We start from the raw sequence: 144,179 nt of genomic DNA, 5'->3' as shown, positions 1-144,179 counted from the left end.
GTTGATCATCCCAGCGGATAGCAATATAATGGGTGTCTTATCATTTAGCACACACTAAATCCATTAGCACACCTTAGTAAAAGAGCCCTGGAGAAAATATAATTCCAAGCTTATGTTTCCATTATGTATGTTTCAGCTTCAGCAGTCATTAAACAGTACTGCAGCTATACCAGGGGCGTATCTGAAAGTCGGCAGTAGCGGGGGCCGGAGCCAGAGTGAGGGGGCACATTATAGCCCCTCCCCCCGCGGCCACCATTGCTGACCCCCCCCCTGCCACCGTCACCTACCTTTGCTGGCGGGGGACCCCAACACCCGCCAGCTGAGGTCCGCTTCCTCCTGCCGCTTTTGAGTTCTTCTTCGTCCTAGGCTCCGTCACTCCGTGCTGTTCAAAGAAGCTGGTGCTGCTACCTCAATCCACTTTCGGAGTCTGATGTCGCTGCATGTTGTACATGCAGGACGTCAGACTCACAGACTCTGTTTCTGTGAGTCTGACGTCCTGCACGTACAACGTGCAACGACGTCAGACTCTGAAAGTGGATTGAGGTAGCAGCGCCAGCTTCTTTGAACAGCACGGAGTGACGGAGCCTAGGACGAAGAAGAAATTAAAAGCAGCAGGAGGAAGCGGACCTCGGCTGGCGGGGTTGGGTTCCCCCGCCAGCAAAGGTACCCAAGGCAACGGCGGGGGAGAGTTGGCAGCGGTAGGGGGGGTCCAGAGCGAAATCTGTGGGGGCCCAGGCCCCTGTGGCCCCACGCAGATATGCCCCTGAGCTATACACAGATGTCCTTAAATAACTCTACCACTCAAATTCCAATGGACAGGCCATTCAACTTTCAGTCCATTTTCCAATGAATAAATTATATTGGACCAGTTTACCTTAATTTAGTAAATATTTATTAATAGTTGTGTCTAGCCTCCTCCCTCAGCCCTCCTTGTTGTTTGCACACTTCAGTATATATGAGGGCTTTTCCTCTCTCTTTTGTTTAACAAACTTCTATGGGAAAACATCATAATAGAAATTATAAGCTTTATTGACAATAATTTGACAGTACTTCCATGAACCTCCCTAAAATATCCAAGGCAGTTTACAATAAAAACACACTAGGCATTCAATATGCATTATTAGACTCAATCGCCAAATAACATAACAAATCTAACAACCCTTAACATAAGGACCTGGTCTTACCACACCCAATAGTTTCTTTTTTTTATGAAGAAAGAAAAAGGGATTGTTATTCTGTTTCAACTTTCAGGTGTGCAAAATGTATCACTGTTTTATTTTTTTTTTAATATCAGGTGACATATTCCTTTTTATTTCGTGCAATAGGGCAGTGCTTTTCAACCAGTCCTTGGGGCATAACCAGACCAGGGGTGTAGCTACGTGGGGCCACGGGGGCCTGGGCCCCTGTAGATTTGGTCCTGGACCCCCTTGCCGATGACCCTCTCGACCCCCCCCTCCCGTCACCAACCCTCCCCCGCCGCCGCCATCGTCGCCTACGTTTGCTGGCGAGGCACCCCAACCCCAGCCAGCCGAGGTCCTCTTGCTTCCCGCGCAAGGCTTCATTCTGTTTCTGACGTCCTGCACAAAATTAGGGTCAATGCAGACTGCTGTGACTTTTTCTTCTAAATGTCACATTTCCTGTTAAGAGTATCAGCTAATCACTACTCAGACACTGACAGGAAGGATTACCTTCTGCAAGGAGCTGCTGATTACTGCTACTTTTTATTTATTTATTTATTTATTTATTTATTTATTTATTTATTTATTTTTAGCATGGCTGTAATTTGCATGCTCATTGCTTACAGCATCCCACAGGGATTTTGTTGTTGTTGTTAATTTGCGATAAAATTGGTGCACTGAACTGGCTATACTGTGTGTCTTTCTGCATTGGACCCTCAGATAGAAATGTAATCAATGTGCCAAGAGGGCAATTTTATAAGTGGGTGTCTCCTTTTAAGTGTCCCAATGCCGCATGGTAAGAACCTACTCTATAATGGCATCTGGGCGCCCAGATTCCATTGCGGAATTCTGGCATAACCCAGTAATTGGTGCCCCTCACATGTACATGCCCACACATACAGAAGCCATAGAGCTGACGCAACTGCAGTCACGGAAACATGACATGGAGGCATGTAACTTATCATCTTCTATAGGAATATAAGAGTGTCTCTAGCATTAGCACATGCTAAAAATGCTAGCGTGCCTTAGTAAACAGGGCCCTAAATGTTTAAGAAGCCAATCACTACCAATAATTGACCACTAGCAAGCAATTATTGGCACTAATTAGAATTTATTATCTTCACACATCCACAACTAAGCAAAGCCTGCTTGTCTTGCTTGCCCTGCCTGTTTACGCATTCCAAAAATACTAGGACTAGGGGGCACCTGATGAAGCTACAAAGTAGTAAATTTAAAACAAATCAGAGAAAAATTTTCTTCACTCAACATGTAATTAAACTCTGGAATTTGTTGCCAGGGAATGTGGTAAAGGCGGTTAGCTTAGTGGGGTTTAAAAAAGGTTTGGATGGCTTCCTAAAGGAAAAATCCATAGACCATTATTAAAATGGACTTGGGGAAAATCCACCGCTTATTTCTGGGATAAGAAGCCTAAAATGTTTTGTACTTTTTTGGGATCTTGCCAGGTATTGGTGACCTACATTGGCCACTGTTGGAAACAGGATGCTGGACTTGATGGACCTTTGGTCAGTCCCAGTATGGCAATACTTATGTACTTATGTAGTTTCAGAAGTGAATACTTGTTCCAGGAGGCAGTAACAGAACATAGACATGAAGGAAGTAAAACAGAACCATTTATATGCCAATTACCCCGAATGTTCTTTCCAATTTACACAGCTGTGATGGGGCTCAGCCAATTCAGTATTTGCATCATTCACACACACTAAAAATGATAGCATCCATCACCTATTCCCCCCTGTAATGTGTTTATTTTGCAATGCTTATGTGCATTTCCCGAGCACTTTGTAAGTCATCCAAAAGCAAATCTTTGAGCAATCACATTCTCCCTTTTATCATCTGTCTTTCATTACCCCCTTATTCTTTTCTGTAATTCTAAACCATGGTGTTTTTTGCCTAGAAAAATAATATATTCATAATTCAGTTTGTCTGAATTAGTTAATCAAATTATAATTTAACATTTCAACATTTACACTATGCCAGGTTATCTGATTTTCTTTTCGAACAATACTGCATAGTTTGGGCATGGGTATAGTTTGGTAAGTAAGGGGACAATACTCCCTCCCAAGTGTTGTAGGTGGCTCACAAGCAAGGGCTGTTACCCTGCCGGTTGCTGACTCCCATGGTAAATTTACCGTACCTTGTTAACTCCCCCATCCCCCCCCCCCCACCCCCCCCCCCCCCCCCCCCCCCCCACCGCCCAGCCAGCAAGCAAATTTTAGCTGGGGATAACCCAGCTGCACTAAATTTAGCCAGTTAAAATCTGAGTGGCTATATTTACACAAATATTCATTAAACAAATCTTGCAAATTAAGCTTAACTGAATATTCATCCAGAGAAAATCTGCTACAATGTATTTCATTTAATTTGTTAATTTCTGTATTTAATCTGTCCTCCCCACAGGTTCAGTGTGAGTTACATAAGAACAGCAATAAAACAACAAAACAGCAAACAAAAACAATCACAGAATAATAACAGAACGAGCACAAACATCAAAATAGCTCTATTAGGGAGCAAAGAATATATGGCACATCTATTGGTGGGAGGCGGGGCTAGTGCTGGGCATACTTCTACGGTCTGTGCCCTGAAAATGGCACAGATCAAGGTCAGGTACACACATAAAGTAGCACATATGAATTTATCTTGTTGGGCAGGCTGGATGGACCGTACAGGTCTTTCTCTGCCGTCATCTACTATGTTACCAGTTTGTTACTATTTACTCAGATTCAATAGATTTCTTCGATCTACTGGGGACAGAAATGTTTTCAAGAGCAGACTATATTTACGCAAATCATCCATTTATTACAAAGATGATGGCAGTTAATTCTACAAAGCAGGGTTTCTCATCACAGTCCTCGAGGCACACCTAGTTCCATCGGGTCTTCAGGATATCCACAATGAATATGGAGGGGATAGATTTACATACTAAGGAGGCAGTGCATGCAAATCTCTCTCATGCATATTCATTGTGGATATCCTGAAAACCTGATGGAACTAGGTATGTGGCAAAGACTGGGTTGGGAAGCAGTGCTATAGAGCCAGGATACAACAAGAAAAGGCCCCCCATTCTAGCTTATACTGACTTCAGAACTAACTTCAAAGGGAGAACAAAAAGTCACATTCCCTCAAATTTATAAAATGACTTAAAGGCCAAAACTAAGGTCTTAAATTGAACCTTTGTATATTGCTGGTGGCAAATGAAGAAAATGAATAGGTAGGAGTGAAGGAGTAGGAGGAGTGGCCTAGTGGTTACTAGTGGTTAGGGTGGTGGACTTTGGTCCTGAGGAACTGAGTTTGATTCCCACTTCAGGCACAGGCAGCTCCTTGTGACTCTGGGCAAGTCACTTAACTCTCCATTGCCACATTGAGCCTGCCATGAGTGGGAAAGCGCGGGGTACAAATGTAACAAAAAAAATAGTTAGTGCAGTGGCTTTGAGCCTGACAACCTAGGTTCAATTCCCACTGTGGCGCCTTGTGAATTTGTGCAAGTCACTTAACCCTTTATTGCTCCAGGTACAAAAAACTTAGATTGTGAGCCCTCTGGGCACAGGGAAAGTACCTGCATATGACCCATACATCTAGTAGCACTATAGAAATGATTAGTAGTAGTAATGTCTAGCTAACATTAAAAATTTTGCAGCTCTCTTTTATTTAGATTTTGCTCACACCTTTTTCAGTAGTAGCTCAAGGTGAGTTACATTCAGGTACTGTGGATATTTCTCTATCCCAGGAGGGCTCACAATCTAAGTTTGTACCTGAGGCAATGGAGGGTTAAGTGACTTGCCCAAGATCACAAGAAGCAGTAGTGGGATTTGAATTGGCCACCTCTGGATTGCAAGACTAGTGCTCTAACCACTAGGCCGCTCTTCTACTCCGCTAGGCTACTCCTCCATTCCGCAGACTTGCTGCGATTGCTCCATATGCCTAGATGTTAACTCCAAGCACTGCGCATTACAGTTCATCTCCTTGACATATGGACAAATTTCACAGTTGGCAAAGTTTTAAAAACCTTCAATGTTATCCTCTCAGTGGCTTACTGAATAGAGATCTCATAGAGTAGTAAGGAGCACTTTTACTAAAGGGTGCTAAGCCCTTAATGCATGGTTAACGTGAAAGAACAGGCTACAGTACAAAAGTTACAGCATTGTGCGGTATTTTCACTGTTATTGTATGCTAAACTGTACACTAACTGGCTGATTTTTAAAACCTTTTAACTGGTCAGAAAAGGCTCCTGGCTTGTTAAATGGCACATAACTAGCTATATTCAACGCATTGCTGGCTAAGCTAAGCAGCCAAATTAGGCCGCCAAAATAGCTGGAATATCTTTGGCCAGTTTAAATTTAACTGGCCAGTGCTGAATATCGGCTTGGCTGGTTGAATTTAAACCACCCAAAATGCACCTGGATATTCAATGCCAGTCACCGGAAACAGTCTGGCATTTATTTATTACATTTGTATCCCACATTTTCCCACCTATTTATAGTACCGTGAATGCCTAGACTGGTAGAAACAAATACAAGGTGATATAATGGTTGAATAATGGTGCATGTGCTTTAGGTACAATGGGATCGAGGGGAGGAAGGTTATATATTGTCCATTACGAGCTTTGGTTTTACTGTGTTGCAGGATGTAGGTAGTGAATATCCAGGCTCAATGCTGACCATGGGAAGCAGCCCAGTTATTATTATTTATTTAGATTTTGCTCACACCTTTTTCAGTAGTAGCTCAAGGTGAGTTACATTCAGGTACGCTGGATATTTCTCTGTCCCAGGAGAGCTCACAATCTAAGTTTGTACCCGAGATACCAACTAGCAATAAAATAGTTTCTGGCACTATGGGCTGCTCTCCTTAACTGTTGATCAGATTTAGTGAAAAAGCAGAACCTTGTGCTACTTCTTCAATTTTGAATATACAAAGTCTATTTTGTTTACAGAAGCTAGAAGGTTCTCTCACTGTTTCTGATGAGAATCATCATCTATTTTCACTGCATTGTACATTGTATTCTGCTCTTCTGCTTTGCATGATATCCTTGGGGCTGATTTTATCTGCTCATAGGCTAAGTCACTTCAGCCTGAAAAGATGGGAAGGGGGAGGAGGGAGCTGGATTTAGAGTTCTCCTTTCTCAGAAGTTCAAGATGAGGTACATTCAGGTACAGTACGTATTTTTCCTTTCTCCAGAGGGCTTACTATCTAAGGGCCCTGTTTACTAAGCTGTGCTGTAGGTGTGCTAGCATTTTTAGTGCGTGCTAAAAATTAGCACGCGCTAATGCTAGAGATACCCATATATTCCTATGGGTGTCTCTAGCATTAGCACACACTAATTTTTAGTGTGCGCTAAAACACTAACGCACCTTAGTAAACTGGGCCCTAAGTTTGCACCTGAGGTAATGGAAAGTTAAGGGGTCCTTTTACCGCAGGGGCGTAGCTACGGGGGGGGGGGGCACGGGGGCCTGGGCCCGGGCCCCTGCAAATTTCATCCGGTCCCCTGGTTTGGCTGAGCATCAGCGTGCACAGGAGGAGCAAGAAGAAAGAAGAGCAGGGGGCAGGCAGTGAACGCGGCTGCACTGGAGACCGGCGCTGAAGAAGGATTTGGCTGGCAGGGGTTAGGGACCCCCGCCAGCAAAGGAATATGTTTGTGAGGGGAAGCAGCAAGGAGGCGAGAAGAGGAGAGGCGAGATGAGGTGGTGGGGGGGGAGGCGAGGCGTGGCGGTGGGGGGACGGCTGGGCGGCACTCAAAATGTGCCAGCAACCTCGGGCTCTGGCCCCCTCCCATTGTGAGGTCTGGCTACGCCCCTGTTTTACCATATGTGCAGCATGCGCCAAGTCGATCCTACCGCTGGGATACCACAGGCGCCAGGCAATAATTCCAAACTTGGCACGTGCACTTTCCTGGGGTAGTGCTGGCTTATACGGTCTGAGCCCCGTACATGGAGATCCGGTTTAGGATGGACTGGAGAGAGCTTCGACGGCAATTTCAGTGGTTTTTCAATGTGTGGACAGTGCCGGGCAGACTTTTACTGTCTTTGTTCCGCAAACGACAAGTCGGATTTGGATAGGCTAGAGTGGGCTTTGACGGCAACTCCAGTAGTTGAAACATAAGGATAGAACCGGGTGGACTTCTATGGTCTATGTCTCAGAAACACCAAAGAAAAACCATGATCAAGTATATAATATCATGTTCATTGTTGATTTAAATCTTGAAATGATAATGAACGTAACTGTTGGGCAGACTGGACGGACCATTCAAGTCTTTATCTTACTATGCTACTATTTTCTACTGCAGGGGGTGTTCCCGGCAGTAATCGACAGGACAGCCACATTGCCGCACGCTGCCTGATTACCACACGAGTAACACGTGAATCCTTACCACCAAGTAGGTGGCGGTAAGGACCCAGGCAGTAGATATCCACACGCTACTGTTAATGTTAGCACATGGCTATTAACTGCCCTATTTAAAAAAAAGGCCTTTTTACCCACCGTGGTAAAAATGACTTAGCATGTACCAATTTCACATGCCCACACTAGCACAGGCCCCTTTTTTTACTGCAGCTTAGTCAAAGGGCCCCTTAATGACAAATCAAGTGGGATTTGAATATGGCTTTTCTGGTTCTCTGCCCCCTGCTCTGTTAGGCTACTCCTCCACATAGCTGTTGCATACAGATGAGAGAGGACTAGACAACCAGAGAGAATATGGAAGTGAATAGCTATTTGGGATGAAACTACAGTGTAGTAAATTTAAAACAAATCGGAGAAAATTTTTCTTCACCCAACGCAAATTAAACTCTGGAATTCGTTGCCGGGAGAACGTGGTGAAGGCGGTTAGCTTGGCAGAATTTAAAAAGGGGTTAGACGGTTTACTAAAGGACAAGTCCATAAACCACTACTAAATGGACTTGGGGAAAATCCACAATTCCAGGAATAACATTTATAGAATGTTTGTACGTTTGGGAAGCTTGCCAGGTGCCCTTGGCCTGGATTGGCCGCTGTCATGGACAGGATGCTGGGCTCGATGGACCCTTGGTCTTTTCCCAGTGTGGCATTACTTATGTCCTTATGGGGGTGCTACAGAATTTGAGGATAGTGTGTTCAGAAGTAGATTATGATTGACAGTGCCGGGGGGGGGGGGGGTCTCTCTCTCTCTCTCTCTCTCTTTTTCTCCTGCTCCTGACAGGACCCGAGTGATTGCATCCAGACAGGAGCAGGAGAGAAAAGCTCAGGTGCTGCAACTGGGCCCCCCTTAGAGGCTGGGGAGGACCTGGAGGAGCAGACACTGCAGGTCTTCCTCCAGCGCTGCTCTTCTGCCCAGCTGAGCGGCTGCTTTTTCTTTCAGGTGTGTATGCTCAGTTTTGAAACGCAGCATGCCCTGAGAGAAAAAGCAGCCGCAGGGGCAGGCAATCAGCAGAAGAGCAGCGCTGGAGGAAGACGTCTTCTGCTGGCAGGAACTCAGGATCCCTGACAGCCAGCAAGTTATTTCAATTGTGGCAGCGGTGATCCAAGGGGGCAACGGTGACAATTTGGGGGGGGGAGTGGTGGCCCTGCCCCAGGCCCAGTTCAGTCTCTTGGCAGCCCTGGTACCTAATGTCTAACAAGTTCACTAGAGACATAAATCAAATGACTGTATTTCATTCCTGTAAAACTATTTGAAAGTTGTAATGCAGAGGGAGGTTCAAGAGGATAGATAATATAAATTAAAGATATGAACTTCAACTCACAGATTGCAGTTATGGCTTCATGCTGCAGTTTCTGATAAGAACATAAGCACTGCCATACTGGTACAGACTGAAGATTCATCAAATCCAATATCCTGTTTCCAACATTGGCCAATCCAGGTCACAAGTATCTGGCAAGATCCCAGAACAGTAAAACAGATTTTATGCTGCTTATCTTGGAGATAAGCAGTTGATTTTCCCAAGTCCATCTTAAACCCTGCTAAGCTAACTGCTTTTACCACATTCTCTGGCAATGAATTCCAGAGTTTAAATACTCATTAAGTGAAGAAATATTTTCTCTAGTTTGTTTTACATTTACTACTTATTAGCTTTATTGCTTGCCCCCTAGTCCTAGTGTAACCCTATGGGTTAAATGTTAAAAGATTACCTGGCTCATTCTGGATCTGGTGTGGAGACAGTGAGCAGTGCAGTGAAACTGAGTGGTCTGTGTGCATGCGCTGAGTGTTCTGCATGCTGATGGAACTCTCAGGAGAGTGACAAACAGCTCAGGCTGGCAGTTGGGAAGGAGCTGTATTGGTGAGAACATGTTACTAGGAAAAGACTGGAAGAAAGTTGATGCTGGAGATCATCACCTGAAAGAAAAGGCGCCCACCATTCAAGAGAGCCAGAGAGAGAAAACAAAGAGAGCAGCTAAGTGACTGAAACTATTTAAAAAAGTGCACATAAGAGAAAATAGTAAAGGAAACCTGAACAATAAGTGAGAGATAACTAAAAGAAGAAAAAAAAGAGTAGAGGAAAACTTACATGTTGAGATCCTTGAAGGTCTCTGGAAATCTGAAAGACAGGAGAAAAGAAAGTTTAAAGAATCTAGTGTTTTGTAAAATTGAATGTGCTTAAATGATTTATGTACCTAATATTTATACTTATCTGAAAGTGCTCCCAATGTTTCTAAACTGATTTGTGTTGCAAACCTGTAATTGAAATACATATGTTAAATTTGCAAGTTGGTAAAATTTCATTAACATTTAAATATAATTCAAATAATAAAAAAAATATTTTCTTTTTATTGTTAAACTCCCTGGTTGGTGTTGTCATTTTGGGGAAACACTGTGACATATTTGGTACCATCATTGTAATACCTTGCTCTGCCACCAGGGGGTTTACACTAGTATTTCTGGAAAGAGTAAACAAGTGATTCACGTCTACCCATTCCACTCCACTCAGTATTTTATAGACCTCTATCATATCTCCCCTCAGCTATCTCTTCTCCAAGCTGAAGAGCCCTAGCCACTTTTTTCATAGGGAAATAACGCTATCCCTTGTACTTGGAGGAGTGGCCTAGTGGTTAGAGCACCAGTCTTGCAATCCAGAGGTGGTTGGTTCAAATCTGGGTTCAACTCTCACTGCTGCTGCTCCTTGTGATCTTGGGCAAGTGAACTCACCTTGAGTTACACCTGAAAAAGGTGTGAGCAAAATCTAAATAAATAATTCCACCATATCTTTTTTTAAGATATGGTGACCAGAATTGCATACAGTATTTGAGGTGTGGTTGCACCATGGAGCAATACAAAGGCATTATAACATTCTCATTTTTGTTTTCCATTCCTTTCCTAATAATTCCTAACATTCTATTTGCTTTCTTAGACACCACTGCACACTTAGCAGAGTGTTTCAACCTATCATCAGTGATGACACCTATATCCTTTTCCTAATGTGGAACCTTGCATCAAGTAGCTATAATTTGAGTTCCTGTTTCCCACGTGCATCACTTTGCACTCGCTCGTCATCTGCCATTTGGATTCCCAGTCTCCCAGTATCGTAAGGTCCTCTTGCAATTTCTCATAATTCTTTGAATAACTTTGTGACATCAGCAAATTTAATTACCTCACTAGTCATTCCCAACTCTAGATAATTTGTAAATATGTTAAAAATCAGCAGTCCCAGCATTAATAAGATGTCCTTTGATGATCTAGTTGATGCAGATCACTGGTTTTTTTGTTGTAGATCTAGCTCAGATCACAAACAAAGAGAAAGGGTGCTTACATGAAAAGCACAGGGAGGCACAAAATTACCTTTATCAATACAAAACAAATTAAATTAACTAAGTGAAGGAAAGAAAATTCAAATAGGGCCCGATATTCAGCCCAGCTAATTCCTGTGGTCGGCACTTAGCCCGGATAATCAATGCCAGGCTGTTTCCAGTGACCAGCATTGAATATCTGGTTTATATCTGGCTGGTTTACACTTAACTGGTCAAGCCGATATTCAGCGCTGGCTGGTTAATTTTAAGCCGGCCAAAGATAGGTCTGGTATTCACACAGCCAAATATGATCACCAAACTTGCACTGAAAATCGGCTAGCCTCTAAGTGCAAATCTTCAGCGGGTCATGACCGGCCACGTTCCGCTGAAAATTTGCAGACAGCTGGTTATGGGGCATTTAACCAGCCAGGTGCCGATCCTGGCTGGTTAAATGCTTTGAATTTCAGGGAGAAATACTTAAGCTGAATTGTAGGCATTTGATGTAAACACGGCTTCTGGCTTCCCAGGCTGTTTTAGACATATAAATGTACAGAATACTGACATCATACACCCGTAAATGTCAATAATTATCCTAAGTACTAATCTCTAATGATCTGCTTAACTTACAAAGCCTGTATTTGCAAAGGGGATGTACCAAGGAAGGAGCATGGTGGGACGTAGGAAGGGCTCCCACTTAAATGTGCACCTAACAGAATATTGTAAGTTGCAAACATGCCTGCTTTATCTAGGCACCTGCACTTACAGCAGCTCTAAGGCTTGTGTAAGTGCAGGCCATGTAAATGTTAGGTGCAACAATACTGTGTAACCTAGGTGAGGGCCTCCCAGAGACTAAACCAGGCCCAGAGTAGGGCCACCACTGCCTGCCCCCCCCCCAGGACTGCTGCATAACCAGACCACAAAAATAAGCCTTCCTCCAGTGCTGTTCTCTGTCACATCACCTGCCCTGCGGCTGCTTTTCCCCTCACGTTGGGCATGAACGACGTGAGGGGAAAAGCAGCTGCAGGACAGCCGATGCAACAGAGAACAGTGCTGGAGATAGGCTTCTGCTGGTGGGGCTTGAGGACCCCCACCGGCCAAACCAGAGGCCAAGAAGCCCTGTGTCTGCTCCTCCCCAGCCTCTAAGGGGGGGCCCAGCGCTGGAGTTTTTTCTCTCCTGCTCCTGTCAGGATGCCATCACCCAGGTCCCATCAGGAGCAGGAGAGAGACAGACCTCAGCAACCGGGCCCCCCTTGGAGGCCAGGCCCGGGTGAATCTTGCCCCCCCCCCTTCGGCTGTCCTGACCTAGGTGCCCAGGTTCTGTTATAGAATAGGCTTCTACCACCCTGAGGGTGTCTAAATGGAGCACCCTAGTTTTTATCTTCCTTATCTTTTCCCCCTCTAGAATTACTCTGCAGGCTTTGTCTTCCACCAGGCCTGATCCCAATGTTCTTCCCCTTCTCTGACCCCACCCTCCCCACTCATATTAACCTTTTCCAGGAGGGAGATTTTAGACCAGTCCTAAATTTCTGACAATCCTATCCTGATGTGCTATGGCACCTGTCAATAGTTGGAATCAAGAACTATACATACCATAGGCGCCGACTCCATGGGTGCTGTGGGTGCTCGAGCACCCCCAATATTTCACCCACCGGAAGTTTGCTCACCCACCGGAAGTTTGTTCCCTCCCTCCCTCCTCCCTTCGAGTTCCAGGCCCCCTCCCTCCGAATTTTAAAAGTCATCTACCTTACCTCGTCGGGGTTAAGGCGGCAGCAGCGGTAAAAAGCATGCAGGCTCAGCTCGGTGCTTAGTTCAGTTTTCCCTTCTCTCTCTCTCTCAGCTCTTGCCCTCATTTCCTGTTTCCGCAAGGGCGGGACTACTACTACTACTTAGCATTTCTATAGCGCTACAAGGGTTACGCAGCACTGTACAAGTTAAAACATGGGGAAGGACAGTCCCTGCTCAAGAGAGCTTACAATCTAAAGGTAACAAGCTATGTAGTCAGTGTAGGTATCATGAATGGGGAAGGTGGTTAGGCGCCAAAAGCAAGGGAGAAGAGATGGGCTTTGAGTAAGGACTTGAAGATGGGCAGGGAGGGCGCATGGCGTATGGGCTCGGGGAGTCTGTTCCAGGCATAAGGTGATGCGAGGTAGAAGGGGCGGAGTCTGGAGTTAGCGGTGGTGGAGAAGGGTACAGATAGGAGTGATTTGTCCTGAGAGCGGAGGTTACGGGTGGGAACATAGGGGGAGAGGAGGGAAGAGAGGTAATGGGGGGCTGCAGATTGAGTGCATTTGAAGGTCATTAGGAGAAGCTTGAACTGTATATGGTAGCGGATCGGGAGCCAGTGAAGCGACTTGAGGAGAGGGGTGATATGAGAGTATCGGTTCACGCGGTAGATAAGACGTGCGGCGGAATTTTGGACAGATTGAAGGGGGGATAGGTGGCTAAGCGGGAGACCAGCGAGGAGAAGGTTGCAATAGTCAAGACGAGAGGTAACGAGTGAGTGGACAAGGGTTCGGGTGGTCTGTACAGAGAGGAATGGGCGGATTTTGCTAATATTATAGAGGAAGAAGCGACAGGTCTTAGCTGTCTGCTGGGTATGGGCAGAGAAGGAGAGGGAGGAGTCGAAAATGACTCCGAGATTGCAGGCTGACGAGACAGGGAGGATGAGGGCGTTGTCAACAGAGACGGAGAGTGGGGGAAGAGGAGAGAAGGGTTTGGGTGGAAAGACAAGGAGCTCAGTCTTTGCCATGTTCAGTTTCAGATGCCGGTTGGACATCCAGACGGCGATATCTGAGAGGCAGGCCGAAACTTTGGCCTGGGTTTCGACTGTGATGTCGGGAGTGGAGAGGTAGAGCTGGGTGTCATCGGCATAGAGATGGTACTGGAAACCATGTGATGAGATCAGCGAGCCCAGGGAAGAGGTGTATATCGAGAAAAGAAGCGGTCCAAGGACAGATCCTTGAGGAACCCCAACAGAGAGTGGGACGGGGGTGGAAGAAGAGCCATTAGAAAATACTCTGAAGGTGCGTTGGGAAAGATATGAGGAGAACCAGGAGAGGACGGAGCCCTGGAACCCAAATGAGGACAGTGTGTCAAGAAGTAAATTATGATTGACGGTGTCAAAGGCGGCGGATAGGTCGAGGAGGATAAGGATGGAATAGTGACCTTTGGATTTGGCAAGGAACAGGTCATTACAGACTTTGGGGAGTGCTGTTTCTGTTGAGTGTAGTGGGCAAAAGCCGGATTGAAGCGGATCGAGGATGGCCTGAGAGGAGACCAGAGCTGAGAGAGAGATAAGGGAAAACTGAACTAAGCACTGAGCCGAGCCTGCATGCTTTTTACCGCTGCTGCCGCCCTAACCCCGATGAGGTAAGGTAGATGACTTTTAAAATTTGGAGGGAGGGGGCCTGGAACTCGAAGGGAAGGAGGGAGGGGAAGGGAAAGGAGAGAGAAAGGGGAAGGAGGGGGCCTGGAACTGGGAGGGAGGGAGGGGGGCCTGGAACTCGGAGCGAGGTGGAGGGGGATGAGGGGACAGGAGAGGGGGAGAGGAAGGGGGGACGGGGGACAGGGGAGGGGGAGAGGGAGGGAGAGAGAGGGGGAATGCACCACCTATAAAAAAAAAAATTCAGCACCCCCAATCATTTTGAAAAGTTGGCTCCTATGATACATACCATACTACTTTTGGATGCAAGTTCAAAACCAGAACTGGTCAAAGAGTCTCCCTTCCTGGAACTGGGTTAGTTGACTGCACTGCATAAATCACTTCCAACTCACAGATGTTTACCCTGGGGGTGTTTCCTTTAGAGGTGCGCTTTTGTTTGAAATGAAAAAGAAATGTGTACAATACAACATTTCTCTTTCTTGTCATTTCATGATTGAAACAATGAAATAAATCCAACTGAATTTTGATCCCTGGTTGCTCGTTCCCTGCTGACATGCTAAAATAAACAGCACCTGCTGACCAAAACACAGTGCCATTCTGAACATCTACCATACAAGAAAATTGTGCCAGCTGACCAAAAGATTAAATGGATAAATCTGACCAACAAAATGGCAGGTCTAAGTTCATTCTGATAACTTTAACTGGTTATATGCAGTGACATACTCAACCAGATATATCTGGATAACCCTAGCACCCAGCAGCCTGCTAAATATTGACCTCAATATGTAACCAAGGTTCTGGTAAGCACTCTTTCTTTAAGGTCAGACAGACCAGCATTGTCAGTGTTCCAGAATTTATGGCTGTCTGAAAACCTGAGCATGACAGCAAAGGAACAGATGCTCCATTGTTATAAATAAGGAGAACATTATGCATGGACAGCTGAACCACTGACATACCCAGAGATGGTTGGGGGTTTTTTTCATTTGACATCCATGTAACTGTTGTTTGTCATATAGTCCAGCACCTGGTTCTGTCTGGTCCATCACCCCTCACTTACCATTTTAAATCAGGAGCAGACTTGGCTTTTCTGTAAGGTCTCTTTTTGTGGTATTATTTTGTTATGTGGTTAGAAATTGGGTAGGCAAGGGGGTCCTGGACCGGGGTGAGGGGAAGGGACGGATTGGTCAAGAATGACCTTATTTTTAGTCCTGAAGAATGGTGTGGGAACATCGAGGGCCCTCACTGTGCATTCTCTTACAAGTTATAATGTATCAGCACAATCTTTTGCAAAATACAAGTTTCAAAGCCTATTAGTATATTAGGAATTTATAGCAATGCAGTATTCTTCAGGAGATTGTATCTTCATTAAAAATAACTCTTAATAGCATTAATGGACAGTTTTAACATATTAAATTGGCCCCAGAATGAGGCATTCTAAAACTTAACATTGAAAAAGAATTGTCTTTTGAAGTTTTTTTTATTTAGTTTTTTATTTATTAACTTTTCAAATAATAATCACAAATTTTAGAAACAAAGCATAATCTAAAATCTCACTTATAACCATATGTCCACTATAGTAGAAAATTAGGAATCAAGAAATAAGAAATTTACTAAATAAAAATTAAGAATAAATTAATACTAATTCTAGTCCAGTCCATCCAGCCTGTCCTTACAGTGGGTGGTCAAATCTGTACTCTCAATTCATCTTTGGTGCAAACAAAATCCAAAAGCCATTTTGGGTCAAGAAACACAAAATTTTGGGATTCATAATTTATAACCCATTGGCAAGGAAATCACAACACAAAATGTATGCCTAGAACAGTAGCTCTAGGCTACAACGCCAGGAATTCCTGGTGTCATTTTTGTGTATCTTTAGAAAGATCAGGAAAAACACAACTTTTAGAACCTCCCCCCCTGAAAAAAAGCTCATTTAAATGGCAGAAATAGAGTTGAAGGATATTATTCCTGTCAGGCTCGAGTACAAAAGTCACCAATAGTGTTGTTCTTTGTGTAATAACTTCCAGTGAAGATTCAAGAAACTTGGATTTGGTTGGTCAACCTGTTGTGCGCCAGGTGCTTGATTTTGATTCCACAGTGTTAAATATTGGACCTTAGCTAATGGTGGTAACGCTTCAGTTGATATCTGCAAGATCTCCAAGAAATATTTCCACACCATCTGTAAAGGCAGAATTAATGGCAACTTGGGGAAAATTTTAAAACCTTAGATTTCTCCTCTAAACCTGGTTTTCTATATATTCTATTTTCTCAGTAGAATAGATCTTATCTTTTACAAACACAACATTCAAAGCTTTTGTCCCTTCCGTCTTGGCCTCAAGGGAGGCCAGTCTATTGGCATGCTCTTCCACTACTTTCACCCGATTATCCAATTATCCAGAAATTTAATTAAACTGAGAAATAAAACTTTCAGTTTCTTTTATAAAAGATGTACAGAGAGACTGAAGAGCATCCCATATAGAATCTATTGTGATGACATTAGTTTCACTAACTCTGGCAGCCCAGGGTCAGAAAGTAACAGCTTCCCACGTTCATTGATCCAGCTGCTGCTTCTTCCCTTCAGTTGCTGTTGAGGGATTTTATCACCTTGAGCAAAAATAAAAACAATCATTTGATACTTTTTGTTTTTGAAGTGGCTGGCAGCATGCATCGCACACTAACCAAGGCTCAATCACAGAGGTTGACACATTATAGGAATGAGCCTAGGCGGCCGGTGGCCCAACTGTTTGGGGAGGCTAAAGGGGGCGGGGTTAGGGGTGGTGCCAGGGGTGGTACTTATATCCATAATTGTCTGACAACACACAGAAAAAAAAAAAGTAAAAGTAAAATAGTCACAATTAATACCTTTTATTAAATTTAGATATTAGATATGTATCATATGTCAAAGAATAAAGTGGTTGTTCAACGCACATATTAACCAATGTATACTATTCAAAAATGTTATCAATTATTAAACACTGCTATTTCCATCCATTGAAAATCCCAAAATGAAATGGTCACATTAGTGAAGTAACATTATGCATGAAAAGGCAGCACTGTAAATATTACACTGGGCAGACCCTAATACACCAATATACCACCCATACGGTAAACACAGACCATCAACAATATTTTTTATTTATTTATTTTATTTATTACATTTGTACCCCACATTTTCCCACATAGCAGTAGGCTCAATGTGGCTTACAATATGAAACAATATTTCAATATGAAATATTTCAATATGAAACAAGGGATCATAATATCACAATTTCTCATGTATAGCCACAAAACAACCTGTTAGGGTGGATAGTGTTCAAAATGAACTCCTTCTATTAATGACTAGATAGAGATAAGAGTTTTCAATTTTGGTACAGTATAAGTCATCACAAGAACAAAATATAAAAAAAACCAATGGACTGCATTAGGGGCTTACAGAGATAAAATTCCATAAATAAGTAAATAAATGTAAACTTTTAATGTTGAGCACCTGATTCTCAAACAGAACATATTCCAAACACTATAATGAAAATAAAATGATTTTTTTCTACCTTTGTTGTCTGGTGGCTTTGTTTTTCTGATCATACTGGCCCAGTTTCCAATTCTGCTGTTATCTGTCCTCTTAACTCCGTTTCCAGGGCTTCCTTTACATTTATTTCTTTCCTTTCCTCTTCATTTCTGGTCCTCCGCAGACTTGACTGCCCAGTGGATCCAGCTTCTGCCTATTTTCTTCATCCACGTACAGTTTTTCTCCTCTCTTCCTTTTCCCTCATCTCATCTCCTTCCTCACTCTTCCCTCCCCTCCATCCACCCATGTCCAGCAACTCTCCTCTCTCCCTGCCCTCCCCTCCATCCACCCATGTCCAGTGACCCTCCTTTCCCCTGCCCCCCTCCAGCCACCCATACCCAGTGACCCCCTCCCCTCCTCCTCCTCCTCCTCTAGCCACCCATTCCCAGCAACTCCCTTCTCTCCCCTGTCCCACTCCAGCCACCCATGCCCAGCGACTCTCCTCTCTCCCCTGCCCCCCTCCAGCCACCCATGCACAGTGACTCTCCTCTCTCCCCTGCCCCCCCTCCAGCCACCCATGCACAGTGACTCTCCTCTCTCCCCTGCCCCCCCTCCAGCCACCCATGCCCAGCGACTCCCTTCTCTCCCCAGTCCCCCTCCAGCCACCCAGGTTGTCCAGCGGATTCTTCGGGGCAGCAGGCAGGAAAGATCCCCAGTCTTTCCTGCCTGCTGCCAGCACTGACTCTCCCCCACTGCCGGATCGCTATTCAAAATGGCCACCAAGACTTACAAGGGCGGCCTCCAAGACATCAGCAGAAGTCTCACGAGGCCATCGCTGGAAGTCTCGGTGGCCATTTTTAAAGAGCGATCCAGCAGCGGGCAGGCAAGACTGCCTGCCCTGAAGAATTCACTGGGGAGGGGAGGGGAGGGATGAAGAAGAGCCAGCTCGCCAACAGGGAGAGGCAAGTACAATTTTGTTGTTCCTGCCCTGCTGAATTCGAGGAGAAGGTAGGGCAGGGGAAGCAGGTCACAGTTGAGCTGGGGAGGCTTAGCCTCCCCAAGCTTCTTATACGGGGTGCCTATGGGAATGAGAAGGGTTAAATTGCTGGTCTTTGACCAGACTGGTCAACATTTCAGCAGGCTGAGACTCAACACATAAGTCATAAGAATAGAAGATGTGTCATGCTGGGTCAGATGATCAGAGGTTCATCAAGCCCAGCTTCTTGTCTCTGACAATGGCAAACTGGTGTCACTAGGAAGTACCGAGTAGATGCCAAAAAATAGATCTATTCCTTACAGTGCCCTCCCAGAGATGAGTGATGGCTTTCCAAAGTCTGCTTAGCTTATAATTGTTTATAGAGTCGTTCTCTAGGAATTTGTTGAAACCCCTTAACCCAGCTATACTAGATGTCTTGACCACATCCTCTGTCAATAAATTCCACAGCTTGATTGTTCATTGAATTAATGCAGTCTGACCTTTACAACTCCTTTTCTGTTTTACAAACATATGAGGGGTTTTACACTGTTTAGGGGAAAGGGAATGGGATTTGATATACCACCTGGAGCAGTGGAGGAGTAACCTAGTGGTTAGTGCAGTGGACTTTGATCCTGGGAAACTGGGTTTGATACCCACTGCAGCTCCTTGTGACTGTGGGCAAGTCACTTAACCCTCCATTGCCCCAGGTACAAAATAAGTACCTGTATACATGTGAACTGCTTTAAATGTAGTTGCAAATTATCACAGAAAGGTGGTATATCAAGTCCCATTTCCCTTTCAAAGGGGTTTACACATGGACTAGATTCTATAAACAGTTCCTAAAAAATTTGTGCCAAAAAACATAGTCTCTTTCAAAGGCATGCTAGCATTTTTAGTGCACACTAAATGCTAGAGACACCCAAATATTCCTATATGGGTGTTTCTAGAATGCACTAAAAATACTAGCATGCCTTTCAAAAAGGACCCCTTAGCACTTAGTGATATTCTATAAATGGCACTTATAGTTAGGTGCAATTTATAGAATAGCGCTTAGCACCGGGAACCATGACTACATTTAGGAAGGACTATTTACACCAATGAAGCCTTGGTGTAAATCCCCATGCTTAAATTAGGTGTGGATCCCCATTACTCTATAGCAATGCACATGAATTGTGGGAATGCCCCTGATCGTGCCCCATTTTTGGACCCATGTGTAAAATTTACCAATAATTGCTTGTTAACGCAAATTGGCTTGTTATTCAATGAAATTGCATGCACTCAAATTTTAGTGACTTTTATAGAATTTGGGGGTACATACAGGTTCTTATTTTGGTCCCTGGGGAAACGGAGGGTTAAATGACTTGCCCAGAGTCACAAGGAGCTGCAGTGGTAACTGAACCCAGTTCCCCTGGTTTTTAGGCAGTGGTGTGCTGGAGCCGGCTCACGTGAGCCGGTTGTTGTTTTTTGTTAAATTTTGCAAGCCAGTTGTTGCGCTAATCAGCTGGGGCAGGAGCGATCCTCCTAAGCTCCTGCCCATGCAGACTTCATTCTCCTCCATACTGAAAGTGACTGCCTTAAGTTTCAGTGAGTTCTGTGCATAAATTCTAATTAATGCCAATTAGTGTCAATAATTGCTTGTTAAGTGGCAATTATCAGTGCTGATTGTCTTGTCAACTAATTAAGTTGCAGTTGCAAACCTAGAATACAATTGGATTTGCATGCACAACTTAAGCCGTGCTATATAGAATCCTTTTCTCTCACGGCACCTTATGCCTGGAATAAACTTCCTGAGCCTATACGTCTAGCTCCATCTCTATCTGTTTTCAAATCTATGCTGAAAACCCACCTTTTCACTGCTGCTTTTGGCTCCTGGCCACTACTCATTTGCCTCCCCCCTTGTTCCCTCTCACCCAGTACTTCCCTCACCCTTATTGTCTTGTCTGTCTGTATTTTAGATTGTAAGCTCTATTGAGCAGGGACTGTCTCTCTGTGTCAGGTGTTCAGTGCTGTGTGCGTCTGGTAGCGCTATACAAATGCTAATAATAATAATATAGAATCCTGAGGATAATGTATTACATGTCTATGATTCCTTTTTTTCCACTGACATTTACAATAAACTTGATAAGTTGCTGGTGAGGTGTTTTTTTTTTTTTGGCGTGGAAAGAGACTTCCTATTGCTCTATGAACTCTTCAAACTGGAAACGATCTTGGTGAGGTGAATTTTCCACATTTTTTCCAATATCACTCCTCTTTCATACTTCAACAAGGGCTTCTCTGGATGTGTGATGCTTCTTCAACTAACATTTTGGACATCCTCAACTGCCCGTCGCAGGGACGAAGGCACCTAACACTTGGACGTCATTCACCCATACTCAAAAAAAAAAAGACGTCCCTGACGAGCACTTGGACATTTTCACCTGGACTTGTGCTTTTTTAAGGTTGTAGACAGCAATTTATTTAAGTTGTAGATGGCTATTATACACGCAGCTTGTCTGCGTGTATGAAGCCGTCTTTGGTATGCGCAGAGCAGCCACGCATAATGCATGGCTGCTCTGCACTGGCTTCCTCTCCTTAGGAAGGAAATCATGTGCAAATGAGCTAAGAGCAAGCAGCTCATTTGCATGCGATTTCCTTCATGCATGCCCGTTCCTTTCCAAATCACTAAGGGATCGGTAAGGGAAGGGCTTTTTCCGTTCAGTTAATGCATCAGTTAGTCCACTGCAGTGCCCTCTAGGGTGCCCAGTTGGTGTCCTGGCATGTCAGGGGGACCAGTGCACTATGAATGCTGGATCCTCCCACGACCAAATGCCTTGGATTTGGTCGTTTTTGAGATAGGCGTCCTCGGTTTCCATTATCGCCGAAAACCGAGGACAACCATCTCTAAGGTCGACCATCTCAACATTTATGTCGACCATCTCTAAGGTTGAACTAAATGTTGAGATTTGGGCATCCCAGACCGCACTATCGAAACAAAAGATGGCTGCCCATCTTGTTTCGATAATACAGGTTTCCCCGCCCCTTTACGGAGCTGTTCTGCGAGGACGGCCCCAGGAAAGCTTGGGCACCCCGTTCTATTATGCCCCTCAGTGTGACCCTAAAATGTGTTTAATGCTTTTACTGTTATTCTCACTTCTAAGGATTTTTACTGCTGCAGTCATCACTGCAAAGTTAGATGAGCAATGAATTGTGTGTAATGTAGTCTCATATGTAATGCAGCCACCCCTGCCTGTTTGTATAAGGACTGTTACCACTGGTCTATCCTGCTGCAAAGACCTCGTCTCTTTCTCAGCCAAGCTTGGCTCCTTTGTCTACCTGCTATCATTTTCTGGTCATTCTTACTATCTCTGTCCTGAGAGGTCAGCCAAGTATGACCTTTCCCTCCAATCGAGGGCTGCCCTCTGGGACCACCCCTGCTACCTGATAGCAGGCTCTGTCCCTATTGGTCCCTTTACCTCCTTCTCTCTGGGCCTGTGTGAGCCCCTTCTTGGCCTCTTGTTCTCCATGAGGCATTCTCCATCATGCTTCAGACAGCACTTATCCTGCTAAGCTCCCTGTAATGAACTCAGTTTTTAACTTGTAATACACCTCTTTGATGAGAAATTGCACTTTCCAGCCACCCAGCTCTGAGCTATTTCTACCTGTTTAACTATTTTCCCACATCTGCAATAAAGCTGCCTTTCTTCAGATTTCTACCTCCAACCACTGATACAGCTCTCAGAATTACCGAGTCTCTGTTGCCTTGGGGCAGCACTTCTGAACATCTGACTGTGAGTAAATTATCTATATTTATTCAATAAAGGAAACTTCAGAAAATAAAGAGGCTTCAGGTGTGTGCTCGTGTGCAGAGGTTATACTCCAGGATATTAGGGCTTTACAGATATTAAGTCCCGAGAAGCCTGACACTTGTATCCCACACATACCACCAAAGTTCAGTGTGGCTCACATAAAAAAGAAACTGAACCAACTCCAGGAATTATACAAAATAATAAAGCACAATCAACAGTTACAACACAACTATTTCATATTTAAAAAATTTCTAAATAAAAAAGATTTCAATAACTTTCAGAAAGCCATAAAATTGGATTGCCTTCTAATATCAATTGGTAATTGACCTTCTTGTACATGGAGGGGCATAATCGAACAGAAACGCCTATCTCCATGGGCGTTTATCTCCGAGAACGGGTCCGTGAAGGGGCGGACCGAATCGTATTTTCGAAAAAACATGGACGTTTATCTTTTTTTGAGCTGGGCGTTTTTGTTTTTCAGCGATAATGGAAACCGAAAACGCCCAGCTCAAAAACGAATAAATCCAAGGCATTTGTTCGTGGGAGGGGCCAGGATTCGTAGTGCACTGGTCCCCCTCACATGCCAGGACACCAACCGGGCACCCTAGGGGGCACTTTTACAAAAACAAAAAAAAAAGGTAAAGGAGCTCCCAGGTGCATAGCACCCTTCCATTGTGTGTTGAGCCCCCCAAATCCCCCTCAAAACTCACCGCCCACAAGTCTACACCATTACTATAGCCCTAAGGGGTGAAGGGGGGGCACCTACATGTGGGTACAGTGGGTTTGGGGGGGGGTTGGACGACTAATAAGCATTAAGCAGCACAATTGTAACAGGTAGGGGGGATGGGTCTGGGTCCACCTGCCTGAAGTCCACTGCACCCCCTAACAACTGCTCCAGTGACCTGCATACTGCTGTCAGGGAGCTGGGTATGACGTTTGAGGGTAAAAATAAAAAGTTGTGAAACTTCATTTTTTTGTGGTGGGAGGGGGTTAGTGACCACTGGGGGAGTCAGGGGAGGTCATCCCCGATTCCCTCCAGTGGTCATCTGGTCATTTAGGGCACTTTTTGGGGCCTTATTCGTGAAAAAACAGGGTCCAGGAAAAGTGCCCTAAATTCTAGCTAAAAAACGCATACTTTTTTCCCATTATCGGTGAAATACGCCCATCTCTGTTCGGCAGATAACCACGCCCCAGTTCCGCCTTCGCCACACCTCTGACACGCCCCCATCAACTTTGTCCGCATCCGCGACGGAGTGCAGTTGAAAACGTCCAAAATCGGCTTTCGATTATACCGCTTTATTCGTTTTTGTGAGATAAACGTCCATCTCCCGATTTAGGTCGGAACTTGGGCGTTTTTCTCGTTCGATTATAAGCAGGACAGATTTATTTTTTATTTTTATTTATTGCATTTGTATCCCACATTTTCCCACCTATTTGCGGGCTCAGTGTGGCTTACAATATATTGTGAATGATGGAAATACAATTTGTTGCATTACGATTATGGGTTACATGGTGAAGAGTTATGGGAAGACAAAGTCAAAGTCAAAATATCATTTGGGAATGGAACAGTGGAATATAACAATGGGGAATTGATAGGGTGATAAAACAATAGCAAGAGGGTAGAGTATTAAGTGTGATGAAAATGCGGGGGAAGAGAACTCAGAAGAGAGTGTACTGATGCATTTCTATTAGTGTGTGTGGGCTTCATGTGTTTTGGTCCTTGCAGTATATTTTCTCAAAGAGATGGGTCTTCAATAGTTTGCGGAAGTCGGTAAGTTCGTAGATCGTTTTCAGGTTGCGTGGTAGTGTATTCCAGAATTGCGTGCTCATATAAGAGAAGGTTGATGTGTGAAGTACTTTGTATTTTATGCCTTTGCACTTAGGGAAGTGGAGATTGAGGAGAGTTCGGGATGATCTTTTGGCGTTTCTGGGTGGCAGGTCAATTAGATCTCCCACCTATTTCAATGATCCAGTGGTCAAACCTATGGGCTACTGTTGTTCACCGTACTTGCTCTGCTTCTATTATCCAATCATTGTACTTTGTACTGCATAGGTTAATCTGGACACCGATTAGTTTTTTTAGGTTGGGTCTTCAGTCGTCGGCCACATGGTGGTCTTGCTTTTCTCAAACAGGAACTTTGGATCTTTTTTTTTTGTCCACTTATGCAATGATTTTGGAAATCAGTATGGGCAAAGATGTGTCAGGTGTTACATATACAGGAACCCTTGTCTCATTCAAATATATTTTTTTGGTATCCATCCCACATACCAACGTTAGTGGAGAAATGCCAATGGTTATATAGTATTATTTATTTATTTTGTTACATTTGTATCCCACATTATCCCACCTATTTGTTGGCTCAATGTGGCTCACATAGTTTCGGAGGAGTGGATACAGACTTCGGTGTGAGCAAATGCAAAGTGGATAGTACAATTAATTTGAAAGGCAAGGTTCAGCCCATGCAGATTGCAAGGGTGGGATCATGCAGCAAGGGGTTGAATATTGTCCATTTCTTAGTTTATTTGTTGTGTTTCATTATTTGGTGTTTATGATTAGTGGCTATACAAGATATCTTGAGAAATTGGAAATCTTTGGGAACTCTCAATGTTCATTTAAGGTGGTGGTCAGTTTGTTTGATGTATAAAATGAAGCCATAGCAGCAGAGAAATCTTGGAACTCTCAGAAATTCAAAGACATCTGGTTGCCCATGTGTACATTTGTAGAATCTCCTTTCAACATATGATCAGTCTGCTACATTTATCACTGTATTGCTGTATATGGAATGTTATATCTTTTACCTTCATTGTGTAGTTTTTACCTCTGTTTTTCTTGTGTGAATTAAACCATCTGGTATAATATCTTTCATGGATGCTTTAAAGTTCCTTTTTCATTTAGCTTTATCTAACAAAAAGCTAAACAAAAACTGATAAGTGAACAAGGGTGAGGAACTTGCCAGCTTAAGCATCAAAAGATGAACCAAAATGGAATTTTTATGCAAAGTACATAATATTAAAGCAGAAGTATGTGAGAGGTATGCAAGATAAAAAAAAAAAAGCACCCAAAACAATCAGTCAAACACTGGCAAGCCTTTCAGTGGCAAGATGATCTCTGCACTGCTGCTGCTGTATTTCTGCAAGTGCGGGAGTAAGTTCACATCTTTATCTACTGCTCTTCAAATGTCGGGGGGGGAAAATATTTTCTACTGCGGGAAACAGCGTGCGCCAACTTCGAAATTACAGCCAGATGCCCGCGCTACCCCGGCAATAGTGTGGATTTGGTGCATGCTACCCGCATATTAGCCCTACCGCTGCTTAGTAAAAGGGTTCCTTAGCGTTCTAGCGTGTAACTGCAAAGGGGGCAATCCCATGGAAGGTGCACGGATGGGTCATGGGCGTTCTGACTATTTCAGTGTGTGTTTTATTTAATTTTAAAAGCATTTATATCCCACATTTTCCCACTGGTTGTAGGCTCAATGTGGCTTACATAGGCTAAATCAGGAATACAGTACTAATGGCATATTAAAACGGTACAAACAGTAAATTAAAGTTTGGTATTATATTAAACAGTAGAATAGTAAAGAAAATAGATTCAAGTGTTTCTGGATTATTTGAGACCAAAGAAATTGAACTGATTATGTTGCATCTGCAGAGTAGATCTTTTTGAATAGGATGGACTTTAATAATTTTCTAAACTTTAGATAGTTCTGGGTTGATTTAACTAATTTAGGTAAGGCATTCCACAGTCGAGTACCCAAGAAAGGGAAGTTGGAGGCATATGTAGATTTGTATTTGAGGCCAAGACTTTTTTTTTAATAGAAAAAAGTTGCATTTATGCACCCAACTGCTGCTTGTAGGTGTCAGCATTTACACCAGCCATAGACATGGCATAAGTGGTGGCACCTATAGTTTGGCCCGTAGCTACAGACTTATGCTAATATTCTATAACAGATTTGGCACACAAGTCTACACTCGGTTTTTTGATGGCAGTAGGAAGAAGAGAGGGTCTAAGGTATACCAAAGAAGAAGAGGGGAAGGGGAAATGGGACTTGATATACTGCCTTTCTGAGGTTTTTGTAACTACATTCAAAGTGGTTTACATAATATATTCAGGTACTTATTTTGTACCAGGGGCAATGGCGGTTAAGTGACTTGCCTAGAGTCACAAGGAGCTGCAGTGGGAATTGAACACAGTTCCCCAGGATTAAAGTCTACTGCACTAACCACAAGGCTACTCCTACTTCAGGAGCAGGACACCGGGAAAATACCCAATTCTTTATTGGAAGGACCCAACATGGGCCGTGTTTTGGTGACTGTTCGCCTGCATCAGGGGTGGCATAAACTTGCAGAGTTCTCTTAAAGTGGTAACAAAACTGCCACTAACAGGGCTAAGTAATCAAAAAAGAAGCTAATCTAATAGTGAAATGGAAAGCCCCATTTGGGCACAAGAATAAAGCTAAGTCCTTACTTTTATAGTTATATGAACGATAAAAGCAATATTCCATGAAGATTTGAGTAATTATGAAAATTTGAATAATAAATGGAAATTTAAGTGCATAATACATATGGATAAACAAAATTAAAAAATTAGTTTGGAGGTTTTTTAGACCGATGATGAGAAGACTGGAGTCCTATATGTGATGGAACTAAAGAAAATTTGTTTGCTGCCAACAAATTTGGAGGATCATGGGATAGGAGGAAATGTCCTATTGTGGATTAAAAACTGGTTGAAGGATAGAAAACAGAGAGTGGGGTTAAATGGGTAGTTTTCACAATGGAGAAGGGTAGTTAGTGGGGTTCCTCAGGGGTCTGTGCTAGGACCGCTGCTTTTTAATATATTTATAAATGATTTAGAGATGGGAGTAACTAGCGAGGTAACTAAATTTGCTGATGACATACAGTTATTCAAAGTCGTTAACTCGCGACAGGATTGTGAAAAATTACAGAAGGACCTTATGAGACTGGGGGACTGGGTGGCTAAATGGCAGATGACGTTTAATGTGAGCAAGTGCAAGGTGATGCATGTGGGAAAAAAAGAACCCAAATTATAGCTAAGTCATGCAAGGTTCCACGTTAGGAGTTACGGACCAAGAAAGGGATCTGGGTGTCGTTGTCGATAATACACTGAAACCTTCTGCTCAGTGTGTTGCTGCGGCTAGGAAAGCGAATAGAATGTTGGGTATTATTAGGAAATGCATGGAAAACAGGTGTGAGGATGTTATAATGCCATTGTATTGCTCCATGGTGCGATCGCACCTTGAGTATTGTGTTCAATTCTGGTCGCCGCATCTCAAGAAAGATATAGTAGAATTGGAAAAGGTGCAGCGAAGGGTGACTAAAATGATAGCGGGGATGGGACGACTTCCCTATGAAGAAAGACTAAGGAGGCTAGGGCTTTTCAGCTTGGAGAAGAGACGGCTGAGGGGAGACATGATAAAAGTATATAAAATAATGAGTGGAGTGGAACAGGTGGAAGTGAAACGTCTATTCACGCTTTCCAAAAATACTAGGACTAGGGGGCATGCGATGAAACTACAGTGTAGTAAATTTAAAACAAATCGGAGAAACTTTTTCTTCACCCAACGCGTAATTAAACTCTGGAATTCGTTGCCAGAGAACGTGGTGAAGGCGGTTAGCTTGGCAGAGTTTAAAAAGGGGTTGGACGGTTTCCTAAAGGACAAGTCCATAAACCGCTACTAAATGGACTTGGGAAAAATCCACAATTCCGGGAATAACATGTATAGAATGTTTGTACGTTTGGGAAGCTTGCCAGGTGCCCTTGGCCTGGATTGGTTGCTGTCGTGGACAGGATGCTGGGCTCGATGGACCCTTGGTCTTTTCCCAGTGTGGCATTACTTATGTAATCAGGGACATTTGAAGTCTTTTTCCTTCAGTGCATTTTGTCTAGCAAAAAAGGTGCCAGTACTCAAATGCCAGCCTTCAGGGATGGAGTGATCATTGAGGGACCCACCCTACAATAGACAGGACCCCTGCAACCAGTCATAGAATCTATGACAAGGCAGAATTTGTATGTAGAAGCTGAGCTCTTTCATTAAAATACGAGAACCATGGGTCAAGTTGAGCAGACAGTGGAAAAGGTGCCGGTACTCAGTACCCCCAAGTACCCCCTCAAAAAAAGCCCTGTTTTCCTACATATATAAATATAGACTTAGAGACATCTAGGTTTGATTTGAAGAGTATTTGAATCAAAAACTACACAAACACAGTAATACTTTCAGCTTATAATATTTGTTATGTGGACTGATTAGTTGCTGAAATAGAGTCTATAGATAAATTCATCAGATTAGAAGAAATCCAGAACGGCTCACTGTTACAAATCTGTCTTGCTTTTCAGGTACATCCAAAATCGGTCTGCCTGCACAAATTAAAAACCTGAAATTCTATTCCACTGATCTCAGGACTGTCCTTCAGTGGGATCCAGTGAACGGTACAGCAGCTGTTTACTTTATACAATTCAAAATGTATGTATGGCTTTTCCTAACTTGACAGTCCAGTAATTTGAACTAGATTTCCTGAATGTACATGCTAGATATTACTGCAGCCAAATATTTAGAAGCTGGGGTTGTTCTTTCTTTTCAATGACTAGAAAAACAAAACCCCAAATTCTACCATTGCAATGTATTCATGCACACTATAATGAAAATTAGGGGGACTGGGAATTGATACTGCCTTTCTGTGTTTTTTGCAACTACATTCAAAGCAGTTTGCATAGTATATCCAGGTACTTATTTGTACCTGGGGCAATGAAGGGTTAAGTGACTTGCCCAGAGTCACAAGGAGCTGCAGTGGGAAACGAACCCAGTTCCCCAGCATCAAAGTCTACTGCACTAAGCACTAGGCTACTCCCTTTGCATCATGTTAGCATTCATAAGAATAAAATGGTGTGGTCCCTATGTTAGTCTGTTTGAATGTGTGGAAATAATGGTCAATAACAGAAACCACATGAGACTGCCTTAATATATTCCTTGACTAGGAATATATTTCTAGCCTACACAGATGGAAGTGTTGTATTGTTGGGCCAATTAAAACATACCACCTTATATGTTTTTGATTAGGACATTTATTTCACACATAGGAGAAAACCTTAGATCCTGATAACAATAGGCAATATTATTTACCTTGATTTAATGAGAAATTAAAATAATCACCTTGATATTTAGACTGCACCAGTCAGTGTTGTTTTAAACACCAGCTGCCATGGTCTTTTGATACCTCCAATATTCAGTGCTGGGCTGTACCTGGATACCAGCACAGAATACTCTGGAATAATATGGCCACTGGCACTTATCTGGGTACTGGCAATATCCACAGTGCATAAGATTTGAAATAAATCCATTCTAGAACATTCTTTTGATTACCATAATGTAAAAGTTTGCAATGAAATACCATTAGACGTAAGATCTGCTTCTTATTTATTTTGTAAAGCTCTAAAGACATTTGTTTTCAACAGCAGGCTAGAATATTTTTATACTTGTTTTAATTATTTTGAAACTGGCTCCTGGATCACATACCTTTTTGCCTCACAGAAAGAGTTATTGAAATATACGACAGCAAAGCATTCATTTTCAAAATATTCTTTTTAAACAGATATGGAGACCCTGAATGGCAAAACAAAACTGATTGTTGGGGTATGCCTGAGACATTCTGTGACCTCACGCCTGAATTTTCCAAGCTGGAAAATGTCTATGAACAGCACTTTGCCCAAGTACAAGCAGAGACAGCAGGTGGACTATCTAGTTGGATAGAGACAGGTGCATTTTGTCCCAATGATGACAGTGAGTATTGAGAATGTGCAATTTGCTGATGGTTAAAGGGCTCAATCAAATGAAGGTCCCTCTTCTGAAAGAATGCAAATGCAGACGATCTTGGAGAATGCTCTCTGTTGCTTCCAGAAGTCTCTGTCCTCTGAGGATGTGCATTTGTTTGAAACAATGTGGGAAATGTCAACATTTCCTATCCAGGGGGGTTCCCTGTGATTTATTTATTTATTTTATTTGTATCCCACATTCCCCCACCTATTTGCAGGCTCAATGTAGCTTACATAGATTTGTAAACATTGTCATTACAGGATATCAGATACAATTAGTAATGTGTAGCGATTAGGAAGGGAAGGAAGAAGAAGGGAGATAGTGGTTAGGGTAGTTATAGAAGGTAGGCGTTCATAATTGGGTGGCTTGGCGAGGTGACTTAGAGGGGCATAATTGAACGAAAACGTCTATCTCCTTGGGCGTTTATCTCTGAGAACGGGTCCGTGAAGGGGCAGACCAAACCGTATTTTCGAAAAAAATAGACGTCCATGTTTTATTCGACAATTTGTGAGCTGGGCATTTTTGTTTTTCAGCGATAATGGAAAATGAAAGCGCCCAGCTCAAAAACGAATAAATCCAAGGCATTTGTTCGTGGGAGGGGCCAGGATTCATAGTGCACTGGTCCCCCTCACATGCCAGGACACCAACCGGGCACCCTAGGGGGCACTTTTACAAAAACAAAAAAAAGGTAAAAGAGCTCCCAGGTGCATAGCACCCTTCCCTTGTGTGTTGAGCCCCCCAAATCCCCCTCAAAACCCACTGCCCACAAGTCTACACCATTACTATAGCCCTAAGGGGTGAAGGGGGGCACCTACATGTGGGTACAGTGGGTTTGGGGGGGTTGGACGACTAAGCATTAAGCAGCACAATTGTAACAGGTAGGGGGGGATGGGCTTGGGTCCACCTGCCTGAAGTCCACTGCACCCCCTAACAACTGCTCCAGGGACCTGCATACTGCTGCCAGGGAGGTGGGTATGACATTTGAGGGTGAAAATAAAAAGTTGTGAAACATCATGTTTTGTGGTGGGAGGGGGTTAGTGACCACTGGGGGAGTCAGGGGAGGTCATCCCCGATTCCCTCTGGTGGTAATCTGGTCATTTAGGGCACTTTTTGGGGCCTCATTCGTGAAAAAACAGGGTCCAGGAAAAGTGCCCTAAATTCTAGCTACAAACGCATACTTTTTTTCCATTATCGGTGAAAGGCGCCCATCTCTCCTCGACCGATAACCACACCCCAGTTCCACCTTCGCCATGCCTCCGACACGCCCCTGTCAACTTTGTACGCTTCCGCGATGGAGTGCAATTGAAAACGTCCAAAATCGGCTTTCCATTATATCGATTTATTTGTTTTTGTGAGATAAACGTCTATCTCCCGATTGGGTCGAAATCTAGGCGTTTTTCTCTTTCAATTATAAGGTGGTTAGTGAGGTTATAGGTTCTCATTGTAGGCCTTGTTGAAGAAGAATGTCTTCAGAGATTTTCGAAAGATATTTGTTTCGTTGATTGCTTTCAGGTCAGTAGGTAATGCATTCCATAACTGCGTGCTCATGTAAGAGAAGGTAGTGGCATGCATCTGCTTGTATTTAAGTCCTTTGCAGCTGGGGTAGTGTAGGTTGAGAAATTTGCGGGATGATCTTGTGGCGTTTCTGGGAGGTAGGTCTACGAGGTTTAGCATGTAAATTGGGGCTTCTGCGTGAATGATTTTGTGTACGATCGTGCAGATCTTGAACGCAATGCGTTCCTTAAGTGGGAGCCAGTGAAGTTTCTCTCTTAAGGGTTTTGCACTTTCATATTTAGTTTTTCCAAGTATGAGTCTGGCGGCCGTATTCTGGGCAGTTTGGAGTTTTTTGATTGTCTGTTCTTTACACCCGGCGTAGAGTGCATTGCAGTAGTCCAGATGACTAATTACCATTGACTGTACCAGGGTACGGAAGATGTGTCTCGGGAAGAAAGGTTTTACTCTTTTGAGTTTCCACATGGTATAGATGTAAATAATGCACACCCTTCTGGAGTATGGATTTTGTCCTAATAGTACAGACTCGTCACAATATGGGAAACTAAACAAAATGAACATTTTTGGCCTGTACACTCCTCCTGTCCTCCTACTACTCTAGCCTTGGTATGGGGAAAACTTTGAGGCTACCTTTTCCCTCCTCAGGAACCAGAAATGGTCAAACTTGGGAGTTTTTATTTTAGCTGAAAAGAGGTCAGAAAGGGTTCCCCAGGGTGCTATTGTTGGGGGGGGGGGAGGAGGAGAGAGTGGTGTGACATAATAGGACAGTGCTTTTGTGTTTTAAGAGCTGGAAAGGTGATTGGTGTGGGAAGCACAATCTCCCTTTGGTAAAACCATCTTGCTAGGCCAAACTATTCATTTCCAAAGTACTGCAAGGTTGCTGCTATACATCACAGCAACCATTTTGAAGCTGCAGCTGCGCCAGGCCTGAGCGAGTGATTGCGCCTACCCATTTCCTACTAGATCACCAATGATTGGGTAGGTTCTGGGGGAGTGGGAGGGAGGAAGGGGGATCCTGGAGAGGGGGTCTTGATGTTCCTGGGATGGGAGTGAGAGAGAGGAAATTCTAGGAGGGACTGGAAAGAAGGGGTTCAGGATATTTTCAAGGGTGAGAGGGGGGTTGGAATCATGGGATGGGGGCAGTCAAGAGCTGACTAGAAATCCTTATGCTAGTCCCATCCAATACTTAGTCAGGACCTGCATAACAGTATAAGTGTCTTATTTGGGTCCCAGATGAATATCAGCTAGGACCCCACATAAGTTCTGGCGGCTTGCACTTTACGAATTGGCCCCAGATACTCAATGCTAGTGTTCGAACATTGCCCGACATTGATTATCTGGGACTAATTCTGCCCAGGTGGTCAGCATGCTAAAAACAAAAGCTGACTGCCATAGGCTGAATATCAGCTGGCTTGTTTTTACCTTTTAAAATGCTATTGCAGAGCTGGCAGAAGCACAATACATTGATGGGAATGAAGGAACAAGTGTTGTTCCTTCATTCCCACCAGTGTATTGTTTTTGCCATTGTGTAAAAGAATTAATCCCGTGGTGGGGGCTTGTTGGAAATAGCCTAACGCTGTGGGGGGGGGGGGGGGGTCTGGGACTGGAAATGGAAATGGACTGATACTGGGTGGGGCTATGATTGGAGGGAGCTGATTCTGGAAGGGCTGGGACATTTTTTGGGATGGGGCTGCTCCTGTTGTACATGCTGAAAACTTAGGTCACATTCTTAATTTCAAACGTGATGTTGAGAAATTTCAGGTGAATGAAAGTATGGTTTTGTGAAGGAATTCAATAACACCTTCTAAAGTGTGCTTTTTTTAATTTGGAAAAATGTGTGTTTTGTATACACGGTGGCATGGGACGAGGACATACCTTTTATTAGAATATGTGATAATTTGTGTGGTATTTAACTTAAAACTTTAATTTCTCGTTCATTTCAATGGGAATTTTTACTTTCAAAATGGAGACCAGAATTGCAAAACAGTACTGTTTGCATTTAAAAGTTTTGGAATGTGTTTAAATACATCTGATTGGTGCTGGTTATACTCTGATATCATCTGAGTCACTCACCCTGGAAATGACTTAGGTGATAGTTGCTCAGAAGAGCTGCAATCATGAATGAATGTGGACATGAAGGTTGGTGCTCTGTGTGAGGGTACAGAAGTTCCCCTAAAAGTGCAGTTGTATGTTAGCCATTCAGTCACTGTGGTGAGTGAGTGAGTGAGTGAGTGACTAGCCTGACTGGATTGAAGCTGATTTTGGGACGTATTTTTTCCTTTCAAATTGTGAAGGTGCTGGATCTAGTGAGTTTAAATCTGTCTGTGATATTCATGAGAAAAACCAACAGCTTACTGAGGTGCCCATGCACAAAAGTCCCTGGAACAACTGCTTGCTATTTCCACCTCAGTAAAAGTTCAAAAGAAGTCGCATGCAAATGAGCTGCACAGACTTTTAGTGAACAGCTTGAGCCAGCACATGCCCAGGGCAGCCAGTTACTAACCGTGGCTGCTATGTGCATGCCCAGAATAGCTCCACAGAACGCTTTCAGTGTTTCACTACACACAGCATTCATACATGTGCCTATGTGAAAGATGCATGTAACTTTTTTTCAAAACTTGGTCTCTTCGGCATTGGGGAAGGGGATGAAGCAATTTTATCAGATCTGGGAGGGAGGGAGAGATGCTGGATTTTAGGTGAGGAGAAGCAAGAGAGAAATATATTGGACCCATTGTTGGGTGGGGGAGGAGAAGGGAGAAATATGTTAGACCCATTGGGGGGAGGGAGGTGGATATTTGCTGGACTAAGTGGGGGGGGGGGAGGACTGATAGAAGGAGATGTGCTAAACCTGGGGAGAACTAGAGAGAAATAGACTTGTGCTGGGCTTGGAGGAGGGGGCTGGAGGGAGATGGGCATGTGCTGGACTGGAGAAGGAGAAGGGACGGGAGGGAGATGGACTTGTGCTGGACCAGAGGAGGGGGTATGTTGGAGGGAGATGGAGATGTGCTGGGCCAGGAGGGAGTTGGGGGGACATGGAGATGTGCTTAATGGGTGGGGGAGGGGTGGTAGGACCTACCAGAAAGTGGAGCACAAGAGGGGAGAGAGAGACCAGACTGGGGGAGAGAAGAGACAGAGACTGGATCAAGGGAGGGTGGGGAGTGGGACAGGAGAGGTGCTGGACCCACAGACGGACAGAAGGATTTATGCCAGACCATGAGGGGGGCAGGTGATAAGAGAGAGAGAGAGAAATGCTGGACCTGTAGAGTATGAGAGGAAGGGAACAGAGAGGGGACGGACAGGGCATACACAAGAGATGCTGGGATAAGAGTAAGGGACACAGGGCAATGCTGGAAAAGGGGTGGATAGGGACGCTAAGAAGGCAGATGCTGAACAGGAACACAGAGGAGAGATGCTGGAGAAGACAGTTGAGATGCAGAGAGAAGATGGATGGCAGACATGGAGAGAGAAGAAATGTGAAATGGAGAGGAGATCCAGGAAAAGCAGAAGACACACAGACCGAATCAAATGTAAAAATAAAATGCCCAGACTACAAAAGTTAGAAAAAAAATTATTTTTGAATTTATCATGCAGAACATTTCAGCTTTGGAAAATATGCATCTCTGATATTTTGTATTGCCATTTCTGTTTCTCTAGTATTGCTATATATGCAGAGTCTGACTCCTTGTGTTTTCCAGTTCAGATTTTTGCCTTTGTATCTCTATTACTGGTCTGTGATTCCTTGTTTCATATTTGTTGATAGTCTATCTGTGCTTCACATGTGTGAGCAAGGTGTGTTATTCTGCTTGGCTAGCATGTAGTTTTTGTGTAGAGAACTATAGCAGTCCCGTCTGTTCTTTTTTCTCCATGGATAGTTTATTGGGGTTTTAGGGTTTTGTGTAATATTTACAGTGCTGCCTTTTCACTGATAAGGTTGTTTCTCTTTGCGTCCTGGGAGTTAGTGCTGTTATAGTACAGTAAGGCTCTGAGGGGCCCTTTTACTAAGCTGCATAGGAGCCTACGTGTGCCCAACGCGCACCAATTTAAAGTTGTAATTTCATTTTTTACGTGTGACCGCTACACGCACCAGAAACTATATTTTATTTTCTGGCGTGTGCTGAAAATCAGATAGTAACTCTGACTTGATGTGCGTAGGCAATTACCGCACGGTTAACATGAGAGACCTTACCGCTGGGTCAATGGCTAGCGGTAAGGTCTCAGACCCAAAATGGCCGTGTGTCAATTTTTATTTTGCTGCACGTCCATTTTCAGCAAAAACTTTAAAAAGAACTTTTTTACAGGTGCACTGAAAAATGGATCTGCATGCGTCCATAACACGTGCCTACACTGCTGCAGCCCATTTTTCAGCGTGCCTTTGTAAAAGGACCCCTGAGTGTGTTTCTGTACAAATATGTGCTTAGTGTTTTGCAGTGAAGGGATTGTGTGTTGGCCTTACTGAGGTGACTTCAAAACTTTAATTTTAGTTTGTCATAACATCAGACAGGGTTTGTGAAATAATCATCAAATGTACATACGTGTCAATTTTTACAATAATGGGGGAATTTTAAAGTACTTTGCCCACATACCTGGATCTGTTCTTAGTTAATAAAGGGGTCCTTTTACAAAGGCGTTCTGAAAAATGGCTTGTGGTAGTGTAGGCGCGGGTTTTGGGCACGCACAGAATCATTTTTCAGCACACCTGTAAAAAAGCCCCCCCTTCCACCCCCCCCCCCCCCGAAAATGGACGTGCGTCAAAATCAAAATTGCCGCACATCTATTTTGGGTCTGAGACTTTACCGCAAGCCATAGATCTAGTGGTAAAGAATTTGGGAGGTAATGGTCTATGTGCATCAGATGCCACTTGGTGCGTGTCCGCTACGTGCGTCTGAAATAAATAAATTTTCAGACGCGTGTAGCGGACCCGTGCCAAAATTCAAATTACCGCAAGGGCCATTATATAACTGGGTGGTAACTCCAATTTGGCACACATTGGGTGCGCATAGGCGCCTACGCAGCTTAGTAAAAGGGGCCCTAATATTTTCTTTAGATTCTCTTCTATGTTATGAGAATTGGAACTAATAATTATAGTGGACTTGAACTGGTTATTTTCATTTTTCAGCGCACCTGTAAAAAGGGCCTTTTAAAAAATGTTGCTGAAAATGGACGTGCGGCAAAATGAAAATTGCCGCGTGTCCATTTTGGGTCTGAGACCTTACCGCCAGCCATAGACCTAGCGGTAAAGAATTTGGGCGGTAATGACCTACGCGCATCAGAAGCCACTTGGTGCACATCCAGTACACACACCAGAAAATGTCAGACGCGCGTAGTGGATGCACACCAAGAATGAAATTACCACAAGAGCCACATGATAGTTGTGCGGGAACTCCATATTGGCACACGTTGGGCGCACATGGATGCTTACGCGGCTTAGTAAAAGGGGCTCTTTGTGAGCACCTCAATTTAGGTGCCCCAGTGCCATACAGTGAAAGCCTATTTTGCTGTAACTTGCCTTGGAATGAATGGTGGGTCATGCCCTTAAGTCATTATTCTATAAAGGTTATACTCCTAAATTTATGCTCCTAAATTAGGACCATAATATATTTTGGAGCATAAGTTTAGGAGCATAAATTTAGGAGCATAACCTTTATAGAATAAGGTCCTTAATGTGTGATAAATAAAATAAATAAAAATAAATTATTCTATAAAATAGTCTACCCAAAAGCTCTTACACTAAGCTGTATCTTCTCTGAGTCAAGAGTAATTCTGTGCATGTATGTGCCAGTAGAAACTGGTGCATATGCTTGTATGTTAGAAAATATGAGGCAATTTTATAAGTGAGTGCCTCCATGCTGTGTGGTGAGACCCTATTCTTTAAAGGCATCTGGGCACCTAGATTCCCTTATAAAATACTAGCATAACCCAGTATCCGTGCACCCACAACTACATCGGCCATAGACCTGGAGTAACTGTAGTCACATAAATGCAGCAGAGGCATGCTATTCTGTAAGTTGCATGTGTAAGTGGGAGCTCCATCCATGTCCCACCTATGCTTCACCTATGTACTCCTCTTAAATGCACTTAGACACATTGCTGGCACTTACACACGTAAGTACTAGTAAGTGCTAATTTTCAGACAATGCTCCAGAGTTTTGTTCTACCACATTTTGATTACTGCAATGCTTTACGGACTGGCCTGTTGACAACTGCTTTGAAATCTTTCCGAGATACTCAGAACTCTGCAGCTCATCTAATCACCTATACCTCAAGATTCCATCGCAGTTCTCCAGTCTTGGCTTCCCTTCATTGGTTACCAATGGACAAGAGGATCCATTTTAAGATTTTTGCCCTTAATTTTTAAGATTCTAAAAAAATGAAGTGCCTTCAGAGTTATCAACAACTCTGAAAGTGCATAAACCTGTCACGACTCTGAGATCTGCTGATAAAATATTACTAGAAACACCCAGCCTTCGTGTGGTTAACCTACTTGATTTGAGATCCTCTACATTTCAAGTTATGGGTCCTACTCTATGGAATTTACTACCAGTTGATCTTCAGAAATTGATTCATGTTTGGGATTTAACCAGTTTATTTATTGAATCTATGCTTTGAGTATTTAACTGTTGCCTATCAGGCTCATTTTCAAAAGAGAAGGACGCCCATCTTCCGACATAAATCGGGAGATGGGCGTCCTTCTCTCAAGGTCACCCAAATCGGCATAATCGAAAACCGATTTTGGACATCCTCAACTGCTTTCCATTGCGGGGACGACCAAACTACATGGGGCCGTGTCAGCACCGTACCGAAGGCGGGACTGGGGCGTGATTTAGAGATGGGCATCCTCTGCCGATAATGGAAAAAAGAAGGGCGTTCCTCACGAGCACGACTTGGTCCATTTTTTTTCACGACCAAGCCTCGAAAAGGTGCCCGAACTGACCAGATGACCACTGGAGGGAATCGGGGATGGCATCCCCTTATTCCCCCAGTGGTCACCAACCCCCTCCCACCCAAAAAAAATTAAAAACCATGTTTTCCAGCCTCTATGCCAGCCTCAAATGTCATACCAAGCTCCATCACAGCAGTATGCAGGTCCCTGGAGCAGTTTTTATTGGGTGCAGTGCACTTCAGGCAGGCGGACCCAGGCCCATCCCCCCTACCTCTTACACTGTAACTCCCCCAAAACCCACTGTACCCACATGTAGGTGCCCCCTTCACCTCTTAGGGCTAAGTAGTGGTGTACAGTTGTGGGGAGTGGGTTTTGGGGGGGGGGGGTTGGGGGGCTCAGCACCCAAAGTAAGGGAGCTATGCAGCTGGGAGCAATTTGTGAAGTCCACTGCAGTGCCCCTAGGGTGCCCAGTTGGTGTCCTGGCATGTGAGGGGGACCAGTGCATTACAAATACTGGCTCCTCCCACAACCAAATAGCTTGGATTTGGTCGTTTTTGAGATGGGCGTCCTCGGTTTCCATTATCACCGAAAACCAGGGATGACTATCTCAAAAACGACCTAAGGATGACCATCTCTAAGGTTGACCTAAATTTCATGATTTGGGCGTCCATGACTGTATTATCGAAACGAAAGATGGACGCCCATCTTTTTTCGATAATACGGGTTGCCCCGCCCCAAGGATGTCCTCATGGCAACTTGGGCGCCCCGTTCGATTATGCCCCTCCGTGTGTTTTTCAATGCATTGTGCATCCTGGCTTAATTTCAATAAAATGCTCCTTTAAATTAAAAAAAAAAAAAAAGGAAAATTGATACATTTCTCTTTTAGAAAGCAGCTTAAAGCATATTTATTTCAGAAGGCATTGGGGTAAATTCTATAAATGGTGCATTAAAAATCGGCACCGAAAAACCATATGGTTAGCGTGATTCTATAAATTACGCCTCAAGTTAGGTGTAGTTTATAGAATATGCCTACATGCTATTCTTCAATTAAAATTTAGGTGCACCCATTTAGGCCACCTAAAGCCAGGCCTAAATACCTGTACCTAAGTTAGGCACAGATCGGGTATATTCCATAATAGTGTGCATAGATTTTTAAAACGTATACAAGCCGTCCATTCCATGCTCACGGCCACATCATCTTTTCGACTGTGCACTGTGTTGTAGAATACTCCTAGATGGTTGTAAGTGTAAATTCTAATTAAAGCCAATTAGTATCCCAATAAGTGCCGCATTACCGCCGCACTAGAAAAAAAATTTCAGATTGTCGGAAATGGCACGCGCTCGACCCAGAAGTACCGCCAGCAGATTTAGCGTGCAGTAAGCCCACGTTGGGATTACTGCCGCTTTGTAAAAGACCCCCTGAGTGAAGGCACGGACTGGTTCTTAATTATTTGTAATGTAATTTGGAGTCTATTTTGTGCTATTTGTTAGTTTTGTTTTAGTTTGATATTTTGATATATTTAAGCATTTTAATTAGATGGTAGATATTTTTTTTACTGTGATTATGATATTGAAACTGTAATCTACTAGGAACTGTGGACTACGCAGAATATGAAATTCTGTACATTGCACTCACAAAGTATGCTTAAGTGTGGGCTTCCCATTATTGAATTGCCCTTCACAGGTCTAATAAATAAATTACTTGACCTGTTATCAAATGACTTTCTTAGTGTTCTTTACCCTTCTTTTGATGCCATGGAGGCTTTTTGCTTCTCTTGCCAATGCCTGCCAGCGAGTTTCATTAGAAATGGATGGAAAACTTTACTGTCAGAGCAAGATCACTTCATGCATCAACGCTAGCTGAACCAAATTAATGAAACAATGAGTTTCAGGATCCAAAAGTGAACCTGTGTGCAGCCCTAACTTGCATTGAGAAATTGTTTTTCAATGAAAAAATTACCTGGAGGAAGAACAACATAGGAAAAAAAGTCCGTTGCATAGTAGAATATTAAAGAGATACTGGATAATTAAATAATCAAAAATGTGACTTTTAAATATAGATAATTGATATGAATATATTAAGCTAAAATTTGTTGTCTTGAAAAAACAGTTATCTTTATAAAAACTATTTTGTGTTGTTTTTGTTCCTGTCGATAGAAAACAATGATCCTCCAACATTGGAACTAACTCCCCAGCTACATGGCATCTCTGTCCACATTATTCCTTCAGTAGCTACACAGCAAGATATGTATGGGATGGCTTCCAAAGCTTCAAGAAAGAAACTAAAATATATCATAACTCTTTCTAGCACAACTGAGGTAGGTTTCTAACTCTTCTATTTCATTTGTTGGTTAGTGAAACCACACAAAATAAATACTAAGAAAACGTATACTGGCCGATATTTTAAACCATTTAACCAGCCAGAAACGGTTCCTGGCCGATTAAATGGCACTTAACTGGCTATCCGGCAATATTCAGTGGGAGATAGCCAGCCATCTCCTGCTGAATATTGCCAGTTATTGCTTAGCGAATAGCGAATAGCGTGATTTAATTGGCTAACCACTGATATTCAGTACATCACCAGCTAATCCCCCTGTTTACGAAGCCACTTTGAATGGGCTGTGTCAGCATTGCTCTGCGGCTTTGTAAACAGAGGGGAAGGTTTGGTGGACAAATTAGGCTGCCAAAATAGCTAGAATATCTTTGGCTGGTCTAAACTTAATTGACTAGCGCTCAATACCGGCTTGACCGGTTAAATTTTAAATGGCTAAAATCACTTGGATATTCAATGCCGTTCGGCATTTATATATTGAGGGACAAACACACAAAGTGGAGGAACATTCAGTCCCTATGTATGCCAGCAAGAAAGAGTCCAAGGAGTAGGGTAAAAAGGCTCTTCCAAAAGACCAAGGGAGATGTCAGTTCAGCAAGTTGATCTTTATTGAAACAACTCAAAAGACTCAACACAGCTGCTGTGTTTCAGCTTCAAAACGCCTACCTCAGGAGTCTACAGAAACATATATAATACTTGTATAAACATATAAATCACGAAGTACAAAAAACATTCATAACATAAAATGATAAATGATAAGAAAAATGAAGTATAATACAACACAATACGCAATAAAACATTTTAATAGAAAGCACTGGGTGTACGCAAGGATGGAACATATAGATGGATAAGACAGAGTAACAGGAGTAAGAAAATAAGGGGATTAATTTAAAGAAAGTTGCACATGGGATCAGAAAGGTGCTTGAATATTATCTTAGCTAGGGTAGCCCCTGAGAGAAGGACGCCCATCTCCCGATTTGTGTCGGAAGATGGGCGCCCTTCTCTTTCGAAAATTCACCTGAAAGAGGAATACCAGTTGTGGGAAAAGAGATGTTATGTTGGTGGGATGGAAACTAGATAGGAGTAGTGCTGAGGAGCTATTTATTTGAACTGCTATTGTAAAGACTATAAATATTTTCCTATCTTCCAGGAAAATACTATATCAGACTGAGTTTCCCTTAAGGTCAGCAGTACAGTTGGAGTTTCATTGTGCATCACTGTGTGTTCTTGACTTATTTCTGATCTACCCTTCATGAAGGAAGGATGTATATGGAACCTGAGTGGACATGAGCATGTAGTGGTATAAGTCCTTGAGAAGAATTTCCCCATCGCCCCCATCTCCACTGCCCCTCTCCTTTCCTCTTGCATCCTTGGGACCCAAAAATTACCAACAACTGTTATGTATGCTCTGAATCCACCTCAAACCACAAGGGGGGGGGAGAGGGGCTTGCCAGGACCCACCTTACACAGAGAATACGTTATAATAAGTGAAAAAGATAGGTACAATATTATAATTGAGAAAAAGTAAGCAATAACAATCCAACTCAGTTCTTTGCCTTTTGCAGTCACAGAAGACATATGTGGCAAATGAGAATGTATGGAACATATCCAATTTAACTCCTGGTGAAAGATATTGCATTTCTGTTAAAACAAAACTTGAACACATCGATAAAATAAGTCAGCCAAGTAAGGAACAATGCATTAAACTACAAGGTAAGCTTTTTCAACTAAATTATATTCTCCGAGGACAAGCAGGCTGCTTGTTCTCACTGATGGGTGACGTCCACGGCAGCCCCTCCAATCGGAAACTTCACTAGCAAAGTCCTTTGCTAGCCCTCGCGCGCCCGCGCGCACCGCGCATGCGCGGCCGTCTTCCCGCCCGAAACCGGCTCGAGCCGGCCAGTCCAGTCTTCTTTTGTCCGCACTCGGTACGGTCGTGTTTCGCCGTGTCGGGCCCCGGAAAGTTGACCTCGCGCGTGTTTTTTCTTCGGAAAAGCTTTTCTAAAGTCGGGAAGTGCTCCGGAAACCCTCCACCGGGTTTCGTGTCAATCCTCCCCGTACTTCCAGCTTTTTGCCCCGGTAAGTTTTCTTTCGTCGTCGGGGTAGGCCTCTTTTTGGCCTCGGTCGAGATTTTTCTCCCTCTAAATTTTGGTGCTTCAATTTTCGCCATTTCGGCTTTTGATTTCGCCGGCGTGATTTTTCCGCCCATGACATCGAAGCCTTCCAGCGGCTTCAAGAAGTGCACCCAGTGCGCCCGGGTTATCTCGCTCACTGATCGACACTCGTCGTGTCTTCAGTGTCTGGGGGCCGAGCACCGCCCTCAGAACTGCAGTCTGTGTTCCCTGCTTCAAAGGCGGACTCAGGTAGCGAGACTAGCCCAGTGGAACGTGTTGTTCTCGGGCTCTTCGTCGGCATCGGCACCGGGATCTTCGAGTGCATCGACGTCGTCAGCGTCCAGACCATCTTCCTCGGCCGCCCTTGCATCGAGCGCATCGAGGCATCGGGCCTCTGCATCGGCGCCGAGACATCGGATAGCTGCATCGACGTCGGTGGTACCAGGACCTCGTCTGCTGATGTCGTCGGACGGTGGTGCATCGGGTGGAGTGCAGGTGAGGGCTGTCCATTCCCCTGCTGGTGGCGGTGAGCCCTCGGGTGGGTCTCCTCCTACCCTGAGGGCTCCTGCGGTACAGCCCCCCCGAGATCGACCCTCTTCGGTCTCGGCCCCGAGGAAGCGACGGGTGGATTCGACGTCCTCCTCGTCGGTGCCGGGGAGCTCCGGTGACATGCTTCGGAAGAAGTCGAAGAAGCATCGACACCGGTCCCCTCCCCGCGTCGGCACCGAGAGCTCTGGGTCGCCGAGGGAGTCGGCACCCAGCAGGCATCGGCACCGAGAGGACCGCTCACCCTCTGTTCAGGAGGTGTCGATGCGCTCCGCTCTGGACAGCCCGGAACAGCCTCCACGCCCGGAACAGGTACTGACATCGACGCCTGCATCGACCTCCACGCCTTTCTCTGCAGCCGCTCTGAACGAGAGCCTCCGGGCCGTTCTCCCAGAGATTCTGGGGGAGCTGTTGCGCCCTACCCCTCCGGTACCGTCGAGCGTGGCGCCGGCTGGCCCATCGCCCGGGGTGAGGTCCCCGACGTCGGTACCGCGTGCGGTGCCGACTGCGGCCACCTCCCAGGAGGGCTCCCCGACTACGTCGGCGGAGGGAGCTTCGCCGATGCGGGCGAGGGAGTCTACCTCTCGACGCCCCCATCGTGGACGTGGCTCCACGGAGTCGAGCCGGGCCCGGTTGCAGACGCAGGTCCGTGAACTTGTGTCTGACACCGAGGGTGAGGCCTCGTGGGAGGAAGAGGAAGACCCCAGATATTTCTCTGACGAGGAGTCTGAGGGTCTACCTTCTGATCCCACTCCCTCTCCTGAAAGGCAGCTTTCTCCTCCCGAGAGTCTGTCTTTTGCTTCCTTTGTCCGGGAGATGTCTACGGCCATCCCCTTCCCGGTGGTTGTGGAGGACGAGCCCAGGGCTGAAATGTTTGAGCTCCTGGACTATCCTTCTCCACCTAAGGAAGCGTCCACTGTTCCCCTGCACCATGTCCTCAAAAAGACATTGCTGGCGAACTGGACCAAGCCTTTAACTAATCCCCACATCCCCAAGAAGATCGAGTCCCAGTACCGGATCCATGGGGACCCAGAGCTGATGCGCACCCAGTTGCCTCACGACTCTGGAGTTGTGGATCTGGCCCTAAAGAAGGCTAAGAGTTCTAGAGAGCATGCTTCGGCGCCCCCGGGCAAAGACTCTAGAACCTTAGACTCCTTTGGGAGGAAGGCCTACCATTCCTCTATGCTCGTGTCCAAGATCCAGTCTTACCAGCTCTACACGAGCATCCACATGCGGAACAATGTGCGGCAGTTGGCGGGCTTGGTTGATGCTCTTCCCCCTGAGCAAGCCAAGCCTTTTCAGGAGGTGGTCAGGCAGCTGAAGGCGTGCAGAAAATTCCTGGCCAGAGGAGTTTATGACACTTTTGATGTTGCGTCCAGGGCCGCTGCTCAAGGTGTGGTGATGCGCAGACTCTCATGGCTGCGTGCCGCCGACCTGGAGAATAGAATCCAGCAGCGGATTGCGGACTCGCCTTGCCGTGCGGATAACATTTTTGGCGAAAAAGTCGAACAGGTGGTAGAGTCTCTCCACCAGCGGGACACCGCATTCGACAAATTCGCCCGCCGGCAGCCTTCAGCCTCTACCTCTACAGGTAGACGATTTTTCGGGGGAAGGAAGACTGTTCCCTACACTTCTGGCAAGCGTAGGTACAATCCTCCTTCCCGACAGCCTGCGGCCCGGGCTAAGCCCCAGCGCGCTCGCTCTCGTCAGCAGCGTGCGCCTCAGCAAGGCCCCGCGGCTCCCCAGCAAAAGCAAGGGGCGAGCTTTTGACTGGCTCCAGCAGAGCATAGCCGACATCCAAGTGTCAGTGCCGGGCGACCTGCCAGTCGGGGGGAGGTTGAAAGCTTTTCACCAAAGGTGGCCTCTCATAACCTCCGATCAGTGGGTTCTCCAAATAGTCCGGCAAGGATACACCCTCAATTTGGCCTCAAAACCTCCAAATTGTCCACCGGGAGCTCAGTCTTACAGCTTCCAGCACAAGCAGGTACTTGCAGAGGAACTCTCCGCCCTTCTCAGCGCCAATGCGGTCGAGCCCGTGCCATCCGGGCAAGAAGGGCTGGGATTCTATTCCAGGTACTTCCTTGTGGAAAAGAAAACAGGGGGGATGCGTCCCATCCTAGACCTAAGGGCCCTGAACAAGTATCTCGTAAAAGAAAAGTTCAGGATGCTTTCCCTGGGCACCCTTCTCCCCATGATTCAGCAAAACGATTGGCTATGCTCTCTGGACTTGAAGGATGCCTATACACACATCCCGATACTGCCAGCTCACAGACAGTATCTGCGATTTCAGCTGGGCACACGCCACTTCCAGTACTGTGTGCCACCCTTTGGGCTCGCCTCTGCACCCAGGGTGTTCACAAAGTGCCTAGCTGTGGTAGCAGCGGCGCTTCGCAGGCTGGAGGTGCACGTGTTCCCATATCTCGACGATTGGCTGGTGAAGAACACATCCGAGGCAGGAGCCCTGCAGTCCATGCAGATGACTATTCGCCTCCTGGAGCTACTGGGGTTTGTGATAAATTACCCAAAGTCCCATCTTCTCCCAGTGCAGAAACTCGAATTCATCGGAGCCCTGCTGGATTCTCGGACGGCTCGCGCCTATCTCCCAGAGACGAGAGCCAACAACTTGTTGTCCCTCGTCTCGCGGGTGCGAGCGTCCCAGCAGATCACAGCTCGGCAGATGTTGAGATTGCTGGGCCATATGGCCTCCACAGTTCATGTGACTCCCATGGCCCGCCTTCACATGAGATCTGCTCAATGGACCCTAGCCTCCCAGTGGTATCAGGCCGCTGGGGGTCTAGAGGACGTGATCCACCTGTCCACGAGTTTTCTCGAATCCCTGTTTTGGTGGACGATTTGCTCCAATTTGACTCTGGGACGTCCCTTCCAAATTCCTCAGCCACAAAAAGTGCTGACCACGGATGCGTCTCTCCTGGGATGGGGAGCTCATGTCGATGGGCTTCACACCCAAGGAAGTTGGTCCCTCCAAGAACGCGATCTACAGATCAATCTTCTGGAGTTGCGAGCGATCTGGAACGCTCTGAAGGCTTTCAGAGATCGGCTGTCCCACCAAATTATCCAAATTCAGACAGACAACCAGGTTGCCATGTACTATGTCAACAAGCAGGGGGGCACCGGATCTCGCCCCCTGTGTCAGGAAGCCGTCAGCATGTGGCTCTGGGCTCGCCGTCAGGGCATGGTGCTCCAAGCCACATATCTGGCAGGCGTAAACAACAGTCTGGCCGACAGGTTGAGCAGGATTATGCAACCTCACGAGTGGTCGCTCAATTCCCGTGTGGTGCGACAGATCTTCCAGGCGTGGGGCACCCCCCTGGTGGATCTCTTCGCATCTCAAGTGAACCACAAGGTCCCTCAGTTCTGTTCCAGGCTTCAGGCCCACGGCAGACTGGCGTCGGATGCCTTCCTCCTGGATTGGGGGGAAGGTCTGCTGTATGCTTATCCTCCCATACCTCTGGTGGGGAAGACTTTGTTGAAACTCAAGCAAGACCGAGGCACCATGATTCTGATTGCTCCCTTTTGGCCGCGTCAGATCTGGTTCCCTCTTCTTCTGGAGTTATCCTCCGAAGAACCGTGGAGATTGGAGTGTTTTCCGACCCTCATCACGCAGGACGACGGGGCTCTTCTGCATCCCAACCTCCAGTCCCTGGCTCTCACGGCCTGGATGTTGAGGGCGTAGACTTTGCCTCTTTGGGTCTGCCAGAGGGTGTCTCCCGCATCTTGCTTGCTTCCAGGAAAGACTCCACTAAGAGAAGTTACTTCTTTCATTGGAGGAGGTTTGCCGTCTGGTGTGACAGCAAGGCCCTAGATCCTCGCTCTTGTCCTACACAGACCCTGCTTGAATACCTTCTGCACTTGTCTGAGTCTGGTCTCAAGACCAACTCCGTAAGGGTTCACCTTAGTGCAATCAGTGCATACCATTACCAAGTGGAAGGTAAGCCGATCTCAGGACAGCCTTTAGTTGTTCGCTTCATGAGAGGTTTGCTTTTGTCAAAGCCCCCTGTCAAGCCTCCTACAGTGTCATGGGATCTCAATGTCGTTCTCACCCAGCTGATGAAACCTCCTTTTGAGCCACTGAATTCCTGCCATCCGAAGTACTTGACCTGGAAGGTCATTTTCTTGGTGGCAGTTACTTCGGCTCGTAGAGTCAGTGAGCTTCAGGCCCTGGTAGCCCAGGCCCCTTACACCAAATTTCATCACAACAGAGTAGTCCTCCGCACTCACCCTAAGTTTCTGCCAAAGGTCGTGTCGGAGTTCCATCTAAACCAGTCAATTGTCTTGCCAACATTCTTTCCCCGTCCTCATTCCTGCCCTGCTGAACGTCAGCTGCACACATTGGACTGCAAGAGAGCATTGGCCTTCTACCTGGAGCGGACACAGCCCACCAGACAGTCCGCCCAATTGTTTGTTTCTTTTGACCCCAATAGGAGGGGAGTGGCTGTAGGGAAACGCACCATATCCAATTGGCTAGCAGATTGCATTTCCTTCACTTACGCCCAGGCGGGGCTGGCTCTTGAGGGTCATGTCACGGCTCATAATGTTAGAGCCATGGCTGCGTCGGTAGCCCACTTGAAGTCAGCCTCCATTGAAGAAATTTGCAAAGCTGCGACGTGGTCATCTGTCCACACATTCACATCTCATTACTGCCTGCAGCAGGATACCCGACGCGACAGTCGGTTCGGGCAGTCAGTTCTTCAGAACCTGTTTGGGCTTTAGGATCCAACTCCACCCCCCGAGGGCCCTGTTTGTTCTGTTCCAGGCTGCACTCTCAGTTAGTTGGTAAATTTTTTAGGTCAATCTCAGTTATGTCCTCGCCGTTGCGAGGCCCAATTGACCATGGTTGTTGTTTTGAGTGAGCCTGGGGGCTAGGGATACCCCATCAGTGAGAACAAGCAGCCTGCTTGTCCTCGGAGAAAGCGAATGCTACATACCTGTAGAAGGTATTCTCCGAGGACAGCAGGCTGATTGTTCTCACAAACCCGCCCGCCTCCCCTTTGGAGTTGTGTCTTCCCTTGAAGTGTATTGTCTTGCTACATACTGGACTGGCCGGCTCGAGCCGGTTTCGGGCGGGAAGACGGCCGCGCATGCGCGGTGCGCGCGGGCGCGCGAGGGCTAGCAAAGGACTTTGCTAGTGAAGTTTCCGATTGGAGGGGCTGCCGTGGACGTCACCCATCAGTGAGAACAATCAGCCTGCTGTCCTCGGAGAATACCTTCTACAGGTATGTAGCATTCGCTTTATACTATGAAATATAAATAGGATATGAAAGACACACTTTGAACCACCATGATGTCACATAGCTTGGCAATCATAGCCATGGACCCTGGTTTTTCATGATTCCATGGCCATGAGTAGATCCACAATATCAGCTTCTTGCACTGCAATTGTTCGATCCCTGGGGAAAATGGAAATTGACATGCATCTCTCTCCATCCTATTTAGCCCATCATCCATCCTCCTCTCTAAGCAATCCATGGGGCTAGCCCTGCCACAAGGTAGATGAGACATCCTTAGCACTGAACAGGACTTTCTAGCACAGTCCCATGCTCAGGTGCTGTTGTGTCCTGCCCAAGTTTATCATGAAGTCTGCTTCAGAGGAGGCAGGATGTGGCAGTACTTGAGCATGGCCTTTGCTCAAGGCACAATGTCACAATTAAATCAGAAGTAGGGTGTTGGTAGCAGACTCAGCAGGGGGAGGGGAATGAAATGGAAGTAAAGTGAAGGGAATGAGGGGAGATGCTAGACACAGTAGTAAGGAAGGGAAGGGGACACCTTGTGGGTGGTGTTTAGAGAAGGGATGATGAGATGCTGAACCCCCTTGAGGGAGTGGGAAAGGATGGGGAGATAGTGAGCAGAGAGGGGGTTGGGGTAAGGAAGGGAAAGGGTGATGCTAGACACAGTAGGAAGGAAAGAGTAGATACTGGAAGATAGGGGTGAAGGGCCTTGACTTCTCCCAAGGAGGTGTTCATGGCTTAAAGTTTACCTAGGGAGTCATATACTCTTGGGCTAGCACTGACAATCAGCTGTCTCACCTTTTTCTCTTCTTCTCTCCCCCTTTGCTCACCACTGTTGCTAGTCAACAGTAAGGAGGAGGAGAGCAGCAGATCCTCAAAACATGCACACTTCCCTACTGCTGCAAACCTGTGTGGTGATCTGAGCAGCTTCAGGACATCAACTCAAACAAATTTAATAATATAGGTGATAAAGGAGAGCCCTGAGGTATTCCACAGGTTGAGTGCCAACTTTGGGAAAAATGTACCTTTGAGATGTATAAAGAAAAACGTAATCTTGAATCCCATATTACACTCAATGAGGTTATTGAGTTCCTAGAGATCCAAAAAGTAAATGGTAGAGATTCCAAATTAGAAATGCTTGCAACTAAGTAGCTAAAAAAATGCAGTAAAATATAATATTCTATAATTTATGTGTGCAACAGTGCAGCTCGCCCAGATTCCACCCATATATATACCTACCTTGAAACTACGTGCCATCGCATTTCAGCGCCATTTTATAGAATATGGCATAGTGTAATTTTGGCATTTTCACACACGTGCACACATGCATGCATTTATGCCACTATTATTCTGGTCATTTACGTGAGTAGTCTTGCCACCTAAAAATAGGCACCCATTTATAGAATTACCCTCCATGTCCTCACATATACTTTTGTGCCGGTAGTCTAATGGCTATTATTTGTTACAGGTAACGAAACAGGTAACAAAATGAAGAAAATAATACTAGGTTCTATTGTACCAGCAGTTGCAATTCTGCTCATTGTCTGCCTCTTCAGAATTTATTGCAAGCTTAACAAATATGCATCTCATCCTAAAATGCAACTTCCTTCTGTGCTGGTAAGCAATGATTTAGTTTTCACAGAATGTTCAACAATTTGCCAAATGCTGACTGTTGATACAATCACCTCACCATACAAGCTCAAGATTAACTTTACATGAGGGTTCACAGTGGAGTAAAAGGTGAACAGATGTCTCCCCATAGACAGCCTGTCTTAACTGCCAGCCTTATTTCCCACAGAAATTTGAAACTTAAGTTTGAGTTTCCTGGGGGAGAAGAGGGTTATCCTACCCGCTAAGTAGAGGCACTGCACGCCAAGTGAGTGAGTGAGTGAAGGTCTGACGCAGTCTGCCCTTTGCAGGTGCTCCAGCCCATTCGGACCCTGGACCCAGAAGTGCCCAGGCAAAGGGGCATTTCACATAAGATTAGCATGCAGATCTTTATAGAATAGTGCTTAGCAAGATGCACAAATCCAAAATGTTTCCAATCGATGCCAATAAAAGGTTGCTAGTTTGTGCACAACTAGGATTGCACGTAACTTTGGGAACCCTTTATAGAATCCAGGGTTTATGCTTAGTGCAGAGCACAAATTTGCCATTTGACAAATAGTAGGGCTGAGCTTTTGTATGAGATGGAAATTTCCCATTTTACTGCTTTCATTTTAAAAACAAAGAGGTTTAACCAAGCAGGAGCAGCACCTGCCACCGAATGGCACTTAAATAGGTAGTTATGTGGAATATTGGCTCTAACTGGCTATTCCCTAACCAGCTAGGTTAGGGACATTCCAGGGGCAGATCTGCACAGAGCTGCAACTTAGCCAGTTAGTGGTGATATTCAGTCCGCTAACCAGCTGAGTAACAAGGTAAAGTTAAGATAGCAAAACAGCTGTCCTCACTTTATCCGCCGAGTTAACCAGGCACTGATCTGAGCATCAGTTGATGTGCTGTTAACTTCTGGTTTGCTGCACATACCCAGATATTCAATGCTGGAAGCCAAACATGCCGTGGAGGAGTGGCATAGTGGTTAGGGTGGTGGACTTTGGTCCTGTAGAATTGAGGAACTGAGTTCAATTCCCACTTCAGGCACAGGCAGCTCCTTGTGACTCTGGGCAAGTCACTTAAACTTCCATTGCCTGCCACATTGAGCCTGCCATGAGTGGGAAAGCATGGGGTACAAATGTAACAAAAATAAAATAAATAAGTATCCATAAGCATTGCCATACTGGGACAGACCAAAGGTCCACCAAGTCCAGTATCCTGTTTCCAACAGTGACCAATCCAGATTACAAGTACCTGGAAAGATCACAAAACAGTATAATACATTTTATGCTACTTAGCCTACAAATAAGCTGTGGATTTTTCAAGTCCATCTTAATAATGGCTTATGAACTTTTCTTTTAGGAAGTTATCCAAACCTTTTATAAACCCTGCTAACTGCAACAAATTCCAGAGTTTACAAATTGAGTGAAGAAATATTTTCTCCGATTTGTTTAAATTTACTACTTTGTAGCTTCTTTGCATGTCCCCTAGTCCTAGTATTTTTGGAAAGAGTAAACAAGCGATTCACATCTATCCGTTCCACTCCACTCAGTGTTTTATAGACCTCTATCAAATCTCCCCTCAGTCATCTTTTCTCCAAGCTGAACAGCCCTAGCTGCTTTAGACTTTCCTCATAGGGAAGTCATTCCATCCCATTTAGCATTTTTGTTATCCTTCTCTGCACCTTTTCTAATTCTACTAATCTTTTTTGAGATGTGCTGACCAGAATTGCACACAGTATTCAAGGTGTGGTCGCACCATGGAGCGATACAAAGGCATTATAACATTCTCATTTTTGTTTTCCTTTCCTTTCCTAATAATACCTAACATTCTATTTGCTTTCTTAGCCACTGCTGCACACTGAGCAAATGGTTTCAACGTATCATTAACGATGACACTTATATCCCTTTCCCAGTCGGTGACTCCTGATGTGAAACCTTACATCATGTAGCTATAGTTCAGGTTCCTCTTTCCCACATGCATCATTTTGCACTTGCTCACATTAAACATCATCTACCATTTGGATACCCAGTCTCCCAGTCTCATAAAGTCCTCTTGTCATTTTTCACAATCGTCTTGCAATTTAACAATTTGGATAACTTTGTGTAGTTAGCAAAATCGATTACCTCACTAGTTACTCCCATCTGTAGATCATTTATAAATATGTTAAAACGCAGTGGTCCCAGCACAGACCCCTGCGGAACCCCACTATCTACCCTTCTGTATTGAGAATACTGACCATTTAACCCTACTCTCTGTTTTCTAGCTTTTGACCAGTTTTTAATGTACAACAGAACACTATCTCCTATCCCATGACTCTCCAGTTTCCTCTGGAGTCTTTCATGAGGCACTTTGTCAAATGCCTTTTGAAAATCTTACCTAGGAAACAAATGGTGAAACTCCTTACCACCCAAAATAAGAAATATACAGGAATACACTAGATTCCGCAAAATCCTCAAATCGTTCCTATTCAAACAAAGAGCAACCATATCTCAAACAATTAATTATTACCTGAATTAGATATTATTCTGTTTTCCATTAACTGCTTCATGTTTAATTTCTCATTAATAATAGGTTTTTTAAATGTTAAACATCCATAGCTATCCCAGTATGTTTATGATACTGTATTGTAAAATTGGAGTCTTACAACAAATTATTTTCTTATGCATTATTCTTTGTTATATATCCTATACTAATAATTTGTAAGCCACATTGAACTCAAACTTGTGTGGGATAATGTGGGATATAAATGTCACAAATAAATAAATAAAATCCAGATACACAATATCGACCGACTCACCTTTATCCACGTTTGTTCACCCCTTCAAAAGAAATGTAATAGATTAATGAGGCAAGATTTCCCTTCACTAAATCCATGTTGGCTTTGTCTCATTAATCCATGCTTATGAATATGCGATGTAATTTTGTTTTTTATAATTTTCTCTACCATTTTGCCCAGCACCAATGTCAGGCTCATGGGTCTATAATTTCCAGGATCACCTCTAGAACCATTTTTAAACATCGGCGTTACATTAGCCACCCTCCAATCTTCTGGTACCATGCTTGATTTTAAAGATAAATTACATATTACTAACAATAGTTCTGCAAGTTCATTTTTTAATTCTATCAATACTCTGGGATGAATAACATCTGGTCCAGGCGATTTGCTACTCTTCAATTTGTCAAAATGCTCCATTACATCTTCCAGGTTTATAAAGATTTAATTCAGGTTTTCTGACTCGTCAGCTTTGAATACCATTTCTGGCACTGGTATCTCTCCCAAATCTTCCTCGGTGAAGATGGAAAGAAAGAATTAATTTAATCTTTCCGCTATGGCTTTTTCTTCCCTGAGTACCTCTTCTACCCCTTGGTCATCTAGGTACCCCTTGGTCTACCCCTTGATTCTTTTGATGGCCCGTGGCAGTGAGCAGCTTATAAACCACTTACCGCCATAAGTTGAATATTGGGTCCAGAATGAAAGAAAAATTAATGGGATCATTTTCTTGTATGGCTGGTGAGGCAAAAGTTACAGTGGATCTCTTCTGCCCCAGGAAGAGGCATTAATAGGGTACAAGGCTGAAGCTTCTGCAAAACCTTAACTTAATTTGATTGCTCAGTGGCTAGTTCTTTGCATGGATATTTAAAGGACTCGAGCGTGATTGTCAGGCCTGGGTTCTATTTTCATGAAACAGCAGAGTTCAAGAGAAATATGGAAAAGTTCCTGAAGAAAATGTCCATAAAAATTATTAACCAAGTAGACTTGGGTGAGCTATGGCTCATCCCTGGAAATAAAAGGCAGGGATCTGTTTTGGGATGTCCAGGTACTTGTGACCCAGACTAGCCACTGACGGAGACAGGATCCTGGACCTTGGTCTGCCTCAGCATGGCTTTTCTGATGTTCTTATGTTATTATATTCCCTTTGAAAATTGTCCTGGGTAGAAAAGTCTTTGCATATTTTAGCTGGAGAGCAGCACACATAGGTTTGGAAATTCAGTTAACTCATTTTGTTTGCCAGCCCTGCTCTAAACACATCTTTGTGAATGCCTCCTACCCTTACCTTCATCCCTGTCATTCTGGTTAAACATACACATGCTATGTAACTCCAGGTGCATTTTAGCTGGAGTGAGTGCCCTACATATTTTAGCTTCTCTGTCAAAGTTCCAATTCCTTTTCTCTTCTCCTTCATAGAACAACAATTTTCAAAATAATATAGGTGATTGCAAAGTTTGTGGGTACTTTCCTCCATAGACTTTGCACCAGTTCTGAAAGGGAAAGTATAAGTGTATTTTGAAAATTGCCTAGGGAGAAAATACACAGAGATTTGCACCTGCTTCATCTTACAGATAACTTTTTCCGAAATGTATCACAGAGTTTTGAAAATGCAGACCTGTGTGTTGTCCCTCCACTGACCTAAACCTGCCTCTCAGCCTGCCTACTTTCCAATAGGTACAAGGGCACATGTTTATGATCACTGTACATACTTTACAGAATGGCCAATTTTCAGACATCTACTTAAAGAAAAACAGCAGCTTAACTGGGTAAATTTCTTTCTAATAAAAAGCCCTCAAAATGTATATTGCCGCCATACATCAGTTTATAAATTAACTGGTGATATTTTCCCCCCTTTCTTAGAATCTACCTGGTCCAGAGCCAAAGAAAGATAAAAGCATTAAGGACAATGAGATAGTTTTCATTCCATCCAGCTATGAAACAGTGGAGATTGCTAAATATATCCTGGAAGAAAAGCTATATAACTTCATCACTGAGGTGTGGAACGACAGATACATTTCAACAGACCAACAGAAGAAAGGGTATACAAATGAAGAGTGTAGAGGAACGGAGGGCTACTCAGAACTAACTAATCCCACCTATGCAATATGCATTGATGAACTCAACTATGCTTCGGAATCAGCATCTCATGGGACCCCGTCACTAAGCAAACAAGAGTTTCAGGAGAATCTCTTTCCATCGCTCACAAAGTTGGAGAATGCAGTGCTGTATATTAATCTGAATAATTCTACTGAAGTGCAGCCCTGTAGACCCACAGGCACTGACAAAAATCATGTCTACATCAACCGTAGTACAGTAGAAGATCTTTTTCAGGGCAAATGGGGCCTGTGTCTCCAAGGGGAAGATGTGCTTCAGGAATCACATAGTGCTACTTCTGTTTCATATGCTAGACTCTCCTCAACATTTTAGTGAAAGATTTTTATAGAATTCTAAGACAAATGTACAAGGTAATTTTATAGAAGGCTGAGTAGGTAGGAAGTCCAAGTAATCTAGTAGCTTAGTAGATGATGGTAGATAAAGACCGACGATGTATACACAGAAAAAACAAATCTCCGCAGGATACACAACGTACAGCAAGACAGCGAAGATGACTCAAAGATGGGCGGACGACGTTCCAGTCAATAAAAAGAGTTTATTGCAGATAGTTCTGGATTAAACAGTTGATTCTAGACTCGACACAGCTGTGTTTCGGCAGGGTAGGCCTGCATCAGGAGTCTCATACATCATAAGTACATAAATAATGCCATACTGGGAAAAGACCAAGGGTCCATCGAGCCCAGCATCCTGTCCACGACAGCGGCCAATCCAGGCCAAGGGCACCTGGCAAGCTTCCCAAACATACATTCTATACATGTTATTCCTGGAATTGTGGATTTTTCCAATTCCGTTTAGTAGCGGTTTATGGACTTGTCCTTTAGGAAACCGTCCAACCCCTTTTTAAACTCTGCTAAGCTAACCGCCTTCACCACTTTCTCCAGCAACGAATTCCAGAGTTTAATTACACGTTGGGTGAAGAAAAAGTTTCTCCGATTTGTTTTAAATTTACTACACTGTAGTTTCATCACATGCCCCCTAGTCCTAGTATTTTTGGAAAGCGTGAACAGACGCTTCACATCCACCTGTTCCACTCCACTCATTATTTTATATACCTCTATCATGTCTCCCCTCAGCCGTCTCTTCTCCAAGCTGTATAGCCCTAGCCTCCTTAGTCTTTCTTCATAGGGAAGTCATCCCATCCCCGCTATCATTTTAGTCGCCCTTCGCTGCACCTTTTCCAATTCTACTATATCTTTCTTGAGATGTGGCGACCAGAATTGAACACAATACTCAAGGTGCGGTCGCACCATGGAGTGATACAACGGCATTATAACATCCTCACACCTGTTTTCCATACCTTTCCTAATAATACCCAACATTCTATTCGCTTTCTTAGCCGCAGCAGCACACTGAGCAGAAGGTTTCAGTGTGTTATCGACAACGACACCCAGATCCCTTTCTTGGTCCGTAACTCCTAACGTGGAACCTTGCATGACGTAGCTATAATTCGGGTTCTTTTTTCCCACATGCATCACCTTGCACTTGCTCACATTAAACATCATCTGCCATTTAGCCGCCCAGTGTCCCAGTCTCGTAAGGTCCTCTTGTAATTTTTCACAATCCTGTCGCAATTTAACGACTTTGAATAACTTTGTGTCATCAGCAAATTTAATTACCTCGCTAGTTACTCCCATCTCTAAATCATTTATAAATATATTAAAAAGCAGCAGTCCTACACGGACCCCTGAGGAACCCCACTAACTACCCTTCTCCATTGTGAATACTGCCCATTTAACCCCACTCTCTGTTTCCTATCCTTCAACCAGTTTTTAATCCACAATAGGACATTTCCTCCTATCCCATGACCCTCCAATTTCCTCTGTAGCCTTTCATGAGGTACCTTGTCAAACGCCTTTTGAAAATCCAGATACACAATATCAACCGACTCCCCTTTGTCCACATGTTTGTTCACTCCTTCAAAGAATTGAAGTAAATTGGTCAGGCAAGATTTCCCCACACAAAAGCCATGCTGACTTGGTCTCAGTAATCCATGTCCTCGGATGTGCTCTGTAATTTTGTTTTTAATAATAGCCTCTACTATTTTCCCCGGCACCAATGTCAGACTCACCGGTCTATAATTTCCCGGATCTCCCCTGGAGCCTTTTTAAAAAATAGGCGTTACATTGGCCACCCTCCAATCTTCCGGTACCATGCTCGATTTTAAGGATAAGTTGCATCAAATAGGGTCATCCACTTGTTAAATTGCTACAATGTAAGGAAGCATTTTTGATTAATATTTCATTTGAGCCCATGAGGGGTTTTTTTGCAAACACATTTTGGAAGGTTATGGAAAAGCTTTTTGCCTATGATGAGGAATAGATCCTTTATAGACAATTATATAGGTCATCGGGATCATCTGTAGCACTGTAGACTTGTCGGTCAAGAGTTCCTTGAGGCTTTTTCCTCCCATAGACCTCTATATATTGGATTTTTACACATTCTTAACATTTTTAGTAGATATTTTTTTTTATTCCAGCAGCGCCGGAAATGGCGTGTGCTGGAGGTGGAACTACTGCCGGCGGCCATGTTGGGCTGGTGGTAGTTCCAGGTTGCCATGCAGCAAGCCCATTGCCGCACAGCAACCCTTTAGTAAAAGGGCCCCTTAGGTTCCATAAACCAACATTTAGGGGCCTACAGTTACACCGGCGATAACACTGGATATAAGTGGAGGTGTTCAAATGTGGCAGGGACGTGTGTAACTACAGAATCCTGTAAGTTATGTGTGAAAGTGGTGGACACACTTACTGACCTACCCATGCTCCATCCATGTGTTCTCCCTCTCGCAAATACATGCTATATACGCTAAGCAGCTATTTGCAGAATAGCGCCTGATGCCCTGTTTGCCTTTAAGCAAGTATGTATTAGTTTTCTAAGCATTTGCGAGCTCAGTGTACATATAAGTATGGGTACCTGTGTTATAGAATCACCATTTCAGAGTGTACAAAATTCTGTTCATTAAGATGGGGGGGAGCGGATTCCTCACATCAACCTATGTTTTCTAGGCTGTATGTGACCCATTTTTGAAAATCCTGGACAACTGCAACAATCAGATCACCAGACACAGAAACCTAAGAGAATGTCTTTGGTTTAATTGCTATTGTGCTCCAATCCATCATTCGATTAGTGGACTCCAGTTTTGTTTGAACAACTAAGTATGGGTGGTGTTGTGTGCATTTTGTTTAGATGTTGGATTGTCAAAAGTGACCCCACACAGCTCAGAGCCCTGGAAACTGCCCCCCCCCCCCTTCTGGAAATGGTCCCAAGGAGTACAGATGGCACAATGGCCTCAGGAACTCCCTTTAAGCCCCCAGTGTCAATAATATGAGTGATATCTGGGCTACAGTTGCATGAATAAAAATAATGAGGGTAATATTCACCTATCCAGGTACCATCACTGAATAACCGGGTCATTGACAACCTGCAAGGACTTACCCAGATAGCACCAATATTCAGCAGTGGTACTCAGCTAGTAGGGGGGCTGACCATTCAGATAACCGGGCAGTGCTTGAGGGCCCAGTGCAGTTGGGAGGCCCAGTACCTCCTCCCCACATCTGACATCTCTCTCCCCTCTGTCTCCAGGTCTGGCACTCCATCTTTCTCATTTCTTCCCCCCACCCCCCATTTACCTCAAAAATCCCTTTCTCCATACAGGGCCCAGCTGTTTGCCACTGACCGGAACCGTCTCTCTGCGGAAGCAGGAAGTTGCATCAGAAGGGGTGGGCCACGGCAGAGAAAAGGTTCTGGTCAGCGGCAGACAGCCAGGGCCCTGCAGGGAGAAAGGGACTTTTGAAATAAACATGAGGGGAAAGAGCCAGATCCAGGGACAGAGAAGGAGGGACAAAGATGATGGCGCTGTGGAGGGGGGCAGAGATGGTGCATCAAGGGAAGGCAGATAGAATAAGAGGGAGAGATTTTGCATCTTGGGGGTGGGGGGAGATATTGTATCTGGGGAGGAGGAAAGATATGTGACCCAGGGGCGGAGGGGCAGGAATATGAGATCCAGGGGTGGGGGGGGGGCAGGACCCTCTATTGTCCAGGGGCCCAGATCCCTATTAGTCTTCCCCTCTCATCTAGCTACCCAGTTACCTTTTGACAACCTTTTTGCTGTTTTAAGTTAACAAGATACTTATCTGGGCACCGCTGCTGAATATCAGCAGTGCCTGGGTAACTCCTGGCTCTGCCTTGACTCTACCCCAGGTTCATCCCAACACTAACTGGATAGTATCACAGCAGTCTCCATTCATTTTTAGCTGCACTATAGTATCTGGTTATATGCCATTGAATTCCAGAGATCACCAGTTAGTGGGAGAATAAATAAACTCTAATAAATGACTAAATAAAGGGGTTAATATTCAAAAGGGTTTAACCAGGCAGGAGAGGCAATTGGTCAGCCACTGATATTCGGTGAATACCTCCACTATCCAGCCATTGGGGGCTAGCATTTGGGTGGAATCTGTACTTAGTCAAGAAGTAGTGGTATTCAGTCAACTAGCCAGCTATGCAAATGCATAAAATTAGGACCAGGGAGGGATTACAAGTTTGTGGGCCCCTAAGCCAACTTTCACATAGGGCCCCATCCCCCTTCCCGGTGGCATAGTTTTACTATCCATCACACAAGGAACACACTATACATGCAGCTTGCTTTTGTCTGTCCTTTCCTGTCATTTAATTTTAGTTCTTTTCCATAATTTTAAATTGTTAACCTCTCAGATGGTACCTTCCAGGGCGGTATATCAAATGCAGAATAAACTTGAAACTTGAACTGTGCAAGTGTTTTAAATTTATATAAGTACGCATATAACATCAAATTGTGTTTTAAAGTTAACCAAATGTGTGTATAGCAACAAGGATCTAGCTCACTGGCTGTTATATATGTAATTAATAATTGTTGTCTAACAGATTAATAGTAAGCGTATTACTCACACAGACATAGGGTCCACAGTACAGTATCTTCACAGAGTTGCATAGAGTATGAAATGCAGTCTATAAAGATACTGGTAGATAGAAGAAAAGAAACAAAATTTTGCTTGGTCAGCTTACTGTTAGTGTTATAGGGTATTAATATGAGCATTAATAAATGGTAAACAACAGGTTTTCAGCAGAGTTTATAAATAGATTTATCATGTTCCTGATAAACACAACGAAACCAAAGCTCGTAATGGACATATAAGAACTTTTCCCCTCTACGATTCTCTTCCTCTGTACGATTCCCTAATGTGTCTGTACACACGAACCTTATTCTACCACAACATTACTGTATTTGTTCATACCGGAATTGGCGAACGCCTTTACGGCACTATGTAAGCCACATTGAGCCTGCAAATAGGTGGGAAAATGTGGGATACAAATGTAACAAATAAATAAATAAAACATAAGCACCAGACTATACAGGTTGGGTGCTACACAAAGCCCACCTTGATAATGAGAAGGGTCCCCCCCTTGACCTTTGGGCCACTGGGCCTGGGGCAGGATCCGTACCTGGTTAGGACAGCAAAAAGGCTGACCTAACTTTGGGGCCCTTTTACTAAGCCGCATAGGCGCATACGCGCATCCTACGCATGTCAATTTTGAACTACCGCCCGGCTACCATGTGGCCCGGGCGGTAATTTCATTTTTGATGCACGTTCACTATGTGTGCCGGAAAATACTTTTTATTTTCCAGCGCGTGGCGCTAACCTGGTGGTAATCAGCATTGTACGTGTGCTGACAATTACTGCCCAGTTAACGCATGAGAACTTACCGCAAAGTCAATGGGTGGCGGTAAGGTCTCAGGCCCAAAACTACATATGCCAATATTCATTTTGCCGCGCATCCATTTTCGGCCACCAAAAAAAGGCCTTTTTTGCAGGTGCCCTGAAAATGGACCTGCGTGCATCCAGTACACGTGTCTATACCAGTGCAGGCCATTTTTCGATGCACCTTAGTAAAAGGACCCCTTTATGCACTGAATTAACAGTGACCGATGAACTTCCAGGTCAACGCATGTACCTGGATATTCATGCCAGGAGCTCACCACTGCTTTGCAACCTCTACTTTGCCTTTAGATTACTGTAGCTACAGAAGACAATATAAGAAAGACTCCCAACAACCTTCTATGCATAAAAAAATAGCCAGTATCAGCTGTACAGTAAAACTGTCATTATAATTTATAGCCTTAACAATGGAATTAGGGTATTGCCTTTATAACTCTCCATACACAAAGAAAGTATTCAAACTGTAGTGTCACCTCAAGAGCAGTTAACTCTCTCATTCTACTGCTATATCCTTTGCAAAATAACACAAACCTCTGCAAAAAGATACTCAGAACCTCTATTACAAGTTTACCATATCATAACGCCCAGATTCCCAGAACTCAAACCACAATAAGCCGACCATTGAAAAGACAACACTGCAAATATTACATCAGGCCCTAGAGCACCAATAAATGTCCTATTGGTAAAATGGAACAAGCAGGACTGCAACAATAGCAGAAGCCTTCACAGGTAATACAGAATAAAGGACCCTAAATTACAAATACAAGCAGATCTTGAACTAATACAGAATAAAGGACTTTTAGGGGCCCTTTTACTGAGGCATGCCAAGAAAATGGCCTGTGCATCCTTTATTCTGTTCTCCCATTGAACATTTCTGGCATTCGTTCACCATTACTGAAAACCCGTCATGAAATGCCTAGCCACCCGCCTGGGATTACCCTGCGGCCACCACTTAGAGGGCCTATCCCCAGCACAGCTCAAGTCCACCTGCACCTGCCACTTGTGCTCCATACTAGCACCCTCCTTCCACTGACTGGGTCTCAACTGCCTCTGAGTGAGTCTCCCACTCTCAAATTATCCCTAGTGATTTCTAGGTTACTGAAGGCCACACTCCCAGTGATCCCACAGTTTCCAGAAAGCACTCACAGACCTAACACACAAACCACCAGGATTCATTATCAGTTCAGACCAGCAGAGTCTAATTAATATTGCTTATTGGCTGAAAAATTGAACAGTGAATCAGAAAAAGTGCAATCAGCAAAACGATAACAGGTAACTGAAATATGGATTAATTATAACACTAACTAAACATTTGTTTACATTCTAAAAAGTACCTGGAGAGATCAGGAAATATGGTGCTCACAAATTATCAAACATAACCGATCACAGGGCCTCAGCAGAGAGATCTGTATCTCTCTTCTCCATGGCTTAGACTGGGTAAAAAGCCAGTAAACTCCAAATGAAATTGTGCTTCTAGGCCAAACAGAGCCAAAGAAACCAGCCTTGGTTCTGCAGCAAATTCAAAATATAAAGTATGCTTCAGGGAAAAAAGGCAGTTTTACAGGCTTAAAAACCCCACTGTTCTGTCACACCTCTCTATCGAGATTGCCTAAACATCCTGTTTCAATAGTATCCTTCAAAGATATTCTACACTGAAGCATGTGCTCCTGGGTGACTGTAAGCTTCCCCCCCCCCCCCCCCATTTTAATTTAAAAGCTGCTCTATCTCCTTTTTAAATGTTGAACCAGCAGCCTGGTTCCATCCCAGTTAATGTGGAGCCCATCCTTTTGGAACAGACTTCCCCTTCCCCAGAATGTTGCCCAGTTCCTAATAAATCTAAATCCCTCATCCCTGCACTATCGTCTCAACCACGCATTGAGACTTCGGAACTCTACCTGTCTCTTGGGTCTTGCATATGGAACGGGGAGTATTTCTGAAAATGCCACCCTGGAGGATCTGGATTTCAGCTTTCTACCAAGGAGTCTAAATTTGGCTTCCAGAACCTCCCTCCCACATTTTCCTATATCATTGGTACCCTTTCCTCCCTAGATAGTATTGATTCCAAAGGGACTGCTTCAAACAGACCCTTTGAAGCTAACCGAGTAATCAGATTTCCCTAGTAACCTTTGCAACTATTCTACTTCTTCACACCTTATCACCTAATTCAGGACAGTAGCAGTGCTACCTCTTCAGCAGCCAAAGAACAGAAAATAACTTTCTTTTAGGACAAAGTTTGAGCCTTGCTACTATCCTTTTTAATGCTCTTGACTGTTAAGTTTCTACCTCTAGAGAAAGTTTCAGTTTAAAACTATGGGGAAAATGGCTGTACACTATGGCAGTAGCGTAGCCAGCGATTAATTTTTGGGTGGGCCTGGAGGTGGACTGAGTGGGCACAGACCTCTTTCCTCTCCACCGTCCACCCCCCCGCTCGCCCGCCGCCACCACCACATTTTGTGTCCACCCGCGACCGCCCTGCCCGCGACAGCCCCCTGCACTGACCTGAAGCGCGTTCTCCCTCCAATCCAGCACCGGCGATCATAGCCAGCCTTCTACCATGTCCAGTGCGCGTCATCGGAGCTTCTTCTCAGGCGCGTCCCGCCTATTCTGCAACTTCCTGCTGGACGTGGTAGAAGGCTGGCTATGATCGCCGGTGCTGGATTGGAGGGATTACGCGCTTCAGGTCAGTGGAGGGGGCTGTCGCGGGCAGGGCGGGCCTGTAGCAAAAGTGGGTGGGCCTGGGCCCATCCAGGCCCACCCGTGGCTACGCCCCTGCACTATGGCAACTAATTAATAATGCTTGTTTTTGTTTTCCCAAGACTGAACTAGGCCCCACTGTGCCTTCTAGAGGCTATCTGTTAGTGCTGTGGAAGAAAGTTCAACATTTAAAACTATGAAGAAAAGTGTATGGAGACTAGTTGATAAAGTTTGCTTCTTTTTTTTTATTCTGTTTTTGATAACCTACAATTCCTCTTTGAAACCCCAATCTTTAACCACCAAAGTGCAGAGGAAAATAATGTTCACTTACCCAGAGACATGTCCTGCTTAAGGGGGTAGGGGGGTCTTGGAGATGCTGTCGGGGGGAGGGGGTAATTTTATTTTAACAATATGGCCATAGTAACTGCCTGCCAGTATCAAGGCTATACTTAATGCCTCCTCTTCACAAGCTGTGAACTAGCATCTCTTTCAAATGCTATTTTCTCCAGAGGCCCACCTCCTCTTTAACCCATTGAAGATAGAAAAGAACTTTCCATTTGTTTTAAGGAGAAATTTTCCACTCAATGTCTCTCCACACTGCCATTTTTTCTCCTTTCTCCTCAAATTTAACCTCCATCCTAGACACTCTAGCTTCTGCCTTCAATGTGCTTATTCATATTTGCAGACACCACCCCTGGTACACTCCAGAACTTAAGGCTCTAGTGTGTCGATTACAAAGGTCAGAAGAACGAGCATGGCAAAAGGTAAAGACACAAACTAATCACTCAATCTGTCTCTCTTCACAGGTTAAGTACAATCTGTCAAGCTAAGGCTTCTTATGTTAGTAGCTACATTCACAAGACCTTTCCCAGAGAACTGTTTAGCCTTCCTAATTGCTGCTAGCGTATTATCCTTTTCTACTGTACACTTTATGTGTTGTGTCTTTTAACTTTTGTAATTCATGGAAGTCACATTGTGCCTGCATTTGTGGGAAAATGTGGGGTAGAAATGAACCATAAATAAATAACTGTTTTCTATTATTGAGACAGTGGTTTGCAAAAATGTACTATTACTTGTCATTCCTATAGCGCTACTAGACATAGGCTATGCACATTATATGCAGGTACTTTGTCCCTGCTGGGCTCACAATCTAAAGTGTTTTCTGTATCTGGGGCAATGGAGGATTAAGTGACTTGCCCAGGGTCACGTACAGCTGTAGTGGGAATCGAACCCTGTTCCCTAGGAACTCAGCCCACTGCACTAACCATTAGGGTATTCCTCTAGTCTATCGGGCCTTCTGGTGCCTAAAGGACTGCTGGTCCAGAATACTCCAGCATGCATGGTGGTAAATGGAACGAAAATGGATTAGTAACATCTATTTTGAAGGAATTACATTGGCTGCCCATCTTTGCTAGAATTGATTTTAAAATATAATGTCTGTTTTTACGGCTCTTTTTAAAAAAATCTACCAGAATATCTTTCTGATGTGCTGGTTAAACAAGAAAATCAGCATTTGTTTCTTGCATTCTTCTCAGTGCTGTTTGCTACAGCTTCATTCACTTCCATTTGTTACATTGTCCTGTACAAGGAAAGGAGCTCTCAGTTATATAGGACATTCATTATGGAATACCTTACAATCTAACGTTAGTAGTATGACTAGCTTCTTTGGTTTATGCAAGCTGTTAAACTTGGATTTTCGAAATTTGCTTCTGGTAGGTTATGGTACCTGTTGCTGAATTTAAATGTTGTATTTCATTTTATTGTTGCTGTATGATGATATTTCTGTATTGTGAAATGCTTTATTGTACACGACTTTAACACAATTGTACTAAGCCGTATATCAAGTTCATAAATCCAATCCAACTTTCACTGATTTTTTTCTTGACCTTATTAACTCTAGCCTCAATCAAGAAGTTCCCAAGACTTTGGAAACATTCTTTCATATATCCATGCATTACCAAAAAAATCCTAGATAACTCCATGCTGGCTAACTTCTGCACCATCTCTAATCTGCCATTTCTTAAAACTCTCATGGAATCAGTATACCAAGAAGTCATTTGGTTTTGGAATGTTAATGCCTTTCATCTTAAACAGTCCAGAGTGACGTGGAGGGGCATAATTGAAAGGGACGCCCAGGTTTTGCTGATGACGTCCTCGCAAAATGTCCCGATGGAGGGGCGAGGAAACCCGTATTATCAAAACAAGATGGACGCCCATCTTTCGTTTCGATAATACGATCGGGGACGCCCAAATCTTGACATTTAGGTCGTCCTTAGAGATTTTCATCCCTAGACTTGGTTGTTTCTGATTTTCAGCGATAACTACTACTACTACTACTACTATTTAGCATTTCTATAGCGCTACAAGGCGTACGCAGCGCTGCACAAACATAGAAGAAAGACAGTCCCTGCTCAAAGAGCTTACAATCTAATAGACAAAAAATAAAGTAATCAAATCAATTAATGTGTACAGGAAGGAGGAGAGGAGGGTAAGTGGAGGCGAGTGGTTACAAGTGTTTACGAGTCAAAAGCAATGGAAACCAAGGACGCCCATCTCAGAAACGACCAAATGCAAGCCCTTTGGTCGTGGGAGGAGCCACCATTCATAGTGCACTGGTCCCCCTGACATGCCAGGACACCAACCGGGCACCCTAGGGGGCACTGCAGTGGACTTCATAACTTGCTCCCAGATACATAGCTCCCTTACCTTGTGTGCTGAGCCCCCCAAAACCCACTACCCACAACTGTACACTACTACCATAGCCCTTATGGGTGAAGGGGGGCACCTAGATGTGGGTACAGTGGGTTTGTGGTGGGTTTTGGAGGGCTCACATTTACCACCACAAGTGTAACAGGTGGGGGGGGGGTGGGCCTGGGTCCACCTGCCTGAAGTGCACTACACCCACTAAAACTGCTCCAGGGACCTGCATACTGCTGTGATGGACCTGAGTATGACATTTGAGGCTGGCATAGAGGCTGGCACAAAATATTTTTAAAGATTTGTTTGAGGATGGGAGGGGGTTAGTGACCACTGGGGGAGTAAGCGGAGGTCATCCCCGATTCTCTCCGGTGGTCATCTGGTCAGTTCGGGTACCTTTTTGTGCCTTGATCCTAAGAAAAAATGGACCAAGTAAAGTCATCCAAGTGCTTGTCAGGGACGCCCTTTTTTTTCCATTATGGGTCAAGGACGTCCATGTGTTAGGTACACCCAAGTCCCGCCCTCGCTATGCCTCTGACACACCCCTGTGAACTTTGGTCATCCTTGCAACGGAAAGCAGTTGGGGGCGTCCAAAATCGGCTTTCGATTATACCAATTTGGGCGACCCTGTGAGAAAATGAGCCTGATAGTATAGAAACTGTGCTAGTGGCAATGCTGACCAATATGATCTGTCATCTTGATGCTGGAAAAGACCTTATGCTTATCCAGTTAGACTTAAGTTCAGCTTGTGACACAGTTAATCATTCCCTATTCTTATCCCATATCCAGGAGACTGGTGTTAAGGGTGTCACCTGTAATTGGTTCCTGCCATACTTCTCACAGTGCTCAGTAAGAGTCATGTTCAATAACTCTCTCAGGTAACCCTCCCTCGGGTATAGTGTGCCTCGGGGCTCAATTTTTATGCCCACCCTATTCAATGTTTTCCTTGCTCTTTTTGCTGCTCTCATTCCGGACTTAAGTATTTCCCCCTATTTCTATGCTGATGACATTCAGTTATGGATAGTGCGTGATACTTGGGATCCCACTTTTCAAAATCAGATGTTGGGCTACCATTCTCAGATTACTTCTTAGATACAATAAGCTTTCTTTTAACCCTCAGAAGTCAGAAGCTCTTTGGATGTCCGGTCATCAATTCTTCTGTCCTTTCCAGCCCATCTTAAACTTGATTCCTATCCCCATTAGGGCCTCTCTCCTCAGTGTCATCATAGAGTTCCCACCCATTTGGTCCTCACATCTCAAGAGTAATACAGAAATCTGTCTTGTTGCACCTTTACTGTGGAACCAGCAGCTCTCAAGACTTGCCTTTGTTATCCCGATCGGGGATTAACTTGGATGCCCCACGTCTGATGGTCCCGAGGCTATAAGCATTGCCTATGTCGGTTGGATCCCATTTAAATGAATACTGGACTTGGACTATCAATGACCATGTGCTTCTTACACCGAGTAATCTGGGAGGGGGGGGATTAGAGGGAGGAAGGGAGGGTTGAAGGCTATGATGTTGTATGCACAGCTAAGCAAAATGCTTTATTGATGTTTATTAAAAATTTCTCAATAAAAATATTGGGGAAAAAAAGACTTGCCTTTGTTTCACTCCCACCTTTGTCCATTCAGATACTCTGTTCCCTGCTCCTAATGAGCTCTGGATGTTATTTTGTCTAATCAACTAGGCTCTATTGTGCTATGCATCCCCTCCCTCATTTTCTGGTTCTGATTTGTTGTCTTCTTAGAGTTTCTGTTTGTGTGCTCCAGTTGAACTCAGTTCTGTAAACTACTACGATGTTCCTCAAACAGCAGTGTATCAAATGCCAAATACATATAAATAAATGCACTAAATCAAAGTGCAATCCATTTGTTCTCTACCCTTAACCACCCAGTTCCTGCCCCCATTTAATGCACGGATTAGCGTGACTTGCAGGTTGGGGCTGGAGAATAGTCATCTACTGCATTAATCGGTTAGCACAATTACATCACTGCATGCTAACTGATTAGCACGTGAATCCTTACTGCCTAAAAAATGGGTGTAGGTAAGAGCCATGCGCTGATGGGAAAATTAGCACGTGGTCATTAATGCTAGAAATAGAAATGTCAACCATTTTACCCACGCGGTAAAATGTGGTCTTAGCATGTGGGAATAACACCGAGGAGTGGCCTAGTGGTTAGAGCACTGGTCTTGCACTCCAGAGATGGCTGGTTCAAATCCCACTGCTGCTCCTTGTGATCTTGGCCACCTTCAAACCCAGGCTAAAGGCCTACCTGTTTGATGCTGCTTTCAATTCCTAACCCGTCCCCTGCTTGTAACCTTTATCTTGTCTTCCTTTCTTCAATAGTCCCTTTTCCCCATGTGTCCTATCTGTCTGTCCTTCCCTTATACCTTATTTGCCCTGTCTGTCCTGATTTAGATTGTAAGCTCTTTTGAGCAGGGACTGTCTTTTCTTCATGTTCAGTTGTGAAGCGCTGCGTACGACTTGTAGCGCTATAGAAATGATTTGTAGTAGTAGTAGTTGTAGTAAGTCACTTAACCCTCCATTGCCTCAGGTACAAACTTAGATTGTGAGCCCTCCTGGGACAGAGAAATAGCCAGTGTACCTGCATGTAACTCACCTTGAGTTACTACTGAAAAAGGGGTGAATAAAATCCAAATAAATAAGCATACACTAAGGCCAGTTTTTACACAGCTTAGTAAAAGCTTGGAGAAGTTTAGAGAGCTTTCTCTTCTTGGACATCTCTATTTTTGCTGCATGCTGTAGTTATGTCTTAACTAGTATTTGCTGGGCCAACTGAATCCTTAATAAATTCTTTTTACATACCATGCCAGCTCGCTCTGTTTACCCATCTGTTGCCCTTCTTGCAGCCAAAAATTCTATTTGCTTGTTAATACCATTGTAAAATTCCTATAAACTATTGTGGACAAAACCAGTGCTCCCTTAATGTGGCAAGCAATGTTCATAATGTGAATCTGAGCAAACATTCAGCAAATGCAATAAGACTTGCTTACCAGACTGAATTTTAATCTCCAGAGAAAACGTGTATTATATACTGAACCCCTGCTGTGAATCATCATGGAACTGTTTCTTGTTATAACAGAGCAAAGTGGTGCGGCAGATATGTAATTTCACCATCTTCAGCTCATCCTACCCTCTAGAGCAGGGTTCTATAAATACATCAAGCCAGTCAGGTTCTCTGGATACCCACAGCAATGGGTACCATAACCTACCAGAAGCAAGTTTCGAAAATCCAAGTTTAACAGCTTGCATAAACCAAACTAGCTACTCATACTACTAATGTTAGATTGTAATGTATTCCATAATGAAGGTCCTACATAACTGAGAGCTCTTTTCCTTGTACAGGACAACGTAACAAATTGAAGTGAAGGAAGCTGTAGCAAACAGCACTGAGAAGAATGCAAGAAATAACGCTGATTTTCTTGCTTATCCAGCACATCAGAAAGATATTCTGGTAGCTTTTTTTTTAAAGAGTCTTCAAAAACAGACATAATGTTTTAAAATCAATTCTAGAAGATGGGCAGCCAATGTAATTCCTTCAAAAATAGGTGTTACTAATCCATTTTCTTTCCATTTACCACCATGCATGCTGGAGTATTCTGGACCAGCAGTCCTTCAGGAGCCAGAAGGTCTGATAGACTAGAGGAATACCCTAATGGTTAGTGCAGTGGGCTGCGTTCCTGGGGAACAGGGTTCGATTCCCACTGCAGCTCTATGTGACCCTAGGCAAGTCACTTATCCCTCCATTGCCCCAGATACAGAAAACACTTTAGGTTGTGAGTCCACCAGGGACAAAGTACCTGCATATAATGTGCACATCCTATGTCTAGTAGGGCTATAGAAATGACAAGTAGTAGTACATTTTTGCAAACCACTGTCTCAATAATAGAAAACAGTTCTCTGCACCAAGGCTGGCGGCTTTCGTGGGTGGCTCAGGTCCCACGAAGGAGGCCCACACAGTTGCCGCAGCAGAGAAAGTTACTGGTCAGCCATCAAGCAAGGAAACAGATGGGTTTCCACAACACTACAGCACCCCAATAACTGTGAATCAGACCCAGATGCCTAGGCTTGTAGACACTGGCTCTAGCATGACTTTGGTACGACCAGAGCTGGTGCTGGAAGATGCTATTCTACCAAGGCAAAATGCAGAGGTAGTGCTACCCAATGGATCCAGAGAGACTGTACCCATTGCTCAAGTATTCCTGAATTGGGGTACCAAGCCTGGATACAGAGAAGTAGGAATAATGAAAAACATGCCAGTACCAATGCTGTGTGGGACCGACATGGGTCCAATGAAAACTACCCTTGATAGTGGAGTCAGTATTTCCTCTATGGTAACCCATAGTCATGTCAGGGTGGCCCAACAAGCAGAAGCAACAGAGATCACCTCTCCAGTTTCAGATCCTGAGCCAGTCCAAGAGGAACCAGTTGACCAAGCGACAGGAGGAGGCGCTCCAGTGCTTCCAACAGCACCAGTTCCAGAGGTGACTGGGGCCATGAGTATGGAACAGCCTGACACACCTATTGATCAGACTGTTGACCCTGTTTTGTCAGAGTCAGCAGCAGAGACCGTTACAGATATGGATACTGATATAGGACTGACATGCTTTTTAGGAAGCATAATGCTCTGACCCTGACCTGGAAGCCCTGAGGCAGAGGGCTGGTCAACCAATCAGTGAGACTTGTAAAGATCGTATCCTATGGAAAGGGGGCTTGTTGTACAGAGGGAGTGATCCTGTTGTTCTCTGAGGACAAGCAGGCTGCTTGTTCTCACGACTGGGTTGACATCCACGGCAGCCCCTCGAACCGGAAGAAAAATCTCGCGGGAGGTCCTGCATGCGGGGCACGTCCACCGCGCATGCGCGGCCGTCTTCCCGCCTGTGCGCGACTGCTCCCACTCAGTTTTCTATTTTTCTGCGCTGGAGAGAGACGAAGTTTCGTCCCTCTCTGTGTGAGCCCCAGAAAACCGTTTCGCGGCCTAGTCCGCTGTTTCTTTTACTTCTATGCGCGTTCGCGCGCCCCCTTTTTTCGTAAAAAAAAAAAAAGCTCCCTTATCGTCGAGTGTTTTCTTTTTATTTGCTTTTGTTTGTGGTGTTGTACATTTACCGCCACCATCAACGGTTTTGAGTTCGCCGAAGCGATTTTTCCGTCAATGTCCTCGAAGGTCCCAAGCGGATTCAAAGAGTGTGGTCGGTGCGGCAGGCAGATCTCGCAGACCGATCCTCACGCTTGGTGTCTCCAGTGCCTCGGTCCGGAGCTTAATTCCAAGGCGTGCACCTTGTGTCTCGGCTTGAAAAAGCGGACGCAGGTGGCGAGGCAAGTTCTTTGGGACCGTCAGACAGCCCGCCCGTCAGCCTGCCTGTTTGACCAGAAATACAGACAAAAGGGCAGATTGCTAGCCTCCCCTCCCCTTACCACCTTCGGGGCAGGAAAGAGCCCCCTCTTTCCTGCCCGGAGCGCTGCCCTGCATGCATCCTTCCTGTTGGTGATCGCGGTGCCGATTCAAAATGGCCGCCGAGAGTTGAAGTGACCTTGCGAGACTTCAACTCTCGGCGGCCATTTTGAATCGGCTCCGAGATCACCAACAGGAAGGATGCATGCAGGGCAGCACTCTGGGCAGGAAACAGGGGGCTCTTTCCTGCCCCGAAGAGGTCACTAGACCACCAGGGCAGTAGTAAGGTAAGGGGAGAGGGGTGATGGGGTGTGTGACAGGGGGGAGAGGAAAATGTGACAGGGGCGGAGCAAGGGTGTGGAAGGGCATGAGGTGGGTGTGAGAGGGGGTGGGGTGGGTATGTTGGGGCGGGGCATGTGTCCTCCTTTTTGGGGGACAAAATATGGTAACCCTATATGCACCACCCTCAGACCGCCCCAACACTAACTGGACAGTGCACGGCTTTTAGTGCTGATATTCAGTGGTTAGGCAGGAACAAGTGATTTAACTGGGCAGGAGACTCTCCTGCCTGATTAAACTGCTTTGAAAATTAACCAGTAACCCCCAGAGTCTATGAACAGCGACTAAAGTTGCATGTGCAAATCTGCACTCATAGCTGATTTGCGCACACAACTTTAATTGTTTAACTAGCTAATCGGCACTCATAATTGTCCACTAACAAAGAATTATCAGCACTAATTAGAATTTACGCGCGCAACTTTCTAAGAGTATTCTGTAAAGCGGTGCCCATAAATTCTAATGTGCAGATCATGAGGAGTGTGGCCATGGGAGAGGCATGGGCGGGTCATGGGCATTCCTGGAACTTATGCATACCGTTACAGAACATGCTCGCACCTACGGAAAGATATAAACTGGATGGAGTCGGTCCAGAGGGCGGCTAAGAAGTTAGTAAGCGGTCTTGAATGCAAAAATTATAGGGACAGGCTTATGAACCTCAATATGTATATGCTGGAAGAGAGAAGGGAGAGAGGAGACATGATAGAAACGTTTAAATATCTCAAGGGCATTTATGTACAGGAAGAGAACCTTTTTCAACTGAAGGAGAGCTCTGGAATGAGGGGGCATATGACAAAGTTAAGAGGGAATAGGCTGCTTAGGAGTAACCTAAGGAAGTATTATTTCACAGAAAGGGTGGTGGAGGTGTGGAATGGCCTCCCGGTGGAGGTGGTGGAGTCAAGGTGTTCCAAAATGTAAAAAGGCATGGGATAAGCATGTGGGATCGCATAGGAACAGGAAGAATTAGGGGTTACAGAGAATGGGCAGACTGGATGGGTCATATGGCCTTTATCTGCCGTCATGTTTCTATGCTCGATCCGTGCCTAATAAGATGTGGGCATTTACACCAGGTTTTAGTTGGTGTAAATGGCTGCACCCAAATTTTAGTCGTGGGACAGCCACTAAGCGTATTCTATAAACCGTACCTAATTTTAGGCCAGGTTTATAGACTAGAGTTAAGCATGGATTTTATCGGCACCACTTTTTTTGGAGCCATATATAGAATCTGGTCCTAAATGTATAAGTATCCATTTAAAGTTCTATGTATGTTTTCACAGTAGCACATATATTTTTCTGCTGTTGGAAGTACATAGAAATTTAGATGTATAACTTATACCTCTAAAGCTGTACAGCAGCTGTGCCACTAAATACTGACCTCTTCGTGTTCTGAAACTGAGAAAATAATTGGAGGTATGGGATGAAAATGTCAACTGAAACAAGAACTCAGTGTAACAGATAGCTATGGTTCAGTTCAGGGTCTGTTCTGGTTTCACTTCCTCTTTAGTTATTACCTGCCAGCTTCTCAGGATAAAGCTATTAAGAGGAAAAAAAAACAGTTATTTTCTTTAACTAAAACTATAAGGTTTATTTCCACAGCACTTAGAATGTTCTCCTCATTATCAGCTGGTAAAGTTTATTCAGATCTAGCATACATTAAACTGCAAAGTATAATTTTGCACAGTGGTTTTTCTGGTCACAAAACATAGAGCGGACAGCAGCATTTCACGCTGCAAATTCTTTACTTTTCTAAACGTTTGTTAAGCCAAACAATAACAGGGGAAAATGAGTTACGGCAGCATGATATATACCAGCTAATTACTCATGTAGGTCAAATAAATGTTTTCAATCGCTTCTGAAAAATCAAATAATTTGGAGCCAGTCTTAAACTGGGAAGATTGTTCCAAATATAAATTGCCTGAAATGGAAACATGGATTTAAGAAATTGCTTATAACAGGTATTTTTAGTAAAGGGACATCTTAACAATAGTCGATCTTGCAATCTGAGCAAGTCACAACAAAAAGAGTCAGAAAATAAATGGATCAATGGTTCAGGAGCTGCACCCCTGCAAAACCAAAAACATGACACAAAGAATTCTAAAAATAATATGATTCTTCAGAGGAAGCCAGTGCAGTTCTTGTAAATGTCCAGCAACACTATCATACTTACTAGTTTGAAATATCAACCTAATGGCTGTGTTCTGAATTAGTTGTAATTTTCTGGATAAGTAGGCATTAAGTCCTATATTCAAGGAATTATTTTATTTAGATTTTGCTCACACCTTTTTCAGTAGTAGCTCAAGGTGAGTTGCATTCAGGTACGCTGGATGTTTCTCTATCCAAGGAGGGCTCATAATCTAAGCTTGTACCTGAGGCATTGAAAGGTTAAGTGACTTGCCCAAGGTCACAAGGAGCAGCAGTGGGATTTGAACTGGCCACCTCTGGCTTTCAAGAGGTGCTCTAACCACTAGGCTACTCCTCCACTCCTCAAATTACAATAATCCAGATGATATTGTACCAATGTTTGCACTAGATAAGCAAAGTGATGCTGGTGATGCTCACTGCAGACGAAGACCTGCTATTTACAAGGTATGCAGGAGGGACAGTTGTTGGGAGTTATCAGCTGGTGGGGCTTGGGGATCCCTGCCAGCCACATTATAGTTATGCTGGTACTGGGTGGGCCTGGGCTCACCCATGCTCACCCTTGGCTACGCCACTGCGTCAGATATGAGGTAAAATTATACTGCTTAAAGTGGAGGCGCTGGAGATCTCTGCAGCCACTCATACTGCTAGATTTCAGTGGCTCCATACTGTGATCCAATGCATCCTCTTTCCCTAACTCCACTATGGGACTAAGGTCTCTGATTTCAGTGGGTAAGATCAGGCAGTACAAATCCCACACTACTTTGGAATATAAGTTTAAAATCAGGACTGCCCAAAAATCTCCAGTCTGGAACTGGGTAACTTGGCAGCTCTGAGTGAGCACGCAGGACAACTTCTTCCTGAAATTTAAAGTTCTATAGATCCAAATTAAAAAACAAACAAAAGAACCCCCCCCCCCCCTCTCCTAAAGCTCCTTCTCTCTACCTAAAAATAGCTATAGGGACACAGGAAGAGAATCTACTATCTGAAATCCAAACAAAAATCACTATAAGAAAACAGGATAAAATTCTGCCTCCTCTGTGTTTAACAGAAAATGACCATAGATATTAAGGATTACTGGGGAATATGGAAGCTAGAAGTTACCCCTGTAGCAAACACCCAAGAAGTTACTGTAGCAACAAGGGGGAGATTTGTGCGCTTTTTACCACATTAGAGACATTTAACTGGGCATCAGCAAGCCTCCTTCCCCAATCTTCCATCTAGCTAAATGGCTGATTTTTCTCTTACATAACCTTCAACAGGGGCCCTGTGAAGTGGTATCTACATATTATTACAGCCACCCTGTCTTGTGTGAGCCAGTAGCAAGCAATCTAATCCCTATAAAAAGAACAACATTCCTTGCCAGCTGTTTTCATCTGCAGAGTTGCTAGTCTGTGACCTGTAGTTTAGTAAACACAAGTGAAAATGGCTGGGTGCAGTTACTTCATCGAAACCGATCCTCATCTCTAAGCGCTCTTTAGCTTTCAAGCCCGGGTAGGAGGAGGTGCTATATGTCAAGACACCTGGGTCAAAGCTAGGACTGCGGTAAACCAGGGACAAGGGAGGAGCCAGGAAACAACTGCCAACAATTGTAAACAGCAACTTTGGCTCCTAGTGAAACAGTCAGTCACTCTCTCACACACAGGCTGCTCGGGTGAGAGGAGAGAGCATATTACACATGTGATTTCTGAGCGATGCTCACCCCCACGCCTGTGGGGCAAGGAGCGACTGTGGCCGAGGCTCTGGTGCTGCTGCTCCTGCTTCTTCATCTCTTTACCCCTCCAGCAGAGTCAGGTAATGGGCGAGGGTAGCTGGGGGAACGAGCTGCTGGTGCCACACTTGTGACATTGTGAAAACCCCCTGTATTGGGAAGAAATGAAAAGTGGCTTGCAGTGTCACTGTTCTGTCAAAGGTTTGCTGTTAGGTTCCATGTGACAGAGTGGGCATCAGGGTCAGGGACTGACTCTGACTCATATATATATATATATTTTTTTTTTAATTCACTTTTCAATAGCATGACATCTTTCATTTTATTTATTTACTACTACTACTTAACATTTCTAGAGCACTACTAGGGTTACGCAGCGCTGTACAATTTAACAAAGAGAGACAGTCCCTGCTCCAAGAGCTTACAATCTAATAGACAAGTGAACGGTCGGTCTGATAGGGGCAGTCAAATTGGGGCAGTCTGGATTCACTGAACGGTAAGGGTTAGGTGCCGAACGCAGCATTGAAGAGGTGGGCTTTAAGCAAAGACTTGAAGACTAGCCGTTAAGCCCATAAAAACGGGCGAGTATTGCAGCCCTCCTCTCTCCCCTGGCCTCACCCCGTCCACCGATCCTCCGCCCCCCCCCCCCATATCCAGCAACCCTCCTCTTTTCCTTGGCCTCCCCCTCCCCCCTCGTCCAGCAACCCTCCTCTCTGCCCTGCTCTCACCCCATGTCCAGCAACCATGCCCTCTCCCCCCTGCCCTCCCCCCATGTCCAGCTACCCTCCTGCAGCGCTTCCACATGGAGGTGAGAGGCTCTGTCAGGTCAGTGCAGGGGGCCCGATACAGAGGGGGGCGGGAGCGGGGATGGGGGAGGAGGGTGGAGGTTGGTTCGCGCGATGTTCGCGAGGGCGGGACAGAGAGGGAAGTCTGTACTGCGCATTTGCAGGTGAGTCGGTCACTTGCCGTTTATATGTTTGATTGCATTTGTATCCCACATTTTCCCACCTCTTTGCAACACAAGATATTGTACATGCAGTCCTTAAAATAATAAGTTACAGTAAGAGGTAACATAAAAATTTAACCAACAAACTGTATCGCTGTGTATTTAATAAGGTGATAGCGAGTTACAGTGTGCAATTGTCCAAAGGGGACTACACTCTCTGGATGTGTAAGATTCTATGAAAATGTATGGTGTTTGCTGTTTCATGTTTCTTAATAGCACACAAATAAGACCACCATTCCGTGAAATTGAGAATGGAACGGGCCTTCCAAGTGTAGGATGATTATATGGGAAGCTTTTGCCAGCATAGTGTTAAATAATTTGAGGACGCTTTCTGACTCTTCTAACTTTTTACAGTTTATTTCTGTAACACTTGATGAAATTGATAAATGATGTAAGATGCAATATTGGTTTGCAGAGGGGCACTACAGAAATAGTGGGATTGCATCTGTTATAGTAATATACTCAGGCTGATGTAAGAGGAACAGCACAATTTTCATGGATCTGCCCAATTTCTAAAAATGCAAAGCAAGGGTTACTTCAGGGAAGAAAATTCATGTTGGTGCCATCAAGATTGATTGTACTGAAACATCACTATGAGAACGCCAGTGTCCTTTACATCAGGCTTCCAGTAACTTTGATGGGCGCAGGTGTTGAAGTTTACCAAACAAATTCATCATATTCAGAGCCATTTCAGCAGATAAAATAGAATTTTACCAGCTAAAACGGGCTCTTTGAAAGTTGCTCAGCGTCACATATTTAATATAGCATGCATCATTTTGCCCGTGTAGTCTATACAACATTAGATCACATAAGTACATGTCCATATAAGTGCATAAGCATTGCCATACTGGGACAGACCGAAGGTCCATCAAGCCCAGCATCCTTTTTCCAACAGTGGCAAATCCAGGTCACAAGTACCTGGCAAGATCCCAAAAAAATACAATACATTTTATGCTACTTATTCTAGAAATAAGCAGTGGATTTTCCCCAAGTCCATTTTAATAATGGTCTATGGACTTTTCCTTTAGGAAGCCAGCCAAACCTTTTTTAAACCTCGCTAAGCTAACCACTTTTACTACATTCTCTGGCAACGAATTCCAGAGTTTAATTACACATTGAGTGAAGAAATATTTTCTCTAATTTGTTTTCAATTTACTAATTTCTAGCTTTGTTGCGTGCCCCCTAGTCCTAGTACTTTTGGAAAGAGTAAACAATCGATTCACATCTACGCGTTCCACTCAACTCATTATTTTATAGACCTCTATCATATCTCCCCTCAGTTGTCTTTTCTCCACACTGAAGAGTCGTAGCTGCTTTAGCCTTTCCTCATAGGGAAGTTGTCCCATCCCCTTTATCATTTTTGTCACCCTTCTCTGTACCTTTTCTAATTCCACTATATCTTTTTTGAAATGCAGTGACCAGAATTGAACACAGTATTTGAGGTGCGGTCACACCATGGAGTGATACAAAGGCATTATAAAGTCCTCATTTGTAACATAGTAACATAGTAGATGACGGCAGAAAAAGACCCGCACGGTCCATCCAGTCTGCTCAACAAGATAAACTCGTGTATACCTTACCTTGATTTGTACCTGTCTTTTTCAGGGCACAGACCGTATAAGTCTGGCCAGCACTATCCCCTCCTCCCAACCACCAGCCCCGCCTCCCACCACCGGCTCTGGCACAGACCATATAAGTCTGCCCAGCACTATTCCCCGCCTCCCAACCACCAGTCCCGCCTCCCACCACCGGATCTGGCACAGACCGTATAAGTCTGCCCACCACTATCTTCGCCTCCCCACCACCAACCCCTCTTCCCCCCACCGGCTCCACCACCCAATTTCGGCTAAGCTTCTGAGGATCCATTCCTTCTGCACAGGATTCCTTTATGTTTATCCCATGCATGTTTGAATTCCGTTACCGTTTTCTTCTCCGCCACCTCCCACGGGAGGGCATTCCAAGCATCTACCACTCTCTCTGTGAAAAAATACTTCCTGACATTTTTCTTGAGTCTGCCCCCCTTCAATCTCATTTCATGTCCTCTCGTTCTACCGCCCTCCCATCTCCAGAAAAGGTTTGTTTGCGGATTAATACCTTTCAGATATTTGAATGTCTGTATCATATCACTCGTTTCTCCTTTCCTCCAGGGTATACATGTTCAGGTCCGCAAGTCTCTCCTCATACGTCTTGGAATGCAAATCCCATACCATTCTTGTAGCTTTTCTTTGCACCGCTTCCATTTTTTTTACATCCTTAGCAAGGTACGGGCTCCAAAACTGAACACAGTACTCCAGGTGGGGCCTCACCAACGACTTGTACAGGGGCATCAATACTTCCTTTCTTCCTTTCCTAATAATACCTAGCATTCTATTTGCTTTCTTAGCCGCCGCTGCACACTGAGCAGAGGGTTTCAAAGTATCATCAACGATGACGCCTAGATCCCTTTCCTGGTCGGTGACTCCTAATGTGGAACCTTGCATCACATAGCTATAGTTCAGATTCCTCTTTCCCACATGCATCACTTTGCACTTGCTCACATTAAACGTCATCTGCCATTTGGATGCCCAGTCTCCCATGATTTGCTTATAATAAAGCTGTTGGATTGTTAAAAACCTTTAAAAAAAAAAATGGACTATCCATTACCTTTCCTACCACCAAAGTAAGGCTTACCAATCTGTAATTTTCCACCTCTTCTCTATTAGCTTCTTTGTGAAGACAGACCACATCAGCAGTATGAGTGTAGCTAACCACTGGGGCAGAGCTGGCCTTCTGATTCAGCATCTTCCTGGCACTAGTTAAGATAGGCGCAGTGCCCCAGAGGTGCACGGAGCCGTAGCTAACCTGGCGCCGTGCACCGAGGGGCCTGCGCGTTCATGCCAGCGGGGTGCCAGGAAGCGGAGTGGGCGCGTTCCCGCCGCAAATGGAGGCACCCCGCTGGCATGGGAGGAGAGAGAGCGGGGGTTTAAAAACCCCGAGTTGGAGCTCGGACGGCCTCTTTTTGCGTCCGGGCTCCAGGTGCACCCACCCCTCCCTCCACGAGCTATCCTTATGTTTACTTTGTTTTATACATTCTGTCGCAGCTTGGCGGGGTACCCAAGCCTGATGGTGTAAGCTAGGCAGCTGGGGCAGCTGCGCTTACGGTTGAGCTCCCTTGCTCGACGGCGGGGAGCTCAGGTGACGATTGGTCAGTCTTGCTATGACAGCGGACTGGGTTGGACAATGAGCCTGAGGCTGGATAGGCTTGGGTATACCCATGGTTGAGATGTTTTGTATCCAAATAAAGCTGCGGCCGTGTTATGCCATATGAAATACTGTGTACGTGTAATTATTGTATTTACTGTACTGTTGTGAATTTGTAATCCGAGGTGTCTCAGCTGCCCATGTTACTAGTCAGGATGTCAGTAGCAGTTTCCAAAGGGCTCAAATAGCTTTGGTTGCAGGCAAATCACCCCGACAGCATTCAAAAGGGAGAAAGCTTGCAGTACTTGCATATTTTTGAAGCCTCATCTGGGAATCAGAGAAGGGAGCATTCAGTGGCCCATCAATCAGCCACAGTACCAGCTTTCACATTTCTCATGTAGCATGCACTTTTTTTGTGAAGCTCTTTGTCCATAGAAATTAGGGTTGAACAGAATTATCTCATAGTAACATAGTAAATGACGGCAGATAAAGACCTGTACGGTCCATCCAGTCTGCCCAACAAGATACTTTATATGTATACCCGAGTTTGATTTGTCCTTGCCTTTCTCAGGGCACAGACCATAGAAGTCTGCCCAGCACTGTTCTTGTACTAAGTTCTGAAGCTAACGTCGAAGCCCCTTAAAATTTACTCTCCAGCCCATCCCTATCTATTCAGTCACCATCAGGGCATAGACCGTAGAAGTCTGCCCAGCTCCCATTTTCTTTCCCAATTACTGGTGTCGCCACCCAATCTCCGCTAAGGTTCCACGGAACCAGTCCTTCTAAACAGGATTCCTTTGTTTCATACATTACTGAAATCTTGGTAGTTTCAGATATATCTATCTTAATTATTTATGTTTTTACAAACTTTTTTTATGATTATATAATGGTGGCTTTGATGTAATTTGCTTTTTTATTCTCTTTTACAATTCGATTTTTTTCTTTATAATTTTGCTGCAAACCATTTAGAACTCCTGGCCATAATGGTATATAAGAAACTCTGTTACTATTATAATTATATCCAGGGACATCAGCCATCGTTTACAGTGGTCATTTTCTAAAATAAAATGATGATGATGATAATAATAATAATAATAAAAACAGTAAGAGCAAGTGAGAGCTGCCACCTTCCACACCAGCTGCAAAGTGGAGAAAGAAGCAAGTCCAAAAAGGTTTCATGTCAGTGACCTGGTATGACCCAGCAGAAAATCACCACCAAAGCCAAAGTGGAACCAGATATCCCCAAACTGGAGCAGAAGATGCATCAATCAACTAGGGCAAATACAAGGGCAAGGGAAATGGACCTAGAAGTCAAAACCTAGTACCATGCACAGTTCGGTAACTCCAATGTCAGCTAATACGCTCGACAGTGAACCAGCAGCAATGCCACACCACAGGTCCAAGAAGAGGCTGATATAGGCAATAGACCCTGCCCGAGGACCTACAGCAGCTCATCACCCAGTTCAGGCATGTCTCTGTGTCCCATGTACTTAAACTGGTAAAAATCAGGTTGGAGGTGGCTCACGGAGCTATTCTCAAGGTGGAGGAGGACCTCTAATGCCATGTCCAATTCTGACCAGGTGGAGCACAGCAACTCAGATGACCTCAGTGATGATAATGCTGAAAGTACTGTTGCGTAGGTGGGCAGCCATATTTCTATAATAGGTGCAGGTGTAGCTACTTACAAGAAAGAGACAAGGAAGATGGCCAAGGACATGATGGCTCTAAGTAAGCTAATAGAGAAAAAACAAAAAAGCCAGGAAAGGGGGCTTTCAGTGTCTGAGATACCTTGACTTGGAATCCTCATATTCTTTAGATTCTGGGTCTCAGAGTCCAGATACTGAGAGGAAAGTGTCTTGGGACAGCTGTAGTGGGGGTAAAGTGCCGAAGTGTGGAGACTACTTGGCTGTTGCTTGTCCAAAAATGTAAAGCAAAAAAATATGTAAAGGGAAATATGTCAATGAAAGTTCCAGAAGAGGAAAGGAGGGGAAAAAAAGGAAGCAGCAAAAGAGAAATACCAGCTGCCCAAATTCATAATTACGTGGGTTCAGTTCCAATTCAGGTCTTTTGCTCCCCCGGTTGGCTGGAGCTGGTGATGCTTCAGAGGCAACATTACAGCACTTTCTGGGGAGAGTCTAGTCTTGGTGCCTGAAAATTTTGTGTGAAAAAACATACGCCTAGGTGTATTCTCCAAAGAACGCCTATATTTTATAGAATAGGCTTAGATTTCCACGTGGTGTATAGAATACACCAAGCGCCTCTCCACGTGACCAAGTTTAGTCGTGGCATTTACACCATGTTTTACTTAAGCGTTAATCCCGACACCAAAATTAGGCGCAGAGTGGGTGTATGCTATAACAAAGTGCATAGATTTTAGAAACACCCACTCTCTACCCATGGCCACACCCCCTTTTCAATTATGCAACTTAGAATGTAAGCACAGGATTAGCGTATGAGGCCTTACAGGCTAGAAAATAGGTGTTGGTAAATGCTTACGTGCTAATGGGAAAACTAGCATGTGGCCATTAATAGGGAAAATAGAAAATGGGGCCATTTTACCGCTGAGCTAAAAGTGGCCTCCACACAAGGGAAAGAAAGCCCTGCGCCACAGGCCACTTTGTAGTACAGCTTAGTAAAAAGACACAAAGAGTCCTATTACACCTGGAAAATCAAAGTTAGTCAAGCAGTGCAAAGCAAATCTAGCATAATTCAGGCTAGCATTTTTTACATTATGATTCTTCTCAGTGCCTAAGAATTTTGGCCGGAGCCTAAGTATTCTAAATCTTTTTCCACCCAGGGTCACTTTAATCCTTTATTGGTCACTTTTCTCTCCCTCATGGCTAATATTTTCCTCTAACCAAATTGCTAGCCTCTGTTTGTTATCTGTCTAATTCATCTGTCATAACTATATAGCAAACATATAAAAAGGCACAATGCACTGGAAACCAGAATATCACAGGCAGGAAGAAATTCCTTTTGAATGCTAAATTCAGTGGCTCTTTGCAGCACAGACAGCATGTATTTTTATTGTGTGTTCTGCACTGGTTCTGGCACAATGATCAGTGATAGAGCAGCTGTGATCTAGGAAATTTGTGGGTTGTCTAACCCAGGGGTTCGCAATCCAATCCTTGGGACACACCAAGCCTGTCTGGTTTTCAAGATATCCACAATTTGCATTCACTGCCTCCATTGTATGCAAATCTATCTCGTGCATATTCATTGTGGGTATCATGAAAACCTAACTGGCTAGGTTGTGTCCCAAGGACTGGGTTGAGAAACCCTGGTCTAATCTGTAGCTGTCTTTGCACATAGTCGGCTTATTAAGGGTAAATCAATAACTGGACAAGGAAGCGCGTGATCTCATCCAGTATGGACGCTTAGAGTTTTCTCTCTCGCCAGCTTTCACTTCAGCACTGCGATATAGCAGCTAAATATCACACTTTATTGTGCAGGGCTTTGCTCTCAACTTATCTGAAAGATGTCTTCTAAGTCCAATCGGAACGAAGGCTCACACTCTCTTCACTCAGCCTCTAAATGGAACAAAACGGACCTCTGTACGACCGAAAAGGCCCTGCAATCACCGTTACCGTTATCACGTGACAATGCAGAATCTCTTGCAGACGATATAAAGGCTCTACGCATCTTAATGCAGCAGAATCTCAGCACTACTTCTGAAATAAAATCAGAATTAGTCACAATCTCTACACAACCTACCCAATTCAATGCCAGAATTGAGTTTCTCGAAGACAGCATGTCAGCTCATGATGCACTTCATCTGGAAATGGACTGGAAGCTGACTAAAATTGAATCCATGCAGCGTGACATTGAGGACTTATCTAATAGATTAAGAAGAAATAATGTATGCATACTTGGAGTACCTGAGCAAATCGAGGGTAAGGATATGTTTCAGTTTTTAAAATCGTTCTTCATAAAGATTGCTGATCTGTCTGCTGACACAATCATAGACAGAGAACGTGCTCAACGTATTGCGCTGTGGCCTACTCCGAGGAAAAATTACCCGCGTCCTATAATAGTTAAATTCCTTTGACATGATCAGCTTATGTTGATACTTAATGCTACTCGTTCAAAATCTCTAATGTATGCTGGAGCTAGAGTTCTTTTGGCACCAGATTTCTCCAAACCCACGGATCCGCAAAGGGGCGGGATAGACCGTATTTTCGAAAAAGATGGGCGTCCATCTTTTGTTTCGATAATATGTTTGGTGCCAGGCAAATGCATCGCATTTGAGCGGATTTGAGCTGGGCGGTATCGGTTTTCAGCGATAATGGAAACCAAAGGCGCTCAGCTCAAAAACAAAGCACTCCAAGGCATTTGGTCGTGGGAGGGGCCAGGATTCGTAGTGCACTGGTCCCCCTCACATGCCAGGACACCAACCAGGCACCCTAGGGGGCACTTGTAAAACATTTTTAAAAAAATTAAAATACCTCCCAAGTCCATAGCTCCCTTACCTTGGGTGCTGAGCCCCTCAAATCCCCCCCCAAAACCCACTCCCCACAACTCTACACCATTACCATAGCACTTATGGGTGAAGGGGGGCACCTATATGTGGGTGCAGTGGGTTTTGGGGGCGGTTTGGAGGGCTCCCATTTACCAGCACAAGTGTAACAGGTAGGGGGATGGGCCTGGGTCCACTTGCCTGAAGTCCACTGCACCCACTAACAACTGCTCCAGGGACCTGTGTACTGCTGTGATGGAGCTGGGTATGACATTTGAGGCTGGCAAAAAAAGTTTTTAAAGTTCTTTTTTTTTGGTGGGAGGGGGTTAGTGACCACTGGGGGAGTCAGGGGAGGTCATCCCCAATTCCCTCCGGTGGTCATCTGGGCAGTTGGGGCACTTTTTGGGGACTTGTTCATGAAAAAAAGGTCCAAACAAGCAGCCCAAATTCTCACTACTGCCGCCCTTCTTTTTTCCATTATCGGCCGAGCGCGCCCATCTCTCCTCGGCCGATAAACATGCCCCAGTCCCGCATTCACCACACCTCCAACACGTCCCCGTCAACTTTGTTCGTTCCTGCGACAGACTGTAGTTGGAGGCGCCCAAAATTGGCTTTCGATTATACCGATTTGGGCGCCCATGAGAGAAAGGTGCCCATCTCCCAATTTGGGTCGAAGTATGGGCGTCTTTCTCTTTCGAAAATAAGCTGGTAAATGTCCTTATGCAGTCCAATGGGTGGTCTGATTTGTGGAGGCTGCTTTATCCTACAGCCAGAGATTACTCTTTTTTTTCTGCTCCTCATCAAACTTATTCAAGAATTGACTATTTTTGGGGCACTAATGACCTCATTCCTATGTAGTCAGCTGCACAAATACATGAAATATCAATTTCTGATCACGCAGCAATTTCCTGTGATTTTAATTGGCTTCTAATAAAACAAAATCTTCTAATTGGAGACTCAATACCTCTCTGCTCTCAGATTCAACATTCTACAACATATCTCCCAGAAATCTACTGAATTTTTTGCTAACAACAAAGACTGTGTCATCATATATAACAATATGGGAAGCATTCAAGTCTTGGTTGAGAGGTGAAATAATTAGTTATGTATCTCATCTTCCCAAAATTAATAATGCTAAACTTGTTAAACTTGAGAAAGAAATACGCCAGCTTGATATGACTTTATACACATCATCATCTAAGTCTACACTTCAGAATCTCAGATCTCTCAGAATGCAATATAATTCTCTTCTGTCAAGCATCTCCAATATGATCACTTTTAAGCAAAGTGCTATATATTACACGGAATCTAATAGAGCTGGTAAACTAGTTGCATCTTATCTCAAAGGTAAAAGAATAAAGCAACGTATAACTTTTATAAAATTGCCATCAGGAGCTTCTTTGACTTCCTCTCATCAAATACTTGAAGCTTTTGAAATATTTTATATGTCACTATACTCTTCAGAATGCATGACTCATGATACTGAAATATCTAAATTTCTTTGGCCTGGATTCCTGCTGAGATTTCTGGTGTGGAGAGGTAGATCTGGGAGTCATCAGCGTAAAGATGATACTGAAAACCATGGGATGAGATCAGAGTACCAAGGGAAAAAGCCACGCTTCCCTTGGTGTAAGTAAATGCATGTAGTTCTAGGCGCTGGGATAGCAAATAAGCGTATTCTGTATACTTTGCCTAAATCTAGGCGCCACTTATAGAATATGCTTAGGTGGAAATTTATTCCGCGCAGACTTTTCAGGCACCGTATATAGAATCTAGCCCATAGTGCTGAATTTTTTGGGTGCCCACATTTCAGCATCATTTATTGAAATCCCTCCGTGTGTAAAGTGCAAGCCTCAGAGCAGGTATAAATGTCTGTGGCTACTTTCTGAGGGTAATTTTATAAAAACTCCCTTTATAAAATAGATTAAACCTATGCATAAAGGCAGCCACCTACAAAATTACCTTCAGGAAAGTCCCAGTAGGCATTTCATTGAATTTTCTCCCTAGAATTCTAGAAAAGACATTTCCTGATCACATGGTACACAGAGGCACAACTACAAATGAAAAAGGTGAATGTTTTGTTTGTGAACATTTTTACTGTGAGCATCTTAAGGAGCACAGCTAGCCTCAAGCTGTACCAGGTGGCAGAACCAGAACAGCATCCAGTTCTGACATTTGGCAAGATGTGTTGCTGGGCTGGCCCAAAGATGAGTAGTTGACAAGGGTGTGTTCGTGGAATGTATAATGTCCTAAACATTTTGTTGAACCTATTAGCTCAAAGCCAGAGAAGGTGGAAGTCATTTCACTTTTTTTTTTTTTTGTGAAAAAAAGAAAAATATATGTTGTCTTGCCTTACTCTACTCTCATAGAGATCTTAACTAGAAAGTATGGTTAAATATCTTTCAAAATTTGTGATAACGTGCCTTGGTACAGCAGTCACTGACTTTACTGGGTGCCATAACAAATTTTATAAATGAGTCCCAAAAGTTTTCAGCCCACTCCCCCATCTCCATTCATAGAGTCTGACTCAGCTGCTGGCACCCAAGATAGAGAGATCCGAAGGTTTGGGACAGTGCTAGTATGGTTCAGTTGTGACCTGCACCAGAACATGACACTGATGGATCAGTACTACATGTCATTTATTAAATATACAAACTAAAGTCTTATATAATAAGCAATGGGCATATGTCACCCCTAGCAAAAAATGTTTAAAGCTCGTATTATATAGCTTTCATTGATAGTTTAAACTAATAAATGTTATTATAGACCTCAGCATGGGACCTAAGCGATCCGTAGGTTCAAATGTCGCTTAGAGCTATACCCAATATCGTCACAGGTCCATACTAATTTAATGCTGAATGTTTTTTGTATTTATTAGCTACTTAACTTTAGCTTTAATAAACATTTGAACTTATAGTAACATAACATAGTAGATGACGGCAGAAAAAGACCTGCCCGGTCCATCCAGTCTGCCCAACAAGACAACTCATGTGTGCTACTTTTTGTGTATACCCTACTTTGATTTGTACCTATGCTCTTCAGGGCACAGACTGTTTAAGTCTGCCCAGCACTATCCCCGCCTCCCAATCACCAGCCCCGCCTCCCAACCACCGGCTCTGGCACAGACCGTATAAGTCTGCCCAGCACTAATTTAGTGAAATAGTACTTAGCTTGTGAGCAGTACTGTCGGTTATAGAGGGCTTTTCAATCTGACATGGCACATGTTTCGCCGTCATGCTGACTGTTCAGTTCTAAAGATTGTAAGCTCTCTGGGTACAGGGAAATACCCACTGCCCCTGAATGTAACTCACCTTCAGCTATTACTAAATAAGATATGAACTAAATCCCTTTCCCTCCTCTTACTATTGCTCCCCTTTAAACTTCAGAAAGTCTTGTAATCCATCATGACCTTCCTTCACCCCCCCCCCCTCCAATCTGTTCCTCTCTGTCATGCTCCCTCCCCCCCTCTTCATACCCTTCCACCCTTCTTTCCCTGCACCTGTGCCAGGAGGGATGACGAACAGAAACACAGTCCCCATTAGGTCATGATAAAGGAAAGAAAGAGGCTTAGTGTCAGTAGAGAAGTTGCCTTTATTATGTGGTCAATCATGCATAGATATTAGGGAATAAATCCATTTATTTAGCTTATAGCCCAAAACTTTTCATTAGGAGCTCAAGTAGGTATTTCCCAATAACTAGTAGGCTTACAGTCTGAGTTTATACCTGGGGCAACAGGGTGAGCTGACTTCTCCAAAGGAACATGTAGCATCAACTGGGTTTGAACCCTGGCTAAGCTGAACTTCAGTATTAACAAGAAACAGACAAGAAGACAGTAGGTTCTTAAAAACGTGGTAGTGAGATTCACCGTGGTCAGTCTTATCATCTCTTCAATAGCCTGACATGTTTCAGCATACCAGTGCCTGCATCGGGACAATTAAACAAGTAGTGAAATCTGGTGATGAAACCTAAATGCACCTAAAAGAAAGGGCAAAACAAATTGTAGACCACAAAAACCAAAAGCATTTAAACAAATAAGGTAACTAAAATATATAAAAGAAGAAATAACAAAATTTATAAAAATGAAGAAAAAATATAAGAAAAGACCCCAATGCTTCCCATATGTATCAGAAGAAACTAAATAGTCATGAATAAAAATATTTTTAAAAAAGCATTACCTTGAGGGATATAACCAAACCCCCGTATGGTTACTTACAATGAGCTCTTAGAACTCACTACAACATGTTGTAAAAATAAAGGAACAAACAGATTACAGGCATTATTTATTCGTATATCTATATTTATATATCTTATCATAAAGAAGTTCTGAGCGAAGACATTTCTCTGGGTAAGTGAACATTATTTTGCTCTATGCTTTGGTGATTTGAAGATTGGGGATAAAAGAGAAATTGCAGGTATATTGATAAAGACAGTTTGAATTTAGGAAAGCAAACTTTATTAACTATTTTCCATAGTATAAAACCATTGTCTCCATACTTTTAAACTTGAACTTTCTGCCATAGGTAGAAACTTAACTGTCACTGCATTTGGAAGGCACTGCAGGGCCTAGTTCAATCTTCATACATCACAATGACAGAATGAATCAAATTGGAGAGGGGCGGGGGGTTGCGCTATATGTAAAAGAGGGAATTGAGTCAAATAAAATAAACATTCTATATGAAACAGATGGCAGCTTGGAATCCTTATAGATAGAAATTCCATGTGAAAAAGGGAAGGAGTATACTAGTAGGCCTGTACTACCATCCGCTAGGACTAAATGAACACAGTTGAAGACATTTTTAAGGAATTAGGTAAGCTGGCAAATTAGGCAACAGTATAATAATAGGTGATTTCATTTACCCCAATATTGACTGGATAAAGGTTACATCAGGTTACTAGGGAGGTAAAATTCTTAGATGTAATAAATTTATTTATTTTGCCCACACCTATTTCAGTAGTTGCTCAAGGTGAGTTACATTCAAACACACTGGTTGTTTCTCTGTCCCTGAGGGCTAACAATCTAATTTTGCATCTGCACTAATGGAGAGTTAAGTGACTTGCACAAGATCACAATGAGAAGCAGTGGGATTTGAACCAGCCATCGCTGGACATCAAGACTGGTACTCTAACCACTAGGCTACTCCTCCATGACTGCTTCTTGGAGCAACTGAGCCTGCCATGAGTGGGAAAGCGCGGGGTACAAATGTAACAAAAAAAAAACTGGACCAGGAATCAATAAGTGGGGGAGTTATTTTATATCTATTCTTTAGTGGAATGCAGGGCATAGTACCAGAGGTAATGCTGTTGGGTCTGCTGGGAAACAGCCAGCATGGTTAAAAGATGAAGTGAAAAAGGTTATTAGAGCCAAATGAATATCCTTCAAAGAATGGAAAAAAAAACCCAAGTGAAGAAAATAAGAAGCAACGTAAGCACTTGCAAGTTAAATGCAAAGCATTGATAAAGAAGGATAAAAGAGAAATTTGCCACAGAGGCAAAAACTCACAGGAACAGGTACATCAAAAGCAGAAAGCCTGTGAGGGAATCCGTGGGACTGATAGATCTTGAAGGAGCAAAAGGGGCACTCAGGGAGGATAAGGCCATAGCGGAGAGACTGAATGAATTCTTTTTTGAAGCGAAAAACCAGGAAGTCCAAAACTCCATAGAATGATGCAAAGATATCAGAACACTGGAGAAAAAACAAAACACACACAGTATGGCGTGCAATCAACAGATTAAAACAGTTCTTTATTAAAACAACGAAGGACCCTACACGGGCTGTGTTTTGGCTTGTTGGCCTGCCTCAGGAGTCCAAGATATCTAAAATAAGGCCAAAAAGTTTCAAAATCAATGTAAATAATAAGGAATAACACATTGATGAAATCTTAAAAATCTTTAAAACTGAGTAGTGATCAACATACCACACAGTAAACAGCCCACTCAGGAATATACAAATAAATATATGCTTGTACATATAAAAATATATAAACAACATAAATTCTCAAATATAAATATCAATACGAAATTTTAACATAAGAATATAAACATTGAAATATAAAAACCTGTACATTAATACATTACTGGAAATTGCGCTAAGTGCCCCTTTTACCAAGCTGTGGTAAAAGTAGCCCTGCAATAGCATGTGTGTGGATTTGCCACACACTGAGGCCTCTTTTACCGCAGTGGGTAAAAGGTAAAAACAAAAGGAAATGGCTGTGCGGTAAGTGCCACGCAGCCATTTCCGGAGGGAGCCCTTAACTGTCACCTATTTAGGAGGCGGGAAGGGCTCCCATGCTAACCCGGCAGCCATCTTGGGATAAGCATCATAAGCAGGAGCAATTTCCAGCCATGTCCTTTTCCTGTAAAATATGTGACATTAGTTATAAAAATTAGTCTCATAATGTGGTTCGCGAGCCAGAACAGAGACCAGTCTAAAAGGTTGAACAAATGTGTAGGGCTTTTTCCATTACATAAAGACTCCAAGCCACTTAAAATTAAATAAAATATGGTTATTTTTACTTATTAGTCAACAAATTATTTTTTTGCTGAAAAGTTTCCTTGAATTTGAGTAAATCAAACCCTGCATTGTAGGAACATGAGGGTACTGGGAATAATGGAGCTGAAGATAATGCTTTGTTGAAAGGAATACTTGTTTTAGTGCATTTTTATTTTATTTCTGGAAAGCTCATACTGTAGCAGAAAAGGTGTGCTCTAGTTTGTGGCTCCCTTTTATCTGGTTAGCTGAGCTGCCAGTTGCTGGCAGCATTCGGTACAATTTTCTGTGTAAACATACTTGAAAGAAACCCCTGCTTCCTGTGCATTGTGTCAATTGTCTCAAGTTTAGTAGACATGGAAAGTAGTCTGTAAGTATCATCCTATCTCAAGCCATTGCAAGTAAATGTCTTAAGTCGCATCTCTACAGTTCCCCAGCACATTGGAGGTTAAAGCAGTACTACAGTAGAAATTCTGGCACAGCAGAGCTCAATATAAACAAATATAAACAACATAAATTCTCAAATATAAATATCAATAAGAAACTTTAACATAAGAATATAAACATTGAAATATAAATACCTGTACATTAATACATTACTGGAAATTGCACTAAGTGCCCCTTTTACCAAGCTGTGGTAAAAGTACCACCTGTATTTGTTTCTTTACCGGACTAGGCGAACGCCTTTACAGTACTATGTAAGCCACATTGAGCCTGCAAATAAGTGGGAAAATGTGGGATACAAATGTAACAAATAAATAAATTCACCCAAATTCATATGACTCTCAACCTGCTCTCCAGACGCACCTAGCCAGTCAGGTTTTCTGGATAGATTTCCATGCAGATTTATCTCATGCATATTTATTGTGGATATCCTGAAACCTGACTGGCTAGGTGTCCCCTGAGAACTGGATTAAGAACCACAGGTCTGTAGGGACTAACAGAAAAATATTTGAGTTGTACAGAATACTAACCGCTATATAGGTATATTTTTCTATGAAAGTATTTAGCATGCCTCAAACAAATACATTTGCAGCATACTGGAGGAGTCATTTTTTGTCTTCCTTTCTGTATGGAGACGTGCCCCAGAGTGGAGGAGTGGCCTAATGGTTAGCGCAGTGGGTTGTGGATCTGGGGAACTGGATTTGATTCCCGCTGCTGCCCAATGGCCAGGGTTGGATTGAGATCCTTCAGCTCCATGTGACCCTGGGTAAGACTCTTAGAGGGTCTTTTAGAAAACCGCAGTAGTGTTTTTAGCTCGCGATAAAAATCAGCTAGCGGTAACACCGAGACACCCTCAGAGTACATAAGTACTGCCATACTGGGACAGACCAAAGGTCCATCTAGCCCAGCATCCTGTTTCCAACTGTGGCCAATCCAGGTCACAAATACCTGGCAAGATCCGAAAAAAGTACAAAACATTTTATGCTGCTTATCCCAGAAATAAGCAGTAGAGTTTCCCCAATTCTATTTTAATAATGGTCTATGGACTTTTCCTTTAGGAAGGCATGCAAACCTTTTTTAAACCCCGAAAAGCACCTTTACCACATTCTCTGGCAACAAATTTTAGAGTTTAATTACACGTTGAGTGAAGAAAATTTTCTATGATTTGTTTTAAATTTACTACTTTGTAGCTTCATTGAATGCCTCCTAGTCCTAGTATTTTTGGAAAGAGTAAACAGATGCTTCACATCTACCCTTTCCACTCCACTCATTATTTTATAGACCTCTATTATATCTCCCCTCAGCCATCTTTTCTACAAGCTGAAGAGCCCTATCTGCTTTAGCCTTTCCTCATAGGGAAGTCATCCCATCCCCTTTATCATTTTTGTCGCCCTTCTCTGCACCTTTTCTAATTCTACTATATTTTTTTGGAGATGTGGTGACCAGAATTAACAATATTCGAGGTGCGGTCGCACCATGGAGCGATACAAAGGCATTATAACGTCCTCATTTTTGTTTTCCATTCCTTTCCTAATAATACCTAACATTCTATTTGTTTTCTTAGCCGCTGCAGCACACTAAACAGAGGATTTCAACGTATCATCAACAACGATGCCGAGATTCCTTTCTTGGTCTGTGACTCCTAACATGGAACCTTGCATTACGGAGCTATAATTCAGATTCCTCTTTCCCACATGCATCACTTTGCACTTTCTCACATTTAACGACATCTGTGTCGTCAGCAAATTTAATTACCTCACTAGTTACTCCTATCTCTAGGTCATTTATAAATATGTTAAAAAGCAGCAGTCCCATCACAGACCCCTGGGGAACCCTACTAACTACCCTTCTCCATTGAGAATACGGAATATTTAACCTGTTTTCTATCTTTTTAACCTGTTTTTATTCCACAATAGGACACTATCTCCTATCCCATGACTCTCCAATTTCCTCTGGAGTCTTTCATGAGGTACTTTATCAAACGCCTTTTGAAAATCCAGATAACAAAATATCAGCCGGCTCACCTTTATCCACATGTTTGTTCACCCCTTCAAAGATATGTAATAGATTCGTGAGGCACGATGTCCCTTCACTAAATCCATGTTGGCTTTGTCTCATTAATCCATGCTTTTGAATATGCTCTGTAATTTTGTTCCTGATCGTCTCATCCATGCATTGAGACTTTGGAGCTCTGCCTGTCTCTTGGGCCCTGCGCATGGAATGGGTAGCACTTCAGAAAATGCTACCCTAGAGGTTCTGGATTTGAGCTTTCTACCTAAGAACCTAAATTTGGCTTCCAGAACCTCTCGCCCAAATTTTCCTATGTCATTGGTACCCACATGTACCAAGACAGCCAGCTCCTCCCCAACACTATTGAAACTCCTAGGTAGGTGACGCATGAGGTTCGCCACCTTCGCACCAGGCAGGCAAGTCACCAGGCAATCCTTATGTCCACTAGCCACCTAGCTATCTATATGCCTAATGATTGAATCACCAACTACAACAGCTGTCCTAACCTGATTTTAGCATTAAAACATAAGCACTTTTGTTATATTTGGGGCTTAATTTATGAGGAAATAGCCTGGAACACAGTTCTACCATTTCTTTTCAGTATCTACAGTATCAGGGGTGTTCTATTCTAGCCCCTCCCTCCTAGGAAGCAACAGGTACTAATCCATAAACATTTTTGCAAGTTAGTACATATGGTCCTTAGTGAGACATGTTAAAAAGCAACCCAACAGTATTTATCTCTTAAAGGCAAGATGCAAGGTGATTTTCGAAAATGTATAAAGTGCTGCTGATCAGGGTGTGAAGCTATGGACAGAATCATCCACATGATCCTATAAAAGTCACCAAAAATTGTGTCCGCAAATTTAGGCGTGCTCCCAATTTGTGTGCTCAATTTAATAGAATAATGAGCCAATTAGTGCCAATAATTGACTTTTTAACAAGCAATTATTGGCACTAATTAGATTTAATTGAGACTGAGCATGCGTAAATGTAGGTGCAGGATCCACATCTAAATTTATGTTCAGCCCAAAAAAAGGGGGCGCAGAAATGGGAGGGTCATGGGCATTTCGGGTGGATCAGGGGCGTGGTTTTGAGTTATGCATGTAATTATAGAATAACAGTGCTCCGTGTATAAATTTAGGTGCGAGCATTTGTGCCACATTTTCATTCATGCAAATGGCAGCACCTACATTTATGCGTGACCTCTCAGCTTAAGCGGTAATTATGTAAACTGCGCCGAACTTTAGGCACCGCTTATAGAATACTACTTCAGTGGGGGGGGGGGGGGGGGGGGGGGGACAATTTTTTAGGCACCATATATAGAATCTAGCCCCATATGGTTGAGATTGGAAGCCAGTGCAATATGTTCCTTCTGACAGTGCTACATATGAAAAATAATTCAGGCAAATGTAATGTTTATGTAACACAGTAATTTATTTATTTTTGCTCTCACCTTTTTTCAGTAGTAGCTCAAGGTGAGTTACATTCAGGTACACTGGATATTTCTCTGACCTGGAAGGGCTCACAATCTAAGTTTGTACTTAAGGCAATGGAGGGTTAAGTGACTTGCCCAAGATCACAAGGAGCAGTAGTGGGATTTGATGCGGCCACCTCTGGATTGCAAGAGCGGTGCTCTAACCACTAGGCCACTCCTCCACTCCGCTTGATACCAAACCAAGCCTGTTTTTCACAGTTCTTCACTTTGTTTTCTTTTGTTTGTTTGTTTATTTCAGTAAAGCAACAAGACTGTACTTTACACAAGCCCCGTGATGTCCACTTTTCCTCCGTTAATATGAAGAATGTCCTGCACTGGCAGCCACCAGAAGGATTAGAAGATGATGTCCTGTATAGAGTGAAGTACAAAACGTATGTTTGAAATGTATTATTTTCTCATTGTTCTTATTTATGATTCAGAAAATACTGCATTGGAAAATTCAAAAATAATGCAGCCCATAGCTATAGCAATAGGTTTGCTTAGGTAGGATGTTGTTATGTTGTGTTATGTTTCATTTACTGCTTTTCTTAGATGTGGAGTCCAGTTTTGGATGTTTTGCTAAAAACGTCCAAAATTGAAGTGGGGAATTTAGCCATTTTCAAAACAGAAAAATGTCTATTGTTTTGTTATTTTGTGTGGGGGGTTTTTTAATGGCTGTTTACTAGATGTTTTTATGCTCTATGCATTTATAGTTTTGGTTCATTTTCAGAAAAAAAACACAAGTGAAAAAACATTGAAAATCAAGCCATTGGGATGTAGGAGGGGCCAGCATTTTTAGCAGACTGGTCCCCCATACATCCCAGGAAAGCAATGGGGCACCCTAGGGGGCACTGCTGTGGACTTCATATAAATGCTCCCAGGTACACTTCTCACCGTTACTCCCTTATCTTGTCAGCTGAGCCCTCCAAAATCCACCCAAAACCCACCACCCCCAACTGTACACCACTACAGTAGCCCTTATGGGTGAAAGGGGCACCTATATATGGGTACAGTGGGTTTCTGGTAACATTTGAAGGGCTCACAGTTTCCACCACAAGTGCAACAGGTAGTGGGAGGTACGGGCCTCAGACCACCTGTCTGCAGTGCACTGTACCCACCACTAGACTACTCTAGGGACCTGCATGCTGCACTAATGGACCTGAATATTACATCTGAGGCTGGCATAGAGGCTGGTAAGTAATGGGTTTAATCACATTTTGGGGGTTGCGAGGGGGTTAGTGACCACTGGAGGAGTAAGGGGAGGTCATCCCTGATTCCCTCCAGTGGTCATCTGTTCATTTAGGGCACCTTTTTGTGCCTAATTCGTTATAAAAACAGGTCTAGCTCAAAACATCTTAGTTTTATTCCTGGACGGTTTTGTTTTGTTCCATTATGGCTGAAAAACATCCCAGTGTTAGGAACGCTCAGATCTCATCTTTAATACGCCCCTGACATGTAAATTATCTTGAGTGGCAGTTTTAGGTGCAAGATGTAACGTTGAGTAGGGACATTTGAACAACTGAATGCCATACTTGAATTAAGTGGATATCAGCTCACTTCAGTTTCATAGGGAAAATCTGAGTTTCCATAAATCAACTTTGCAAATCCATTGTATTTTTTGTGGTGGGTATGAAAAAAACCTGTAAAGTTCAGAAAAATCCAGTGAATACAAGTTTAGATTTTCCAAGATTCAACAATTCCAAAATAAGTGTTCAGACTCACTAATGGGCTAGAAATCTGTTCATGCTTCGTTAATAAAGGTGTGCACAGAATTTTTACATTTTTATTTTTATTCTTTTCATTTATTTGATTTGGTGCATCCCTTAACTCTCTTGCCCTACTAATGTCTCTTCATAGGGCAGGAGAAAGCCCCAGTTACTCATGCTGAACGAGTGTTGCTGTTGCAAATGGTTCCATTGTTAATTTCTGCCAAATAAAAGGGAAATCAGGACAGGGCCTAGGAGGGTTTTTTGCTGTTGTTTTTTTTATTATTTTTGTTTGTTTTTTTGCAATGAGTATTGGGCTAATTTTTTGGATTTTAAAATGAAACAAAGGAAACAAATGAAATATTATTGGCTTTTCATTCTTAAAAAGAAAATAATTAACTGAGGCACAAAGAAAAATGTTCTCAAAATTTCTCATTTTGTTTCAAATGAAAGCACATCTTTAACTGTTAATTTGAAAAATCTGACAAGTTTTGGCTCCCAGAGCCTGCCCCAATGGTGCACAAATGCCAAAGCACAAATTTACATCTGTGCTGAAAAAGATAGATGTGTTTGTGTACTCGACATGTCTGTGTTATGGTCGATGATGCATTGGACCCATAGATCTGAAGATATGACCACTAGTTGACTATTAATAAAGACTCATTAATTCCCTACTCCATTCACTGTCTTTTATCTAACCAGGTATGGTACAAAAGATTATCACTACAAGCTGGAATGCAAGGATATCAGCAAGACCTGGTGTGATCTTTCAAATGAAACCTACGATTATGAGGATCAGTATTATGCCAAAGTTAGGGCCACCTGGAACTACACCTGCTCAACATGGGCAGAAACGGATCGTTTTTTCCCCAAAATAGACAGTGAGTAAAGCATTAGCACACTCATTTACCATATCACTATTATTTTGGGAAACAGTAAAATATTCAGTGTATGGATGTCCAGAGTCATCAGAAGGGCAGTTTTTGAACTCCTTTTCGTGGTACATGTAGCCATTTCAAAATTGTCCTCCCTCAATCCTGCTGAAAGTAGTCATGGAGGTCCACAGCCCACATAATCTTAGCTACATTTGGGTGAGGTGTTGGGGGTGTATAGAATGTATTTTCAGATCTATGGGGCCATTTTGCTAAAGGGTTGACGCGTGGCAACCTGGAACTACCGCCAGCCCAACGTGGGTTCTGGCGGTACTGTCTTTCTTCTATGTTTGTGCAGTGCTGCGTACGCCTTGTAGCGCTATAGAAATGCTAAATAGTAGTAGTAGTTCCAGCACCAGCGCACGGCATTTCTGATGCCAGCAGAAATATTGAGAAAATATTTCTGCAGGAGGTTACCTGGCGGTAATCAAGCAGCTTCGCACGCTGCCCGGTTACTGCCAGGTTAGCACGAGACTGTTACCACTACCTCAATAGGTGGTGGTAAGTGCTCCTCCCAAAATGGCCGTGTGGCAAGTGCGAACTTACCGCACCGCCATTTCATTTTTGGCTATTTTCACCTGCTGCAATAAAAGGGGCCCTGGCGAGGGGCAAAAATGGTGCTCTCATCCAAAACTTGCCGCAGGTTGTTTTGGCACACTCCACAGTAGGCCTTTTATTTTGCTGCAGCACGTATGCGTTATTAATGCTTTCTGCATTTTAGTAAAAGGGCCCCAGAATGAATAAAAATAAAACAAACATGAGGTGGAATTTAATGTATAAATGTGCCCAGTCTTAAAAGGTACAGCAAGGGGAGGAAGAGGATCCACAGTAATCGGTAAGAAGTCTAACTATACCAATGAATCAGTTGTACAGGGCTACTAGAACTAACTTGCACAGCATCTGCCCTGCTTTTACCACACAGGATAAAGTCACTGTTCCCTCTAAGCTGAGGGGAGTCCTCCACCTGTAGTCCTGCCAGTGGGGGGTGCTGTTTCACTATCACATTTTCAATAGTGAGGGACAGGCAAGCTCTGTTGGACTCCAGGGAACCTGCCTGTCTCTAGTGAATGAAAACACAATATTGAAGACTTGTACGGTCTGTGCCAGAGCCGGTGGTTGGGAGGCAGGGCTGGTGGTTGGGAGATGAGGATAGTGCTGGGCAGAATTATACGGTCTGTGCCAGAGCCAGTGGTTGGGAGGAGGGGCTGGTGGTTGGGAGGCGGGGATAGTGCTGGGCAGACTTATACGGTCTGTGCCCTGAAGAGCACAGGTACAAATCAAAGTAGGGTATACACAAAAAGCAGCAAATATGAGTTATCTTGTTGGGCAGACTGGATGAACCGTGCAGGTCTTTTTCTGCCGTCATCTACTATGTTACTATGTTACCCCCTACTGGCAGCAATGCAGTTGGAGGACTCCCGCTCAGCTTAGTGGGAACAGTGGATAGAGTCATACCACAGAGCGCCACAGTACATACAGCACCAGAGCGCACAAGCTTAAGCGATGCAGCCCTTGCAGAAATAAATAAGTAATCAGGAAGAGAAATGCCATGGCGGCACTCCCCAAATACATTCCCATGCCCCACATAAGTACATAAGTATTGCCACACTGGAACAGACCAAAGGTCCGTCAAGCCCAGCATCCTGTTTCCAACAGTGACCAATCCAGGTCACAAATACATGACAAATCCCGAAAAAGTTCAATGCATTTTATGTTGCTTATCTCAGAAATAGCAGTGGATTTTCCCCAAGTCTATTTAATAACGGTCTATGGACTTTTCCTTTAGGAAGCTATCCAGACCTTTTTTTAAACCCCGCTAAGCTAACCGCCTGATATCCCTTCCTGGGCCCCCATCTAATCCTCCCCCAGCATCCAATTCTTTCCCCCAATCTTCCCCCAATGCCTTGATCCAATTCCTTGATCCCCCAGTCCCTTCCCAATTACATCTCTAATCCCTACCCCCTGATTAACAAAAGACCCATAGCAGACATGAAGTGTATTCCACAGTAGACTGGCTAACCTGGAACTACATTAAAACTACATTAAAATAGAATCGTTGGGATTTGGTGAACAGAGCCCCCTTATAAGTAAAACATTGATAGGGAAATTCTATAAGCTGTGGGCACCTCAAAGGCACCATTAATTGACAGGTGCTTTCTATAAGGTAGTACTTAATTGCCATAGCAACTGCAAGGGAGGTGGAGCATGGGCAGGCTATGGACATGTCTCCCAGTTGCACACATAGTTTATAGAACGGTGCCAGCTTATGCCTGCCTTTGACATGGTATAAGAGGGCACACCATATGGTCACCTCAATGCCAACCTTATCCTAATATTCTGTAATTGATTCTTGGTGCCACGATGATGTTAAAGAATTGGCACTAGGCGCACGGGAAAAAAGGGCAACAACTGAAAAACTGTACATGCCTGTAGTAGATAAGCACTGGATTGGACCATTAGCTGGGTGCTCCTCTCCAAGAGTATTCTCAGTGGTTTGGTTCAATGGGTGTGCAGAGGGAATTCATGTGAAGTTTTAGCCAGCCACTAACTGAGAACTGCTACAAAGTCCATCCTTTAGTGGAGTGTCTTAGAGGGAAAGAGTGCCTCTGAACTCTTAGGGAAGAGATGATCGTGGAATTCAGTCTGCTCGTTCCCTGGGGAACCAGTTGTGAGTACAAGATCCAGGAAGGTAGAACCCAACCCTGGGTCTCGCGTACCGAGAGAAGTGAATCCAAAAATTTAGATGACCTAACAAAGGAGGCCTCATAACTGCTCTGCTAGGCTCTGTATTCGTGTTCTAGTCTGAGAAGAGGAACGAGGAGAAGTTGGCCCACTGATTCTGCATCCATGGTCCAGAGGATTCCAGGAGAAGGAGAGATTTTCTGAGCTATGGAGTACTGGGCACCAAAATAGGTCCTTGGGATGTCACGGAGTCCTGAAGGGGTGAGAGAGGAAGGGAAGGAGGTGTTTCCAGAAGCCTAAATTAAGAAGAAGAAAGGATCTATCTGTAAACTATTTTTCTGTGCATGTATGCTGCTATTGCATTAGAAATTGGCAACTGCAGTTTTTCAGCTGAAAACAATAAGGGTTTTTTGTTGTTTTTTTTTAATTTTTGGAACACCGCAGCCATGTCTTGAACTACAAATAGGGGAGCGGGGCTCTTCTTTCTTTAGGGCATACCCAAACAGGGGCTATGAAAACTGGAGTCTAGGTAGCTTATGATGCCTTTTACAGTACCAACAAAACACATTTTGTAGTACAAAACAGATGTTGATTTCACACAGGTCAGATATTTAAAGAAGAAGGGATGGATGGATGTAGTCTAGAAAGCTCATGTCCCAAAAGTATATAGGTTTGTCGGCCTCAGATCACCATTTGAGATTAAAAGGCCATGCCAATCTATCTGACAGGTTTATTAAATTTGCATTTTGATGCTTCACATGTGTTGTATTGTTACATTTGTTTTTGGGTTTTTTTTGTCCAGCCAAAATTGATCCGCCTGTAGTCAACATGTACAGTGGTGAAAGATCCATTACAATTAATCTGTCTGGGCCTGTGAAATGGAAGGCAAATCCTATGGATACTGTGTCATTTCATGACATTTACTCTCTGGTGCAGTACAAGCTTGCCATGCTTAACAACAAAACACAGCAGAAGGTAAGTTTAAGGGAATGTGTGAATTATGCAGGACTGAGCCAGGATAGGGGATTTCCCTCAGCTCATGTTGCTGTATATTGATTGAATCTTTTTTTTTCACATTTTTTGCTGTGCAGTATCTTTATTTTCTATTTGCCGAACATGGTGCAAAACAGTTTATTTTTTTAATTTTGTGGTGAGTAATTCACCACTGAGGAGTGATAAGGAGCCAAACTTTTGGGAAGCAGTAAGAAAGTGATTTTAGAGGGTTAGACTCCATTTACATATGCAGGGCCAGCTCAAAGTACTATGGTGCCCTGAGCCAACTTTTGGTTTGGCACTTTCCCATTGACACACCCCTCTCCCCAGGCCATCCTCCCCACTTTAAAGGCAGCTCCTCCTCCTGAATACCGATCACCTAACACTACCTACCTTATCAGCCACCGCACCTCCCCTCTGCTGCATCCCTGTGAAAACAGGAAGTTATGTCAAAGGAGGGGCCGGAGTGCAGCAGAAGAAAGACATCAGGGCTGATGCGGGTAGCATTAGATGAAATGCTGTCTATGCTTGGGAAGGGAAAACTGCCTTTAAAGGTAGATGGGGGAAGGTGGCCTGAGACAAAAAAGAGGAAGGGGATTGCTGGTTCTTCTTTTTTCCCCGGCACACACAACACTGCCAGGTAAGCTCTGGACCAGTTTAACCTATAGGGCCAGTGACGTCACAGGCTCAGGCGTTTGGTGCTCTTTATCTCCGGCACCCTGGGTCAGAGCCTCACCTGATCCATAGGTTAAGCCGGCCCTGTACACATGCAAAAAGTAGATTTATATGTGTAATTTGGCACGTGTAAGCAGCAGTTTTAGAAGAGACATTATGTGTATGCTGGTAGCATGCCCATTTGGAAGGAGGTGTGCTTTGGACATTGTTTGGGTGGACTTTTGAGATATATATACATTCCATATTTTTGAACACAAGCACATATATCCTTGAAGATTTTCTCAGTGGCTTTTACACATGCTTTAATTCATGTGCAACTGCTGACCAACTTCCTGTTTGGGTCTGGGCTTGGGAGACAGCTTTAGGGGGCCATAATGTAAATGGGGCTTCAAGATATTAAAAAGTACCTGTGGAGCCTGTTCCTGGCCCATCAGGAACATTAGTGGCCAGTCTTGGACCCTTTTTTATGGGTCTGGAGAGTGTCCACAGTCCCAGGGCTGCAGCCATGGCAGCCATGACCTTCCGCAATGTGGTTCCAACAAAGAATAAGGCTCCTGGGCTAAGAAAATGGTTGGTCTGGGCCTGGCCACTGGAGCTCTGGAGTATGCACAGTTTTTTGCTCATGCACGATTGAGCTCTAGAGCAGAGACTAGGCTGTGATTGAAGCTGAGGCCTCTTTAAGGTGGACTGGGTAGCTAGGAAATTTTTAAAAATAATTCAATAGAATTTTTTTTTTTTTTTTTTTTTCCGATCTGACGAAGAAGGGCAACCTTCGAAAGCTAATCAAGAAATGTATTAAGTTATGTCCAATAAAAAAGGTATCATCTTATTTTCTTTTCCATGTTTTATTTTGTTTGATTTCTATTGATAACCTTAAGTGGACTAACACGGCTACCACACTCCTCTACTTAAAAATAATTGTAATTGATTTTCCTGGCCATATTGCATGTGGGCTCCTCGTGAAATGTGCATTTTGGACTCTGCTCATTTATGCCAGAAGCAGAGCTCTTATTTTAATTTTCAGGATGGGCATTTGGGATTTTTATTTAATTTTTGGACACTTTTGCAAGGAAATTTGGTAGCATCTTGTACTTTGGATTATTGTAAATTTGGAAAATAGAGTGTGGTTGAAACACGGGCCAAGCGCAATTTCTTCTGAGTGTGGCTAAGGGGGCCTGAGTACATCTAAGTGATCCTCAGTGAACCAGGGACACAGAAACCATGCTCCTGTAGAGGTATTTTAGAAGGGAAGTGAATTATCTTTTGCTTTCAAATAGTAAAACAGCCTAACTGTGCGATAATTTTTTAAAATTCCCAGTTAGTATTTCTGCTGTGCAGAGATAGACAGGGAGGCTTCCTTTCTGTTTTATTAGTTAGGCTAGTTAGTAGGTTGCAGAGTGGAATGATGTCAAAACTGGTCTGTTATGGGCCCCTCCACATGCAAGGTCAAAGCCTAGACCAAGACAGATACATGGTGCTGCACAACAAACACTTCCAAGGGAAACACGGAGAGAGACTTGTTTAGTTTAAAAGGAACACTACTACTGCTACTACTTATCATTTCTATAGTGCTACTAGACGTACGCAGCACTGTACACTTGAACATGAAGAGACAGTCCCTGCTCAACAGAGCTTACAATCTAATTAGGACAGACAAACAGGACAAACGAGATAAGAGAATATTAGTGAGGATGATAAAATAAGGGTTCTGAACAAGTGAACAAGAGTTAGGAGTTAAAAGCAGCATCAAAAAGGTGGGCTTTTAGCTTAAATTTGAAGACGGCCAGAGATGGAGCTTGACGTACTGGCTCAGGAAGTCTATTCCAGGCGTAAGGTGCAGCAAGATAAAAGGAACGGAGTCTGGAGTTAGCAGTGGAGGAGAAGGATGCAGATAAGAGAGATTTACCCAGTGAATGGAGTTCCCGGGAAGGAATGTAGGGAGAGATGAGAGTGGAGAGGTACTGAGGAGCTGCAGAGTGAATGCACTTATAGGTCAATAAGAGGAGTTTGAACTCTATGTGCAAACGGATAGGAAGCCAGTGAAGTGACTTGAGGAGAGGGCTAATATGAATACTGGTTCATTTCTTGGAGTTAACTGCTTACTTACCTGGGAGGTATCCTAGTTTGGGTCCGGAAATTTGTTGGACATGCAAGTTTATAGAATGGGTAGGATGGTACACAGAAAAAAAAAAGGAAACAAATATTTTCTGGTTGCTGATCCCTAGTTACCATGACAATCAGCACTAAGAGCTGTTCTATAAAGGGCATGTGCCGTTTATAGAATAGTGCTTAGGGCCAGATTCTATATATGACGCTTAAAAAGTTCATGCAGAAAACATTTCCATCTAAGCATATTCTATAAGCAGAGCCTAGATTTAGGCGCAATATATAGAATATGCTTAATCGATATTCTAGTGCCTAAAACTATGTGCATCCATTTACACCAATGAAAAAGTGGCGTAAATCCCAGCGCGTAGATTTAGGCACAGAGGGCCATATTCTATAACAGCACACATACATTTTGGAACGCACATAACATGTGCCTTTTTGCTTGCACACTTTAAAAGTTAGGCGCAATGTGTTACAAAATATGTTTAGGGAGTTGTGCATGTAAATTCTAATTATTGCCAATTAGTGCTCATTATTGCTTGTTAACTGCTGTTAACAATGCTGATTGGCTTGTTAATCCAATTAAGTTACGCATGTTAAAGAATACGCTTGGATTTCAGCATGTAACACTAGCCACGCTATATAGAATCTGGAGGTTAGCACCTATTTTTTTTCCAGTGCCAATTTTTGATCGTCATTTACTGAATCTGGTCCATAAGGTGTATCTGCAAGGGGGTGTAGACATGAGCAGTGCCTGGGTGGGATTTTCATTTATGCACGTAACTTATAGAATATGTCAACATTTGCACCTGGCCATAGACCAGGCAAAGAGATGGGAATGGGTAGTTTCTGCAACTACATTCAAAGCGGTTTACATAGTATATACAGGCACTTATTTGTTCCTGGGGCAAAGGAGGATTAAGTGACTTGCCCAAAGTGGAAATCAAACCCAGTTCCCCAGGATCAAAGTCCGCTGAACTAAGGACTAGGCTACTCCTCCAAAGCCTCTCGGTTACTGTTCTCAATTGCTTGACAGCCACAGTCAATTCCCTAGTTGTTGCTTTCACTCACACCCACTTCATTTTTGTGTGGCAAAATTCTCACATTCTTTTCTCCTTCTACCACTACTAAAGTTTCTCCTCCTCAGACCATTTGATCAACAAAGTAAGTAGCTCCTCATATGATAATGCTTCCAGTTCTTTTGTTCTTCCTTTTGCCTCCCTTCTCACGCCATCATCTGTCAACTCGATTATTAGCTGTTCCCATAGAACCTTCTCTACATAAGTTACAGTGGTCGGTTTTCAGCACAGTGCTGGTGAATAAATGCAAACTTCCACTCTATTATGTAATGGTATCTAGGTGTCCAGATGTCATTATATAATAGCACTTATCGCCCAGCATTTTACCTGTATTGTGGAGAATTCAATAAAGAATGCTGAAACTGAGACACCAAAAAACTGTGGCACTAAGCACTATCCTTTAAAGGGCAAGCACCTTATATAGAATAACGGTTGGGCATGGATCCCGCATCTAACTTTTCAGTGCTGGACTTACCCCTACTGAAACCAGGTGTAAATGCCGGTGCTCAAGTTAGGCGCACTTAGGCCGAATTCTATAATTCTTTAAGCAACGTTTTGGGACACCCCTGATATACCCCTGGCCACACCCATTTTCAGATATGCATTAGAAAAGTTGGGTGCCAATTCTTATAGAATAGCATGAAATCAGATGCATGCACAACTTCTAATCAAAACCAACGAACTGCAAATAAAATTTGGCACAATCTTTACACCAACTAATTCAAATCAGGAAAAACATTTTTTATTTCTGTTCCCCTATATACAAGATCTACCTCTTATGGAAACCTAATATATAACTGTACACTACTAAATAAATCACAAAATATAATGATGTAAAATGGTGCTCAGGGGAAAAAGGCTAATTCTGAGCACCATTGTATATCATTATTTTTTGTGATTTTTTTTTAGTAGTGTACAGTTATATATTAGGTTCCCATAAGAGGTAGATACAGTCCTTATAACAGCCATAGAGCTAATGCAAATGCACACACCTAGATTGTTAAAGGGAAAGGGGACGGGGATGACATTTGATATACCACCTTTCTGTGGTATGCATAATATATTCAGGTACTTATTTTGGATCTGAGGCAATGGAGGGTTAAGTGACTTGCCCAGAATCACTACTACTACTACTACTACTTATCATTTCTATAGCGCTACTAGACATACGCAGCACTGTACATTTGAATATGAAGAGACAGTCCCTGCTCGACAGAACTTACAATCTAATTAGGACAGACAAATAGGACAAATAAGAGATATGGGAATTACTGAGGTGGGAATCACAAAGATCTGCAGCAGGAACCAGACCCAGTTCCCCTGGTTTTCAGGCCACTGCACTAAACATTATGCTACTCCTAATCAAGAAAGTAGCTACAGGGGAGCCTCGGGAGCCATGCCTCCCCAATCTTGGCTCAGGACCCCCAGGTCGGATGCACGGGCAAACAACGTGGTATCTCTCTACCTTTTCCTCTCCCCATTTGGCCTGGTATCTCTCTTCCTTCCCCCATGCAGCCTGGCATCTCCCTTCCCTCCATCTACCCACAGTCTGGTATTTCCCCTTTTTCCCTGTCACCTGGCACTGCAGTCTTTCGACTATTCCAGTAGCATCGCAGATCAAAACAGCCTCATTGTCTGCTGTTCTGGAACTCTTCTTCCTGCATAGGCAGGATGATGTAGAGGGAAAGCATCTGGGGCCAGCAAGTGACAAGCTTGCTTTGATCTGCTACGCTGCTGGAATGGTCAGAAGACTGCAGCGCCAGAAGGCAGGGAGAGAAGGGGATAATGCCAGACCATAGGTGGGTGGAGGGAAGGGATGAAGATGTTGGGCTCTGTGGGTGGGAAGAGAATGCATTCGCAGGGGGGAAGTGCGAGGGGGGTATAGATATGGATAATGCACCGAGGGGCGGGAAGAAAAAAGTGCCGGGGAGTGGGGATGGGAAGAGAGAGTTGGAATGAGGGCATGGGGAAGAAAAGTGGAGAAAGATGTTGAATCCACAGAGGGAGAGGGAGAGAGGGGTAGAGAGAAGATGGACCTGCAGAGGGAGGATGGAGAGAGAGAGAGAGAGAGATGGGGAAGGGGCAGGGGAGAGATGCGGGCCTTAGAGTGGGAGATGCAGAAGATACAAAAGGGAGAAGCTGAACACAGTGAGGCATAGGAACACAGGAAGAGGGACAGTGACATAGGGATATGGACAGAAGAATTATCAAAACAGTCAAGAGATCCTGGAAAGAACAGAAGATGGATGGTACTTGGGGGAGGGGAGAAGGGGAACAGAGCAGAAGATGGATGGGACTTTGGGAGGCAGAACAGAACAGATGGCTAGGACAGGGGTAGGAAAATAGAGTAGAAGATGACTGGGACTTGTTGATTAAGTGGGAGAGTGCTGGGGAGCAGAGCAGGAATTTTGAATAGGAGAAATGGAGTGAGAATTTTGAGTTGATAGTGAGTACTTGGCAATTGATAGGTACGAGTGTGTGTATGTTGATGGGCTGGGAGAATGAATGATGGTATCAAATAAAGGCTAAGAGAGAGGGGATGAAGTGTGGGAAAAGGTTGACCTGGAAGAATGGAGAAAGGATGAGAGGCATTGGAAAGGGATAAGGGCACTGGGGAGGGATATAAGAGGAAGAGGATAGGTTTCTGAAGGGGTTGAGTGAGGGCAGAAATATAGCTAAAAAGATGGTGAAAGAGAAGCAATAGGAGATGAGGTACAGGGTAAGAAGAATGGTCTGGAGGCAAGAGAAGGAATGAGAGTGAGGGATGGAGCTGGGGCTGGTGAGGTGATGAGAGGCAATGGAAGGTAGATGAGGTCTGAGAGAGTGAGTACAGAGGATGGAAATGGGGGACTAGGAAGCAGGTGAAAGATAGGGAGGGATAGGAGATGGGGGAAGAAGAGAGAGGGGGCAATAGGAGTGCTGGAGAGGGGATGAGAGAGAAAACAGTAGGTAGATGAGTTGTGAAAATGAAGAGATTAATGACTAGAGGTTGAGAGAAAAGTAGAATGACAGAAACTGAATGGGCAAATATAAATGCAGAGGAGTGAGAAGTGAAAAAAACTCACATAAAATCAGAGCTGGACAGAAATAGAGAAGGAAAGGACAAAGACAAAGGACAGAAAAGAAATGGAAAGGCAAACCTGGAAAAGAATTTAGGAGAAGACTGACACAAGGAAAGTAGAAAGACTTGGACCAGCCCAATTAGGAAAAATAAAATGCCCAAACAACAAAGGGGGAGAGAAGAGGATATAGTGGGCACGGGGTGGGGGAGGGTGGAGGATTAAGGTGACTGAATAGAGATGCTGAATCAGGATGTGGGAATGAGAGAGAAAGTACTAGAATGGGAATGAGGGAAGATGCTGGCTTGGAGAATGGGGAAAGAGAGATTATGCTAGATCAGGTAGGGAGAAAAAAGGGATATTGGAGGATGCTGGACATGGGGTGAGTAGGAAGACAGGGGAGATGCTGGGCATGGGGGGAATAAAAAAACAATGAGGGGTGCTGTACATTAGATAGGGATGGGGACAGAGAGGGTAATGCTGGAGATGGGAGGAGCAGGGATATAGGAGAGATGCTGATGTAGAAGGGGGAGAGGGATGCTGGATACAAGGGGGAGTAGGGTGACAGTGAGACATGCTGGATGGAGGGGTCAAGAGAAAGATAGAGAAGGCACTGGTCAGAGGAGTGAAAATAGAGAGCAGGTGCTGTGCAGAAGGGAGGAGAGAGAAAGAGGTGCTGGAAGAAAGAGGAGAGTTAGCAAAAACTGGGCAATAATAGGATGACGAAAGAGGGGGCTGGGGTGAGGAGATGAAAAGCTGTAAATAGATGTGAAAAAAAAGAAGATTGAAGACTGAATAGTAAGAATGAAGTCTGAGCAGATAGGCAGAAAAATAAATGAAGGAATACTGAAAGTCAAAGATGGATAAGGCAGAGGAAGTGAAGAAGACAGGAAGAGAGAAGAAGTGGCTGATGGACTGGAGATCTTGTAAAGAGAGTTAAGAAAAGAAAGAGGAAAGCAGAAACTAGAGACTTGGACAAACATGATTGTGGAAAAAAACAAAACAACCAGGCAAGAAATTTAGTGAATGGAAAATGTCAATTTTACAGTAAATTTACACAGCTTTCTTTATATTTTACAGAGTGTAGAGTGCTGTTTCTCTTTCTCTCACGTTGCACTGCCTGCAGAGCAGGGGCGTATCTGCGTGGGGCCACAGGGGCCTGGGCCCCCACAGATTTCGCCCTGGATCCCCTACCGCCAACCCTCCCCTGCCGTCGCCTGGGCTACCTTTCCTGGCGGGGGACCCCAACCCCCGCCAGCCGAGCCGAGGTCTTAAGTTGTTCTTCGTCCTCCGTGTCCAACCATGCTGTTCAAAGGAGCTGCTTCTGAATCTAGTTTCGGAGTCTGACGTCGCTGCATGTTGTACGTGTGCACGTACAACGTGCAGCAACGTCAGACTCCAAAACTAGATTCAGAGAAGCAGCTCCTTTGAACAGCATGGTCGGACACGGAGGACGAAGAACAACTTAAGGCCTCAGCTCGGCTGGCGGGGGTTGGGGTCCCCCGCCAGCTGAAGGAATATTTTTAAAGGCAGGAGGAAGCGGACCTCGGCTGGCGTGGGTTGGGGGTCCCCCGCCAGCAAAGGTAGGTGACGGCGACAGGGGGGGGTCGGCAGTGGTGGCCAGGGGGGCGGCGGCGGGGGGGGGGGCTATAATGTGCCCCCTCACTCTGGCTCTGGCCCCCCCTACTGCCGAACTTCAGATATGCCCCTGCTGTAGAGTGTGGCTTCTTGGGGTTTAAATTTAATTTTTGTCTACGTATTTTTATTTTAACTTTGTCCTCATTTACTCTGTACCTGGCAAAGATCTAGTTGTGTTGTCTTTGTGACTGAGGCCAGATACTCTGTTTACATAGTTTCTATTTCAGCATCTCTAATAATTCATCTTGTTCAGTTTCCCAGGCATATTGATGTTCTAGGTCCGACTGCAATATTTACTGTATTGTGTTTTCCTAGGTTGTGTTACTTCTGTACGTTACTGCTGTTATGGTAAAGCAGATTAGCTCTATAGGTCTTGAGTGATTTTTGTAGGCTTTGTATTGCAGGTACTTCACAATATGCTTGTGACTGGAAAGGGTCTATATTTTTACAGAGATTATCCCAAAAATCAACTGTTTTGTATGGTGAGTTCCTAGGGAAATGCTCTTTTCCTGCTTTGAATCCATTCAAGGAGGAGTTATGGGGGTTGGATGCAAAATATATGTTTAAATTAACAGCTTGGTAGTTCAGTAGGCAGTGTTAGGGGTCAATATTTTTTACTAGGAAAAAAGGCCCGTTTCTGAACGCAATGAAACGGGCGCTAGCAAGGTTCTGTAATGGTAATTTTGTTTTTAAGGGAACTGTTAGGAGAGAGTATGTGTGAGAGAGAGAGAGCGTGCGAGTGAGTATGAGTGAGTGTGTGATTGAGTCAGAGCCAGAGTGTGTGTCTGTCTGTCTGAGTGAGTGTAGTGTGTCCTGTCCCCTGGCGTCCCCTCCTGTCCACTGGCGTCCCCTCCTGTCCACATCAAGCAATCTGTTCTCTCCCCCTGGTCTCCCCTCCTCTCCATATGTCTCTGTATGTTTCCTTTCACCCATATAGAGTATCCCCCTCCCTGTCTCTCTGCCCTCTGAGTTGTAGGCCCTCCTCCCTGTCCCCTGTGAGTTGTAGGCGTCCCCTCCCTCCCTTCCTCCCTTTCTCTCCCCCCGTCTCCCTCTGTGGCCTTTGATTTTCAGGGCCCCTCCCTCCCTCTGTGTCCTCTGATTTCCAGGCCCCCCTCCCTCCATCCCTCCGAGAACAGCACCCCCTCCCCCCCAGGTCGGTGGTCGCTCACTCCCCCCCCCCCCCACCCCGAGGTAACCACTCACCGCAGTCCCTCAATGTTTGCAGAACCCCGGCAACTGCAGCCCCTCCCACCCACCCAAACACACAAACACAGGGTCATGGGGCACTCACTCCCCCCCCCCCAGGGCCATGGCTCACTTGCCCCCCCCCCGGAGGCCGCCACTCACCCCCCGAGGTTGATGGAGGCAGCGCTTTAAAGTAATGCCAGCTGAGAGGAAGAGAAGCACAGTACAGCAGCCTCGCGTTCAGCTTTCCCCTTCTCTCTCTGCCGGGGTTCTATGAACTCTGAGGGAGTGTGGTGAGCGGCAATCTTGGTCCGCCTCCGCGCCTGTGCCTTGTCCGTTTCGCCCTCCGACGTTGAGGCTGTCTGCCTGCCTCCCTCCCTCCGTCCCACGTTGTTCCTGGTTCGCTCCGTGTCGGGATGCTCTTTTTTTTTCTTGCTCCGCCTCTGCGCCTGTGCCTTGTCCGTTTCGCCCCTCGAGTGTCATTGCTCCACCCTCGACATCATCACGTTGTGATGCGAGGGCGGGGCAGACACTCATGGGCACACCGGATATCTAAACCGCCTCAAACGTCCGGCTGGAGGCTTCATTAGAACGTTGGAGGTACCTTTTATATATAGAGATGGTAGATTTCTTAGGATATATATTTAAACTGGTACTTCAAAGGTATTTACCTGTTTTATTAATACAGTTTAATAAGGTGTTTATATTTGTTATAAAGCAAGTTGAAAGATATGCATCAGTGGAGTAATTACAGTGGTGGAAATAAGTATTTGATCCCTTGCTGATTTTGTAAGTTTGCCCACTGACAAAGACATGAGCAGCCCATAATTGAAGGGTAGGTTATTGGTAACAGTGAGAGATAGCACATCACAAATTAAATCCGGAAAATCACATTGTGGAAAGTATATGAATTTATTTGCATTCTGCAGAGGGAAATAAGTATTTAATCCCTCTGGCAAACAAGACCTAATACTTGGTGGCAAAACCCTTGTTGGCAAGCACAGCGGTCAGACGTCTTCTGTAGTTGATGATGAGGTTTGCACACATGTCAGGAGGAATTTTGGTCCACTCCTCTTTGCAGATCATCTCTAAATCATTAAGAGTTCTGGGCTGTCGCTTGGCAACTCGCAGCTTCAGCTCCCTCCATAAGTTTTCAATGGGATTAAGGTCTGGTGACTGGCTAGGCCACTCCATGACCCTAATGTGCTTCTTCCTGAGCCACTCCTTTGTTGCCTTGGCTGTATGTTTTGGGTCATTGTCGTGCTGGAAGACCCAGCCACGACCCATTTTTAAGGCCCTGGCGGAGGGAAGGAGGTTGTCACTCAGAATTGTACGGTACATGGCCCCATCCATTCTCCCATTGATGCGGTGAAGTAGTCCTGTGCCCTTAGCAGAGAAACACCCCCAAAACATAACATTTCCACCTCCATGCTTGACAGTGGGGACGGTGTTCTTTGGGTCATAGGCAGCATTTCTCTTCCTCCAAACACGGCGAGTTGAGTTCATGCCAAAGAGCTCAATTTTTGTCTCATCTGACCACAGCACCTTCTCCCAATCACTCTCGGCATCATCCAGGTGTTCACTGGCAAACTTCAGACGGGCCGTCACATGTGCCTTCCGGAGCAGGGGGACCTTGCGGGCACTGCAGGATTGCAATCCGTTATGTCGTAATGTGTTACCAATGGTTTTCGTGGTGACAGTGGTCCCAGCTGCCTTGAGATCATTGACAAGTTCCCCCCTTGTAGTTGTAGGCTGATTTCTAACCTTCCTCATGATCAAGGATACCCCACGAGGTGAGATTTTGCGTGGAGCCCCAGATCTTTGTCGATTGACAGTCATTTTGTACTTCTTCCATTTTCTTACTATGGCACCAACAGTTGTCTCCTTCTCGCCCAGCGTCTTACTGATGGTTTTGTAGCCCATTCCAGCCTTGTGCAGGTGTATGATCTTGTCCCTGACATCCTTAGACAGCTCCTTGCTCTTGGCCATTTTGTAGAGGTTAGAGTCTGACTGATTCACTGAGTCTGTGGACAGGTGTCTTTCATACAGGTGACCATTGCCGACAGCTGTCTGTCATGCAGGTAACGAGTTGATTTGGAGCATCTACCTGGTCTGTAGGGGCCAGATCTCTTACTGGTTGGTGGGGGATCAAATACTTATTTCCCTCTGCAGAATGCAAATAAATTCATATTTGTGATGTGCTATCTCTCACTGTTACCAATAACCTACCCTTCAATTATGGGCTGCTCATGTCTTTGTCAGTGGGCAAACTTACAAAATCAGCAAGGGATCAAATACTTATTTCCACCACTGTATTTTGCAGGATACTATGATGTGTGTTGAGATGTTGACCAGACTCAAGTCTACCATAACGGCAAAGTTTAAGTTATGGGATAATGTGACTATATTTTAAAAAGTCAGTGTTTCCAAAGGTTTCATAAGTGTACATGGGGTTTATGTTGATGGAGGACAACTGTTGGGCAGACTGCTTACTCAGAAATCCATCATCAAGTGCACTCTAAGGCATTACTTATGAGTATACCAAGCACTACTCACACCTATATGCCTAGTGCCCCTCATGTTAAGTTTGGGCCCCCCCCTAAAATGTCAGGTCTGGCTACACCACTGCTCCTAATATATGGTACTCGGAAAAAAGGGAACCCCTATATTTGTCATCTAACTTTGCTGTTTAACTGTGTAAGAAGAAGTCTACAGAGCAAGAAAGGGTTTGTGACATCATGTGGAGGTGTGGCCTAGTGGTTAGAGTACTGCTCTTGAAATCCAGAGGTGGCCAGTTCAAATCCCACTTCTGCTTCTTGTGATTTTGGGCAAGTCACTTAACCCTCCATTGCCTCAGGTAGAAACTTAGATTGTGAGCCTTCCTGGGACAGAGAAATATCCAGTGTACCTGAATGTAACTCACCTTGAGCTACTACTGAAAAAGGTGTGAGCAAAATCCAAATAAATAAAATAAAAGTAATTTAAGCACAGTTGGGTAATTTGTATTAAAATAAACATCAAGCAGTACTTTGCATAATTTACCACCAGAATTCATGGCTTACTTACTTTTTCTAGTTCAAAAAGTGGCTCATACATTTTACCTCATAACATAGATTCCTTGTCATCAAGCAGATGCAGCCATTACAGATGGGTTGTATCCATCAACCAGCAGAGGGAGATAGAGAGCACACTTTTTTCAGTGCCTCATACCAGCTTGCTCCACTGCCTCTCCTTCAGTAATCTCTATCTCCCCTAGCAGAGTGGTTGTAGCATCTTCGAGCTCCATCAAAAATCTGCCTGGAGGTGGCTCCTGGCTTGCCAGTTGTTAGCCGGGGTGTTGGAGGCTATAGCAGCTTCACTTTAAAGGCACATAGGTTCGCCCTTTCCCTGCCTTACCCATACCTCCGTGGATGTGGACATATTGCTTAGCTTTCCCTGTCCTTCCCCACCAACAGTGGATGCAGGCACATAGGTTCGCCCTTTCCCTGCCTTTCCCACTCACCTGAGCCTCTGGAGTTCTATTTACCTCTGCTTTCCTCACAGCGTTAAAAAAAAAAAAAAAAAAGGAGCAGAGGTTTTTTCATTGCCTTTTCTGTGGGACCGGAGCTGTGATACTCGGTCCAGTGAGGTAAGAGTGTTTTCTGACTCCTCCGGCGTGGGCCCACGATCGGGACGATTTTGGCGTGAACCGCCATTTTGAATTTTACGCCGTTTTCGGCGATGGCTGCAGAGAATGTAAAGCGCTGTTCCAAGTGTGGCAAGCGCAGATCAGCAGCGGGGCTCTGTAAATCGGGCTGTACAGACGTTAGAGCCGGCCCGAGCATGGCGAGCGACGATTCTTCGCAATCTGAGCTGGCAGCGGACACCATTTTGAATTTACCACATGGCGCGACCTCCGCTGAGACGGAGAGTCCTGAGCCCGGGGGAGGCCTCGGAGTGAGGCTGATATGAGAGCTACTGTCCTCGGCAGAGATCTGAGTGCCCAGGGTGAGTTTTTCTCCCCTGATTTTGTCTTATTAATGCATAAAGCATACATGCTTAAAAGAGCTCTCCCACAAAGCCCTGCAGGGGCCTCTTCTAATGCCCCCCCTCCCCCTCCAGTGGATTCTAGCCTGGGTATGCCCTCTGAGGCGTTATTCCCTGATAATTGACAGAATATGAAGCGCAGAAGGGCTCATTCCCCTTCAGAGAGTACTGCACCTCCATTCCCCCCCCCCCCCCCGTGGTCGGGCTGTGAGGATTCGGAGGACTCTGGCAGGCCTTCATGGTCTGAGGAGCCAGAGTCTGGTGCAGAAGTGACACAGGATCTAGACGATCCCGCTGCGGTGAGGATTTTCCACCGTGATGAGCTGCCAGCGCTTATTTCTGATACCCTGCAGGCTCTCTCTATTGAGGACCCTGACAGTGGCTCAGCCTCCTCTGTGAATCCTAGGATGGCTAGTACCAAAAAGCCTGCTTGAGCCTTTCCTTTGCATGACTCCATCCAAGAGCTTATTTCGGCTCAATGGGCTGACCCCGAGGGACTGTTGAAAGTTTCCAGGGCTATGGGGCAATTATACCCTCTGAGTGAGGAGCATATGGCTCGCTTTGCTATGCCTAAAGTGGATGCCCTAGTCACAGCTGTGACAAAGAGAACTACCCTCCCTGTTGAAGGAGGTGTTGCCCTGAAGGATATTCAAGACTGTAGACTGGAATCAGCACTTAAACGGTCATTTGAACTTGCAGGTCTCACTATTCGGGCGTCTGCATGCAGTTGTTATGCTGCTAGAGCCTGCCTGGCTTGGTTGCAACAGGCAGTGGAACAGCCCGGTGATGGAGCGGAGCCCTTTTCAGATGTGGCTCCGCGGATGGAGTCGGCCTTGTCCTTTCTTGCTGACGCCCTTTATGATATTGTCAGAGCTTCGGCTAAACACATGGCAGTAGCAGTGGCGGCTCGCCGTCTTCTTTGGCTACGGCATTGGGCGGCGGACATGGCCTCTAAGCAAAGGTTGGTGAAGTTGCCCTTTCAAGGCCTTCTCCTGTTTGGTGAGGAGTTGGAGAAAATTGTGAAGGGCCTGGGTGAGGCTTAACCCCAGCGCTTGCCCGAAGATAGGCCTCGGCCTTCCTCTAAGGGTGCGGCGGTCCACTCCTCTTACAGACCTCGCTTCCGTGAAGCTCGAAGGTACCGCCCGGGGCGTTCTGCTGGGTTCACTTCTCGTGCCTGTTTTCAGCAGAGGAACTCCTTTCGCTCGGACAAACGTTCCGCAGCCGCTGGCTCAAGGCCTGGAGTTCAGGGGCGACCCTCTCAATGATGGTGCGCCGGCCCTCTCCTCGAGTCCTGTCATTGGAGGACGTCTTTCTCTCTTTGCCGAGGAGTGGGCCAACATTTCCTCAGATCAGTGTGTCTTGGACCTGATCAGAGACGGTTACAGAATAGAATTCCACGCCCCTGTAAGAGACGTGTTTGTGGAGTCCCGATGCGGTTCTGCCGCCAAACGGGCGTCGGTAGAGGAGACTTTGCAAGGTCTGATTCAGATAGGGGCCGTGTCCCCGGTACCTCCCGCCGAACACGGCTGCAGCCGCTACTCCATCTACTTTGTGGTGCCGCGAAAAGGAGGGTCTTTTCGCCCTATTCTGGACTTAAAAGAATTAAACAAGTCCCTGAGAGTGCGGCATTTTCACATGGAAACCCTGCACTCCGTCATTGAGGCGGTACAGCCAGGAGAGTTTCTCACGTCTCTGGACCTGAAAGAAGCTTACTTGCACATTCCAATTTGGCCCCCGCACCAGACGTTTCTGAGGTTTGCAGTGATGGGAAAGCATTTCCAGTACCGGGCCTTGCCTTTTGGCATCGCCACAGCTCCCCGCACCTTTTCGAAGGTTATGGTGGTAGTAGCTGCCTTTCTAAGGCGAGAGGGTATTCGGGTTCACCCGTACCTGGACGACTGGCTAATTTGAGCAAACTCTGCTGCAGAGAGTCAGCATGTCATAGCCAGAGTGGTCTCAGTACTTCAATCTCTGGGCTGGGTCGTCAATTTGGCCAAATGTCACCTGACCCCCCTCGCAGTCTCTAGAATATTTGGGGGCCAGGTTCGACAGCCTCGGGGTACATGTACCTACCCGAGCAAAGGCGGTGCAAGCTTCAGAATCAGGTTCGTCTGCTCCTGAGGATGCCCCGCCCATGAGCTTGGGACATTGTCCAGCTGCTTGGATCGATGACTGCCACCATGGAACTGGTGCCCTGGGCGAGAGCGCACCTGAGACCTCTACAGTATGCTCTACTTCAAGGATGGTCTCCAGTATCTCAGGATTATCAATGCAGACTCTCTTGGCTCCCTGCGGCCCGACTCAGCATGGAGTGGTGGCTCTCAGACAGCATGCTGCGGCGAGGAATGCCGCTGGCGCTCCCCGATTGGTGCCTAGTGGTGACAGATGCCAGCCTGAAAGGCTGGGGCGCACATTGCAAGGGGAAGCATGCCCAGGGTCTATGGACACCCGAGGAGTCGGAGTGGTCCATCAACCGCCTAGAGTTGAAAGCGGTGTTTCAGGCGCTTCTGGCCTTTCAAGTGACCCTGGAAGGATTGGCTGTCAGAGTGATGTCGGACAACACGACAGCAGTGGCCTACATAAATCGACAAGGCGGCACTCAGTGCAGAGCTCTAGCCGCGCAGGCCGAACAAATTTGCCACTGGGCCGAGCTGCATCTACAGTTTCTGTTGGCAGCTCACATTGCAGGTCAGAGCAACGTGCAAGCCGATTATCTAAGCAGGCATCAGATCGATCCAGCAGAGTGGGAACTTGCAGACGAAGTATTCCTGCAGATATGTGCCAAGTGGGGCAAGCCCGTGATGGATCTAATGGCGACAAGCACCAATGCCAAAGTCCCGTGCTTCTTCAGCAGACGGAGAGATCCTCGCTCAGCGGGGTTGGATGCCTTCGATCAACCCTGGCCTCCGGGCCTACTGTATGTGTTCCCTCCGTGGCCCTTGATAGGGCGAGTGCTCCTGCGGATTCGGCTGCATCCAGGAGAAGTGGTTCTCGTCGCCCCAGATTGGCCCAGGAGGCCTTGGTATGCGGACCTCCGACAGATGCTCGTAGAGGATCCCCTTCAGTTACCTCTGGTTCCCAACCTGTTGTCACAGGGTCCGGTGACCATGGAGGACGCCGGCCGATTTGGTCTTATGGCCTGGCGATTGAGAGGGCGCAATTGAGAGACAAAGGCTATTCCAATATAGTAATTACCACTCTCTCCTGCAAGCCCGCAAGCATTCCACTTCCGTGGCTTATGCCAGGATTTGGCGCCAGTTTGAAGTCTGGTGTGCTTCTAAAGAGATCACACCCCTGCGGGCTCCTGTCTCGCCGATTCTGGACTTTTTGCAGGATGGTGTACAAAAAGGCTTGGCCTATAATTCCCTGCGGGTGCAAGTGGCAGCGTTGGCCTCCCTGCGTGACAAGGTTGAAGGCGTGTCTTTAGCTGCTCATCCAGATGTGGCACGGTTTCTTAGAGGGGTGCTTTGGCTCCGTCCTCCCGTGCGTGCACCTTGTCTAGCTTGGATCCTGGGGCTAGTGCTGAAAGCCCTTCAGGGTGCTTCCTTTGAACCGCTTCGGCGTGCTTCAGAGACAGATTTGACACTGAAAGCCATCTTTTTAGTGGCCATTACTTCGGTGAGACGGGTGTCAGAGCTCCAGGCGCTGTCCTGTAGAGACCCTTTTCTGCAATTTTCAGAGTCCGGGGTCACGGTTCGGACCGTGCCTTCCTTCTTGCCTAAGGTGGTTTTAGCGTTTCACCTAAACCAACCTATTTTATTGCCCTCCTTTGTCAAGGAGGAATTTCCAGAATCTTTTGGGCAATTGCACCTGTTGGACGTGCGCAGGACTCTGCTGCAGTATCTGCGAGTTACTAACTCTTTCAGGACCTCTGATCATCTGTTTGTTTTGCTATCAGGTCCTCACAGAGGGTCTCCAGCGTCTAAAGCCACTATTGCCCGCTGGCTCAAAGAATCTATCTTTTCAGCTTATTTGCTTGCCGGCCGGCCTCCGCCTGATGCCTTTAAGGCGCATTCCACTAGAGGAATTTCCTCTTCTTGGGCTGAAACTGGAGCACTCTCTCTTCAAGAGATTTGTAGTGCAGCAACATGGGCTTCTAAGCTCTCTTTTGCCCGACATTACAGGCTGGATGTGGCTGCCAGGAGGGACGCACATTTTGGAGCGCAAGTGCTGGCGCGTGGTCTGGCTTGTTCCCACCCTATCTAGGGATTGCTTTGATACATCCCATCTGTAATGGCTGCATCTGCTTGATGACAAGGAAGGGAAAATTAGGTTCTTACCGTGATAATTTTTTTTCCTTTAGTCATAGCAGATGCAACCATGATCCCTCCCTGTCTGATTACTATCTGCTGTAAATCTATTTCAGGTTCTGTTCATGTTTCCTGGAGATTCCGTCCTTGGGAGAAAGTCGGAAACAGTCTTCAGGATTCTTGTTCAATTAAAGGAGGATGACTTAATTCCCTCCAGTTTCATGTTTTGGAGGATGAGTTTATTCCCTCCGGGAGGATGAGTTTATTCCCTCCAGTTATGTCTCAGTGGAGGATGAGTTTATGCCCTCCAGGAGGATGTTTCATTCCCTCCATCCTGAGTTAATGCCCTTTGTTGTAGGGCCATCGTTCGCTGTGAGGAAAGCTCATGTTATTCCCATTGCGGTTTGCTATACTGCTTTGGAAGCTTCAATTACTGAAGGAGAGGCAGTGGAGCAAGCTGGTATGAGGCACTGAAAAAAGTGTGCTCTCTATCTCCCTCTGCTGGTTGATGGACACAACCCATCTGTAATGGCTGCATCTGCTATGACTAAAGGAAAGAAAATTATCACGGTAAGAACCTAATTTTCCCTTACTGTGCATCTATTAAAGTCAAATTTTCAGAAAATATGCAGAAAGGTATTGAAAAAAAGGCAACAATAATCCACGTTACCATACTCTAATGACCTGGCCACATATCTTGTAAAATTCGAGACTCAGAAACTGGAATGACTCATAAGAGTTGTCCAGTGTACATTTAGTAAAAAGTTATGTGATCTTTTTTGATTCATAACAAACATGGAGCTACTCCTGCAAACTAAAATGATAAGGTTAATTTCAGTGACAGAATTTGTTGAAAATGTCCTCCTCGAGCAGACACATAAGCATGAAGACATATATGCCAATGTCGTATTACAGCATCATTCATGGGCTGGTCAAGTTCTTCCCATGCAGTTACTATCCTTCCAACATTCTATTGTACCAGCCTATTTAACCCCACCCCCTTCAAATGTCCGATTCTTTGTTGGAAATTCAGCATAAGACACTTCACACCATAAAGATTAGTTTGTCACAATAACTTAATAGCAACCCTGTCTTCTTCAGTAAACACCATTTTCACAATTAGTATAAACAATGACATCACAGTGATATCACTTTTGCACAGTAGAAAAAAGTAAGTAAGCAGTGAGTCCTGGTGATCAATTATTCAAAGTGTTGTTTGACATTCATTTTGGTACAAATTACCCTGTTTGACTTCATAGTTACAAATTTGTAAGGACCCATGTCCTATCATTTAGGGTCAGAGACTGCATCGACTCCCTTACACATTAGTTGACTTTTAAAATTATGAGAAAACATCAAGATTTGACGTGATAGGAGCCCAGATGCCAGGGTTTGATTAGGTCTGTGTTATGCAGTCTGCCTCCTGGGAATCTAACAGAAGCCAGTAACTCTTTTCACACCAACCACCAAAAACCACCAGAACTGAATCATTGTGGCTTTAAAACAGTATCGTAGCCAGATATAATATTCTGGTTGGGCCTGAGCCCAAACTGGGTGGGCATACAATCCCCTCGCCCATTTTTTCTGCTTCTGCCTCGCAAACAATCTCCCCTCCCCCCCCCCCCCCCCCCGCACACGTGTGCCTCTTGCCCGTGCCCCACACCACCAACCCCAAAGAATAAAATAAATACCTGAGCTGGCGGGAGATCCCCAAGCCCCGTCAGCTGAATATGTCCGCCGGTGGCCAGAACAAGTGATTTTCCTACCTGCTACAGCTGGCGGCACTTTCCACCCGTTGCCGCCGTGCTGGCCTCTCTGATACTTCACATACGGTTTTTCAGGCATGTGCAAAAAACAAGCATGCGTATGAGGTGCGGGGAGTTGGTACTGCGGCAACGGGTGGAAAGCGCCGCCAGCCAAAGCAGGTAGGAAAATCACTTGTTCTGGCTGCCGAAGGACATCTTCAGCATTTGTTCAGTGCAGACAGTTCTAGTCCTGGTTTTATCCCCACTCTACACATGGATTTATCATCCTGCTTTTCTTATAGAAATCAATAATGAGTCTGGAACTTCAAGCTCAGGGTCGGGGTGGGGTGGGGGGAGAGGGATTAAACCCAGAACTGAATCAATAGGCCACCACACTTGGTATGAGTTTGTTAAGCAAAAGGTGAAGGTTCTGCACCCTCACAAAAATCTACTAAATCTCCTAAAGAATTTCTAACCTCTGAATGGCAAATGTTCTGTGAGTCTGAAATGAGGATTCCTGTTTCCCCTCTGTTCTAGCGGAATTTTCACATACAAAATAATTCACTGGAGATAGAGAAGCTAAGCCCCAGTACTATCTACTGTGTTACTGCGAGAACCTATATTCCTGTACCGAACAAACTCAGCGACCCTTCTGAACCTGTGTGTACAAATACTCTGGAAGGTAAGGGGGGGGTGCACAAAATGGAGAGAGGTGAAAACCAATTAAAGCTTTTAAGCATGATGTGAGTCAAATGCAAAGTGAGGTCTGTAGAAACATTACTGTTTTATTTTTTTATTTTTTATTTAACTCACACTTTTCTCAGTAGTTTAAGATGAGTTACAGAGATGCCACATTACCCAGTTCTAGGCTGGAGACTTTTTGGCCAGTCCTGATTTTAAAATTACATCCCAAAGCAGTGTGGGATTGAAAACTGTGCTGCAAGTCCCATAATGCACCCGGATGAGGAGGTCAGAAATTCAGGATTGTCCTAAAATCTCCAGCCTGGAACTGGGTAGCCTGGCCTTTCTGAAGTTGTATTCAGGTACAGAAGGTAGTTTTCTGTCACAATCAACAATGTAGGGATAAGTGACTTGTCCAAGGTCACAAGGAGTGTCTGTGGGATTTGAACCCTGGTCTCCCCAGCTTATTTTACCTCATTGCTTTGACATTTTCTTAGTAAAATGTGAACGCTTTCCTTGAAGATGATGATATAGCCACATAGGGACAATTCTGCAACATGGCACTTCCATTTAGGTGCCCAATAATGCGGGGCGAGAGCCTATTTTCTAGGGACACAGTCATCAAAGTGTCCGTATAGAATACTACTGTACATTTAGTGCCCCAATCTACACCTGCCATTTAGACCTGGCATAAATGAGGCACCTAAGTGTAGCAGGCAACTTATAGTACTCTGGAAGTTGACTGTCTCAATATTTGGCCTGTCTACTGCCCACCCCTGCTCTGTCCATGCCATACAAAAACATACTATGTCATTTTAGCATCTATTTGTAGAATACCACTTGTGTCCAAATGACATTTTCACAGGGAAGTGTACACTTAGGTGACTGAATGTCAGTATTCTGTATATTTAGGTGCACATTTGCCCTCAGATTCTATATAAGGTGTGGGGAGTAGTGCCCGTTAAATTGTGCGTGCGGCCAGTTTACACACACTACTTGATTAAGTAACGACCCATAATTGGGATTTACGCATGCTTCTTTTTAGGCGCATTCTAAAAAGAGGTGTGTGTAAACTCTAAGCGCGTAGTGCGTGTCGGGGGACTTACTTGAATTTCTACACATTGTTATAGAATTTGGGGGAATGTGCCACATTTAGGCATGGGTATTTACACCAGATTTTGAGTGGTATAAGTGGCCGCACCTAAATTTCACATTCCCTGGTCCAATGTGCTATTCTATACACCACGCCTAACTTTAGGCGTATTATATAGAATAGCGCTAGGCACGTTAATTGGACGCGTGTAGAATTTAGATGGCATTTATAGAATCGGGCCCTTGGCGTGTATATGTAAGTGACTTGTTAAAGAATTGCCTTTATAAAGCTGTCATATCTTGTTTTTATGTCGACAGACCATACTGCATTGCTGATGACCAAAGCCATGTTCTGGTACTTTCTTCCTGTCGCTATTGCTGTGTTTCTCATCTCAGCAATGGGCTATGGCATGTACAAGTACATTCACGTCAGCGAGCAGAAGCCCCCCAAAAACCTGGTAGGTAATCTTTGTTTTCCACCAAGCGAACCCCATATTAGGAAATTACTACAAAACTGTAGCTCAGAGTGAATTTCAGAGGCATGCAAATGTGTTCTGACTGATAATCTATAATTTGGCTGAAATGGCCTGTCCTACTGTCTTCATCTTTTAAAAGAAACCCAAGGAAAAAGGCAGGCTGAAAGGTAAAATCCTTCTTTCTCTCCCTCATATTCTGCACTCCTGTAAATGAAAGCTATGATTACTGTTCCCTCTGAACTGAGTGGGAGTCCTCCACTTATAGTCCAGCCAGTGGGTGGTGCTGTTTCACTGTCACATTTTTCAGTAGTGAGGGATAGGCAAGCTCCGCAGGACTCCAAGGAACCTGCCTGTCTCTAGTGACTGAAAACACGATGTTCTAGCACCACCACTCACTGGCAGCAGTTTAGTTGGAGGACTCCCACTCAATTTAGAGGGAACAGTGGTTATGATCATATTGAAACTCTTAATTTACATTCATCAAACATAAACAGAAATATGAATAAATAAAATATCCAAATAGGTAAATGGGAAACAAAAATAGCAGACCAGTCCACTTTACAGAGAAACCAACAAACTACTCAAAATTAGAAACTAAAAAAAGCTAGTCATATACAGGTCATAGCGAGAAACAAAATTACATTAGCCCTATTTATCTGCTAAACTAATCAACAGTAATAATTAGTTTAGCAGGTAATTTCCAACAGTGGCCAATCCAGGTTATAAGTACCTGGCAAGATCCCAAAACAGTACAATACATTTTATGCAATGGATTTTCCCCAAGTCCATCTTAATAATGGCTTATGGACTTTTCTTTTAGGAAGCTATCCAAACCTTTTTTAAACCCCGCAAAGTTAACTGCTTTTACCACATTCTCTTGCAATGAATTCCAGAGTTTAATTACATGTTGAGTGAAGAGGTTTTCTCTGATTTGTTTTATATTTACTACTTTGTAGCTTCATTGCATGCCCCCTAGTCCTAGTATTTTTGGAAAGAGTAAACAAGCGATTCACGTCTACCCGTTCTACTCTACTCATTATTTTATAGACCTCTATCATATCTCCCCTCATATTCCCAAGTGTTATCAGGCCCTTACAAGGAAACTTCAGCACACATAGGTCATTGAGTAATTTCGAGTATTAGCAATCTGCCAACCCTTTCATAAAGAGATCATTAGAAAACTGCAAGTGGATCACAGGACTAAAATGGAGAATTGCATTGAGATTTGGTAATTGGTGATAACAGTTTTGAATGCCTTCACAGTAAGGGACAAAAAAATGCACTTAGTGCTTTTCTATAAACCTCACCTAGTTAGGCATGGTTTATAGAATACACATAAGCACGTCCTCATGACCAAAATTTAGGCATGAGCATTTAGGCCAACTAAAATCAGGTGTAAATGCTCACACCTAATTTAGGCGCAGATCAGACATTGCGTGTAATTTTTAGGAACTCCCATGGCCACATCCCCTTATGAGATCTGCACATTAGAATTTACACACACCACTTTATAGAATACGCTTAGAAAGTTGTGTGCGTAAATTCTAATTAGTGCCGAAAATTGCTTGTTATTGGCCAATTATCGGCACTAATTGGGTTGTTAATTATGCCTGAGAAAGATGAATTCCTTAGGATATATAAAGGGTAATAGTGTAGCTGGATGGCCGCATTTCTGTGCTCCTTGTGGGCGTAAATGCACAGAATACAAGTGCCCACTTGCACAAGTGCCAGCAGGACACCTAAGCGCTATTCTGTAAGGGTCACATAAGTGGCATAATGCACAAATGCAAGCAAGGTGTACATATTAACTCTCCATATAGCATTGAGCAGAGAAAGCTTTTACATAGATATTCTCCTTTTTGATGATTATTTAACCCCCAACGAAGCAAACGCCCACAGAAGGTGATCTCTCCACAGGAGAAACAAAGACAAACGTACAAACAGTGGATCCAAAAAAGTCCTCTCACAGTTGGTGTCTTCCTAAACAAGGTCTTTATTCAAATCAATAAAAACAATCCGACACGAAACGTGTTTTGGCCGTAAAGGCCTGCGTCAGGGGTCTATTGATCTTTGATGCAAAATAACTTGTAAAGCAGATGACTCACAGTCAATTATAAGTTAACAGAGATATCGTGTGCAATACGCTGCTGCAACTATCACTGTCAAACGCAGTGTGCCGGTCGAAAATAAATGTTTCATGTCGGGTTGATTTTATTGATTTGAATAAAGACCTTGTTTAGGAAGACACCAACTGTGAGAGGACTTTTTTGGATCCACTGTTTGTACGTTTGTATTTAACCCCCAACAACAGATACTTGTGGTTAGAACTACTCAAATTGCTGTGACTCCTGATACAGGTGGTTGCGTCAAAACACAGCACCATGTCGAGACCTTCTGAACTTCCACTGTTTGGGGGAATTGTGTTCACACAGACATGTCGATCTAGTTGTTATCATAATCAATTTTGTGTTTGTCATTCCTTGACTCCTAGGTTCCTTTTATTTATTTTTTATTTAGTCATTATTGGTCCTTCCCTACTTCTTTTTCATTTGTACACAAGGGTGGAGCATGGGCAGGACATGGGCATGGCTCTCATTCACGTGCGTAACTTACAGAATACTGTAATTTATACCCATCCCTGCCGTATTTACTTGACCACGGTTACACCATATCCATGGCTGATGTACCTGCGGAAAATAAATGTACAGTGCACCAGTATGTTATACTAGTATCATATAACAGAATCTGGACGTCCAGGTGGCTTTATAGAATAGGCCCTCACGCATGGCATTCGGGTGCCCAATTGTAGGCTCCCATATATAATTGCATCCATCTTTCATTTCGATAATACGGTCGGGGACGCCCAAATCTCAACATTTAGTTCGACCTTAGAGATGGTCGTCCTCAGTTTTTGGCGATAATGGAAACCGAGGACACCTATCTCAAAAACGACCAAATCCAAGCCCTTTGGTCGTGGGAGGAGCCAGCATTCGTAGTGCACTGGTCCCCCTCACATGCCAGGAAACCAACCGGGCACCCTAGGGAGCACTGCAGTGGACTTAAATTGCTCCCAGGTGCATAGCTCCCTTACCTTGGGTGCTGAGCACCCCAAAAACCCACTACCCACAACTGTATAACACTACCATAGCCCTAAGGGGTGAAGGGGGGCACCTAGATGTGGGTACAGTGGGTTTCTGGTGGGTTTTGGAGGGCTCACATTTACCACCACAAGTGTAACAGGTAAGGGGGGGGGATGGCCTGGGTCCGCCTGCCTGAAGTGCACTGCACCCACTAAAACTGCTCCAAGGACCTGCATACTGCTGTCATGGAGCTGGGTATGACATTTGAGGCTGGCATAGAGGCTGGTAAAAAATATTTTTAAAGTTTTTTTTTAGGGTGGGAGGGGGTTAGTGACCACTGAGGGAGTAAAGGGAGGTCATCCCCGATTCCCTCCGGTGGTCATCTGGTCAGTTCGGGCACCTTTTTGAGGCTTGGTCGCAAGAAAAAATGGACCAAGTAAAGTCGGCCAAATGCTCATCAGGGACGCCCTTCTTTTTTCCATTATCAGCCGAGGACGCCCATGTGTTAAGCACGCCCCAGTCCCGCCTTTGCTATGCTTCCGACACGCCCCCATGAACTTTGGTCGTCCCCGCGATGGAAAGCAGTTGAGGACGCCCAAAATCAGCTTTCGATTATGCCGATTTGGGTGACACTGGGAGAAGGAAGCCCATCTCCCGATTTGTGTCGAAAGATGGGCGCCCTTCTCTTTCGAAAATAAGCCTGATAGTGTTCAAAATAAGGTTCCTTCCCCATGGTGCCAAAGACTGTAAATAAGGACTCCAAAGCTTCGAAAAGTGTTTTACGTTTGTGCATGCCCCTTGCCTCCCTGGCTTCCCAAATAATCAGTTGGTGAAATTGATTATGCCAGTGCCAAAATGCAGGCAGCTGAGAGGAAGTCCAGGATTGCAGTATGAATTTTCCTGCCAACAAACACACAACAGGGTACATCCCCCATCCGCACCCTGAAAGGACTTGGAGTAATCCAGCAATAATTGAGCAGGGGTACCCTCAATCCTGCATTGGAAGAGAGAGGCCATATAATCTGCAAACTTTCTCCAAAAATGTTTGGAGGGAAAGGGTCTGTTGCCTCTTTTCTGCTTCCCTATATAGCAGGCCAAGTGCTATGAAGTGGGAAGCCTCAGGCCCTGTGTGGGCTCTGAATCACCACCAGGTTCCAAGTCTAAAGAGAGACTTTTGTCTGTGGGTATCTTTTCTGACAGTCATGTAGCAGGTCAAAGGTAAAGGAGAACTACCCCTAAGCTGTGAGCTACAGGAGCGAACTTCCAACCAGAGGAAGGCTGATGGTGCTTATCTGGACAGGAGAGTCCATGACAACTGATAAGAGTGTGAGAGTGGAGGCTTTTCCCAGGAAGAGAATAGTGAGGAGTCCAGCGGGATGGGACTGAAGCCAAGCTGCAAGGTAGAACCCCATATGGAGCTAACACAGCTGTGAGTAGGGAAGAGGGGAGTTCTCCAGAAGCTGAAGAGGTGTTCCAAATATAAGAGGAGAACCTGTGTGTCTGAAGTGAGTGGGGCATCTAGTGGAAAAAAAGGAAGAGGAAATGAGTTCTTAACGCATCATTTAAGAGAGTATAAATATTGTTGGACTGTCTTCAAGTAAGTTGTTGTTCAGAAAAGTGTAAGCTTCAGTTACACAAAAGGACATTTTGTGGACTTAGTTCTTAAGCAATGCCTCATCGAGGTGTGGTGTGTCATGAAAGTGTGGACCCCAAAAGGGCAATTCTACATGTAGGTGCCTTTATATAGGCAGCTAGAAAGTGCCTGATAGGAGCCTGTTCTACAAAGGAATGTAGGTACCTACTGTCCTGTATAGAATACTAGCATAACATGTAAAATTACACGTATCAGTCGATATTTAGCCTGAGTTGGGCGTTTTTTAAAATGATGAATACCACAGACAGTATTATATAGCCCCAGATATTCAATGCCAGGCCATGTCTAGGCAACATCATTGAATATCCAGGGCTAATCTGTATTGTAATAGCCACCAGAACTTAAGCAGGGCCAGGCTTATATTCCACTGGGTCGGGCATTAGACACCTATGTGGGATCCAGCTGAATATTGGCCAGGAAGTATTTCCGATCATTCCCAATTCCCCCCCCCCCCCCATTCTAATCCTTCCCAGAATATCCTAAACTCCTCCCCTTCCAAATCCCCCTCCCTCCCTCTCCCCCACAGGATCCTCCTTCCCTTCTCAGATCATGGCAGGCTTACCTGCTCGATTCCTGGTGGTCTAGTGGGAAAACGGGCAGGAGTGATGCCCACTCACTTCTGCCTGGTGTGGCTGCCTCCTTAAAATGACTGCCACAACCTCTAGCAGCAGCCTTGCAGTACTTCAAAGTGATCTTTTCTTGAAATGCTGAATTTTCATACCTAAAAAAATCAATTCATTGAGATAGGATCCACCAGCATATTGCAGTCAAGTGTTCTCATAAATTTGCATTTTGCATTCCCTTTCTTCTTCAGGTGTTGCACTTCAGTGATGAGACAGTGTTCATCCCTCAAGAACAAGTTGTAATTAACTTCATCAGTATTAGTGTTAAGGACAATGCTCTGAGCATGCAGAAAAACATGAACTGTAATTTGCAAGATGGCACAATGCAGAACATTGGCATCTCTCCGACTGAAAGCAGCCTTCAAAAGAGGGTGCAGGAAGAAGCATCAGATGTAAACCATTTAGGCTACACATCACAGGCTCAGCAAGAGCCAACATTTAAGATGCAGCAGGATGTGGAATTACCATTACAGACTCCACAAGGACTTCACTGTGCTCCAGTTTCAAATAATGAGTCCATTCAATATGGGCTTATCATGAAGGCGGAGGACTTTTCTTCAGTGCAGGAGCAAACAGAACAGTATTTGAAGGAGATGATGCCTGCTGCAAAAAACCTAGTTCTATATGATTCACCAAATGTTTTATTAAATACTAGCATTGCAGAACTAGAACAAGCACAGTGGCTCCATCTACAAGCGGTAGACGGAAGTCCCTGCTTGGATCTCAACAACATACAGCAAGAAGACAGTGAAGAAGGGGAGGAAGAAGAGTACAGCACAGTGGTGGTGGATTGGGATCCTCAAACAAAACGATTGAATATACCCAATCTTTCTCATTTTGTAAGTGACAGAGAGGAGGAAGAAGAGGCATGCACACAAAGGGACTTTAATGAAGAGGAAGGGCTTTTATCCAAACTGTACAAGAGACAGATTTCCGAGGAATCACCAGAAGATAGCGATGTATATCTTACGCAGTTCAAAGATCAATGGGACCTGCATGTTCAAATGGAAGAGTAGAAATGTGTATTGTAATTGCACAAATTTGGTACAATAGTGTATGATGACCAGACCAGTTGACTTCATTCAAGACAACCAGGATGTTATTTTTATCATTTTACATCATGCTGGGCTTTGTAAATATAATAGCACAGTAAATGACAGAAGAGAAAGACCATCTGGTTTATCTAGAGGTGTATTTTCAAAGCACTTAGACTTACAAAGTTCCATAGGTTACTATGGAACTTTGTAAGTCTAAGTGCTTTGAAAATGAGCCCCCTAGTCTACCAAGATATCCTGCCCTCACTGTCAAAGACACTTCCCAGCTACTGGCCACATATCAGCTCTACCAGCAAGGTGTTTCCTTAAACAGTTACCCAAAAAGATTTTTCACCATATAAATGAAGAGCCACATCATAAATCACTCTATATTCTGTGGTGGAGAAAAACGACCTTAGGGCTAGATTCCATATGTGGCAGCAAAAAAGTCAGTACTGAAAAACCGTGCACTTAGCGTGATTCTATAAACTACGCCTAAAGTTAGGCGTAGTTTATAGAAAATATGCATACATGCTGTTCTTGCACCCATTTATTCCACATAAACCAGGCCTAAATACCTGTGCCTAACTTAGGCACAGATTGAGTGTATTTCATAATAGTGTGCATAGTTTTTTGAAATGCCCACAACCTGCCCATTCCATGGCCTTGCCCCTTTTTCACTATGCATGTTAGAATTTATGTGCACCACATTTTAATTAAAGCTAATTAGTGCCACTAATTGGTTAGGTACCAATTCTTGGTACTGATTGGCTTGTTAATTAAGTTGTGTGCACAATTTAGCCATGTGGCCAAATTAGCACAAATATCTTAAGGTGCCCCGTATAGAATTTGGGGGTCTGTGAATAAATTTAGTATACACAGACCCCCAAATTCTACATAGGGCGCCTTAAGTATATATGGGCTCCCCTTATATCCTTATATCACCTTACTGGTCCAAAAAATAACTCCACAGCTTCAAAGTGTCAATCTCTGAGTCCAGTGTCAGGATCCAGATATAATATCACTCATTTAATATCACTCAATTGCATAATATCCATATTCCATATTCACACAAAAGACTAATAGTCTCAAAAATGGAACAATCCCAGAAAAAATTCACTTATCTGCAGAAAGTGATTCTTTCCAATTCTGTGACACCTCAATACTGCTGAAGATCCAAGGTTGGAGAATACTTTTATCCCAGAGCTACCTTAAAATCACAGCGGTGCTAGTACCACACAAGCAGGGGTCCTGACAAGTGTTCCTTGTTTTGATGCATAAGGCTGCTTCAGGGGACCATTCCAAGAAATCCTGCAGCTGAATAGTGGCACCCAAAATGGTCCCCTGAAGCAGCCTTATACAGGCAAAACAAGGAACAGTTGTCAGGACCCCTGCTGGTGTGTTACTAGGTCCACTGTGATTGTAAGATGGCTCTGGGATAAAAGTTTCTTCGGCAGTATTGAGGTGTCACGTCGTTGGAAAGAATCACTTTCTGCAGATAAGTGAATTTTTATGGGATTGTTCCATTTTTTGAGACTATTTGTATTTTGAACATTTGTGAATATGGAAATAATGCAATTGAGTGATATTAACTGAGCGACATTATGTTTGGATCCCGACACTGGACTCAGATATTGACAATTTTAAGCTGTTTTTAGAACCGGTGATATGATATGATTTACTTATTTATTGGGATTTTTATTTATAGGGATTTATTAACCGGTTTTATGAAGAGATTCACCCAAGGCAGTGTACAGCAGGTACAGTTTAACATAAAAGTTACAATTTTGTTAACAGTATAACAGTAGTAAAATAACCAAGAATAAACAGAAATACAATAAATGAGGTGAACTTGAAAACAGTAAATTGAAACCTAATAATAGAACTACCATGAAATAGTATCAAAAATATACACATTTAACAGCACTGGATTTCAAATACCAGAGATATAATACAATGTTAGCATAATACTAATGATACACCTAATAAGAATGTATCAGAACATATATATGATGCTAAAGATTTTCTACAATATGGCTTTTACCATATAGCTGAGGGACCAAGAGCAGATACAAGATATGTGGTATAGAATCAGTTGGGATAATTTGATGGTTAGCTAAAATCAAGGCAAGATTTTTATATAGTTAAGTAATATATAAGGAACTGATCTAAGTTACAGTATGTGTAGCAAGCTAGTCCAGGTGCAAAATGGGTGAATAATTAGTCACCCTGCGTATTAGGCTTTGGAGAAGAGCCAGGCTTTCACCTGCTTCCTGAAGTAGAGGTAGTCTCCAGTTATATGTAGCCCCTCTGGGTAGTGGCGTTCCTGGGGGGGCTGACACCCGGGGCAGATCGCTGATGCGCCCCGCCCCCGAGTGCAGCACCCCCCCGGAACAGCGCGAGGCCCCCCCCCCCGGGTGCACGCCGCTGGGGGGGGGGGGGTGCCGCGCGCCTGTCGGCTCTTCGTTTTCATGCTCCCTCTGCCCCAGAACAGGAAGTAACCTGTTCCGGGGCAAAGGGAGCATGAAAACGAAGCGCTGACAGGCGCGTGGCACCCCCCCAGCGGCGTGCACCCGGGGCGGACCGCCCCCCCTTGGTATGCCACTGCCTCTGGGAGTAAATTCCAGAGTGTGGGGGCTACTCCTGAGAAGGCTTGCTGGCAGGTGTCACATCGTACAATTTCTTTTGATGAGGGTACAGATCGTGATGATCTTTGAGAGAACCTTAGAGGTCTCAAAGGTATGTAAAGGGCTAACTTATTCTTTAAGTACTCTTGCCCATTTTGTCTGAGAGCCTTGAAAATCAAACATAGAGTTTTAAATTTATCCCTGTAAGGTACTGGTAGCCAGTGTAGCTTTTGCAGGAAGGGTATGATGTGGTCACACCACTTGCAGCCTTCTATCAGTCATGCTGCAGCATTCTGAATTAGTTGGAGCTGATACATACTCTTTTTGGTTTGACCAGTGTACAGGGCATTGCAGTAGTCTAGTCGTGATGTTATCATGGCATGGACCACTATGGTCAGGCTTGTCTTTTCAATATATGGAGATAGATTTTGTAGCTGCCGTAGGTGATAGAGACAATTTTTGAAGGTTGATTGAATTTATGGGATCAGAGTGAGTGATGAGTTTAGCAGTATCCCAAGGTTCCTGACCTGTGATTTTAGGGGGAGTTCATACGTCCCAAAAGGTATTTTGAAGTTGGGTATATGCCCACTTGTGTTTGGTACTCAAAGAATCCCTGTTTTATTCGGGTTCAGGTGACTAAGTGGGAGGCCAGCAAGAAGCAGATTGCAGTAGTCTAAACGAGAGGTGACAAGGGTGTGGATGAGGGTTTTGGTAGAGTGTCTCTGTTCCGTACCCAGGTCTGAAGCCAGATTGACATGGGTCTAGCCAATTACTTCAATTAGCCAGCATTTAGGGGGAACCATTATGTATACTATATTTAGTTACCAAGGTTCTTTTTCTCCACCACAGAATATAGAGTGATTTATGATAGTGGCTATTGATTTTTATGGAGAAATAGCTCTTTGAGCAACTGATTTTGTATTTTCTCCACTCTTATTTTAAATAGTCATTTACTGACAGTTTCTTTAAACAGGACATTTTTTTTTTGGCTTCCTCCTTTGTACTGCATCCCATATTAGCTAAAAGAACCCACAAGATTCCCACTAAAGGGCCAGTGCAAAAAGCTATGCATTAGAACTGTGCAGCATAGCTCAATGTAAAGTTTCCTAATGCAAACTTAAAAAAAAAAAGCCTTTACACCTAATGCAGTAACCAAATAATATGTTAATGAGCTATGTGGAAAAAAAAGTGTGCTAATATAGGAGAGTATGGTGAACACTTGCACACTTGGGTCTGGATCTTTGTGAACAAAAAACTTATATCAACACTTGGAATGCTGTACTGTGTGTATAGCAATATTTATTTGCAGAACAGCGTTCTAGCACATCGTTGATGTATTCACATGCAACTTGAAGTGCCAATACATTTTTGTGCAACACCGGCAATTTTGTGTAGCATTTGTCAACAGTCTAGCACTTTACTTTTTGTCTCAGCCCATCTCCCCCTCAGCTCCTCATTCCCTGTCTGTATTTTTATTTTCTCTGCCCCGGTGAAGCCAGAAAACAGTTGCAGGTCCCCCTATGCTCACAGTAAAGAGAAGAAATAGATATTAAATCCTCACTAAGGCTGACTACAAAAGAAAAGGTTAACCTTTTACTTCTCTTCAGACCTGGCGTGGCGTCTCAGCCTTCCGGTCTTCTGCACATTTCCCTGCAATCTGCGCTCAATAACAAATGCCTTCATTACCATGGGAATTAAATGAGCTGTGGCTGATATCTACTGGAGTCTTTGCACACAGTTAGCTTGTGTGCAAAACTCATGTCAACATTTTATTTATGTATTTATACCCTACATTTTCCCCACAGACATGCAGGCTCAATGTGGCTTACATAAACCAGAGAGAGAGAGAGAGATCTCCGGGTGATATCAGATACAAATGAGAATAATCGAGTAGAAGGGCAAGAAAGAAAGAATACTTTACATAAAACAGTACAGAAGAATAGGACTAAACAGGATCCGCATATGCCAGCTGGCAGAGGCCAGAGTCCTACACTGTTCCCGGTGAAAATACTTTGGTAAACAGATGCATTTTCAGCGCCTTGCGAAAGGTAAGGTAGTCTCTCAGACTGGTGATGTCTCTAGGAAGTGCATTCCATAGTTGCGCGCTGATGAAGGGAAAGCTTGACGCCTGAATAGATCCGTGCTTGCAGCCTTTCCAACTGGGGTAGTGCAAGGTGAGATATAATCTTGAGGACGGGTCAGCATTTCAACATAGGCTATCAACGGAGAGCATAAAAATTGTCTGCAAATGCTGATCAACCCTGTGTGCAGACTGATGGACTTTATCACATCGGCCCCTTGGTTTGTTTCAGCATTCACCTTTCCCATTCCTAACCACCAGATTCTGTATTAATATACTGTAAATAGCCAGCACTTCTGGCTTGGCAAAATGAGTCTTGTGTAAGATTAAACATGATGGAGAAATGTCTTCTATGTATTTATTTATTTTTTTAATCTTTATTTATCAGCAAGGTTGCAGATTCATGTCTGTCTTCTTAACAAAAGTATTGATTCTGCCTCAGTTCTACTGAAAAACTCAGATACCACCACAAATAACCCCATTAGATGCACTAATTGCCCCTCTCCCTCCCCTCTGGCTGCACCCCCATAAACACACTCCTCCATAGGAGCCAACTTTTCAAAATGATTGGGGGTGCTCAATTCGGCTTGAATTACGAAATCCATAGAAGGGAAATGCATGGTGGATTGTGAACACAACTGGTCAAGCTGTCTTTAAATAAAGAGCACGGCAGGTGGTGCCACACAGGGAGGACTTGTGGGTAAAAGAAATGCTAAGGGTAGCACTGCAAGTCCCACCAGTCCTCATGTCCCTTCTCTTAAGGATTCTTTTCCAGTCTTCTTCCTATGTTATCATTTTTCTTTCCTTCATGTATATTTGTCTCACCATGGTTTCTCTCGACTGCTTCTCTTTTCTCATATTCTTCTCGTCTTACTCCCTCCTCCACTTCTCACTCTATTCTCACCTTCATGTCTGTTCTCTCTACCATGACCCCTCTTTCCCTCAGCCACATCTTTTCTTAGTCCCACTCAGCTAGTCTCCATCTGTCTGCAGCTTGTGTCCCCTCTGCCTGGCCTTCTTCCTTCCTCCCAGATCATGTCTCCTTCTGCTAGCAACCTTCCCCCACACAGCTCATGCTCTTCCTGAGTTCCTCTCACCCTCACAGCCTGTGTCTACTCCACAGCTCCACTATCAGTCCCTGTCCCCATCACCCAGCCTCTCTTCCCTTTACAGCTCCTTTCTACCTCTTTCAGCATTTCAGAATAGTATTGTCTCCCCTAATCAGTGACCCCTTTCCATTCCCTTCATCCCTTCCTTGCCCCCTTTATTCCTCTCCCAATACTTCTGTCTTTTTTTTTTAACCTTAACTGCTATAGGAATTTAGCAACATAGGTAAAAGTTGTCATGCCAGTAAAGTTATCTAAACCTGTCTGTTCCTTTTGTCAGTGTCTGCCTGCTGCATGTGCCTTCCCCACTGGCAGCTGCTAGGCTACAGCAACTCTCTCTTCCCCTGCAGTCTATTGGACAGGAGCAGAGGGAGGCAGGGAGCCAGTCAAGGAGGTTTAATGACAGAAGGTGACATGACGTCAAAAAAACCGAAGACAGTTCCCTCAGCAGCTGTCATCTTAAATGGTCATTTCTCTCAATGGAGGAGGGTGAACAGTGGAGTGCCATAGGGATTGGTACTGGGGCCGGTGCTGTTTAACATATTTATGAAAGATATGGAAATCGGAATGACAAGTGAGATGATTAAATTTGCAGATAATACAAAACTATTCAAGGTTGTTAAAACACGCGCGGACTGTGAAATATTGCAGGAAGACCTAAGGAAATTGGAAGACTGGGCATCCAAATGGCAGATGAAATTTAATGTGGACAAATGCAAGGTGATGCACATTGGAAAGAATAATCTGAATCATAGTTACCTGATGCTAGGGTCCACCTTGGGGGTCAGCACTCAAGAAAAAGATCTGGGTGTCATTGTAGATAATACGCTGAAATCTTCTCAGTGTGCATCGGTGGCCAAAAAGCAAACAGGATGCTAGGAATTATTAGGAAAGATGGTGAATAAGACCAAAAATACTATATTGCCTCTGTATTGCGACTACACCTTGAGTATTGCGTTCAGTTCTGGTCGATGTATCTCAAAAGAGATATAGCAAAATTAGAAAAGGTTCAAAGAAGAGCGACCAAAATGATAAAGGGAATGGAACTCCCCTTGTATGAGGAAAGCCTAAAGAGGTTAGGGCGCTTCAGCTTGGAAAAGAGACGGATGAAGGGAGATATGATTGAGGTCCAGAAAATCCTGAGTGGTGTAGAACGAATAGAAGTAAATCGATTTTTTTACTCATTCCAAAAGTACAAAGACTAGGGGGCACTCAATGAAATTGCATGGAAATACATTTAAAACAAATAGTTAAGCAATGGAACTCATTGCTGGAGGATGTGGTAATGGCGGTTAGCATATCTGGGTTTAAAAAAGGTTTGGACAAGTTCCTGTTATTGAAATGGACATGGGGGAGGCCACTGTTTGCCCTGGGACTAGTAGCATGGAATGGTGCTACTAATTGGGTTTCTTCCAGGTACTTGTGACCTGGATTGGCCACTGCTGGAAGCAGGATACTGGGCTAGGTGGACCATCGGTCTGACCCAATATGGCTGTTTGGGGCGCACGCTGGGCCAGTTTTTACCACATCTGCAAAAAAGGTTTTTTTTTAATGGGACAGGAAAAGGGCATGCGGTAAAACCTAGAACCGGCCTCAGTCCTTAACGCCACCCATTGATCTAGCGGACAGGGCTTACACGCTACATGTGTGGTGACCGGTCATTGCACACCAACTGCCGATTACCGCCAAAAATGCCACACGTGGGAGGAAATTATCCAGGCTTTATGGGCATGCAGCAAATCTGAAATTACCAGCAGGGGGCGCAGTATCCTAGCAGTAGTCCCATTTTGTCGCATGCTGAACACGCATAGAGCCTAACGTGCCTTTGTAAAAGGGACCCTATTTGCTTTGATTGCTTTAACATTTTGGAAAACACTGCTACCTTTATAATCATATGTGAGTAATACAACATAATTGTGGTGCATCACGTTCACACACCGATACACCTCTCCCTCTCTGCTGGGTCTGGTCGGGTTTTTAAAAAACTGCTATCTGGATTTTTGCAGATATTGATCTGTCCCTTTTTTGACTCTCTTCCTGCCCTCTGCACACTGCTACCTTAAATAGTATTTATTCTTAGTTTCTAGGTGTGTGCACTAACAGTCTGACTAATAGATCCCCAAAGGCAAAGGAGATGTCTTATAAAAGCAGATTTATGTTGACTAGTGTCTTTGAGGATCCTCCCTTGCAAATAAAAATAAAATCCCTAGTGTTTTGGGTGTTAATGTGGTTTTCATTTTGGTCAATATCATTTTTCAAACAGCCCATGTTCTTGAAAAGCATGCGGGCATTTTTCCTGCCTGCACTCACAGCCAGTGGAGTGAAAAGGCAGAAGACTAAAACTAAATTTAAATTTAAAATTATTTGTTTAGAGTATGCACACCAAAAGCATCATGTATTTTGCACCTGGGGAAAGAGTAACATAACATGTACTTTTTATAAGCCTATGGATGAGCACTGTTCATTTATTTCATTCTCTCCTCCTGACATCATTCAGGGCAAGTTACACAAAAACATTCATAAAATACATAAATAAAAAAACAATACTTAAAAACAATCATAGATCAGCAATACCCAGAACAGAGAGCCACAGGAATAGCCCTGCCCCCAAAAAAGACTCCCCCTATAGCAGCAGCCCATCAGGCTCATTTTCGAAAGAGAAGGACGTCCATCTTTCGACATAATTCGAAAGATGGACGTCCATCTCCCAGAGACGTCCAAATCAGTATAATCAAAACCCGATTTTGGACATCTCCAGGTGCAGTCCGTTGCAAGGACGTCCAAATTTCAAGGGGGTGTGTCGGAGGCGTAGCGAAGGCGGGATTTGGGCGTTCCTAACACATGGACATCTTTGACCCATAATTGAAAAAAGCAAGGACGTCCCTGATGAACACTTGGACGTTTTTCACCTGGACGTGTTTTTATTACAGATAAGGCACAAAAAGGTGCCTGAAATTACCAGATGACCACTGGAGGGAATCAGGGATGACCTCCCGTTACTCCCACAGTGGTCACTAACCCCCTCCCACCCTCAAAAAACATCTTTAAAAATATTTCGTGCCAGCCTCAGATGTCAGGTCCATGACAGTGCATGAAGGTCCCAGGAGCAGTTTTAGTGGGTACTGCAATGCACTTCAGACAGGTGGATCCAGGATCATACCCCCCTACCTGTTACATTTGTGGAGGAAACAGCAAGCTCTCCAAAACCAACCACAAACCCTCTGTACCCACATCTAGGTGCCCCCCTTCACCCCTTAGGGCTATGGTAGTGGTGTACAGTTGTGGGTAGTGGGGGTTGGTTTTTTGGGGGGGGGCTCCAGCACACACAGTAAGGAAGCTATGTTCCTGGGAGCATTTTATGAAGTCCACTGCAGTGCCCCCTAGGGTGACCGGTTGGTGTCCTGGGATGTCAGGAGGACCAGTGCACTACACATGCTGGCTCCTCCCATGTCCAAATGGCTTGCATTTGGACATTTTTGACATGGATACCTTTGGTTTCGAAAATCGCCGAAAATCAGAAACGTCCAAATCCAAGGACGTCCAAATTTAAGGATTTGGACGTCTCTGTTGGTATTTTCGAAACAAAGATGGACGTTCATCTTTTTTCAAAAATACGGTTTATCCCACCCCTGGATTTCGACGTTTTGCAAAGCCGTCAAAATCGCAACTTAGACATTTCTTTTGAAAATGCCCCTCCAGGGAAATCCAAGATGGCCGCAGTCTATTGAGGTGCTGTGAGTCGCGTCTTATTTTTGCTTCTACAATGCCTAAACGAAGGGGGAGAGTGACAGCCAGAGCCCCGCTATCTACTCCCTCCTTACCTGGTCCTATTGACTGCTTCGTTCGACCACAGAGAGTTGCTTCGGAAAGCGGGACGCTGCCAGTAGGGATGTCCGGCGTGTTAGGAGACTCGGTCTCCCCTGGATTAGACACCACTCTCAGCCCCGCTATGCGGACTCCGCCTCCCCAGCCGGTTGGAGCAAGCTCCTTTCTTGCTGACTCGACGGGGTCTCCCAACGAAAGTGGGGTTGACCCGGAAGAACTTCGAGTGGAGGACTCGCTTTCATCGCAAGTTGGAGAGACGCTACCACCGTGGAATGCGGGGAGAAGCACCGAAGGACAGAGCGAGATCCATGTGATGGCGTCTGAGAGGTTTGAAATGCCTAAGGAATTAATTGTCAAACCAAAGGAGGTAACTTTAGATAAACTATGGGATTTAGTTTCTGCCTTGGGACATTCTTTCTTGAAACAGGCAAATGAAACTGTTCCAAAAGTGAACTTATGAGAAAAAGACTTATGGAGGAAAAGACTAAAGAAATGGATAGTAAAGCCGAAAAGGCTGATCAAAGAATTATGAAACTGGAAACATTACAACCTTTGATGACAAATGACTTGACTAATCTTAGAAAAAAAATGGAAATCTTTGATAATTACACTAAAAGTCATAATTTAAGATTTGTAAATTTTCCCAAGATAAAGACTGTTCCTCCTCTTGATATGTTAAAGAGATACTTGCGAGATATTTTGAATATATCAGACCAGAATTTACCACCTTTTACTTCTGTTTATTATGTCCCAGGAAAAGAACTGAATCAAATTCCTGAAACTCCAATAGATGTATCTCTTTTGCTTGAGACTTCTGATTCCGAATTAGCAACGGCGGCAACTTTGGTTGCTACCGTTGCGTTGTTACCGGATAAAAATTGGATCTTCCGTCTTTTCTTTCGTAATAGAGAAAAACCCTTTTTGGGTTATAAGATATTATTATTTCCTGATGTCTCTAAGGAGACAAGGAGACGGAGGAAACAATTCTTGCTCCTTAAGTCTGAAATAATACATCTGGGGGGCACCTTTTTTTTAAGGTACCCCTGCAAATGTATAGTAAGACTTGATGGGAAGAAATATGTGTTTACAGAGCCCGCGCATGCATCAGCACTTATAACTTCGGTAAGAAGGATAAACGCTAAAGGAATAAGTAATACACCTCAATAGAATTTGCATTAATTTAATTTAATTTCCTGAATTTGTTTTTCGATTCTCCTTGTATTCCTGAATCTTGGATTTCCAATTTATGGACTTGAGTACTTATAATTTCTTTATAGATTGTTAATCTTTAATGATATATGTTTAATTTTTCTTTTTATGTTGCTTTTCCTACCAAGATGTTTTCTTGAAATGTTTGATGAAACTGAATAAATAATAAATAACAAGAAAATGCCCCTCCACATGACATAATGTCTAGCAGCGCCCCACTCCAACCTATTATGGGCTTTATTCTATGAAGGTTGTGTTCCTAAATTTATGCTCCTAAAGTTACACTCTTAAATTTACGCTCCTAAATTATAAGCGTAATCTATGCTTCTAAATTTATATTCCTAATTTTGGGGCCTATTAAGCTGATAGGTTTAGCATACCTTTAGGAGCATAACTTATGCTTATACATTTAGGAGTGTACATTTAGGAGTATAACCTTTATAGAATAAGGCCCTATAGGGATAATTGTAAAGGAGCTGTCTAGTTTTCGGCACCAGGGAGGCACATAAATGGTGGTATTCTATTCATTGGTGTGTATAGAGGGTAATTCTCTATAGATCGCCTAAAGTTAGGTGTTGAGATGATAAGCACTAAGCACAAATTCTATATAGGCAATTGACCGCACAATTGTCATAGAATACTTGCATAAGTCCGCATTTACACTAGCTCAATGGCTGGGATTAATGCTTGCTCCAAAATGTAGGCAGTTAGGCATGTGAATGCTAATATTCTATAAAATGTGCACATAAGTGACATACCCCACTCAGTTCTATGCCCCCTTGCAGTTGTGCACTATGGATTTTGCACACGTAGTTTGCAGAATTCAGTTAGCACCAATTGATACCTATTTTATCCAATAATTGGTTGTTAACACCAATTAGCAGCTAATCATTCAATTAACCTATGTGCATAACTGACACTATTCTATAACTTGGGCGTGCAGCTTTGTGCACTAAGCCCTGGATTCTATATCTAGTGACTAACACGCTTATTTTCGAAAGAAAAGGACGCCCATCTTTCGACACAAATCAGGAGATGGGCGTCCTTCTCGCAAGGTCGTCCAAATCGGCATAATCGAAAGCTGATTTTTTTGACACCCTCAACTGCTTTCCATCGTGAGGACACCAAAGTTCACGGGGGCATGTCGGCAGGGTAGCGAAGGAAGGACTGGGGCGTGATTAGGAGATAGTTGTCCTCGGCCGATAATAGAAAAAAGAAGGGCGTCCCTGACGAGCACTTGGCCGACTTTACTTGGTCCATTTTTTTTCACAACCAAGCCTCAAAAAGGTGCCCAAACTGACCAGTTGACCACCGGAGGGAATTGGGGATGACCTCCCCTTACTCCCCCAGTCGTCACTATCCCCCTCCCACCATAAAATACAAGTTTAAAAATACTTTTTTGTCAGCCTCTATGCCAGCCTCAAATGCCATACTCAGGTCCATCGCAGCACTATACAGGTCCCTAGAGTAGTTGTAGTGAGTGCAGTGTACTTCAGGCAGGCGGACCTGGGGGGGGTTGGGGGGCTCATCATCCAAGGTAAGGGGGCTATGCACCTGGGAGCAATTTGTGAAGTCCACCGCATTGCCCTCTAGGGTGCCCGGTTGGTGTCCTGGCATGTGAGAGGGACCAGTGCACTACAAATGCTGGCTCCTCCCACGACCAAAGGGCTTGGATTTGGACGTTTTTGAGATAGACGTCTTTGGTTTCCATTATCACCGAAAACCGAGGACGACCATCTCTAAGGTCAACCTAAATGTCAAGATTTGGGCGTCCCCGACCGTAATATCGAAATGAAAGATGGACGTCCATCTTGTTTCAAAAATACGCGTTGCCTTGCCCCTTCGCAGCACTATCCTTATAGTTGGGCGCCCTTAGAGATGTTCAACTCCGTTCGAAAATGCCCCTCAACTTCATATACGCAAATTGGCCATGCAGTCAATTGGCACATGCAACTTAATTGTTTAACAAGCCAATCAGTGCCAATAATTGGCCACTAACAAGCAATTATAGGCATGAATTAGAATTTATGTGCGCAGCTTTCTAAGCATATTGTGTAATATTCTAATATGCGGCTCTCAAAAGAAGGCGTGGCCACAGGAGGGGCATGTGTGGGTCATGGGCATTCCTAAAAATTATACGCATTTTTATAGAATATGTCTGATCCGCGCCTAAGTTAGGTGCGAGCATTTACACCAGGTTTTTATTATTATTATTATTAACATTTGTATAGCGCTACCAGACGCACGCAGCGCTGAACACCTGACATAGAGAGACAGTCCCTGCTCAATAGAGCTTACAATCTAAAAGATACAGACAAGACAATTAAGGGCGATGTCAATTAAGATAATTAAGACAATTATTTATTTATTTATTTATTTCAGTACATTTATACCCCGCCTTTTGCCACAGAGAATTAAGTCAATTAAGACAAGACAATTAAGGGCAAGGGAAGTACTGGGTGAGAAGGAACAAGGGGAGGCAAATGAGTAGTAGCTAGGAGCCAAAAGCAGCAGTGAAAAGGTGGGTTTTCAGCATAGATTTGAAAACAGGTAGAGATGGAGCTAGACGTACAGGCTCAGGAAGTCTATTCCAGGCTAAGGTGCCGCGAGAGAAAAGGAATGAAGTCTGGAGTTAGCAGTGGAGGAGAAGGGGGACGACAAGAGAGATTTGTCCAGTGAGCGGAGTTCACGGGGAGGAATGTAGGGAGAGATGAGAGTGGAGAGGTAATGGGGAGCTGCATAATGGATGCATTTAAAGTTTTAGTTGGTGTAAATGGTCATGCCTAAATTTTAGTCACAGGGACAGCGCTATGCATATTCCATAAAACACGTCTAGCTTTCAGTGAGGTTTATAGAATACCACTAAATGTGTTTTTTTTACCCTATTTTTTAGCCACCACATATTGAATTTGGTCCTAAACATAAAAGTGTGCAAACAATTGTATAGAATTAGGGGGTAAGTGGCCACTTAGGACATAGTAAGATAGTAAATGATGGCAGTTAAAGACCTGAACGGTTCATCCAGTCTGCCCAACAAGATAAACTCATTTTCCATGGTATGTGATACTTTATATGTATACCTGAGTTTGATTTGTCCTTGCCTTTCTCAGGGCACAGATCATAGAAGTCTGCCCAGCACTCTTCTTGTACTAAAAGTTCTGAAGCTAATGTCGAAGCCCCTTAAAATTTACACTCCAGCCCATCCCTATCTTTTCAGTTACGATCAGGGCGTAGACCGTAGAAGTCTGCCCAGCACTGGTTTTGCTTCCCAATTACTGGCGTCGCCACCCAATCTCTGCTACGATTCCGTAGATCCATTCCTTCCAAACAGGATTCCTTTGTGTTT

General features: G+C 44.2%; 2 protein-coding genes across 2 annotated transcripts; both read left to right on the top strand.

The window, feature by feature from the left end:
* Positions 1-1,992: 1,992 nt before the first annotated feature.
* On the top strand, positions 1,993-49,948 carry IL22RA2 (interleukin 22 receptor subunit alpha 2). Its single transcript, XM_030195108.1, has 6 exons — positions 1,993-2,131; positions 28,881-29,007; positions 30,134-30,321; positions 40,904-41,064; positions 42,644-42,791; positions 49,827-49,948. Exons 1-6 carry the CDS (start codon positions 1,993-1,995, stop codon positions 49,946-49,948), a joined length of 885 nt encoding a protein of 294 aa, XP_030050968.1.
* A 26,298-nt stretch (positions 49,949-76,246) lies between these two features.
* IL20RA (interleukin 20 receptor subunit alpha) lies at positions 76,247-130,023 on the top strand. The gene is made up of 5 exons (XM_030198518.1): positions 76,247-76,296; positions 95,527-95,659; positions 97,676-97,854; positions 101,390-101,562; positions 129,144-130,023. Exons 2-5 carry the CDS (start codon positions 95,586-95,588, stop codon positions 129,966-129,968), a joined length of 1,251 nt encoding a protein of 416 aa, XP_030054378.1. The 5' UTR covers positions 76,247-76,296; positions 95,527-95,585; the 3' UTR covers positions 129,969-130,023.
* Positions 130,024-144,179: the final 14,156 nt, after the last annotated feature.

Source organism: Microcaecilia unicolor, chromosome 3, assembly GCF_901765095.1.
Source record: "Microcaecilia unicolor chromosome 3, aMicUni1.1, whole genome shotgun sequence".
In the NCBI taxonomy this organism is placed as follows: domain Eukaryota; kingdom Metazoa; phylum Chordata; class Amphibia; order Gymnophiona; family Siphonopidae; genus Microcaecilia; species Microcaecilia unicolor.
The sequence above is the reverse complement of the archived record's forward strand: the minus strand, read 5'-3'. Positions and strand labels throughout refer to the sequence as shown.

Coding starts and splice junctions, on each gene's coding strand:
- IL22RA2 (XM_030195108.1), top strand. CDS start 1,993: ATGGCATCTGGGCGCCCAGATTCCATTGCGGAATTCTGGCATAACCCA. Junction 30,322..40,903: donor ATTTTGTCCCAATGATGACA/GTGAGTATTGAG, acceptor TCCTGTCGATAG/AAAACAATGATCCTCCAACA. Junction 41,065..42,643: donor CTCTTTCTAGCACAACTGAG/GTAGGTTTCTAA, acceptor TGCCTTTTGCAG/TCACAGAAGACATATGTGGC.
- IL20RA (XM_030198518.1), top strand. CDS start 95,586: ATGAAGAATGTCCTGCACTGGCAGCCACCAGAAGGATTAGAAGATGAT. Junction 97,855..101,389: donor TTTTTTCCCCAAAATAGACA/GTGAGTAAAGCA, acceptor TTTTTTGTCCAG/CCAAAATTGATCCGCCTGTA. Junction 101,563..129,143: donor ACAACAAAACACAGCAGAAG/GTAAGTTTAAGG, acceptor TTTCTTCTTCAG/GTGTTGCACTTCAGTGATGA.